Source organism: Eleutherodactylus coqui, chromosome 1 (genome assembly GCF_035609145.1).
Source record: "Eleutherodactylus coqui strain aEleCoq1 chromosome 1, aEleCoq1.hap1, whole genome shotgun sequence".
Taxonomy (NCBI): Eukaryota; Metazoa; Chordata; class Amphibia; order Anura; family Eleutherodactylidae; genus Eleutherodactylus; species Eleutherodactylus coqui.
Window position 1 is genome coordinate 429,597,935 of NC_089837.1, and position 144,179 is coordinate 429,742,113.

The following is a 144,179-nucleotide window of genomic DNA, read 5'->3' on the forward strand; positions in this document are numbered from 1 at the left end:
ACGTGCTGCTGCTGACACATCTTGATTGCGAGACAGAGGTTGCATTGGAGGAGGAGGAGGAGGGTGGTTTAGTGGAGAAAGCATACACCACCGCAGATACCAGCACCGAGCTGGGGCCCGCAATTCTGGAGGTGGGTAGGACGTGAGCGGTCCCAGGCTCTGACTCTGTCCCAGCCTCCACTAAATTCACCCAATGTGCCGTGAGGGAGATATAGTGGCCCTGCCCGCCTGTGCTTGTCCACGTGTCCGTTGTTAAGTGGACCTTGGCAGTAACCGCGTTGGTGAGGGCGCGTACAATGTTGCGGGAGACGTGGTCATCTAGGGCTGGGACGGCACATCAGGAAAAGTAGTGGCGACTGGGAACCGAGTAGTGTGGGGCCGCCGCCGCCATCATGCTTTTGAAAGCCTCCGTTTCCACAAGCCTATACGGCAGCATCTCCAGGCTGATCAATTTGGCTATGTGCACGTTTAACCCTTGAGCGTGCGGGTGCGTGGTGGCGTACTTGCACTTGCGCTCAAACAGTTGCGCTAGCGACGTCTGGACGCTGCGCTGAGAGACATTGCTGGATGGGGCCGAGGACAGCGGAGGTGAGGGTGTGGGTGCAGGCTGGTAGGCACTCGTGCCTGTGTCCTCAGAGGGGGCTTGGATCTCAGTGGCAGGTTGGGGCACAGGGGGAGAGGCAGTGGTGCAAACCGGAGGCGGTGAACGGCCTTCGTCCCACCTTGTGGGGTGCTTGGCCATCATATGCCTCTGGCATGCTGGTGGTGGTGGCTCCCCAGCTGATCTTGGCGCGACAAAGGTTGCACACCACTGTTCGTCGGTCGTCAGGCGTCTCTGTGAAAAACTGCCACACCTTAGAGCACCTTGGCCTCTGCAGGGTGGCATGGCGCGAGGGGGTGCTTTGGGAAACAGTTGGTGGATTATTCGGTCTGGCCCTGCCTCTACCCCTGGCCACCGCACTGGCTCGGCCTGTGCCCACACCCTGACTTGGGCCTCCGCGTCCTCGCCCGCGTCCACGTCCTCTAGGCCTACCCCTACCCCTCAGCATGCTGTATTACCAGTAGTGCAGAAACAGAACGCTGTAATTAAATGTGCCGCTTACTGGCCTGTGGTTGGAGGCTGACTTCGCTTACGGAACGCACAGCAGAGCCAGGAAATAATTTTGCGCAAGCCTGCTGTAACACTTAGCTGGCTGCGTATGAATTAGGACAACTACCCCCAGCAGAGACCCTCTACACTGAGGACGGTCACAGGCAGCCCAAATAGATTTTTTCTTTCCCAAATGTTTTTGGAAAGGCCCACTGCCTATATACACTAAATATGTCTTCTGTCCCTGCCTCACCACTACTGGCCCTGGACAATGTAAAATTACTGCAGGACGCAATGCTCTGCACGGCCGATATACAAAAAAAAAATGTGCAACACTGCAAAAAGCAGCCTCTGCCATATCTAGGTCTACTGCAGAACACTATCATTAAAATCCCACCTTTTGTTGACATTGTGCCATTGTACACAGCTAATCCGGAAACTAAGATGCAGAAAACAGGAAAAATCAGCCTAATATGACTACTAGTATAAATGAGTATACTGAACCTGCAGAACCAGGATTCAGGTAAAATTCTACTAAATGTTTGGCTTTAGGGGTTTCATAAAAACTTCTAAAACTAGTATTGGATGCTGTCTAGGAGCCCTGAAATAATGGTGGCAGTAGTAGTCCATGAATGGATGTGGCTATTGCCTTGCAGTGCTGGGATCCTAGATTCAAATTTCATCAAAGGCAACATCTGCATAGACTTAGAATAACTCCCCAGTCATATTTTAACCTTGAACTCCAGCACTGCAAGGCAACAGTATTTAACCTTTGATCCACCACACTTCTTTTTCCTTCTCTAAAGAATGAGAACAAGAAGTAGAAACACAAAGAGTACAAACTTCATGCCGATGTTATCTTCAGTCTGATTTGAACCTAGGACTGCAGTGCTGAAAGGCAACAGTACTAATGACTTAACCACCATGCTTCTGTAATGACCTAGACTGGCACTACAGAATAGAAGTACTTTACCTGCAAGTTAAGAGCAACTGTTTTAACTACCAGTTCATATAACAAAGTGTAGTTATGCTAGACTTCATTTAATAAGAAGAGGCAGTCAGGATAGGGAACTAAATAGTTAATGGTGATTAGGCAGTTCACGGTCATGAATCACATAGCTGGAGCTGAGCTGTGAGAAGCCTACCCCCCACACACACACTTGGACTGAGGAAAAAAGGAGGGGGTTTCTGGCTCCTTTCGTGTTGCGCAGTTAGAAATTATAACAGTCTTGGGAGATGGAAGTTGAGGGGTAGTATGGAGTGAGTCAGTGAGGAATTTAGTTGGAGTAGAGAGAGATGGAGAGCGAGAAGCAAGGGGGACAAATAGCCACAGCCATGCTGCCCTCTCCTCTGTCCGGCTGTAATTAGAGACACGTTATATGAACTTTTAACCAATTGTGTGTGCAGCAGCTAATCAATCACCCCGACACTGAGAGAAACTGTTTTATCTTCAAAACCTTCCAGCTCTGCTTTTCATGCAGATGTTCTCCTTGGTCAGACTTTAACCTAGGGCTCCAGCATTGCAAGGCAACACTGCTAATCACTGAGCCACCATGCTTCTTCTACTTTCACCTTCTTCCTTTAGAGGGGGACATAAAAACTCCATGTACATATTGTCCTTGCTCAGATTTGGACCTAGGAGCCTGATGCTGCAAGGCAGCAGTGCAAACCACTGAGCTTCTTCCTTCCTCTTGCTCCTTCCCTCTGGAAGAGAAAAAGGAGAAAAAAGGAGATCTTATCCTTCCCCTCCTCCTTCTTCACTTTATTCTTCCACTCTTTTTTTCTGGTGGCTGAGTAGTTAGTACTGTTGCCTTGCAGCAGTGGGGTTCTAGATTCAAATCTGACCAAGGACAACATCTACATGGAGTTTGTATGCTCTCTTTGTGTTTCTTCTTGTTCTCATCCTGCTCCAGAGAAGGAAAAATACGTGTGGTGGTTCAGGGCTGAGTGCTGTTTCAGTACCACTGAAGTTCTAAGTTCAAATCTGACTGAGGACAAGATCTGTGTGGAGTTTTCCAGATGTTGTCCTTGGTGAGATTTAAGCCTAGGACCCCAGCACTGCAAGGCAGCTGTGCTAACCACTGAGCCACATCCATTCACGAAACCACCACCATCATTATTTCAGGGCTCTTAGACAGTGTGCAATATTAGTTGTTATGAACTTCCTATTCAGCTCAAACTTATTTTAACTAAACATTTTGATGGAATTCGTCAAAGCAAATTTTTAAAAAGTTCGGTCACCTCTGAAAGAGTGAAAATTTGAATATTTCAGAGCTTTTGTTTTATGTAGATCGTGACATCAAAAAGATTACATTTTTCTTAAATATACATTTGCTTAGGCTGGTCTCACATGAACGGATTTGAATTGCGGATTCCGTGATCACCGTTCACAAGGACGATATGCGGTAATACGCGGGCAGTGAAATGCATGGGCTTTTGCTGGTTTGCTCACACTTGCAGGTAGGAATGCGGATTTCATGAGCAGAAGAAAAATCACAGCATGCTTTATTTTACATGCTTATGGGCTCCATTGATCTCTATGGATGTGTTCGATCAACTGTGCATACACAATTAGCATTGCATATAGGCGTGAATTTGCTCACAAGTTGCTAGGAGACCAGAAAGAAATGAAATAAAGAAAGAGGGAATTTGTGGGCAGACAATGCAGGTCAGAGTCTGGGGAGCAACACCCCCATCCAGACTGCTATCTGCAACCTCTGCTTGTTCTTCTGGACTCTTCCACTAGAAGAATTAGTGTTTTGCTTTTTTAATGGTTTATACTGCTTCCAAAAAAAGTAATATAAAACCAGCCAAGCCAAGAGAGCAGCATCCTGTTCTGAAGGCATGACTCTCACAAGGATATCACAAGAGAATATCGCTGGGCGGTCGCCTGAGCGAAAGAAGGGTGTTCCCAGGAGGTTGTGCAACTTTCTGATGTCATTCCCTGCTAGCTATCTTTCTTCCATGCGGACAATAAACTATCCATACGTGTACATCCATGTGGAAACCGCATGCATACGTGACCATTTGCAATTTGCTTCCTCGATCACTCACAGGTCTCCCGCTGTGGATATCCACTCGCAGAATCTGACCCATTCGTGTGAGCCCGGCCTTAGTCTGTTCCTGACCATGACAGCTTTATTTGCATATTTTTTTGAAATCTGAAAGTAATTAGAAGATGTATAGTATGTGTATATGTGAACTCAATTAGAATCTACATACAGATAGCATTTTGGCCAGGACGAATTTTTGTTTTTACAAAAATACTTACAAAAAACTATTATATGCCTTGTTTTCATAGTCCACTAAATTCTTGTCACATAAGCTTTAATTAGATGTAGTTAGATAAATCAACAGGGTAGGAGATAACCTTCTGATTGGGAGACCCCCACTGATTCTGAGTACGGGGGTCATGCTTCTCCCTCCCACAGTGACATCACATTGAATAGAGCAATGACTGCACATGTGTGACCGCTGCTACATTCATTTAATTGGCGCTGAAGGAAATTGATGAGTGCTGGTATCTCAGCTATCTCTGGCAGTCCCATTGAAAGTGAATGGAGTGACACCACACATATGCAGCCGTTACTCCATTATTCAATCTCCTCCTCACTTCAGGAGTGAAGTACACCCGCAGTGAAGAGGAGGGAGGACACAGTGGTAGGACTCCCATCAATCATAAATTTATCTCCTATCCTGTAGATAGAGGACAACCTTTAAAGGGCTTTTCCGGGACTTTACCATTGATGTCCTATCCTCAGGATAGGTTATTAATAGTTGATTAGTGGAGGGGGGGGGGGCCCAGTCAAAATCCCTGCCAATCAGATGTTTGTCAGGTCCGTTGTCAGTGTGGACAGGCCAGGAAAAGGGCTCTGGCCCCATTGCAGTGGTCCAGGTGGGTATTGCAGGCACACTAAGTTCAATGAGAACTGTACCTGCAAATACTAATACTAAACAATGTTGGCAGAGCTCTCTGCTTCTGGTTCGGTCAACACTGACAGTGGAACTGGCGAACAGCTGAGCAGCAGGGATCCCAAGTGCCAGACCCCCGCCGTTCAACTTTTGCTGACGTAAAATGTGGATAGATCAATAGTAACGTTCTGGAAAATCCCTTTAATATATATATAATCTTACATTTCCGCAGTATTTTTCAACACACCATTTCTATTAACAGTAACGCTGTGTATGGATACATAGCTAATAAAAAAAGAAATGTTAAACCATTTTGTGAACAGTTTCCTTTAAAGGTAATTGATTTACAAATAATAAAAGACTTCATACATAGCACAGTGCCATGCAGTCTATAAGGGTTAACAACCTTCAAAACTTTCAAGGTAACTTTATATAGAAATACTCAGAATAATATTACAGTAATAAAATGAAATTTAGTTCTGTGTTAAGTCAAGTAATAACATTTACTCATGAACAGTAACCTCCTCACCTAATGTATCTGTACGTCTCTGGAACATTAATTTTACAGAACATTCAGCTACATCTTTAGCCACATATTCAGCTGTCAAACAGAAAATATTACAGCTTTGCACATGAAAATCACAATGAACAAACAATCTGAAGAATTTTTATTCAGTAAGTTTGGCAGTTTTACAGTTCGTACAGGCAAAGACCTGATGATTGGAATAAACCCAAACTAACTGGACTTGTTACAAATATTATGAGGCACAATGTGCCCGCCTTGATTTCCATTAGCTTGCTATGTCAAAAGACTATACTGCAATGTTTGGCTGCATGACCCATGTTGCGGTCAATGTCACTGTGTAACCCTAGCCTGAGTAAGGGTGGGTTCACACGAGCGTGTTTTTGTGTGTGCATACACACGCACAAAAAAATGCTTGTATTTACAACAATGCATTCCCTATGGTGTGTGCACATGTCTGTACTTTGCAGGTGCCTGCTTGCAAAGATAGGACATGCGTGCACCATTGGGAATGCATGCATTGTTTTCAATGGAGCCGTGGCTGCTGCGGCGGCTCCATTGAGAACAATGGTCTACCGCAACCCCTGCATCCTTTTTCATGGAAGGGCTTTACATATAAGCCCTTCCCTGAAAAAGAAACATTTTAGTGTAAAAAAAAAGTTAAAAAAAATACTTACCTCTCCGCTGCTGCTGTGACCCCCGCGGGGATGAAGAACATCTGTGGCAGATGCAGCAGGGGAATTCTTCAATTCTCAACCACAGCTATCACACATGACAGCTGCGGTAGAGAATCCTGCTGCCGGCATCCCTGTCATTGGATTTCAGGGAAGGGCTTTAAACATAAGTCCTTCCTTGAAAATCCAAGAAAAGTAGTGTTAAAAAAAAAAAAAGCATACTCACCTCCCTTTAGCTTCCGGAGCTCAGCGGCAACTTCTGGCGCTGTCCCCAGCTCTGTAGTTCTCAGCTATCAGCAACTGGGGATTTAAAATCCCTGCCTGCTGGTAGCTCTGATTGTGATTGGCTGAGCCATCAATGGCTTTTCAGGGAGGGGCTTATGAAGTTCCTCCCTGAAAAGCCATTTAAAAAAGTGTAAAAGAAAAAGATTCAATACTCACCTGCTGGGGCTCAGCCACGACTTTTGCCGCTGTCCCCGGCTCTGTAGTTCTGAGCTATCAGCAGCCGGGGATTTAAAATCCCCGCCTGCTGGTAGCTCTGATTGTGATTGGCTGAGTGCTTCAGCACTTCAGCCAATCACAATCAGAGCTACCAGCAGGTGGGGATTTTAAATCCCCGGCCATTGATAGCTCAGCAGCGCTAGAGTCGGGGATAGCGGCAGAAGTCGCCGCTGAGCCCCGGCAGCCGTCAATGGCTTTTCAGGGAAGAGCTTCATAAGCCCTTCCCTGAAAAGCCATTTAAAATAGTGTAAAAAGCTGTCCCCGGCTCTGTAGTTCTGAGCTGAAGCGCTCAGCCAATCACAATCAGAGCTACCAGCAGGTGGCGATTTTAAATCCCCGACTGCTGATAGCTCAGAACTACAGAGCCGGGGATAGTGGCAGAAGACGCGGCTGAGCCCTGGCAGGTGAGTATTGCAGTTTTTTTTTTTACACTATTTTAAATGGCTTTTCAGGGAAGGGCTTATGAAGCTCTTCCCTGAAAAGCCATTGATGGCTGCCAGGACTCCGCGGCGACTTCTGCTGCTGTCCCTGACTCTGCACTGCTGTGCTGAGCTATCAGCAGGCAGGAATTTAAAATCCCCCCCTGCTGGTAGCTCTGATTGTGATTGGCTGAGGCTTCAGCCAATCACAGAGCTACCAGCAGGCGGGGATTTTTAATCCCCAGCTGCTGATAGCTCAGAACTACAGTGCCGGGGACAGCGTCAGAAGTTGAGGCTGAGCCCTGGCAGGTGAGTATTGAACTTTTTTTGTTTACACTATTTTAAATAGCTTTTCATGGAAGGGCTTATGAAGCCCTTCCCTGAAAAGTCATTGACGGCTGCAGGGGCTCAACGGCAACTTCTGCCACTGTCCCTGGCTCTGCAATGCTATGCTGAGCTATCAGCAGACAGGAATTTTAAATCCCTGCCTGCTGGTAGCTCTGATTGTGATTGGTTGAAGTGCTCAGCCAATCACAATCAGAGCTACCAGCAGGCATGGATTTTAAATCCCCGGCTGCTGATAGCTCAGAACTAAAGAGTCGGGGACAGCGGCAGAAGTCGTGGCTGAGACCCGGTAGGTGAGTTTATTTTTTTGCTTGTACACTATTTTAAATGGATTTTTAGGGAGGTGCTTATGAAGCCCTTCCCTGAAAAGCCATTGGCGGGGATGTCGGCAGCAGGATTTTCTACCGCAGCTATCATGTGTGACAGCTGCGGCTGAGAATTGAAGAGTTCCTCTGCTGCATCTGCTACAGATGTAGCAGTAGTGAATTCCTTTAACTAATGGGGGTGAAGGAAAGCATGCGGCAGATGTGTTTTTCATGCCCGCAGGGGTCACGGCAGCGGCAGAGAGGTGAGTTTTTGGTTTTTTTTCTTCTTTTTTACACTAAAATGTTTTTTTTTCAGGGAAGGGCTTATATGTAAAGCCCTTCCCTGAAAAAGAATGCAGGGGTGCCGACAGAGCATTTTTTTCAATGAAGCCGGCAACAGCACTCGCGGCCCAATTAAAAACAAGCACGCATCTTCATACACGCGTGTTTTTGCTCGTACGTAGGTGCGCACCTATGTACGTGCGAAAACACGCTCGTGTGACCCCATCCTTATAAAGTAAAAGAATCTAAAAGCAGCATACATGCTAAGTTACCAAAAAATGACAATACCCACCTGCTAAATCCTTTACTGTTCCATCATCCGGTTCTGGTCCTCCTGCTAGTCTTTGCTTACAAGAGATCAAAGATGGCAGGCTTTACCGCCCATCATTATCATCGTAACTGCTACATTCTCATATATGCCCACAGGGAATAAGTCCTGTGAGCATATATAACATCATACATTTTTGGAATTCCTAGAGACTTGCAAGGTGTTTAATACTAATTTCTTAATGATACAGCAGTGTTGTGAGTTGTCTTGCATCTTGTGGAAGCTATACTGATTATTCCCGCAAATGATTCTGCTTTCTTTGTCTGAGCAATGATATTCCCTAATGACACATTTCTTGTGCACTTCTTGTAACTTTGTGCTGATTCTAGTTACCTTGCCCTGCTACTTTATGACTCTGATTAGGATTCTTGTTTTGTTCCTTTCCTGTGTTTTATTGAAACTCTTGTAAGGCTTTATTACTGTAGCTTCTTCCTCCAGGTCTCATCGTTTGATGGTTTAGCCAATATTTTGTTTTTTTATGCAAATTTTAGTATTACATCTCACATATGCTTCACCTTGGCTTCCCTTAGGGATTATATCACATTAGTAAAAAAGTTGCCACACCAGTCAGGTGTGACTGTGATCGCTAAATGAGACTGGAAGTCACAAATATCAAACAACTCAGGCTGTGAGAGTGCAGTTAACCACAAGTAACCTTGGAGTATTGGGGAAGTTTTAGACCACAGCCTGGAGAGAAAGATTGAACTGTGTTCTCAGCAAAGCCATGGGGAACAAGTCACAACAGCCCTGCTGTCGTAACTGGAAACTACAAGATTACCAATCCAAAATGCCTTGCCAAGTTCAGATAATGTGAGTTGCCGAGTGAGCTTAATAAAGACTGTAACTGCCAATCTGAGTGATCTGAGTGTTCTCTCTAAGAGAGACTGTAACCATTACACTGTGTGTCCTTCTTGAAAGAATGTTCCATTACCATTGGTAATCACTAAGTTCTGTGCTTTAAGCCTTTCCAATCTACTGTCTGACGTCTAAAGACATTCTGATTGAAGATGTACCGCTCTGATGTTGGAAGACGTCTGGCAGGGTATTCTTACTGTATAATACTGGCCACTCTGTTGTCGGGGGCCTCTCCAGCATATCCCATACCGCAGTACTGGTTCTAGCCAGCAGATGGCGCCATTGTATAACGGCAGAAAGAGAGACCCCCCTAGGAAACCCTGAATCTAAAATTGGACTGCAAAGGGTTAAGAAACTGTCACTGCCAAGCTCTGTACCTAATTGTACCTGTAACCACAAAACCTTGTACCTTTTACTGAAACCATTAAAACTTATGTCCTCTGCTGGAGTAAAGATAACTCAAATTTACGTTGCACATCTGCCTCTTCAATGCACCGTTCTTGAGTGGGGCCCTGCAATAGGGGTAAAGGGTCAAGTACAGAACTCTTTTACCCATCTGACCAGTAGATCCTAAGAAAAAATACAATGAACTCATGGTTGTAGTGCAGTGGACTTTACCCCATAATATACTACCCTTCAACAGGACAGCATAGTATAATGATAGATCTGTTTTCATACCAGTTCCCAATTATCTTGGCATCTGGACCCATCCCTTTGCCTTAATTTCCAAAACATTCATTTTGGCTGTGCATCCCAGTGCACATTCCCAACAATTGTTACATAGATACTTATAGGGTAACTGACACTTGAAAATACTTCTGACATGTCATAGCAACATGTCAAATGATTAGAGATGAGCGAGCACCAAAATGCTCAAGTGCTCGTTACTCGAGTTGAACTTTCAGTGAAGCTCGAGAGTTCGTTTCGAGTAACGAACCCCATTGAAGTCAATGGGCGACTCGAGCATTTTTGTATATGACTGGTGCTCCGCTAAGGTTTTCATTTGTGAAAATCTTAGCAAATCACCAAAGTCATGTAAAAAACACAGAAATGGGTAGGGCAGGCGAGGAGCAACATGCAGGGCTGCATTTCGGGCTCCGAGGTCTCACTATTAAGCCACAATAGTGGCAAGAGTGAGCCCCCCCCCTGCACTGTCAGCATAAAGATCGTTCTCCTCTGCCACAGCTGTAACAGCTGTGGCAGAGAAGAACGATGTTAGCCCATTGAATTCAATGGAGCCGGCAATACAGCCGGCTCCATTGAAAGCAATGGGCTGCCGGCGAGCGCGGGATGAATTTTCGGGAAGGGCTTAAAAATATAAGCCCTTACCTGAAAATCATCCTAAAATGTGTAAAAAAAAAATAGAAACGGGCCGTAGCTCTCCAGCGCATTGAATTCAATGGAGCCGGCAATACAGCCGGCTCCATTGAAAGCAATGCGCTGCGGGCGATCTCATGATGAATTTTCGGGAAGGGCTTAAATATATAAGCCCTTCCCTGCAATTCATCCAGAATTGTGTAAAAATAAAAAAAATATATATACTCACCTGGTCCCAGAAGACGGAGTTCAGCTGCGGCCGGCTTCAGTTCTCCTGAACTGCTCTCTGTAGTATTCAGCAGCCGGGGATTTAAAATCCTTGCCTGCTGAATGAACTGCCTCTGATTGGTCACAGCCTGACCAATCAGAGGCAGCTCTCACTCACACCCATTCATGAATTCATGAATGGGTGAGTGAGTGCTGCCTCTGATTCGCTCAGCGCTGAGCCAATCAGGGGCAGCTCTCATTCATGAATTCATGAATGGGTGTGAGTGAGAGCTGCCTCTGATTGGTCAGGCTGTGACCAATCAGAGGCAGTTCATTCAGCAGGCGGGGATTTTAAATCCCCGGCTGCTGAATACTACAGAGAGCAGTTCAGGAGAACTGAAGCCGGCCGCAGGTGAGTATATATATATATTTTTTTTACACAATTCTGGATGAATTGCAGGGAAGGGCTTATATATTTAAGCCCTTCCTGAAAATTCATCGTGAGATCGCCTGCAGCGCATTGCTTTCAATGGAGCCGGCTGTATTGCCGGCTCCATTGAATTCAATGCGCTGGACAGCTCCGGCCCGTTTCTATTTTTTTTTTTTACACATTTTAGGATGATTTTCAGGTAAGGGCTTATATTTTTAAGCCCTTCCCGAAAATTCATCCCGCGCTCGCCGGCAGCCCATTGCTTTCAATGGAGCCGGCCGTATTGCTGGCTCCATTGAATTCAATGGTCAGTGCTCGTTTAATCGAGACGAGTACCGCGTGGTGCTCGTCTCGAGTAACGAGCATCTCGAGCACCCTAATACTCGAACGAGCATCAAGCTCGGACGAGTATGCTCGCTCATCTGTACAAATGATGTGATTGATAGGTTTTCTGAGCCCCCCACTGATCACTGAAACAAAGTAGCAGAAGTGCTCAGCTGAGAGTCAAGTGTCAGTATTCATCAGTTATACTTTAATATACACAGATGTTTTATTGAAAATGAGACAATACAGTCTTCTTAAAACAACTATTTATTTAGAGTGCGAAAAAAAGATTAAAAAATGTTCAGTATTTTACCATAGACAAAAGCCTTCAGGAAATAATGGCAAAATGCAGACAATTATGACAGTTTAGGAATTTTTGGAGATAATGAAATGTAAACTCTTGAGAGTGATAATTTGAGATGAGATCACCTGATTAGTATTGAATCTCCACAAAAGGCTGATGCTACCCACACAGACTATGGTAGCATGACAGGCACATACCAACAACTCACTGCATTTCAATGGACTGCAGCTTTTGCACATTCATTGTTATCTCTCCACATTATTTTAATCAGTGAGAGACAACAATATGCAGAAAGTATTAATCATTCAGCTTCATTGGACAATAATGACTGTGGACAGCACTTATAAAGTGTACAGTCATATAATTATAGAAAGCACAAAACAAACAGGGAAAATAATCAAGTCTCAAAAATTAGACTATTGCACTTTACAGTTATGGCCCTTTTACACGATCCGACAGTCATTTATATGACTGCACAAGCGCTGAGGTCACCACTAAAGTCATCAGCGCTCAGAGTGTTTACACTAAAAGACTTCTCACTGGATTGCTGGGTTCTCGCTTAGCACTTCACCTTCTAAGTGTAGAGCACAAGTACCCATAACACAGTCTAATACTCAGTAATGGCCAGTTCAGACATACACTTGGTAAGGGGATGCAGTTTACGGTTGCAGGCAGTTTCTCAACCACTCACATAACATATGAAAATGAGTTTTTGAAACTAACTGGACAACCTCTTTAAGTAGCACCATTAGAGAGCTGTGTAAGGAAGCACAGGTACAATGATTGGTTAAGGCTGGTCTCACACGACCAGATTTGAATTGCGAATTCCGTAATCTGCATCCGCGTGGACAATTCGCAGTAAAATACGGGCATTGAAAGGCATGCATTTTCGAATTTTCCTTCCCAATTGCCGATACGCATTGCGACTTCCATGAGCCCTAGAAACATTGCAGCATGCTCTATTTTACCATGAATTTCACATGGAGGGCCTACATTGATTTCAAAGTCTTTTATTTCAGTTAAAAAAACTACACATAATTGCCGACTTTGTATTGATCCATATATTAAAATGAACGCATTATTTATCCTGCAGGGTGAACATTGCAAAAATGTTGTTTTTAATTCTTTCCACATCCCAAAAAAACTTAATAAAAAGTGATCAAAGTCTTATTTATTTCAAAATGGCATTAATGAAAACTACAAGTCATCATTAAAAAAAAAAAGATAAAACAGCACTCATACAGCTCCGTAGATTGAAAAGTAAACATGTTATTTATCTCTGAATGTAGCACCACAAAAATAAATTACTTTTCAAAAGAAAAAAGAAATATGATTTTGGTATCTTCATAGTCATAACAACAAAACAGCAGAATGGAGTTATTATATAATTTATACTATAAGGTCAACAGTGTAGAAACAATTCCTGTGTTTTTACACTGCATGCCTCCCCCAAAAATGTATAAAACTTACACCCTACATTAAAATGAATCCAAAATGGTGCCACTAAAAATATAACTAGTCCTGCAAAAAGGGCTGACAGAAAAATAAAAAAGTTATCTTTTGAAATTTGGAGTAAGCTAGTTAAACCTACTTTTTTGCCTGTTTGTTGCTATTTCTGTCCTGGCGAGTGGTAAGAATGCACATAAACTCAAGTTTCATCAGGGACTGGCTGTCCTTATGTGGTATGTAGTATAAATTGTTAGAAAAGTCCCATTTATTGTAAATATGGATTGTAAACATTATGTAAGAGGCTCTAATGGCTGTATAAATATGTATACCAAAGGACAACTGTTGAAGAAATGATGCAATCCTACAGACCAATAAGTAGACACTGCTGGGAGTGATTTAAACATAATATACAATATAACTGATACGATTTGTCCCAAAATCCATTGCTCTTAATTAAGGTCAGATATTGTAAAGTATTATTTCTCTTTTTTAACCATTCTCTTCAAATATTAACTTTGTTTGGCTGTCCATGGGCATCTTGTTTCGCGTGAACTCTAAGCCTTTAAGAGAAGGAAATAGTTCTGTAATTACTAATTTACCTTACATTGCACATAAACAAATCACATTTAGCGAACCTTAAAAACTGAGCTCTCTTGTGCCTGGTATATGTTATATACACGTTAGCTGATGATATACAGTTAGGGCCAGAAATATTTGGACAGTAACACAATTTTTGCGAGTTGGGCTCTGCATGCCACCGCATTGGATTTGAAATGAAGCCTCTACAACAGAATTCAAGTGCAGATTGTAACGTTTAATTTAAAGGGTTGAACAAAAATATCTGATAGAAAATGTAGGAATTGTACACATTTCTTTACAAACACTCCACATTTTAGGAGCTCAAAAGTAATTGGACAAATAAACATAACCCAAACAAAATATTTTTTTTTCAATATTTTGTGGCGAATCCTTTGGAGGCAATCACTGCCTTAAGTCTGGAACCCATGGACATCACCAAACGCTGGGTTTCCTCCTTCTTAATGCTTTGCCAGGCCTTTACAGCCGCAACCTTCAGGTCTTGCTTGTTTGTGGGTCTTTCCGTCTGAAGTCTGGATTTGAGCAAGTGAAATGCATGCTCAATTGGGTTAAGATCTGGTGATTGACTTGGCCATTGCAGAATGTTCCACTTTTTTGCACTCATGAACTCCTGGGTAGCTTTGGCTGTATGCTTGGGGTCATTGTCCATCTGTACTGTGAAGCGCCGTCCGATCAACTTTGCAGCATTTGGCTGAATCTGGGCTGAAAGTATATCCCGGTACACTTCAGAATTCATCCGGCTACTCTTGTCTGCTGTTATGTCATCAATAAACACAAGTGACCCAGTGCCATTGAAAGCCATGCATGCCCATGCCATCACGTTGCCTCCACCATGTTTTACAGAGGATGTGGTGTGCCTTGGAGCATGTGCCGTTCCCTTTCTTCTCCAAACATTTTTCTTCCCATCATTCTGGTACAGGTTGATCTTCGTCTCATCTGTCCATAGAATACTTTTCCAGAACTGGGCTGGCTTCTTGAGGTGTTTTTCGGCAAATTTAACTCTGGCCTGTCTATTTTTGGAATTGATGAATGGTTTGCATCTAGATGTGAGCCCTTTGTATTTACTTTCATGGAGTCTTCTCTTTACTGTTGACTTAGAGACAGATACACCTACTTCCCTGAGAGTGTTCTGGACTTCAGTTGATGTTGTGAACGGGTTCTTCTTCACCAAAGAAAGTATGCGGCGATCATCCAACACCGTTGTCTTCCGTGGACGCCCAGGCCTTTTTGAGTTCCCAAGCTCACCAGTGAATTCCTTTTTTCTCAGAATGTACCCGACTGTTGATTTTGCTACTCCAATCATGTCTGCTATCTCTCTGATGGATTTTTCTTTTTTTTCAGCCTCAGGATGTTCTGCTTCACCTCAATTGAGAGTTCCTTTGACCGCATGTTGTCTGGTCACAGCAACAGCTTCCAAATCCAAAACCACACACCTGGAATCAACCCCAGACCTTTTAACTACTTAATTGATTACAGGTTAACGAGGGAGACGCCTTCTGAGTTAATTGCAGCCCTTAGAGTCCATTGTCCAATTACTTTTGGTCCCTTGAAAAAGAGGAGGCTATGCATTACAGAGCTATGATTCCTAAACCCTTTCTCCGATTTGGATGTGGAAACTCTCATATTGCAGCTGGGAGTGTGCACTTTCAGCCCATATTATATATATAAATTTATCACAGAGGCAGAATTGTCTAATAATCAACCAGAAAGCCCTTCACAGTTTAGACACAAGTAATATAAAATCAATAACCTTTATTAGATATATTTAAAACCATATAACACAGATAGGGCACTACACAAACAAACCTCTATATATCAAGAGGTATACAGGTCTCTATCAAAAGAGACTATCACCACTTCTTTTTAGTACCAGGGGTCCCTAGTGTGTGTACAGGTACTAGTAGAGTGGTGAAGAGAAAAAACGCAGGAACTAGTAGATAAAGAATTCCTTTCTTGTTTAACTTTCCCCGTCCTTATATCTTTCTTTTGAACATATTCATATAGTGTGGAAGTATTTTATTTGGATGAATTGGATGTCATCATCACTCCAGTATTTCTTCTAGTACGTGTTCTAGAGAGATATAGTATGGGAATACATTTATCTTCCCTTTGTTTTGGGATTATAGAGTTACACAGGTGATAGCATGATATGGACCATTGGTATGCAATATTGATATTGAACAATACCCAATTGTCTCAGTACTGCCACCTTATGTTCTCATAAAAAAGAGAAAGGTACAGATGGTAGCCCTCTTTTAGAGAAATTCGTCTTGGGGCGACCACTTTGTGTTTTCTGATAGTGATTCCACTTTATAAGATTCAGTATCAGCTAATAGTACTATGTATACTCTCAGTCTCAGTCTCGGGTGACCACTTTGTGTTTTCTGATAGTGATTCCACTTTATAAGACTCAGTATCAGCTAATAGTACTATGTATAATCTCAGTCTCAGTCTCGACGCGTTTCCCCGTTCATAGAACGGATCATCAGGAGAACTTGTCAATTAGTACCATCTGTGTATAGTTATAACTGATCCGGCGTTTTTTAAAACAGTAGCACATATATTATGTCTCACTCCTATATCCTTTTAATTTGAAAGGGCAGAAAGACTAGCAGGTATTTTCCATGTAATGTTTGACTATAAGGTAATTGAGCACCTAGTGCATGAGTGATATCTTAGTTTGTCAGAATATCCTCAGTGAGCTTAAAGAACATTTTATAGTGCACTTTAAAGAAGATATATACTTTCGTGCACGTAATAATCTTTTAGTTTTCTTTGTTATAGCTCACAGGTATGCTCTATTACCCAACAATAGAGTATTCATATGCTATGATGATGTTAAGCATATGTATCTCTTTTATTTTTTGCACCTAGCTGGCACAGGTGCAAAGGCCTAGCAATGAATGCAATAGATGCAACTGATAGTAGGAGTATGTCCCGTATCCCAATGGCATCTCCTTATTGCATCAGTAGCATTCAGTTAACTGTGGGACTGCAAGGTAGATGCAGAGCTCACAGTATGCTAGAAAAACAAACCGAATGCAGAGCTAACATAGATGAATTGGCATTCTAAATAGAGATGCACATGTGTAGGTGATGTTAATCTAGCTTTCTTTTTTCAAAGATTGCTCTATTACCCAGCAAAGGAGTATTCATATGCTATCATAGTATTGAGCATATGTATCTTTGTTTTCACCTAGCTAGCAAAGGTACAAAAGCCTTGCAATAGATGCGGTTGATATACTATAAAAGGAGTATGACCCATATCTTATTAGCATCTCCTTAGTATATCAGCATCCATTGTACTGTGAGATTGCAAAGTGTATGCAGAGATCACAGTGTGCTAGGGGGAAATAGAGTCAAGAGCTAATATGAGTAAGTTAGCATTCTAGATAGAAGTGCGGTTTTCTTTGCTAGGATTTAGTTAGTCTTTTTCTGCTATGTTATAGGAGTCATCATATATTTAGGATCAGAGAGGTAGCGCCTCTGGCCTGGATGGTAGCTCTGACCTACCATCCAGGCCAGAGGCGCTACCTCTCTGATCCTAAATATATGATGGCTTTTGTACCTTTGCTAGCTAGGTGAAAACAAAGATACATATGCTCAATACTATGATAGCATATGAATACTCCTTTGCTGGGTAATAGAGCAATCTTTGAAAAAAGAAAGCTAGATTAACATCACCTACACATGTGCATCTCTATTTAGAATGCCAATTCATCTATGTTAGCTCTGCATTCGGTTTTTTTTTCTAGCATACTGTGAGCTCTGCATCTACCTTGCAGTCCCACAGTTAACTGAATGCTACTGATGCAATAAGGAGATGCCATTGGGATACGGGACATACTCCTACTATCAGTTGCATCTATTGCATTCATTGCTAGGCCTTTGCACCTGTGCCAGCTAGGTGCAAAAAATAAAAGAGATACATATGCTTAACATCATCATAGCATATGAATACTCTATTGTTGGGTAATAGAGCATACCTGTGAGCTATAACAAAGAAAACTAAAAGATTATTACGTGCACGAAAGTATATATCTTCTTTAAAGTGCACTATAAAATGTTCTTTAAGCTCACTGAGGATATTCTGACAAACTAAGATATCACTCATGCACTAGGTGCTCAATTACCTTATAGTCAAACATTACATGGAAAATACCTGCTAGTCTTTCTGCCCTTTCAAATTAAAAGGATATAGGAGTGAGACATAATATATGTGCTACTGTTTTAAAAAACGCCGGATCAGTTATAACTATACACAGATGGTACTAATTGACAAGTTCTCCTGATGATCCGTTCTATGAACGGGGAAACGCGTCGAGACTGAGACTGAGATTATACATAGTACTATTAGCTGATACTGAGTCTTATAAAGTGGAATCACTATCAGAAAACACAAAGTGGTCACCCGAGACTGAGAGTATACATAGTACTATTAGCTGATACTGAATCTTATAAAGTGGAATCACTATCAGAAAACACAAAGTGGTCGCCCCAAGACGAATTTCTCTAAAAGAGGGCTACCATCTGTACCTTTCTCTTTTTTATGAGAACATAAGGTGGCAGTACTGAGACAATTGGGTATTGTTCAATATCAATATTGCATACCAATGGTCCATATCATGCTATCACCTGTGTAACTCTATAATCCCAAAACAAAGGGAAGATAAATGTATTCCCATACTATATCTCTCTAGAACACGTACTAGAAGAAATACTGGAGTGATGATGACATCCAATTCATCCAAATAAAATACTTCCACACTATATGAATATGTTCAAAAGAAAGATATAAGGACGGGGAAAGTTAAACAAGAAAGGAATTCTTTATCTACTAGTTCCTGCGTTTTTTCTCTTCACCACTCTACTAGTACCTGTACACACACTAGGGACCCCTGGTACTAAAAAGAAGTGGTGATAGTCTCTTTTGATAGAGACCTGTATACCTCTTGATATATAGAGGTTTGTTTGTGTAGTGCCCTATCTGTGTTATATGGTTTTAAATATATCTAATAAAGGTTATTGATTTTATATTACTTGTGTCTAAACTGTGAAGGGCATATTATATATATAATTGTATTTCTGAACATGTTTTTGTAAACAGCTAAAATAACAAAACTTGTGTCACTGTCCAAATATTTCTGGCCCTAACTGTATTAACATGGGACAGGGAGTACTGGTATATACACAGGAATGTTTTTTGGTTTTCACATGTAGACAATTTGCACTCAAATGCTTTATGTAATGCATAGACACGTGTTTGGCTCATCTATAAATGTATGAACTGCTAGTGAATCAACTAAAGTGCATACAATGTCATGGTTTTCTTTGGGCACACCTAATTGTTCTTACAATTATTAAAACAATAAAGATCTAACTGAAAGACGTAATAGGGGGTCCTCAAGTGCCACAAGCACCTCTGTGCAAGAACAGAATATGGGCTCCTCATTTTCCACCTGTTAATTTGATAACAGTGGGGTGCTACTGTATGTGTCACTCATAGTTATACATATCCACTGGTAATTCTGAGACGTGGGTGGGAATAAGAGTAGATCCTTAAGGCCCATTTAGACACAACGATTATTGCTCAAAATTCGCTCAAAAGACATCTTTTGAGCAATAATCATTGTGTGCATTTACACGGCAAGATTATCGTTTAAAATTCGCTCAAACGTCAGTTTTGAGCGTTCATTTTGCATAAGTGTGTAAATGAAGGCTCACGCTGTATGCAGAAGACGAGCGGGACCCCTATCTTCTGCACACAGCAGTTGTGTTCTCGGAGTGCTGAGCTGGTACTCCAGCTGAGCACTCCAAGCGTGGTATGCAGAACACAGCTGGAGCACTGTCTTCTGCATACTCCTGCTGTGTTCACGGAACACTCAGCTGGTATATAGCTGAGCACTCCGAGCTGGGTATGCAGAACACAGCTGTAGCTCTGTCTCCTGCATACTTCTGCTGTGGTCAAAAAGCACTCAGCTGGTATTCAGCTAAGCGTTCTGAGTGGGGTATACAGAAGATAGCTGAAGTGCTGTCTTCTGCATACTTCTGTTGTGTTCACGGAACACTCAGCTGGTATACAATTGAGTGCTCTGAGCAGGAGAATTTCAGAACACAGCTGTAGCTGTCTCCTGCATACTTCTGCTATGGTCACGGAGCACTCAGCTGGTATTCAGCTGAACATTCCAAGTGGGGTATACAGAAGACAGCTGAAGCGCTGTCTTCTGAATACTTTTGCTGTGTTCATGAAGCGCTCAGCTAGTATGCAGCTGAGCGCTCCTAGTGGGGTATGCAGAAAAAAGCTGGAGTGCTGTCTTCTGCATACTTCTGCTGTGTTCTCCGAGCGGGATATGAAACAGTAGTATTAGTGGTATCCTGCTGAGAACTCAGTGCGCGGTCCTGATAAGACTCAACATTGTCTTTTAGCTTGCTGAAAGACAACGATGAGCGAATCGTTAACGAAAACTGCACGATGGTCGCGCATTTAGATCAAACGATTCTCGCTCAAAAGACGGCTTTGAGTGAATTTTAAGCGAGAATCATTGGGTCTAAATGGGACATTAGATGTGATCTAATGGATAGTAGGGAGCACTATTATTTTTTAAGGTAGCAGTGGACCACCCTGACTGCAATATCAGTAGTTGCTGCAGGGGAAACCTAGTAATAGAGGATAGCCATTCACATGGATAGCAAAAGAGACACCAGGACGGGAGCCACTCTTACTGAGTGGCTCTCTAATTGGGTATAGACGAGGGTCCCAAAAAAGGAACCCTGCTCTATGGCGTTCATTTGCCCTAATAGGCCTGGGACTTGTATTGTGAACTGCAACAGAGTTACTAGAAAGCTCAAAACTGTGATGCAGTGTTCTAAAGAATATGAAATGCTCAAGTATTGTAATGCACATTTTTGCAAAGTGACTGAAACAGCTGTCCAGTAAAGTTATTTAATGTTTTTGGATCCATGCTTTGTCTCTTATCTGCTCATGCATGTGGGGCTCCACACATGTTGGATTGCAGAATAAATTTAATGTTTATGGCTATGGGCTCTTATTTACCCCATAAAACAGAGATCTAGCAATTGAGGAAAGAATACTAAAAGTTTAATTTGCATCTTACCCATGTGTTTGACGCTCCTGAATATTCGTGTTGACTAGTATTGTGTCTTTGAAGTCTATCCAAGAAAGCGCTGTTTACTCTTTAAAATATAAGAACATGATGCCATTAGAGATTTAAAAGTACCTTTTTACAATGCTAAACATATGCACTTACCTGGCTTGTAGTGACAGCACCATCAAAATGTAAGACATAAGACTCTATGTATACAATGTTGAATGCTGAGCACATGATGAATAAACACTTGACAGCGGGAGGAATAAATTCTGCTCAAGAAGCTGAAAATAATGACTCTATTCTGTATTCTGTTTAAAAGCATATATACATAGATCACTTCTTAGCTTCTTTCTGGTGATCAGTGGAAAATAAAAATTGCATATGGAGCTGAATATTCTTTTTACAAGATCCATCCATCCATCCAATACAGTATACTTTGTACACTTTTAGGTTTTACAATTTGCTATTTTCATTAGTCATCCAGGCATCTAGCAGTAAGCGCTATGGGGCTTATTTACAAAAACCCTCTAAAAGTTAGTCTCAGGCCGGTCTCACCACAACCGGATTTGAATTGCGGAATTCTGCAATCGGCGTCCCTGAGGTAAAATGCAGGCATTGGAATGCGTGCATTTTCAAATTTTACTTCACACTCACAGGTACGAATTGCGTTTTCCGCAAGCGGAAGAAAAATTGCAGCGTGCTCTATTTCAACCTGGATTCTGTGTGGACGGCTTCCATTGATGTCAATGGAGGAGTGTGACCTGCAGCTCATACACAGTTAACATTGCGTATGGGCTGTGGGTACCCGCGTCATCGTTAAGCAATGGCATGGGAAAAAGAAACAAACAAACAATAAAAACAGTGATGCACATGACCACCTACATGCCTTAACGGTCATACGTAATACAGTTACTGGCCATGCGCAGTCAATGGCCAGGCTCACAACCGGAATCTGCTGTGGGCCTTCCACATGCAGAATTCAAGCCAATCATATGAGCCCAGCCTTAACATATGTCAGTTTATCATAGTAACTTTGTTGAATGATAAATACGCCAAAAATTGCACCGTTTAGGCTATGCCCCTATGTAGGCAAGTCAGAAAAACTGTCCAAAAGTGTCTAAAAACTTATAGTTATTGTGGCGCAAAGCATGTAAAACATATTTCTGGTGTAATTTGCACCAGAAAACTGTTGTATTTTGAATAGTAAATAATCCCCAATCACCGACATTTATAAGTAATGACATATTTCGTACCAATGACTTTGGAAAGTGTAGTTGGCAAAGATTTATTTGAAGAAATTAACTAACCTATGAGGAAACTAGTGTATTTGGAATTGTCTGACTGTATGCCTTTTTGCATCTGATATGAGCAGCTCTAAACCTGACCCACTAAAGTACATTTAGTGAGACATATGTTGCATATGTCTTACAACGTTTTGAGACGACATATGTTGCATATTTTTGACCAAATTTGGTCCAATTGTAGATATGGCTTTTTTACATACGATATGCGTACAAATCGGTTGTAAACGAAATAATAAATGTGGGCTACTACTTATATATCTACCAATCTTTTACCTGAAATGTAAGCCATTTGTGGCTCTTTTCATATTGACATCCACTGGCATGTTATCCCCAAACAACAGTGCAATATCGAGCAACTTTAAATGAGGGAATTGTGTAAGAAATTTACATAACTAACAATACATGAATATAATGGTACTATTGGATTCTCTACATTATAAGGGCGGCTTTTTTTTCCAAAAAGGCTGTAGCCAAATATCAGCTTAAAGTGAATATTGAAATATAAATAAACGCACTGTGAACCATACGTTTTTTTGTAGTGTTTTTCTTCACTATTGGTTTAGGTGTGGCTTTTTTTCTGCCATTTCCCATTATCTTCTCTATGGAAAAACACACTGATAGCATTGAAAAAAAATGAAAAATGCCACAGGGAAACGATGTGTAAAACGTGCCTCTTAGGGAGAAGTCAATTAATAACTTGCAGGACTGTTATTTATGCAACATCCTACTGTCTTATAAGTGGATCCAACCTTGTAATTCATGTTAAGAACTGTACTGTGTGTGTGCACATAGCTTACTCCTACTGCATGGTAACAGGATTGAAAGGGCTGGCAAAATTCCCTTACAAAGGCATCATACCTCCTACGTTCTTCTTCTTGAGACAGTGTTTTTTCCTCTTCACGCTGCTTGAGCACTTCAGCCTAAAAATCAAACACATGTATCAAAACATTTTATTTTCCTCCCTCCATTTTCTTTTAAATGGGACAAGAATAGACTAAGGCCTCATGCCCACGGCCTTGTCGGACTCTACCAGTGGAATGTTGCCAACACGGCGCCCCCCAAAGACCCCTACTCATTGAACATTGAGCTATTAGGTTCAATAGAACTTAATAGCTGCGGAATAATGCTGTGGATCTCTGCCACATTTCACGCGGCAGAAATCCGGCCGTGGGCATTAGCCCTTATGGAGATGAACGATTGTTAGTACGATTATTTGTCTTCATAGGCCAGCTGTACATCTTACTGTACAAACAGTAGATGTACTGCTGATTAGCAATAGAGATGAGCGAACGTACTCGGTTCGGGTGTTTTTGCACTCGAGCACCGCTTTTTCCGAGTAACTGACTACTCAGATGAAAAGATTCGGGGGGCGCCGGGGGTGAGCGGGGAGTTGCAGAGGGGAGTGGGGGGGGGGGGAGAGAGCTCCCTCCTGTTCCCCACTGCTACACCCCGCTCCACCAGCAGCCCCTCCCCCCCCCGGCGCCCCCCGAATCTTTTCGTCCAAGTAGTCAGTTACTCGGAAAAAGCAGTGCTCGAGTGCAAAAACACCAGAAAAGAGTACGTTTGCTCATCTCTAATTAGCAAGCATTTATTTTTGTGCTCATATAAACAAGCAAACAAAATGAATAGTGAGGCCTAGAGCGTAATGTGAGCAGTGGAGACACGACGGGAGAGCAATGCGGTGAACAGGTTGGTGGAGTTTGCTCATCCAAGTTCTCCTTCAACCTCGGTAAGAAATGTTCATGAAACATCTACAGCTGTATTTTCCTCCTCTGATGGGACTTTTTAGATGTTATTTTACTTTGAAATTGAGAAGGCTAAGCATGGCCCTGTTTTATATACTTCATCTGCCTCTGAAAATACTATAATGCAGGCCATTTCAGCACAAACTAGTGATGTGGATATGCAAACGAATCTACTCTGTAATGTTTTTCTAGCTGTGACTAATAGGAATAATGTTTTGGCTTCTCTCTCTCCTCAGGTTGGCAGCCTGAAAGAAGATGTTGAATTTATAAGATACGATTTATAGAAAGTTACTGAAATATTGCCTAGAGCAGAGACCCTTGTTAATGAAATGAAAGAAACGAATTGTTTCTATGCAGGACATAATTAGTAAATGCAAACAATTTATCCGTATTTTGCAATCTTTGATCTGGAAAATAGACTAAGGAAAATAATTTGTGACTAGTGGGGGGTTTCAGAAAAGGTTGAAGGATTGTTTTTGAGAGAATGTTTTGAGGGATGGCTGAAATCAACTACGGGGAAAGATACTTTGTCAGCTTTCTTTGGAGGAACCCTAAGTAGCCAGAGTGTTTTAGGTTGGAGGGATTTTCACCATGGGAGAAGAGAGGTCTTTTTTTTAAAGTTTTGAACAATTTAGAGAGTGCTATGATGTTCCCCATATTTGTTTTTTCCAGTTCCTTCAGTTGTGACATGCGTTTGCTGCTCAGCATCTGTGCTTACGATTCAACACCCTTTGGTGAATTTTCTTGGGTGTTCCGAAGTGTGTAATATCTTATTTTTATAGACAGATGCTTTCTTACTAGTTACATCACTTCCGAATAAAAGAAAAGGAAATGGGAAAAAGATTTAGGCCATATTAGCGAAGATAAATGGGCTGTAGTGTTGCAAATGATTCCAATGATACCTCTATTGGATTTAAAGTATAGAGTTTATTATACTCCATTAAGTTGTTTAACATTGGTATTAGATTAAGCTTCGACTGTCCGAAATGTCATATGAATACTGCAGGTTTAATGCATATGGTCTGGGATTGTATAAAATTGTGTGAATTTTTGAATGGAGAGATAATTAAATATCTTGTTGATATTAGTCTTAATCCCAGAATTTATATATTGGGTATTATTGATGGTCACACTCTTAGAAATTCACAGAGCATTGTATCAGGCATTTAATTACTGCCTGTTGGATGCAGCCTGCCTCCCTGACAGTAGGAGATTTTGTCACAAAAATACGAGAGGTTTTATCTTTGGAAAGGGGAATACATTTAAAAAAAAGGCTATTTGACTCAGTTTAAGGAAATTTGGGGAAGATGGTCAAAGATATACAATGGATAGTTCACATTTAGTTGCATTTATGTGCCTAAATATTTTTTTGTTGGAGATGGAGGTGATTATGATTTGCTTAAACATAGTTATGATTGATTGTCTTGTTTGGGTGGGGTAATAGTATGTTCTATGTATATTATACTAATACATGTATAGGTGTCTTGAAATCAAGGGGTAATTGTATTCAAAAATATAATTTTAATAAATATGATATGATAAAAAAAAACAAGCCAATCAGCTGACAAATGAGTGTTCGATCATTCATCAACTGATCGTTAATCCCTTGCAAGACACAATTGTCAGGTAAATGAGCTTCCAGAGGAACACTTTGGACCACTTATTAGCCCATGCAAAAAAGGATTACAAATCAACTATCTTAAGACTGCCTTCACACTGGCGTAAAAATCATGCGAGATTTGTGCGTTGCGAGATGCATACAACTTACACAAATATGAGTCCCATTGTTTTGAACACATGAGTGATGTTTGATATACCGTGGTGCTATTCAGGAAACAGATTGCAGCATGTTCTATCTAACTATGTGATCCCGCATCGCCACCGTTCTCAATGGAGCTGGTGGTGGCGGCTGCGGCCCCAGTGAAAGCAATGGGAAAACTCTGCGTTCCTCTGCAATGGGTATTACAGCGGCGGCAGGGATTTCCTTCATCTCCGCAGTAATGCAAGGCTGTTTTCACATGTAAAGGTGAAATGGCAAAGGTGACATCGGGCCGCGAATCGCCCACGCCAGTGTGAAGGCAGCCTCAGCTGAGTCAATGAGATGCAACAGAAGTTAACACTAGTGTGATCTATAAGTGAGGACATAATGATAGACTGGAGAACTGAAATATTTCAATTTACTTTTAAGCTAGTAGAAAACTGTCCTTCTCATTACTGACATTTGTGTGTGTGTGTGTGTGTGGGGGGGGGGGGACATATGACATGTCAGAAGTGGAATTCACCTTTAGGCCTTATTCCCACGAGTGTTTTATCCTGGCTATTTTGCCGCAATAATACGTCGGCCGAAAATCGCGACAATCTAAAACATTGGATTTCAATGCATTCATTCAGATTGGCGATTGTAAGTCACGTAAAATCGGACAGCCGATATGCTGTTGAATCCATCCGTCGATTTTATGCGTGGCCGCAAAAGATAGGTCTTGTCCTATCCTTTAATCGCGATCAGCCCTATGGCAGCTGCTGGCAAAAGGAGGATGAGGGAGTGCTGCTAAACTCCCTCCCCTTGCTGGCAAAGGTAGGGAATTTAGCAGTGCTAGCGGCTAGCACTGCTAAACTGTCAGCTGGCTCTATTGAGCCAGTTGAACGATTTCTCCCCGGTCAATAGAATTCCGTGCTACGGCACATATACGCCACATCCAATTGTGTGGATAGGTGAGAAAATGCGAGATTTGGTCACAACTTGGTTGCGACCTTACTTCCGTGCATGCAGCCAACCGAAGGGTGCAACGCCCGTGTGAATGAGCCCTTAAGAATACTTTCATTTGCTCAACACTGATATTCAGCCCCCACTGGTTCCAATAGTTCAGTTTGACTTTCATATTCAGATAGAGTGACATCTTAATGCTGCAGCTATTATAATAGTGTACCTCCTGCTTATATAGAATATTGAAGAGTTTAAAAATAGGTCAACAAATCTTAATTTCTTTTAACTTTCATAAGGTTAATGCAAGTTACATCAGTTCAATGCCAGAAAACTTGTACATGCGTCAGAGTAAAACTCATATTAAGTGTTAGTAGGAATATCATAACACTTAAAAAAAAGGAAGTTAAAAACCTCATGTCATCCTAGAAATAGCCAGAGGAGTATCTGAAGTTGATGAAACACCAGGAAGAATAAAAAGGTGATTTAACAAATGGGCAAGCCAGTCATCGGCATGATTAGGGTAATGCAAAAAAGAAAAATGGTTTGAAGGGAACATAAAAGATACATCACAGGAGAGGAGAATGATTGATGCAATGAATAAAAAAAACCTTGTGAGAAGAGCCCTAATGCAATATTAAGTAGAGGAAAAACTCTGTGTCTTTCTGGAACAAGGATGGTAAATGTGAGCAGCTGACAGAAGTTAATGCAATAATACCTTGGTGACAGATTTATAAATGCTTAGGAAAATAAAGGTTAGCTTACACAACTAATCAATTCTATGTGTCAGCTGCTGGGCAATTTATGTTAGAATTTTAGTATACATGTCATATCGGTTGTATACCAAAATCAAAAAACGCCTGAAAGAGTCAGATTACTAAACTGACTAATGGCTAGTGGAAAAACAGAAGATGAGCAAACAATTTCTATCATTAGTGATACAGTATTTGTAATATGAAATGGTGGGTTTGTATTATTTTACCAGAGATCAAAACCATTAATAATGGATACTCTACTCATTTCTAAGCCTTATGTGCTTGAACAGCCCCCCACTATCTCCATTACTAATAATATGGATCCTATTACACTGATCTGCTAAAAAAAAATTACTCCCTCTTGAAATAATACCTTAACCTTATAGATTTGAGGGTGCTGAATCTGAAAGCAGAATTGTTCTATGATTCACTATTTTGTGGAGAGAAGAGGCTTCTCTGCAGGATCGGCTTTAGCTATGTGCAACTTGTGCGATTACACAGGGTACCGACCGCTAGTTGCTAAGCAAAACGCTCTCTCCTCCCTCTCCTCCTAGAAGCAGCTCTAACCCTTCAGCGGGAGTCGGTGATCAGCTGCTCTTCCTTCCTCAGAGATCTCATATGACTACTAGAAAAGCTCAGAAAGCTCTAGGAAAGAGCATCTGATGACCAAGTTCTTCTATGTGAGTGTGTGTTGAGAGGAGAGAGAGCCAACTGAAGGGGGTAAGAGCTGACGGCAGGGGTGAAAGCAGACAAACACAAACAAAAAATGTATATATATTATACACATACTGGGGGAGAGATACAGTATACACAGGGAGGTGACATATACTGTGTGTGAGAAGTACTGGGGGGGGGGGGGGTGGAGGAAAATCCTGGTAGACAGGATATATACTTGCGGGAGACATATACACTGATTCTTATATGATGTGTTGATTTACATACTGTGAGAAGGAGACATAGAGTAAGTGGCGTGAGAGATATGTACTGTTCAAGGCAAAAAAAAAACATTGTAAAAGCTATTCAATCCATTGTGTATACCTCAAAACTGCATTTTAAAAAAATACAACCCAGTCATTGTGGGAAGACGTGCAGCAGGAGAGCTCCGTTCAGGTACCCACAGTGTCTGGTGCCATCAGGCCTCCTGCTGCACTTTACAGTAAAATAAAAGCCTTCATGGTTTTCCCCGCATCAGATGCCGTGAAGCAACCAAAGAGTATTTCCATTTTAGGAATCCCCAGAGATAAACCCATTCGTCCTATGGAACGCCCAAAAAAACTGTGATAAGGGGGACCATGATCCAGCTAGGGTCACACCACAAAAAAGAAAAATACAAAACACTAAAAGACATAATGTCACTAGAAAAATTTGAGAACAAGTTAAAGAGAAAACCAACAATAGCCCTCAACTTGGAACTAATGAAAACTAGAGGATTCTTAATAGAAAGCCACAGAAAGGTGATAAAAACTACTAACATGACCTACTACATACTAAATAATCAATTTAGTAAGCGGATGGCAAATAAGTTTAAACAAAAAACAATCAAAGCAAAAATACCTAATTTGATAGATAACAAACTAAATCACAACATTAGCAACCCTATGGACATAGCTCAGGCCTTCAGGGAGTTCTACTCTACATTGTACAACCTTAAAGAAAACAATAAACCCCCACAACCATGCAAAATAAAAATCGACAGCTTTCTTTCCTCGATCCAATTATCCACGCTAATACAAAACCAACTAGATTCCCTGAATGTACCCATCACCCCCCCCCCCCCCAAGAACGTTACAAACTATTCACGAGTCACGAGTCTAAAAAAGAAAAAGCACTAGGCCCAGACGGTTATTCCAATGAATACTACCAAATCTTTGGCCCCCAACTAACTGAAAAACTGACTGAAACCTTTAATATGGCCATGAAAGGAGGTGTTTTTTCCCCCAGAAATGCTCCAGGCCACTATTTTGGCAATTCCCAAACCAGGAAAAAGTACAACCTCCCTGGCAAATTTTAGTCCTATTTCACTTTTAAATAGTGATTTGAAATTATACGCCAAGATTACAGCCCTACACCTATTGAAATACTACCATCCCTAGTATATAGAGACCAAGCAGGATTTGTAAAGGGAAGACAGACTTCACACGCCACCAGTAGAGCTCTGAACTCAATGCACAAAATGGGTAGCCAACGAACGCCGTCTATGATACTCACATTGAATACAGAGAAGGTGTTCGATAGGATCCATTGGAGATATGCATTCTCTGCGTTTATGCTGCATAAACGAAGGACGATGAGCAGATCGCTGACTGCTCAGTGTAAATAGCAGCCGTTCAGTACTGAACATCCACTATGTTAAGTCAATGGAGAGGGGCGGGGGAGCAACAGGAGAAAAATCTCCTCCAGCCTCCCTGCTGTGCACCAGCGATACTAGCTCCCATGCAGGCGCACAGGAGCTAGTATGTGCAGGGACGAGTGTCGGGCATCATTTGCCAGACCTTCGCCCCATCTAAATGGGCCTTAAGTTGAAACTCTTTTATTATTTTTGGTTACCCCTTCCCCACCCTCTCCCCTACTCTTCCTTAACAACACTCCTGGTTTTCTCCCAAAAATGTATCCCCATGCCTTCCCTTTCCCCATCCACAAGATTAATCTTGCCTAAAAGAAATATTAAGACAAATACGAAGTCATTTGTGTGACAAGTTGCAGGAATATGTAAATGATGCACCTTTCTTTCTATTATAACTGTAATTCTGTATTTGTACATGGAAAACTGCATTTCAATAAAAATTTACTGTTTAAAAAAAGAAAAATATACAACCCATCCTGCAGGAAATGGTACATTAAATGGTGTCGTTAACTCCTTCCTGACATGCGCCACTCTACGGTGCATTTATTTTCACTAATATGGCCTAAATGTTTTTCCCATTTTCTTTTACCTTTATTGGAAATTGCGGTAAATAATAAGAAAGGATCTGTCTATATAAATAAGATATTACACCCTTCATAGCTCCAGAACACTCAAGAAAATTCACCAAAGGGTGTTGAAGCGTAAGCACAAATATTGACTGGGCCTGAGCAGCAAACACATGTCATAACTGAAGGAACCGTGAAAAAAATAACTATGAGGAACATCATGAAGATCCCTAAATTGTTCAAAACTATAAAGAAAAGACCCCTGGAATGTATCGGTTCCAAAAAGATTACCCCTCTCTTCTCCAATGGTAAAAATCCCTCCAACCTAAAAAACTCTGACTAGTTAGGGTTCCTCTAAAGAAAGCTGACAAAGTATCTTTCCTAGTAGTTGACTTCAGCCATCCATCAAAAAGTTTTCATGGATCCACCTTTTCTGCACTTCCCCACTAGTTGCAAATTGTTTCTCCTTAGTCTATTTTCCAGATAATTTGTTTTATATTGCAAAGTATGCATAGACTGCTTGCATTTACTAATTGCATCCAGCATAGGAACAATTTTTTATTTCCTTTCATTAATACGTGTCTCTGCTTTAGACAATCTCTTGGAGATTCTCTTTTTTACTTTTGGAGATTCAATTTTAACTTTTGGAGATTCACTGTAACTTGTATTTTATTCATTTATATCTCTGCTCATTCTGAGCTGAACAGTCCAGTAGGCAGTACCATCAGTGATTGACAGCATTCCCTGTATGTACAGCCATACACGGATAGCTATCAATCACTGATAGGTAATTGAGGAGAATGAGCAGAGATATAAATGAATAAAATACAAGCAGGGGCGTAACTATAGAGGATGCAGGGGATGCGGTTGCACCCGGACCCAGGAGCCTTAGGGGGCCCATAAGGCCTCTCTTCTCCATATAGGGAACCCAGTACTATGAGTAAAGCATTATAGTTGGGGGCCCTGTTACAAGTTTTGCATCGGGGCCCAGGAGCTTCAAGTTACGCCTCTGAATACAAGTTATATTGCATCTTTCCCCATAAAACTATACATCAACCTGCTCCGCTCCTCCTACTTTTTAACTTGCTGTCTGCAGTTTGGACAGCATGTTCCAGCTATCAGATCCCCTTTAATATATGAGGAGATGCACACCTCTTCATATACTAAGAGCATCTCGGCTCCTTCGTACACCTACAGAAATGTATGCCAGGCATGAACTGGGGTACATTTCTAGTATAATTTATCCCAGTTGTGGCATAAATTATATATAATTGTATTGGTCTAGGGTGGCCGCACCCCCTTCCAGCAAGCGATGCCCCCTTTTAGGGAAAGTGGTGTGAGTCGTTGAGGTGGCCAAAAAGTCAAACGTTTTGTACCAAATCTTGTAACATCTTTACCCCATAATCTGGTGTAAAATGAACTGTAAATAACCCTCTATGTGCTTTTAGGGTATGCAGTTTCGTGAACATGCTGTACCTTTCTGCATTGCTCATCTTTCATTGCTTTCAGCCTTCTTTCCTCTTCTTCTTTTTGCTGTTCTCTATAAGTTTGCTGCTTTGGCTGTAACACATATGGCATGGATAGTAGTAAATATGGACTGTACATGTGTTAAAAGGGAAAACAATTCTGAGAGATTCCATTGATTGCTAAAAATGCTTAAAAATCACACAACAAACCCCAAGATATTTGAACAAGTGATTAAATATTTATGTGATCCGGCACATTCTGTACTGTGCTGGGATAATAAGATCTCCTGTAAAGTGGCACAATGGATTTTTCATCTAGAATCAGTGAAGCCCATGAGACTGAACACACAGCTTGTGTATGTGTTATACTCCGTGAGCATGAATATCAGCTATTGCAGGCTCCAGGCCTATTACATTTTTTTAGTGCACTGGTGGTTTACCACCATCATTGGCGACTCTGTACATCTTCACAGGGGTTTTCTAAAATTTGATCTAAATGATCATGCTGATATAAGTCTGGCACTTTCATTTGACAATGCTCTATGTTATATGGCATATATGACATGTCCTGCTAAAGGGAAATCTTTCGAGAGTGGGAGGCTAAATGAGGTCACATGAACGGTCCCATTACTTCTCAGTAGTCAAAGGGGTCCATGTGAGTGCTACTTCCAGTGGCTTAAAATCATTGACTTGGCTACAGATCTCCACGTGTAAAACATTACTGGTAACACTTAGAAATAGCTTTCACATATCTTTAGCTGAAACTATAAGCTTTATTGTAAAACACAGTGAATTTAATTGACTTATATTCACTTTGATGAAATGAAAAAGGCTTTGTAAGATCAAAGTCAAACAAAGCTCTACAAAATGATCTACATTCATTAAAGCTTACTAGACACAAAATAATTTAATGTATAACCTTATTAACTTTTTGATTTACAGATATATGCTTAGAAGCTGTGCAAAGTAGAAACAAAGCAAGCAAAGCAAATAAGGGACCTACTGTAACACAATTCTGAAGGACTAACAAGCTTCAATCGCTGAGATTAGACGCATTTTGGCGTATATATTATCTGGCTTGCACCAACATTCTTGCATCAAAATGTCGCAATTTCAGTGCCGAAATTGTGGCTTTTGATCATTTATGCTGGCCCCTGCCATTTTTTCAAAAGATGAATGGGGCCTATTATTAGGGGATATTGCCATGCATGGCCCATCAGTTGTACTATAATTTACGCAAGAATTCACTTAATATATGAAAAGGTGCATGCCTCCTTATATATTAGGCGCATCTGAGGTCCTCTGTGTGCCTAGAAAGAAATGTATGCCAGGTCCGATGTGGGGAACATTTCTGGTGTAATTTATGTCAGTTTCTGGCGTAAATTAAACATAATTGTGTCGGTTCGGGGGGCAAGCAAGTTTATGAATATCCCTGTGAGTGTGTGGCATGACGCTGTGTAGGTGAAAACATATAAACCAACATATATACAAAATAAAAAATAAATAAATAAATATATATATATATATTTACATACACACACACACACACATATATGTACATGCATATATACATAAAACATATATGCAATTTACATGCATATTTGTATAAGCATACATCATAATATACTATTTGTCTTCATATACTGGATTGCATATGTATGTATAGCATATTAGCATATACATTGTAAAAATTAATATACGGACTCGTTCATGTGCTCGCTTTTGGATTCCGTTTTCCTGCTCTGTTAGGCTACCTTCACATGGGCGAGTGCGGTATCAGGCGTGCCAATGTGCATTTAACATGAATTTTTATTTAAAAATGCCTGGCATCACTTCCCTGGAATTGCAGCCCTCAGCCGCGTGTTTCAGAACGTCAAGAGAAAGAACACGCTGCTGTTTTTAACCCTGCAGCATCTCTGTGAGGGGGAAAAAATCATTCAAGTGAATAGCTCCATTCAAAAAACTGGAGTTCATATTCATGCGAGTTTTGTGCGCAAGATTCTCATCCATGTGAATATAGATTTAAAGAGCCATAAAACAGCAATCAGTGGTTGAATGGAACTGTCATATAATGGTACTCAATGGACCCCATTGACTGTAATAGATTCTGTCTGGCTGCCATTACGTCATTCAGTGTTTTCCGGGATGAAATAGTGTTGCGTGCAGCGTTATTTAGTCTGAGATGTTTGTGGAACTCATTGGTCAAGGGGTGCCTTCGATGCTGATGTGAGCGAACCCTTACTGCATTTTGAGCCGTCCTTTAGAGGTATACGTTCAGAGAACTTCAGATGTATACTGCTGTGCAAGGCTGCAATGGAGCCCATTATATAGACATACAGTGGGATACAGTGCCTACACAGCCAACTGATGCCAGCCACCCAATGCCCCACAAGCTCCCACTGCAGCAGGACATAGCTATTTTTATAAATCATGACACTGACAAATATACATTTTTGATATCCTATTTAATGAAACTCGTTATTAATTGTGGAAATACCCCTTTAAATGAGACTTTTCTGTTTATCGTGTCAAGAAAACCCATCAGTGACAAAAACGTGATTCGGTGCTGTTAAACAATAAAAGATGAAAAAGTCCACAGCAGGGGTGCCAAATTCATTTACAGGGAATAACGCCGGTCTGTTCAATTTTCTTCAAAGGCTTATAGCGGAGTACATTTTTCAAGAATGAAGAAATGCGCTAAAGTACAGATCAAACATATGTAAGATTGCAGAGAAATAAATCCAGAAAAGGATAAATTACATTCACTGATCAATGAATGTTTAAATCAACAAATGTTCAAGAATCATCATCCTCAGAACATCAATACCCCATCAATACACTTCAAAATCAGGAAAGCCTTTCAACTTTTAAAAGTGCTTAATGGAGATCAGCAGGAGGGTAAAGAAAAAAAAAGCTTTTAGACTCAAGTTAATAGATATTTTTTCTCATATCAACACTATAGGTGGTGAATGGCATATCACAGCGTATCGTTATCAACATGTAAAAAGTTGCTGTGCCGGAGAAGCGCACGTCCACTTAGGAAGCTGCAAGTTTATGCCAGATGGGGGAGAAGAAAGCTTTAGATACATGTATACTGCGGGGAAAGGGGGACGTTTGGCCCTACCAGAAACTGCTGGGGAGCTCGTGTGGCGAAGAGTGTTAGAAGGATGGTGAAGCTCTCAATATGATTGTACTGCAATGGGAAAATGTTTTTAGCCATTTTATGTTAAAAAAAAAAAATACTTGTTATGGGTGTCCTGGGGCATAAAGAATTTACCCAAAGGTACTCGGTTGGTAAATACTGCTGTAAGCAAAGCCGAGAAACCAGAAAGGATCATTTGACATATTCCATTAGGGCAGGGAGTCCCTAAATATCACTCAAGATCCTGTGTTGCATTAATGACTGGCTAAATTTGTGTTTCCCAACTCCAGTCCTCACCACCCCCAACAGGTCATGGTTTCAGGATTTCTTCAGGATTAAACGGGTGATGTAATTATGGTCAGTGCCTCAGACATTGCCACAGGTGTCCTTACTGTAGGATAATGACTTGTTGGGGGTCCCTGAGGACTGGAGTTGGGGAACACTTGAGCAAGTCAAGTGTTAACCAGTGGCTTCACTTGGCAGATAGATCCTGGACCTGAGCCTCGATCATAAGAGCGTTGCCCAAATCTCTGCCTTCCTAGCACTGTTGCAGATTGTTGAAAGCAAAAGACAGCCACATCACTAGTAGTATTGTAAACAGTGAGGTGCCGCATCAGTATGTGTCGTGCTACTCGTCAGTCTCATGGGCGAATGCCTTGTGTGGAGTGGTATTTGCCTCTCTGTACACTGTCTTCTGTCCTGAGTCCTCCTCCATCTCACCCTGCTTCCTCCCGCCTCCTGTTTGATTCTATACCTCCTTTTGCATACAAGTGTCTTGCTCACCCTGACTGGACTTAAGGCCTTCTAAACAGAGCTCAATCTCCAGCCCCTAACTGAACACCGACCCCACATCCCTCTCTTGTCGTGCGCAATTGTACAAGAGAAACCAAGTAATCTTGTAGATATGATACCTTTTAATGGCTAACAAAAATACATGATGTTAAAGCGAGCTTTTGAACCTCTCAGGGTCCTTCCTCAGGCATGCATATATATACACACATACATATGACAAGGCATAGACATGGTGTGATTAATTTGCGCTTGAAAGGATGCTACAACAGGATGAGTAGAGAAATAAAAACATACTTAAAAAGTCCTCTGATAAAGATGTGAAAGTTTTATGGGGCCTGAATTAGTGTTGGGGTGTCACCAGGCCTGTGTGTTATCTGTGCTGTAGATTTCTTATACTTCCTAGTCATGCATGAATCCTCTTGAAGAATTTAACCCCGTGTTGTAAGTGTCAAAAGTTGTTATAAGTTTGCACTCCCAAATTTTTCTGTGGCTTTGCTATCTGAAATTGCTTTTAGGTATAAGGATCTGTTCTATGTTGTGTCCGTGACTAGAAAAGTGCTCAGCCACGGGTAATTCTGTCTTTCTCTCTTTAATTGTGTGGTGATGAGATCTCATCCTTGCTCTAAGTTTTTGTCCTGTTTCTCCAACTTATAAAGGCCCCAACAGGACATTTATTGCACAGGATCAGGTACTCAACATTGGACGTGGAACATGAAAATGATATTTACATCCGAGTGCGATACAATTGTTTTTTACATCCCATAGGAATTAACCCCTTCAGTGGCAGGTTTATTATTACAATGTCATGCCTCACAGGGCAGGTTTTTTAAATGAGTCAACAATGCAATTTAACCACTTAAGTGATGCATTTTTTAATTATTTACGGGTTTAAAAATGTCACTTTTTTATTAGCAATTTAAGTTCTATGATTTTTTTCTGAACTTTGGAATGTAATGTTTTTAAAAAAATATTTAGTATAGTTTAGGAGGTATGATGCTACAGCCACCAGCCCCATTCAAAGCAATGGAATGCAGGCAACCCCAGTAGTGATTTTTGGGGAAGGGCTTGACATATTAGCAATGGGTTCTATTCACGTGTGAGTTTTAAATGTCAAAATCATGTAAGCAGCACGAGGGGTTAAATTATCCACAGCACGTCTCCATAAAAAGCATAATTCTTGTTTATTCAATCCATTCTTTGCATTTTCTGCTGCGGCAAAGAATGTATTGAATAAACAAGAACTATGCTTTTTATGGAGACGTGCTGTGGATAATTTAACCCCTCGTGCTGCTTATATGATTTTGACATGTTGGGAGTAGAATTGGATGAGCAGTCCACATCCTGGTAAGCCTGCATGGAATAAGTGTATAATTACACCTCCCGCCTCTGTTTATGTGAGGTTTGTGTGCGGCAGCCCTACAATAGACTTTTACTGAGTTTTAAATGTCTCACAACATACAAACTCATGTGTGAAAAATGCCCATGTAAATACAGCCTTAAACTCAGTAGAAATGAGGATAGATAGATCTCTATAAAATGAGCATACATAGCCATATTTCTACTTGGTTCCATTTGGATATTTCTGTTTACAGGAAATTCATGAAAAATGACAGCTATAATTTGGTAGTAGAAGGCAGCTCTTTTCTTCTTTGCACTTACTGGATGATCTTTGTGGATCATTGAGTGTAAGGAAGCTTACCTTGCAATAAGTAGTATTCCCTGTACAAGACTTTTTTTAGTACAAAAGAAGTGGTTAGTCTATACATTTCTCAGTACATGATATTATACTGTATATACAGCTTGAACTGATAATATTTTTGCTTATTCATTGAAATGGGATATGAAGTATCTAAAATGTCACAAAAGTATATAGGAATCAGGGTAGTGCCCCTACAGTCAAGAATGGTGTAGCAGTGAGTAATATAATGTAATGGACTTACCCTGGTACTCAGTGAGGTCACAGGAGTGCCCCACCGGTACCTCGAAGTCCAGGAAAGCCTGTAAAAGTGGTGGTCCTCGATCCCAATCCTTAATGGAGAGCAGCTCAGATCTTTGTGTCCCCCTATGTGGGGGACCCAATGGTGTACATTCCAAAAGGCCCTTTGAGGGGCTGAAACGCGTTGCAATAAACCTTAGGACAATATACTTCTGAGTGGATCTACTTCTCCCCCGCGAAGCGCTTGGATCTTTTTTCTTCTTTTATTTCTAAAATGCCACAAATACATCTGGAATATACATCAATTCTTGTCTTACCTGCTTGTGATGAGGTTTATTCATTTCCTGTAGTCTAGTTTTCTCCTCGATTTTATGCTGTGGTAGATTTGTATTGAAATTATTAATCACTAAGTATCAGAAACCATAAGCTAAAGAACTTTTAATGCAAATATGACTTAATAAAATCATTTTTGTTTGACGGTTTTATAGGTTATAGGGGTTGTCCAGTCATATGTAAATAAAGGGTAAAGGGAACCTGTCAGGTCCCCTAAGGTTCCTTGGCTACGAGAAGAAGGGCATAGTGACAGACATGCTAATTTCAGAAGTCTGCCACTTGTACAGATCGATTTAGTGTTTTTGTAAATCTAGCTGGAAACTTTGCAGAGTTGGACTGGAGATGAGTTCAATGAAACTCATCTATGTTCATATATGCACTTTCCCGCCCCTCCTCCCTGCTGATTCTGATTGTTACGTCACTCTACATGCAGAGAAACACTGAAGGAGCTGTCAATGGGCATCTGGAGGAAGAAGCAGATCAACTATGCAAAGTTTCAAAAGTAAGATTAACTAAACCAATCGGTATAAGGGCTCAGTCACACGGGCGCATCGGTACCCGTGTGACTGAGCCGTTACTGCAGAAATAAGACGGCCATACCTGAAGACAGACGTCTCTCTGCAGCGCTGATGAAAGAACACATGACCGGCAATGAAGCAGACTGACCAGCTTAGGGGACCTTTAGTTGTATATTTAAAAATACTTCAACTTCCTAATATATTTTATGCTTCACATTCGATACTTTCTTTATGTACGGGCACATTACCTTTTGATACAATGGATAGATTTTAAATTGGTAATTCTTCCTATCAGAATATTATTGACATGCAACATTCGCATTTTGAAAATTCTATTTTTTCATGATTTATCAACTGCAATTTACATAGTTAGTTCCATAGTATATTCACATAGCCTGAACATGATCTTGATTGTTGCCCAAACTAATGGTATTCATTTTGTAATACCGAATCCCTGTTTACTGCGGCCATTGTTTCTGTCAAATGACTTTGGTTCCCTTCGACTGTAACCTATCCTATGTATATCCTCTATAACAGCTAGGTATGTAAAAGATGAAAGCATAATACCGTTAAAAGTGAATCTTTAAGTGCCTGCTGAAGCATCCAGTCTTCATCCTGTTCCTGATTAACAGCCTGTAAGATAAATACGTTATAGTTTATCACTTGGGTGGCATAATGGATCTTCTAGAAAAGAAGGGAAAACAATTACTCTCTATGACCGTCATTCATCCTCACTATCCATTTCTCTCACCGTCTGCATTGCCTGCTCTTGTTTAATAGCCTGGTTCTTCATAACGGATGACATTAATAATTGTGCTGCTTCACTAATGAGTGTTGCACATGCAGAACCCACAATTCTTCCTAAGTGCTCAGTACAGGAGCCATTTTTGTCCAGTGAAATCAGGAAGCTATTTTGTCACTGCCTATATTTGGGTCTGGATTTTTTTCTAATGTTTGCATCTATTATTTAATATAAACCAAGAATGTAACAGAAGAATTAATTAGGGTATTACATGAGAAATTATTACATATGATATACCTTTGGAAAATAAAAATCTGATTGAGTGAAGAGCCTAAAAAGTGGGTAGTGGATTAGCTATTGGGGTTTGCCTGAGCTAATAATTGGAAATTGGACCCCAACATTGTCTACCTAAACATGTAGAAAACCAGAATAAAAAAGTAGTGTTAGGATCTAATTACTTTTTTCTAATTAGACAATAGCATACTCATACTAAATAGAGCGATCTTATTGTACAACATATATTGTATGACCTATATACAGTACATTCTATATAGCTTGTCATCATTAGATGCGGCAAACTGTGAAGTCACTGTTAGTTTGTTAGACGAAAAAATACTCAAAAAATTATGTTCTAAACAAAAGTACCCCTTTTTTTGTTGAAATTTAAAGAACCACTTTGATTTTCTTATTCATTCATTATGCAGCTATCCCCCCAGTAGATATATAAGTGAATGAGTGTTACCTTTGTTAGTTATTTCTGTCTATCTGAATGTCCCAGCCTCTTTTTCCTCAGATGTTAATGTGATCCCAGTTTTAACCAGCTCATATTTACTTGGGTTTATGTATTCACTTTCTAGTCAGTTTCTCAGTCTGTGTGATGCTGTTACACAGGGCCTGGCTGCAGAGGGGCACAGTCATTCCTGTCACAGTTACTGATGATGATCACACAGCTCCTGTCATACAACTATGATAGAGTAGATCACAGCTCATTCTACTGACTTTATACGTATGGTCTATAGCTTATTTAAAAGACTATAGGAGTTAATGATAATAAAATTGTCTCCCCAATACAGAAAGAAATGGTATAACTGTGTTGATGAATTAAGAGATAGATGTCAAAGTGAAACCAACATCTTTCGGCATCAAGATGGCGGCAGATAGGGTGCTACACTGCAGGGAAGTGGCTGGAATACACCTCCAGAGTGTAACAGGTGATCAGGGGAGGGGGCAGAGATGGAAAAATGTGTGTTCACCGGAGTGGCCCTTTAACTTTTAATATATACATTTTAAAGTGAAAACCCTAATGTGAACCTATTATGTATGCTAGCTATGCAGGACACCCACCCTCCTTGGTATCCCCTATACTGGTGAGATCAAATACATAAATGTAGGAGAGCTGTAAATCACCTATACCCCAATGATAGTCATTAAGACTATGAATCAAGATGAAACAATGAACATTATATCTTAATTATATTCCGAAATATATACCCTGGAATCAATCTACTAGAGAATAAGAATAACATCAATTGTCACATAAACTCAATGTTTCATCCAACTATATATACTAATATTGAATTACCATAAAAAAACAAGAACCACATCAATTTATATAAACTCATGAATATTCTACGCTGTCACTTTACATATAGATGCATAAATGTTTCAATGTTCTAATGTTCCTACGCATTTTACACACTCGGTTGGTGGATTCATCAGGGAATAATGAAAGCTAGTGCTCACAAGCCATACTGATAAATACAGGTAATAGAAAATGAAAAAAGATTATTGGCCAAAAGTTTGGTCTATCGAAAGCAGTGTTTGATACAACAAAGTTGGGGTAGACGTATACATTCTAAATCAGTGAAGTTGTGACTTATATATGTGGTAACTAGTGATGAGTGAGCATTGCCCTTAGCGAGTACCTGCCCGCTCGGGAGCAAAGATTTTGCTGCTGGCGGCGGGCAGGGAGCTGCGGGGGAGAGCGGGGAGGAACGGAGGGGAGATCTCTCTCTCCCTCTCTTCCCCCCACTCACCCCTGCTGACTGCCGCAACTCACCTGTCACCCGCGCCGTCAGCCGAACCTTTTCTCCCGAGCGGGGAGATACTCGCTAAGGACAATGCTCGATCGAGCAATTGTCCTTAGCGAGTATGCTCGCTCATCTCTAGTAGTAACCTAGCCATGCAGCTTCCTCATTGGTTTTTTACTTATGGCTTTATCATATGGTCACTTTTTACATGGCTCTTATGTTAGATGTACATATATTTGAACCTGCCAATAATCTTTTTTTCATTTTCTATTACCTTTATCTGTATGGTTTATGAACAATAGCTTTAATTGTTCCCTGATAAACCCACCAACCATGTGGGGGGAATGTATGTTAGTAGAGATAGATGTATGAGTGGTATGACTACAGCATCAGACTACACCGGATATGTGTGTAGTCTATCACAATGGAAACATGTAAGTCTGCATAGTAATTGTAAACACAAAATGGTAGGATATTTGTAACTAAGACTATTGCCTAGACGTTGGGGAAAGAAATAAATTAGTTGCAAGTGTTTCTATAATTATAACTAAATTCCAAGCTCTCCTACTGCATATGCAGTCCTTGACTGTATTCAGATAGGCTTACCGAAAAAAATGTACCAATTTTTTTTCCATTCAATTTACTGATGTTGAAGAATTCCAATGACAATGTAATATACGGAGCTTAAAACCTGCACTGTTTACAAAGGTACACAGAGAACGATGTGAAGCTTGGAACAACAGTATATGTAAATACATAAAACTGATCAATGTGGCTGTTTACCTTGTGATATTTCAGCAGTTTTATTTTTGCAAAGGCTGCAACATGTTTTATTCATTTCACCCAAAAAGATCAATGCTATTTTGTGGATCAATAAAAGGGAAATGCCTTAGTGGAACTGAGTATTACTAGTCTGTTAATGCCATTAAGGAAATGTACCTAGCAGTTACAGATATATTTCACATTTTCTTGCAGCACTGTAATACAATGTGATTTTGGTTCTAGATGAACACTCACTCAACGGGAATATGTGAATATAAAATGATCCTAATGATTTCACCTGTAAAGCTTCTTCACATGATTTACATGCTGTTACTTTTTTATCTCTCAGCTCTGTTTCAAAGTTTGTTCTTTCTACTTATTTCTGTTATATCACAACTGTATTCTAGAGGGATATTTTGTTCAGAATAAAAAGCTTATTGACTACATAATGAAAAGCTATACAATTTTCTAGGCCTAAAATAGTTTGTGCATCCATTTTTAATGGTTTTCAGACTCTTTGCTTCAAGTCAACAAATGGTAACTTTCATTCTTTACTTCCAAAAGAACTGCAACAAGCCAAGGCAATAGCTAGGAGGAAGAAAGTGGGGCTTGTGCCCCGGGCACTCGGTTAGCTGTGATAGTGGGAGGATGCAAAATATAGCCTTTAGTTCCTTCCTCTTCTTTCTTCTTTCTTCCCTGCACTATACAACCTCCCCCTACAGTGTTTCCTGGTCCTGCCTGCAACTTGACACAACCAGCTGCTTAGAGATATCATTGTGAAGGCAAGGAGGGGGAGGAGGGCAAACAACCAACTTTTACAATCTAGGAAGCTGCTTTCTCCACTCAGGTTGCTGTGTTGTCTCCTGATATATTTAAACATAGCTTTTAGGTCACCCACTCAGCCGTCTTTTGTCTAAACTCAATAATCCCAATTTTTATAATCTCTCTGGGTATTGTAGTTTAGCCATTGCGTTTATTACTTTAGTTGCCCGACTTTGTATCTGCTCAAGCTCTGATATGTCCTTCTTGAGTACCGGTGCCTAAAACTGTACACAATATTCCATGTGTGGTCTAACCCGAGACTTGTAAAGAGGAAGAACAATTTTCTTATCATGTGCACCTAGACCTCTTTTGATGCACCCCATTATCCTATGTGCCTTGGCAGCAGCTGCCTGACACTGGTTGCTCCATCTAAGCTTACAGTTAAGTAAAATCCCCAAGTCCTTTTCCATCTCAGTTTTTCCCAGTGGTTTCCCATTTAGTGTGTAATGATGACATTTCCTCTGCCTATGTGCATAACGTTACATTTATCAGTGTTAAGCTTAATTTGCCACTTTTAAGTCTAAGGGTGCATTCAGACGAGCGTGTTTTGGTGCGTACTTAGGTGCGCACATACGTCCGCACCTAGGTACGAGCAAAAGCACGCGTGAACACAGCTGCGTGCTTGTTGTCAATGGAGCCGTGGCTGCTGCCGGCGGCTCCATTGAAAACAATGCTCTGCTGGTCCCCTGCATTCTTTTCCAGGGAAGGGTTTTACATATAAGCCCTTCCCTGAAAAAGAAACATTTTAGTGCAAAACAAAAAAGAATTTAAAAAAACTTACCTGTCCGCAGCTGCTGTGACCCCCGCGGGCATGAAGAACACATCTGCCGCATGCGGCCGATGTATCCTTCACCCCCGCTAGTTAAGAGAATTCCCTGCTGCTACATCTGCCACATCTGTGGCAGATGCAGCAAAAGGAATTCTTCAATTCTCAACCTGCTGCCGGCATCCTGCTGCCGGCATCCTGTCAATGGCTTTTCAGTGAAGGGCTTCATAAGCCCTTCCCTGAAAAGCCATTTAAAATAGTGCAAAAAGTAAAAAAAAAACAATTCTCACCTCCCTTCAGCTGCCGGGGCTCCGCCGTGACTTCTAGCTCTGTCCCCAGCTCTGTAGTTCTGAGCTATCAGCAGCCGGGGACTTAAAATCCCCGCCTGCTGGTAGCTCTGATTGTGGTTGGCTGAATTGCTTCAGCCAATCACAATCAGAGCTACCAGCAGGAGGGGATTTTAAATCCCCGGCTGCTGATAGCTCAGCAGCGCTACAGAGCCGTGGACAGCGGCAGAAGTCCCCGCTGAGCCCCGGCAGCTGTCAGTGGCTTTGCAGGGAAGGGTTTCATAAGCCCTTCCCTGAAAAGCCTTTTAAAATAGTAAAAAAAATTTGAAAAAAGGTACTCACCTCCCTTCAGCTGCTGGGGCACAGCCGCGTCTTCTCCTGCTGTCCCCTGCACTGTGGTGCTGAACTGCTGATCTATCAGCAGGCGGGGATTTAAAATCCCCGCCTGCTGAAAGAGTTGTATGTAATTGGCTGAGGTCAGCCAATCACAGGCAACTCTCACCGGTCATTCATTCGGGGAGAGTTGCCTGTGATTGGCTGAGCACTAGATCAGCACCACAGTGCAGGGGACAGCAGGAGAAGATGCGGCTGTGCCCCAGCAGCTGAAGGGAGGTGAGTATCTATTTTTTTTGTTTTTTAAATCACTTTTAATTGATTTTCAGGGAAGGGCTTATATGTAAAGCCCTTGCCTGAAAAACAATTCAGGTGTGCCACAGACCATTGTCTTCAATGGAGCTGCCGGCAGCAGAAGCGGCTCCATTGAAGAGAATGCCTGCATTTTTTTTTTTTTTTTACACTAAAACCTTTCTTTTTCAGGGAAGGGCTTATATGTATAGTCCTTCCCTGAAAAGGAATGCAGGGAGCCAGCAGGTCATTGTTTTCAATGGAGCCGCCGGCAGCAGCCGCGGATCCATTGAAAACAATGCGTGCATTCCCTATGGTGCACGCATGTCCTATCTTTGCAGGCACGCACCTGCAAAGTACGGACATGTGCACACACCATAGGGAATGCAGTGTTGTAAATACAAGCGTGTTTTTGTGCGTGCATATGCACGCACCAAAACACGCTCGTCTGAACGCACCCTAAGCCCCCAACTTACCGGCCTCTGATTTCCAGGTTCATTTTTTGAACCCATTTTGAATATCGGCACCACATTGGCTACGCGCCAATCCAGTAAAACAGAGCCTATCACTATAAAGTCCTTAAATATAAGAAACAAGGGTCTGTGTATGACATTGTTTAATTCTCTTAAAACACAGAGATGGTTGCCATCGTGACCTGGCAATTTGTCTATTTTAATCTTTCTAAGACAGCTCTGCATTTCTTTCTGGGTTAGACTGGTGATATTTAGTGGAGAGTTTACATTATCACTCTGCATCTCATCTGACATTTAATTTTCCTCAGTGAATACACTGGAGAAAAGGCTATTAAAGGAGATGTCCCGAGGCAGCAAGTGGGTCTATACACTTCTGTATGGCCATAATAATGCACTTTGTAATGTACATTGTGCATTAATTATGAGCCATACAGAAGTTATAAAAAGTTTTATACTTACCTGCTCCGTTGCTGGCGTCCTCGTCTCCATGGAGCCGACTAATTTTTGGCCTCCGATGGCCAAATTAGCCGCGCTTGCGCAGTCCGGGTCTTCAGCTTTCTTCTATGGAGCCGCTCGTGCCAGAGAGCGGCTCCGTGTAGCTCCGCCCCGTCACGTGCCGATTCCAGCCAATCAGGAGGCTGGAATCGGCAGTGGACCGCACAGAAGAGCTGCGGTCCACGAAGGTAGAAGATCCCGGCGGCCATCTTCAGCGGTAAGTATTGAAGTCACCGGACCGCCGGGATTCAGGTAAGCGCTGTGCGGGTGGTTTTTTTAACCCCTGCATCGGGGTTGTCTCGCGCCGAACGGGGGGGGGGGGTTTAAAAAAAAAAAAAACCCGTTTCGGCGCGGGACATCTCCTTTAAATAGATTTGCTTTCTCCTCATCGTCCTCTACAATTTCTCCTACATTATTTATTAAAAGGGCCAACACTTTCAGTATTAATCTTTTAACTATTTATATAGCTAAAGAACACTTTAGGGTTAGTTTTATGCTCTTTGGCAATAAGTCTCTCTGTCTAAATCTTTGCTGCTTTTATCTGATTTTTACATAATTAATTTTTTTCCTTATTGGTTTTTTGTGCTTCTTCACTGCCTTCTTGTTTTAGTAGTTTAAACGCTTTATTTTTACTGTTTGTTGCCCCTCTTTACACCTTTATTAAGCCATATTGGTTTTCTTTTATTACTAAGTCTTTTATTCCTGTAAGGTATGAACCTCTCACAGTAAGTAATCAGGATGTTCTTAAATGTTTCCCATTTATTGTTTGTACTCTTATTTTTGAAGACATTGCCCCAGTCAATAAGGTTAAGGGCATCACTAAGCTGATCGAACTTGGCCTTCCTAAAGTTTAGTATTTTTGTAGCTCTCCTATAAATCTCTCTCTTGAAGGACAAGTTCAAATGTGTTATATTATGGTCACTATTTCCCAGGTTTCCCCCAATCTTTACCCGTGTTATTCTGTCAGGTCTATTGATTAATATTAAGTCCAAAATAGCCATCCTCCTAATCGAGTCCAGTACGAGTTGTGTAAGGTAATTATCTTAAGTAATCAACAGGAAGTTGTTACCTTTATGAGATCTGCAGGTTTCGGCTTCCCAGTTTGTATCCGGATACTTAAAGTCCCCCCTAATAATTACCTCATTGTGATTTGCTGCTTCATCTATTTGTTTCAATAATAGATTTTAACTAGCTTCTGTTATATTTGGTGGTCTATAGAAAACCCCTATGAGGATTTTATTGTTGTTTTTCCCTCCATGTATTTCCACCCATAGAGACTACACATGTTAATCTCGCTCCCATATATCATCCGATAATTTGGGTTTTAAACAGGATTTTACATGGAAGAAAACCCCTTCTCCTTTCTGGTTTTTACGATCCCTTCTGAACAAACTGTAACCCAGTAAATTCACCGCCCAGTCACAGTTTTCATTCAACCAGGTTTCTGTTATTCCCACTATGTCGTAGTTTTCCTCAGACATTATTATTTCTATCTACTTTAGTGGTCTGACTTCCAGCTTTAGTCAACATGCAGTTTAGAAGTTTTCGGTAACTGTAGAGAAGGTATGTGTGTGTGTAAATGTACATCGAGTACATGTATATACATGTGCATAATAAGTATGTTTGTATTTATGTGCTTATGTATATCTGCGCGTATCTGTGTGTACAACATATTTGCATGTAGGTGTTCCTTCACACTAGCACTAAAGAGTTCCATTATGGAAGCAGGAAAATAGCACCTATTGCCGAACGAAACCATCATATGATGGAACCAAATGGTGTCAAACAAGCTCCATTGGCTATAATTGTCAGGACCTGAACCCAGGACCTCTTGCACTCCAGTCAGCAGCTCTCTTGGGTTCATCTCATTATACTGCATACAGATAGTTCCTGCTGCTGACCTCCTGCTTTCATTTGACTATGCTACCGTCTCATCCCATTGTACTACATACTGATATCTCCTGCTGCTGACCTCTGGCTTCCATTTGACTATGCTTCTGTCTCATTCCATTGTACTGCATTCCGTGACTTCCCAATAACGACTCCTGGCTATCTTAACTATTCTCCAGTAAGCTACTACACCTGCGCCTCCAATCAAGTGTCGGTAATGCATAACAAAATAATCACGCCTAAACATTAAGCCTGTAGTCACCACTCTGTGGAAACAAGTTACAGAGTTCCACGAATTTTGCAACTCCTAGCAAGAGACGTTAGCTGGTTTACAGACACTGGTGCTAGATCAACAGAAGAAAATCATTAGTTTACAGAAGCAACTTCTGGACTTGCATCTCTCAGGCTCTGATGTCCGCATGGCACTGCCCGCAAAGTTCAGTGGGGATCACCGTCAGCATAGAGGCTTACTCAATCAATGCCGGATTTATTTTCAAATGCAGCTGACATTGTTTACTAGTGACCAGAAAGAGTATTCTTTATCATTAACCTCCTCACTGATGAGGCGCTTGCCTGGGCCTCACCATACGTAGAGACAAACAATAATCTCCTCAACAGCCTTGATGACTTCACGGCCGTTGTGGAGCAAATCTTTGATGATCCGAATAGCTGTGCCATGGCTGAAGGGAGGTAACACAGTCTACGACAAGGGCGACTTTCCATTGCAGAATATAAGGCAGAGTTTATTAACATACTACCGGATGTTCAAAGATGTTTGCAGCAAGAAGACAGCTGACCAGCTACCACCTCACTGGTTGTATGACTGTCCTTTTGAGCTGCTTCCTGGATCTTTTACTCCATTTGGGCGTATCTTCAACCTCGTAGAGTCAGAGTTAGGGGCCCTTTGGGAACATCTGGATGAAAATCTAAAGAAGGGCTTCATCCAGCCTTCTTCCTCTCCAGCAGGAGCACCCATTTTATCGTAGACCGTGCATTAATTATTGGGAAGTAAAAAGGATTACCATTAAAAATCGCTATCCTCTCCTGTTAATCCCAGAACTGCTGGAGAGGCTTCAGGCAGCCATGGTCTTTATGAAACTAGACCTCAGAGGAGCATATAATTTGGTATGGATCCATCTTGGAGAGGAGTGGAAGATGGCTTTCCGAACAAGATATAGCCACTGTGAATCTCCAGTGATGCCGTTCGTTCTCTGCAATGCTTCCGCTACCTTCCAGCACTTTATTATGTATTTCGAGACCTGTTGGATCAATTCGTAGTCACATATCTTGATGACATCCTCCTATTCTCTGAAAATTTGGAGGAACATCGCAAACAAGTTTGAGTGGTCTTGGAACTACTCCAAAAGAATAACCTCTACATCAAGTTAGAGAAATGTGAGTTTTAACAGACCCAAATACAATTCCTGGGATACATTATCTCCCTAGAGGGCTTAAATATGGATCCTAGCAAGATTAAAGCCATCCTGGATTGGCCCGTTCCAAGAAATATGAACAGTGCCTGATTGGTTTCATGAATTTCTACAGAAGATTTATCAAGGACTTCTCAAAAGTCATCTCTCCCATCACCTCCCTCACAAAGAAAGCACACACATTTTCCTGGTCCCCGGAAGAACAAGCCACTTTTAAGAATCTTAAAACTCCGCAGTAGGAGGTATCATTTAAAAGCAAGTTGGAGATAAGGTGCAACTACATCCTTGCGCATTTCTGTCCTACACCCACAGAGAAAAACTATGATGTCAGGAACAAGGAACTTCTGTCCATCAGGAAGGCTTTCACCAAATTGACGCACCTCTTGGAGGGAGACCATCATCCAGTAACGGTGCTTACTGACCATAAAAATTTAGAATTCCTCCATACTGCCAAGAGGTTATCTGCAAGACAGGCATGATGGGCCCTGTTATTCCCCAGGTTTAATTTTGTTGTGTCCTACTGCTCAGATTTCCGAAATGGCAAGGATTTTTGCACTGTCCGGTATATTTGTAGAGCCTGAAGAGAAGTTAGATACTGGCCACACAATTCTGTCTTCAAAGATTTTTTTTAAGTATCCTACATTCTAAGGACCTCCTAACAAAAGTTTAAAAGAGACTATGAAACTGACTCTTTTCCGAGTCAGGAAGTGAAGCTTTTTTTTGAGAATGGACTTTGGAGACAGGGACATCAATTATATTGCCCTGAAGCTGGTCAACTCGAAGTCCTCAAGCTAGTCCATGACTCCAAACTCACCCGTCACCTTGGGGTCACAAAGACCTTGTAAAGAGGTACGCTACGTCTTGCGAAGTATGTGCTCAAAAAAAGACACCACAAGCTTGCCATCTTGGTTTGCTACAGCCCATTCCAGTCCCATCCAGGCTATGAGGGTCTATATCTATGGACTTTAAAGTGGATGTGCCACCCTCAAAGGGAATGATCACCATCCTTGTAGTCCTAGACCGACTCACGAAGATGGCTCACTTCATCCCCATTGAAAAGATTCCCACCGCTGAACACAGCGCAAAGTTGATGATTTGGGAACTGTTCTGACTACATGGAATTCCTGAGGATGTGGTCTCTGATAGAGGTGCTCAGTTCACCTCAAGATTCTGGAAACACTTCTGCACGGCCCTGGAAACCTCAGTGAATCTTTCCTCTGCCTTTCATCCGCAGTCTAATGGCTAGACTGAGAGAACAAATCAGACTCTGAAGGAGTATCTTTGCTGCTACCTCTCCCATCTCCAGGATGATTGGGTGGATTACTTATCGACAGCAGAGTTTACCTATAATAATGCGAAACACAGTTCTACTGCCCAGACTCTGTTCTACGCCAATTATGGTATGCATACCAATTATGGTATGCATTCCTGGCCTCCCTATTAATACTCAAATGATGACTGTCACCCAGAGACTGGCAGCACTGACTAGAACTCAGGAAGAGTTAAAAGAAGCCTTATAGGAAGCCCAAGATGCTTTCAAAAAGGCGGCGAATAAACTCCGCCAAGCTGCTCCTGCCTTCTAGGTGGAAGAAGAAGTATGGTTATAGGCCAAGAACCTGAAGGCCCATGTACCTGCTTCCAAATTGGGGCAAAAATGTATTGGGCTCTTTCAAATTTCCGGAAAAGTGGGCCAAGTCGCCTTCCACCTAAAACTCCCTGGCAGTCTTCAAATCCATCCAGTGTTACATGTATCACCTCTCAAGCCATTCATGGAGAACACTTTCCCAGGAAGAAGCCCACCACCTCCTCCACCAGTGATGGTCCAGGGTAAAGAGAAGTTCCTGGTATATCAGATCCTAGACTCCAGAAAACATAGAGGGAGGCTGCAGTACCTGCTCCAGTGGAAGGGATATGGCCCAGAGGAAAATTCCTGGGAGCTGGCCTCCAACATTCATGCTTCCCCCTGCTACTAATTGGGACCTTCTATAAAAGCCTGACCGTGCCTCAGATCTAGCATGTGATTATTGTGCTCCACCACCTTGATCAAGTTCCTCTTCCTCCAGCTCAATGCAATCATACTGATTGCTGCTGACCTCTGCCTTCCATTTGCCTATGCTTTCATCTCATCCCATTGTACTGCATACCGATACCTCCTGCTGCTGACCTCCGGCTTCCATTTGACTACACTTCCGTCTCATCCCATTGTACTACATACCGATACCTCCTGCTGTTGACCTCTGGGATCCATTTGATTATGCTTCCATCTCATCCCATTGCACTGCATACCGTGACTTCCCGGCTATCTTGACTACTCTCCAGTGACCAGCACAGTTACTACACCTGCGGCTTCAATACGGCACCAGTAAGACATAAAAATAATAGTGTCTGTTCAGTTTCTGATCAGCATTTTACATGATGAAATAGTACTGCATGCAGCACTATTTCACCTTTTTTAAACAGAATTTAGCAACAAGTTCTGAATGGAATTCCTGACACTGATGAGAACAAAACCTAATGTGTAAGCATGAATGTATGTATGTATGTATGCTTATGGGTGATTACATATATATGTGAGTATAGTAGTACCAGTTATGGTATAATGGTAGTATTTGTATACTATATACTGATACTGTTTATATATTAATTATATATTATAAAAATACATAATATATTAATTATTTTTTACATTTGTGCTTTTTCTGTATACAATACAGGTGTTCTTTACATCACTATGGTGGTCTTTTAGATGCGTATACCAGAAAATCTCCAAACTAATCTGTGACATATCTCACAGGTTGAGCAATGCATACTGTAGGAAACCTCTTTTTATGGTCCTGTTGTAAAAAGACATACCAATATACCATGCAGTATAATTTTATTGTATAGCTTCTGTATAGAATAGCAGTCTTTTATGCTATTCCATACCATTTTTTTTGCGGTGTAGCAGAATACAGTATTTGGTCCCATCACCCTCTGTCGGGTGAATGGAGCCCTATGTATAATCTTAGCTTTTACTAGCATACCCACTAAGTGTACCTTATTAGAGGGGTTTTTGGGAACTTGGGTTTTTTTTTGTTGATGACCTTTCCTCAGTATAGGTCATCAACAGATATTATGTGGGTCCAACATACAGGATGCCAACTAATCATTTTATTCCTGACACCACTGCAGTAGAGACAGTACAGGAAGCAGATAGCAATGTCTGTATTGCAGCTTCCTGGGTTGGTATTGCATTGAATTCCATGGGCCTGTAATACCAACCTGGGCCACTGCACTACGGACAGTGCAATGCAGGAAGCATTGCCGGGAATCATGTCCTGATAGGGCATATAGACCAGGGGTGTATTTAGGAAACAACCTCTTTAAATCATGTTATGTATTGGATATTTTGAGTACCAGAGTACTCTTTATCTAGGAAACTTAGCATGTATCATTATTAAGCCACTATACCCTGCATTGATTGGCTACTGCTGCCCATGTGAGCAGCCTTGTCCAGTCAGAGCAGCATGTAGTGGCTTAGACTACCTATGCATACTAATACACAGTGTGCATCAGGTAGTCAGAGAACCGAGACGACCATCTTTGTATGTCGAGGACTGGAGATATGCTTTAAACATGTGTCTACACTATGTAAATGTATATCCTTTAAATACACAAAATATGCACAAATTAAATCTAAACAAGCACAACGGCACCTGTCTATCTAAACCATTTGTACCTTTACTTTGAAAGCTGGGTACCAAGCATTTACACTAGAGATGAGCGAACGTACTCGTCCGAGCTTGATACTCAGTCGAGTATTAGCGTGTTCGAGATGCTCGTTACTAGAGGCGACTACCACGCGATGTTCGAGTTACTTTCACTTTCATCTCTGAGACGTTAGCGCGCTTTTCTGGCCAATATACCACCCCCCTGCAGTGAGTGGCTGGCGAGATCAGGTGTCACCGAGTATATAAATCAGGTGTCACCCGAGTATATAAATCGGCCCCTCCCGTGGCTCACCACAGATGCATTCTGACAGAGATCAGGGAAAGTGCTGCTGGTGCCGGAGCTGCTATAGGGAGAGCGTTAGGAGTTATTTTAGGCTTCAAGAACCCCAACGGTCCTTCTTAGGGCCACATCTGACCGTGTGCAGTACTGTTGAGGCTGCTTTTAGCAGTGTTGCACCATTTTTTTTTTTGTATATCGGCCATGCAGAGCATTGCGTCCGTAGTCTGCAGTCATTGTACAGAGTATAGGGGCAGTACTGGTGAGGCAGGGAAAGAGATATTCAGGCTATATAGGCAGTGGGCTTTTTCCAAAAAAATTGGGGAAAAATACTATATTTGGGCTGCCTGTGACCGTCTTCAGTTTACTGCGTGTCTGCTGGGGGTAGTAGTTCTAATTAATACGCAGCTAAGCGTTACAGCAGGCTTGCGCAAAATTGTTTCCTGGATCTGCTGTCTCTGTTACATCAGCGCTGTCATCCCGCCAGAGGGAAAGAGTATACATAATATTATACGCTGCCTACAGTGTCTATCTGCTGGGGGTAGTAGTCCTAATTAATACGCAGCTAAGCGTTACAGCAGGCTTGCGCAAAATTGTTTCCTGGATCTGCTGTCTCTGTTACATGATCGCCGTCATCCCGTCAGAGGGAAAGAGTATACATAATATTATACGCTGCCTACAGTATCTATCTGCTGGGGGTAGTAGTCCTAATTAATACGCAGCTAAGCGTTACAGCAGGCTTGCACAAAAATTGTTTCCTGGATCTGCTGTCTCTGTTACATGATCGCCGTCATCCCGCCAGAGGGAAACAGTAAACATAATATTATACGCTGCCTACAGTATCTATCTGCTGGGGGTAGTAGTCCTAATTAATACGCAGCTAAGCGTTACAGCAGGCTTGCGCAAAATTGTTTCCTGGATCTGCTGTCTCTGTTACATGATCGCCGTCATCCCGCCAGAGGGAAAGAGTATACATAATATTATACGCTGCCTACAGTATCTATCTGCTGGGGGTAGTAGTCCTAATTAATACGCAGCTAAGCGTTACAGCAGGCTTGCGCAAAACTGTTTCCTAGATCTGCTGTCTCTGTTACATGATCGCCGTCATCCCGCCAGAGGGAAAGAGTATACATAATATTATACGCTGCCTACAGTATCTGTCTGCTGTATCAGCTCAGCATTTTAAAAAAATAGAAGCAAAATACTTAAGGCCTACTACTGGCCTTTGGCCACTTGACTGCTTCTGCGCTGTGAATTCCACTAGCTCAGTCATACGCACCTACGTCTCACTACAGGCGTGCGCAAAATTGTTTCCTGGCTCTGCTGTGCGTTCTGTAAGGGAAGTCAGCCTCCAACCACAGGCCAATAAGCGGCACATTTAATTACAGCGTTCTGTTTCTGCACTACTGGTAATACAGCATGCTGAGGGGTAGGGGTAGGCCTAGAGGACGTGGACGCGGGCGAGGACGCGGAGGCCCAAGTCAGGGTGTGGGCACAGGCCGAGCTCCTGATCCAGGTGTATCGCAGCCGACTGCTGCGGGATTAGGAGAGAGGCACGTTTCTGGCGTCCCCACATTCATCTCACAATTAATGGGTCCACGCGGTAGACCTTTATTAGAAAATGAGCAGTGTGAGCAGGTCCTGTCGTGGATGGCAGAAAGTGCATCCAGCAATCTATCGACCACCCAGAATTCTGCGCTGTCCACTGCTGCAACTCTGAATCCTCTGCCTGCTGCTCCTCCTTCCTCCCAGCCTCCTCACTCCATTACAATGACACATTCTGAGGAGCAGGCAGACTCCCAGGAACTGTTCTCGGGCCCCTGCCCAGAATGGGCAGCAATGGTTCCGAATCCTCTCCCACTGGAGGAGTTTGTCGCGACCGATGCCCAACCTTTGTAAAGTTCCCGGGGTCCGGGGGATGAGGCTGGGGACTTCCGGCAACTGTCTCAAGAGCTTTCAGTGGGTGAGGAGGACGATGACGATGAGACACAGTTGTCTATCACTCAGGTAGTAGTAATTGGAGTAAGTACGAGGGAGGAGCGCACAGAGGATTCGGAGGAAGAGCAGCAGGACGATGAGGTGACTGACCCCACCTGGTTTGCTACGCCTACTGAGGACAGGTCTTCAGAGGGGGAGGCAAGTGCAGCAGCAGGGCAGGTTGGAAGAGGCAGTGCGGTGGCCAGGGGTAGAGGCAGGGCCAGACCGAATAATCCACCAACTGTTTCCCAAAGCGCCCCCTCGCGCCATGCCACCCTGCAGAGGCCGAGGTGCTCAAAGGTCTGGCAGTTTTTCACTGAGAGTGCAGACGACCGACGAACAGTGGTGTGCAACCTTTGTCGCGCCAAGATCAGCCAGGGAGCCACCACCACCAGCCTCACCACCACCAGCATGCGCAGACCTATGATGGCCAAGCACCCCACAAGGTGGGACGAAGGCCGTTCACCGCCTCCGGTTTGCACCGCTGCCTCTCCCCCTGTGCCCCAACCTACCACTGAGATCCAAACCCCCTCTCAGGACACAGGCACTACCGTTTCCTGGCCTGCACCCACACCCTCACCTCCGCTGTGCTCGGCCCCATCCACCAATGTCTCTCAGCGCACCGTCCAGCCGTGGCTAGCGCAAGTGTTGGAGCGCAAGCGCAAGTACGCCGCCACGCACCCGCACGCTCAAGCGTTAAACATGCACATAGCCAAATTTATCAGCCTGGAGATGCTGCCGTATAGGGTTGTGGAAACGGAGGCTTTCAAAGGTATGATGGCGGCAGCGGCCCCGCGCTACTCAGTTCCCAGTCGCCACTACTTTTCCCGATGTGCCGTCCCAGCCCTGCACGACCACGTCTCCCGCAACATTGTACGCGCCCTCACCAACGCGGTTACTGCCAAGGTCCACTTAACAACGGACACGTGGACAAGCACAGGCGAGCAGGGCCACTATATCTCCCTGACGGCACATTGGGTGAATTTAGTGGAGGCTGGGACAGAGTCAGAGCCTGGGACCGCTTACGTCCTACCCACCCCCAGAATTGCGGGCCCCAGCTTGGTGGTGGTATCTGCGGCGGTGTATGCTTCCTCCACTAAACCACCCTCCTCCTCCTCCTCCTACTACGCAACCTCTGTCTCGCAATCAAGATCTGTCAGCAGCAGCACGTCCCCAGCAGTCGGTGTCGTGCGGCACGGCAGCACAGCAGTGGGCAAGCGTCAGCAGGCCGTGCTGAAACTACTCAGCTTAGGAGAGAAGAGGCACACGGCCCACGAACTGCTGCAGGGTCTGACAGAGCAGACCGACCGCTGGCTTGCGCCGCTGAGCGTCCAACCGGGCATGGTCGTGTGTGACAACGGCCGTAACCTGGAGGCGGCTCTGCAGCTCAGCAGCCTCACGCACGTGCCATGCCTGGCCCACGTCTTTAATTTGGTGGTTCAGCGCTTTCTGAAAAGCTACCCACGCTTGTCAGACCTGCTCGGAAAGGTGCGTTGGGTCAGCGCACATTTCCGCAAGTCCCACACGGACGCTGCCACCCTGCGCACCCTGCAACATCGGTTTCATCTGCCAGTGCACCGACTGCTGTGTGATGTGCCCACACGGTGGAACTCTACGCTCCACATGTTGGCCAGGCTCTATGAGCAGCGTAGAGCTATAGTGGAATGACAACTCCAACATGGGCGGCGCAGTGGGAGTCAGCCTCCTCAATTCTTTACAGAAGAGTGGGCCTGGTTGGCAGACATCTGCCAGGTCCTTGGAAACTTTGAGGAGTCTACCCAGATGGTGAGCGGCGATGCTGCAATCATTAGCATCACCATTCCTCTGCTATGCGTCTTGAGAAGTTCCCTGCAAAGCATAAAGGCAGACGCTTTGCGCTCGGAAACAGAGGCGGGGGAAGACAGTATGTCGCTGGATAGTCAGAGCACCCTCCTGTCTATATCTCAGCGCGTTGAGGAGGAGGAGGAGGAGCATGAGGAGGATGAGGAGGAGGGGAAAGAGACAGCTTGGCCCACTGCTGAGGGTACCCATGCTGCTTGCCTGTCATCCTTTCAGGGTGTATGGCCTGAGGAGCAGGAGGAGGATCCTGAAAGTGATCTTCCTATTGAAGACAGTCATGTGTTGCGTACAGGTACCCTGGCACACATGGCTGACTTCATGTTAGGATGCCTTTCTCGTAACCCTCGCGTTACACGCATTCTGGCCACTACGGATTACTGGGTGTACACACTGCTCGACCCACGGTATAAGGAGAACCTTTCCACTCTTATACCCGAAGAGGAAAGGGGTTCGAGAGTGATGCTATACCACAGGACCCTGGCGGACAAACTGATGGTAAAATTCCCATCCAACAGCGCTAGTGGCCGAAGGTGCAGTTCCGAGGGCCAGGTAGCAGGGGAGGCACAGAGATCAGGCAGCATGTACAGCACAGGCAGGGGAACACTCTCTAAGGCCTTTGACAGCTTTCTGGCTCCCCAGCAAGACTGTGTCACCGCTCCCCAGTCAAGGCTGAGTCGGCGGGAGCACTGTAAAAGGATGGTGAGGGAGTACGTAGCTGATTGCACGACCGACCTCCATGACGCCTCTGCCCCCTACAACTACTGGGTGTCGAAGCTGGACACGTGGCCTGAACTCGCGCTGTATGCCCTGGAGGTGCTTGCTTGTCCTGCGGCTAGCGTCTTGTCAGAGAGGGTGTTTAGTGCGGCTGGGGGAATCATCACAGATAAGCGTACCCGCCTGTCAACCGACAGTGCCGACAGGCTTACACTCATCAAGATGAACAAAGCCTGGATTTCCCCAGACTTCTCTTCTCCACCAGCGGACAGCAGCGATACCTAAACAATACGTAGGCTGCACCCACGGATGGAAGGATTGTTCTCTATCACCATCAAAAATGTGGACCTTTTAGCTTCATCAATCTGTGTATAATATTCATCCTCCTCCTCCTGCTCCTCCTCCTGAAACCTGACGTAATCACGCGGAACGGGCAATTTTTCTTAGGCCCACAAGGCTCAGTCATATAATTTTTGTAAACAATTTTCATACGTTTCAATGCTCATTAAAGCGTTGAAACTTTCACCTGAACCAATTTTTATTTTAACTGGGCTGCCTCCAGGTCTAGTTACAAATTAAGCCACATTAACCAAAGCGATTAATGGGTTTCACCTGCCCTCTTGGTTGGGCATGGGCAATTTTTCTGACGTACATTAGTACTGTTGGTACACCAATTTTTTGGGGCCCTCGCCTACAGTGTAATGCAATTAATTTTTTGCCCACCTGCATTAAAGCTGACGTTACATCAGCTGTGCTGGGCACTGCAATGGGATATATTTATGTACCGCCGGTGGGTTCCAGGGAGCCACCCATGCTGTGGGTCCACACGGAGTTGTAACTGCATGTGTCCACTTCTAAAGAACCCCAGTCTGACTGGGGCATGCAGTGTGGGCCGAAGCCCACCTGCATTAAACATGACATTACCTCAGCTCTGATGGGCAATGCAATGGGATATATTTATGTACCGCCGGTGGCTTTCTGGCACCCACCCATGCTGTCGGTCCACACGGAGTTGTAACTGCATGTGTCCACTTCTAAAGAACCCCAGTCTGACTGGGGCATGCAGTGTGGGCCGAAGCCCACCTGCATTTAATCGGACGTTACCTCAGCTGTGATGGGCACTGCAATGGGATACATTTATGTACAGCTGGTGGGTTCCAGGGAGCCACCCATGCTGTGGGTGCACACGGAATTCCCATTGCGGAGTTGTACCTGCCTGTGACTATTTATAAAAAAACGCGGTCTGACTGGGGTATGCAGACACCTTGACAGAATGAATAGTGTGTGGCACAAAGGTTCCCCATTGCTATGCCCACGTGTGCAGCTCCAGATGGAGGTGGCACAGGATTGGATTTCTCATTGCTTCTGTACAGCATTGTGGACTATCGCCCCGCCCCTTTTTAAGAGGGTCGCTGCCTAGCCACGCCAACCCTCTGCAGTGTGTGCCTGCGGTTCCTCCTCATGGCAGACGCACTTATAAATAGACATGAGTGTAGCGTGGCATGAGGGCAGCTGAAGGCTGGGCAGGGACAGTTTGGTGTGCGCTGTGGACACTGGGTCGTGCGGGGGGGGGGGGGGTGCTTGGTCAGCATGTAACCCAGAAGAAGTGGCAGCGGAGTGTCATGCAGGCAGTGATTGTGCTTTGTTGGAGGTAGTGTGGTGCTTAGCTAAGGTATGCATTGCTAATGAGGGCTTTTCAGAAGTAAAAGTTGTTGGGAGGGGGGGGGCCCACTCTTGCCGCTATTGTGGCTTAATAGTGGGACCTGGGAACTTGAGATGCAGCCCAACATGTAGCCCCTCGCCTGCCCTATCTGTTGCTGTGTCGTTCCCATCACTTTCTTGAATTGCCCAGATTTTCACAAATGGAAACCTTAGCGAGCATCGGCGATATACAAAAATGCTTGAGTCGCCCATTGACTTCAATGGGGTTCGTTACTCGAAACGAACCCTCGAGCATCGCGATAATTTCGTCCCGAGTAACGAGCACCCGAGCATTTTGGTGCTCACTCATCTCTAATTTACACAGCACAAAATATATTAAATAAATTATCTCAAAAGATATTAAGCTTGCATATCCACTTATCTGCCCATCATGACAAGTCTGACATTAGACAGAGAACTCTCTTGATGTCTCCAAATTAGGCTGCAACTAAATAGTTGGAAAGAAATCTTACCCATTCACTTGGTTGGCCAAAGCGTCTGTCGTACATATGAGTTATGGGTTTAAGTTGATCCAGAAATTCATTGTTTCGTCTAAGTTAAAGTAAAAAAACAATATATAAATGATTATACAATATCCATCATTTTGAATATTTTGAGTAAAAAACTATTGGGCAGCGTAGAATGGTATTCTTATCTCAAAGGATAATGGGATATGCCATAAATATCACCTCTGAGACCCACATCTATCTCTATAATGAGGGGCCCCGACCCCATCTGACCCTGTTCCACTGACCCCCGCATCCAGGATGCCAGAGTTTACAAAAACAGATGAAGACCCTATATCATGTTGTTTCTATAACTCCCACAGAAGTGAAGGGGAAATACATAAGCAGCATAGTACAAGATGCAGAAACAGCGTAGCTCACTGTGTTATGCGGTTTATGTGACTCCCATTCACTTCTATGAGTATTAGGGAAACAGAGTAGCACAGGACACGCTGCCGTTTTCATAAAAGCAGTCATCTTTAATAGCCTCCATGAAGCGTCCTTCAAGACAGGATGAGGTGGGCAGGGTTGGAGGCACCACATTCTAAAGATAAATGTGGGTCCAAGAGGTGGGACCCACATGTATCAGACATTTATGACATATCTGTGGACATTGAAGACATGCATAAAATACAGTTAGATATAATCAGTAACTATTCACAGTAAGGTACTTCATGAATTTGGGTGTAGTGTTGCTCATTATCCACTATGCATATGCTATATAATGAGCTATAATGACCTGCCTGTTCTCCTAGCATCGGTGCTCACATCCTGAGCGCCATGATGCCAGGAGTTCAACAACGTGACGCAGCAGCCTACCATTGGTGCAGCGGTCTTGTGATTTCCTGTGACATCATCTGTCACAACAAACCCTGGGACCTCAGCGGGCTGCAGTGTTAGATCCTGGCAGCCACAGGGAGAAAGTATCTCTCTGAATCCTATTTTCACACAGGCAGTCTTATTGAAAAGGTGTTGTGCACTAATCGGACAACCATTTAAGTACAGTATAATTCATGGGACTAATTGTGTTCAATTTTCTTGGTGTTTCCTCTCATTAGGCTGTGGTTACTGAGGAAACTGCATTTCAAATCTCCTATTCTGATTGGTTCTGTATAATGCTCTAAAAACAATAGGCAGCTAGGGGTAGTGGAAGTTCTCGCTGACCTTGACACAAACTGAGCCTTACTTCTTTTACAATCATTTATGTTGTACTATATGATTTAGTACAAATTGAGAAAATGATAGATTAAAGGCCCTTTTACACGCAACAATTATCACTAAAATGATTATCGCTCACTTTCAGCAGTTTGAACAGATTTTGAGCGATAATTGTTGCGTGTGAAAGTGATTTAAGTTCATGGTGGCATGGATAAGAGTATCAACATCTTCAATTTGTCATTAACAAGGGAAAAATAGTTTTCACCAGAACAGCACATATACTGATTGGAATAGGAACATTTTTATGGTGCATTTAAGGGTTTGCAGAGTTGGGAGAATGGTGGACAGAACGAGGCAGGGAATTCTAGAGAAGAACTGAGACACAACCAAAGTCCTGGATATGATTGTGGGAGTAGGTGCTTACAGTGATAGAGAGGAAGAGCTTAGTGAAGCTAAGATGGCCTGTAATTCACTGTAATTGGTAGCTTTTTTTGAGATTTAAGGCCCTTTTAGATGGTACGATTGTCATTCAAAAAATCATTTTAACAAAAGTGATTGATAATTGTTCAGTCTAAATGCAGCCAATGACCGAATAATGAACAATAATCATTCACTTTACGTTTTTTGTCATTTTATACAGGCATAAAAATTATCGCTGGCTTGTTCACTTATCGTTTAGTTTAACAATAGTACTCGTTCAGTCATTCTCATTCACTTATACAGCGAATGTGAACCTCTGAACTTTCTTGTTTGAACGAGCAAATGATGTATCTGCCAATATAAACAGGCTGCCAAAGCGAATGAGCGAACTCTGACATTGTTTGCTCATTCAAATGATATATTGTTAGTAAACAGACCCTAACACTAACTGTTGGCATTTACAGTATAAGGCTCTATTCCCACGAACGCATATACGACGTGTTTTCACACCCAGGCATATATACGCTACCCATGTGAAGCATTGGTTTGCAATGCATTCGTTCACATGGCCAATTATATGGCGCGTAAATATGTCAGCACCATGAAAGATGGAACATAAGCAGCCGAAATACGTCCGGCATATATATGGTGGCCAAAAAGATAGTTCTGAAACTATCTTTTGGCCAATATACGCCGGCGGGTTCCATAGACTCCTATAGGAGCAGGGAAAAAGAAGGGAGGGGGAGGGAGTTTTGCAGCGTCCAACACTGTGAAAAGCTTACAGGTGCCTCTATATAGGCACTGGAAGGCATCCCGAGGATTTTTGCAGAACGAGGGTTTTCAGGGGTGCGGCCTATTTTTTAGCTAAAAACAACACTCGCGGTCATCTGAATTGCCCAGAAAACGCTGGCCGTGATCGTGAAAAAATGCCCATTCAGGTGCTTATATGGAGTGGGCGTGAAATCGGAAAAACGCCATCACCATATATACGTTCATGGGAAAGAGTCATAAGAGGGGAGGTTGATAAGTGGAGCCTGTCTGCTCCTCGCTCGGCCACAGTGAAGAGTGCTGCCGCACTCTGCACAGGATATGATAAATGCATGGATTAGTGTTTTGGTTGTCTCACACATGAGGAAAGGATAACATGGGAAGTGTTTTGAGTTGGTTGAGTCATGTTATGGCCTATGTGTGGATGTGAGGCTTAAATAACAGGACAAAGTCAAACGTTACTTCTAAGTAGCAAATGTGAAAAAGGGGTTGGTGGAGTGTTTTAAATGGATTGTTACATTGTATCTGTTGAGTGCGGTCTCTGTAGGGACACCCTCAAAGTGAAAGATTTAGACACAAAGAGCCCTCAAGAAGCAGCGTTCATTCAGTGTAGATCTCAGTAGGCAGTCTACAGAGTCTGCAGCTCAGCGCATATTGTGCACTTTTCATTCAATAATCCAAAAAATGTTTTATATTATTTTATATCTTCAAGGAGATTTGTCTATAACATAAGCTGCCCTATGGCAACTAAATAATTTCATAAACAGCTATTATCACCATGTAACATTTTACTGATGCGCAGCCTTTGAAAAAATAAAATGGCATATTTAGGCATTGGATGAGTGCATTTATGTGTTAAATGAGGAAAACATGTAGAAAACACTAGCACCTATTCAAATAAATGAGCCATACAAATAGAGAAAATAACAATAAACTCTACTCGAAATGTTTTGCTAGTCTCAGATTGGTATACATCAGTTGATATTATGTTTGCATGCATAAGGCGGCATGTGATGCCAATTAACTGGTGCAATCTGTTTGCACACTTTACACAAGCAAGCACAGTTAGATTAATGTGCACAGCTTGGAAAGCAAGGCTCATAGGCATTCAATAAATTGCTTTCATTATTACACTCTGGAGAGCCTCTTCAAAAGTCTATAAAAGCCTAGTTTTCTGCCTGTTAGCTAAATAATTGACCTGCCTTTAAATCATCAGGAGGGAGTAATTTGCCTAAAACTAAAGATATAATAAACTATTCAGGAAAAAACTGTTTGAAATTTAAGATTACATTGTATCACATAAAGTCAGTACATGTGGAAAATGTTACATTGTCCTCAAACCTAGCTCTGACTGCCATAGCTATACCCCAAAGAAACCCCCATAAAATGAAAGAAACTTCTGGACAGCTGCCAATACATGTACAACTGTAATAGCTACAAACAGAATCAGTACTGATTGCTTTAAGGGAGTGTTTACCTTCACATCCATTTTTTATTATCCAACTGCATCTAAAATTAAAATTGAAGCAACCTTAGGATGCTTTCACACCTGCGTTAGACCTTAGTTCAGGGTTTCCGTCTCTTTGCTCCATTTTTGGAGGAGATAAACTAAAACAAAACTGAAAAAAAACCACATTTTTTTCCTATTCATTTCAATGGGGTTTAAAAGAAAACGGAAAGTAGCCTTACATATAGTTTTAATTAGCAATATCATATTTTTTTTATCTAGAGCTTCAATGTACCCCCTGTTGGATCCTGCAGTCATTAGCCCTTCCATCTTCCCTATAATTTTTTACTAACAGATATTTCGGTGAAGTACTAGGATGTAGAGGACAGATCCCTCATTCTGGAATTCAACTTTTTCTATATGGTGGTAAGTGAGGTAAAAGAAGCATCTTATTGAGTATATTTAGTGGCCTTGCAAAAGTTTAAATGGGCACTTTGGATTATTTAACCCCTTAGTGATGACCCCATTGCCTTTTTACGTCCTAGTTAAGTGGGCTTTAATCCTCAGGGACGTAAAACACGCATCCCCTGAGGATTAAAGCCACTTGGGCTGTTGACGAGACAGCTACATGCTGTCGGTTACCAGAGATAGCCGACAACATGAAGCTGTCATGGGGGGCTGCAGGGAGCCCCCCCAGCAATGCGATCAGCACTATCCAATGGATAGCGCCAATCGCAATAAGGTCAATAAAAAGTTTTTAAAAGTTAAAGATTCAGCCACCCCCATAGATCGGATCCATCTGGTCCTGCAGGACCTGATGCCACTCTTCTGCGCATTCGTGCGCCAGACATATGAGGTCACGTGCACATACAGAAGGCCTGGATTGCCCAGGAGATTTGAAATCTCCTGGCTCCTGAAGGTAGCCGGGAGGCAGGAGATATCACTAGGGACTGCGGTGACCAGTCTCCGGGCCTGTGATCGCCAGTATCAAATGGATACCGATGATTACGGAAAAGTCCAAAAACGTATTAAAAAAGTTAAAGTTTCCAATCAATGAGGGCAGCTGGAAATACTCACTGCCGTTCTCCGTGAAGTTCAGCGGCGATCTGAACCTGCTGCGGGCTTCTGCGTATGCACTGATGTGGCGCACATGCACAGGAGGCCGGAGAGCTGGGCAAATGTAAAATCTGCCTATACCCAGCTGTCAAAGATAGCCGAGTGCAGGGAGATAGGACTGTGGACCGCTGTAGGCGGTTCCCGGTCACATGATCACTGTTATCCATTTGATAACAGTGATCATGGAAAGTTAAAATAAGTTAAAATAAAAAGTTTAAAAAGTTCAAGTTGCATTTCCCCTTATGGATTGCAGGTAGCCAAGAGCATGGAGAGCCACGGTGAAGGTCTCTGGTCATGTCATCGCCGTTATCCAATGTGTATGGGCTGCGGGTACCCGCGTCATCACTACAAGTAGTGTTAATGTTGAAATGTTCTGCTGTTTATACACAGTACACGGCTAAAGGCTCAGTCACATCAGTTACATGTGTTATCTTGTTAAACCAATTCCAATTTTTGAAATAGAAAGCAAGAATCTCTGCAGTTCTCTGTGAACAGTCTATAGCACACAGTACAGTAGATCTTCTCCGCAGACCTGAGAGGATCACCGAATAGATACAGTATATACCATGAACAGGAAAAATGAGGAAAATGCAGGATATATGTCATGATATGGCCAGTAAGGGGGTTATTCCTCATGTACACACACATGGCTGCTCGCTCTGAAAACTTATCTGAAAACTCAGATACACTTTAAAGCGTAGTTACAGTCTAGTTAACATTTGCAGTATGTAATTTCGATCTCAGTCACTTGTTCCATATAAACTGCTTCATGAGGGGTTGTCCAAGATCTTTTTTTCTATACAACACAGCTGCCCCTGCCATAAAACAAATGGACATATACCCAGCTCTCCTCACTGTGTCCCGTGATGCCACTCCGGTCTCCCCTGTGACGTCACCTTTACAGCCTACCCCAGCATGTTTACGGGACGTCACAGGTTGCTGCAGCCAATGACAAAGGTCAGCAATCAAGCATTGAGCTCTAACATCGGCTGCAGCAGCCTGTGGCATCCTGTATACAGGCGAGACTGCAGTCTGTATACAAACAATGGGTACGAGGACCGAGCGGTGGCATGGGACACAGCAGGGAGAAATGAGTATATGCCGATTTGTTGTTTATGGCTGGGGGAGATGGGTGTTATGGAAAAAAAAAGATCTTGCACAACCCCTTTAAGACTGTTTTCACACAGGCGATAAAATTGCTGGATTTTTGCGCGATGCGAGAGTGAGTGAAAGTGCAGAATTATGAAACCAGTGATTTTCAGCGGTTTCATTCCCATTTGAGATGTTTTCATTTTTACAATGTGGCATGAAAAAAAATCGCGACATGTCCTATCTTTCTGCGTTTTGTGATCTTTTTTTTTTTCTTCTCACCCATCTTTCCCTATGAAGCCCCTTTTTTATTGCAACATATGAGTTTGCGGTTTTCTTGTGATGCGATGCGTTTTAACATTAGGAACTCCTATTGACTTTTGCACAAGAAAATCATGGGCAGCAGTGAAGGCATGCACGATTTTTCACAAGAAAAAGCATCGCTGACGCTCATAAATCACCTGAACAAAACTGCAATTTTGCCGCAATTTTCTCACGGCGACATTGCGATCACCCATGTGAAAGTAGCCTAAGGCTGCATTCACACAAACGTATATCGGCTCGGTTTCCCCTCATCTGCAGGGGGGGGGGAGGATGGAAGAGCCAGCAGCAGGAACTGAGCTCCCGCCCCCTCTCTGCCTCCTCTCCGCCCCTTTGCACTATCTGCAATGAAAGAAGGCGGGACAGGGGCGGGGCTAAGTAAAAAGAATTAGCCCTGCCCCTGTCCTGCCTCTCCCCATTGCAAATAGTGCAGAGGGGCGGAGAGGAGGCAGAGAGGGGGCGGGAGCTCAGTTTCTCCTCCTGGCTCTTCCATCCTCCCCCCCTGCAGATGAGGATGACGTATATCGGCTCGGTGTGAAAACCGAGCCGATATACGTTCATGTGAATGCAGCCTAAGTCAGCATTAACTGTTAGAGCTCATGCACATAAGCATATTCAGGACTATTCACCCATTGGCTGATCACTCCTACTAGGCACACTATGGTCCATGCAAGAGACTTTCCTGCTCTGTCAGTGAGGAGCAGGCACCACAATAGCTTCCTGTGAGTACAATTGGTGAATATTGCTAATGGGTAATGCATCAAACAGCCCCGATCCACTTAAACACCCAGAAGTGAAGCGGTCCCTTCCATTTGAATTTGTTGGCTGGCTATTTAAGCAGGACAATCAATATGGCAAGCAAACTGATTTATGAACACAGCCTCCAAATCTTGATATCTTAATTTTTAAAGTATGGATTTCATGTGTTTAATAAGATTGATCTCAATGAATAGTCATAGATAAAGATAATTACTAGGTCACACAGAGTGGAAAGTAGATACTTCTCACCTGTGGCATTTTGAGTGTGGTAATATATGTATTTCACCATAACTTTTGATTGTGTATCATTGACAGCTCTTCTTGTCCCTGTATTTTGGCAGCTTCATAGTCTCATAGGACCACGTGGCTATTTAACAACTAATAAGGTTCAATATGTTCACTTGTTGCTCGCAACAAGTTTTAGTGCACCTAGGATTACTGAGTTGCCAGGTAAGAGGAACAGGAAGTTAAAAAAAACTGAGAAATAAAGGTTTACTCCTGCGGTAAACCATACGCTTACGGACCACTAAACTGTGTGTCCAACTGTTACTTGCATGGTTTTGGAGCATGGTTACTATGCCTTAAATTTCAACTACCGTGTTTCCCCGGAAATAAGACATTTCCTGAAAATAAGACATAGTAGAGGTTTTGCTGAAGTTCTAAATATAAGGCCTCCCCGGAAGTAAGACCTAGCTCTGTCCCTGCTGTGTGAGTCTGCTGTGATGAGCTCCCCCTGGTGGCTGGAAGCTGCAATACCGTCCCTGCTGTACAAGTGGTCCAGGAACTGCTGTGGGTGATCCTTACAGTCTTCAGACAGTGTGTGAAAGCCAGGTACTATACAGCCCTTATTTTTTGTGGCCCTGTGTGTGAGTCAGGCAAGACAAGAAGTATTAATTTAAGGACAGTGCTATTGCTAGACATGGGAGATGTGGGCCAATGATTCTGAAAGAAATGGAGTCACAAGAAATTCACCAGGAAATTCAGGGTTTGGATTGTATGATGATGTTCCAGAAGATGATGACATAACTGTCATTGGATAAATCTTGCTTTGTGTTCATAAATATCAGGATCAGTAAATGTACCATAGATTGTTGTACATGGAAATAATGGTAGTAACAAGAAATTCTTGATAGGATGCCCAGTTTGTCTGGTTATCCTGGTTTGTGATGACAACTACTGTACAGTATATAAGAAATGTTCATTTTTTGCTCAATGTGAATTCTTCTTCATGGAAAAATAAGATATCCCCTGAAAATTAATATAAGACACTGTCTTATTTTCAGGGAAACAGGGTATATAATAAGATGTGCAAATCAGCTGTTGGACTGAGGACAATATCATCTTTGTTCAAAGCCAGTTTCGTCGTTTGTATGTTAATGGCAGGCCAGCTTAGCTTCGGTGGCCTCAATGGTAATGTAAATGCCTCCTGCAAAGCTGAAAAGAATTTTTGAGTAACCACGGCACCTGATGTACACTAAAGGAAATCCAAATGTTTCCAATCTCAGCAAGTATTTATCGACATATTTACAGTACAAAAGAAATGTCATATTTTAAGATTTCCCCTGCATAATTCATTTTCTGGGTAACATCAGTGATATGATGATTGCAGAGGACACTGAGAGCCCTCAAAACTCAATATGTGCTTCACTGAGTAAGATTTAATCCCCTTGTTTAGTGTCAAAAGTTTACCAGAACATGTACAGAGATAGAAAGGTCATCGTTTCTCTCCAGGAATTTCCTATGGAGAAATCTGACCAAAATAAAAACTCAAAGGTGTATAATCCTGCATGCATACAGCCTGCCTCTTTCACCTAGTCAGGAGAATGGTTATGGGAGTGAGGTTAGAACATGTAAAAAGTGTGTTGCCAGCCAGAGAGCAGATGTCACACTCCAGGAGTCTTTTAGGGAACTTTCACATAGAACAGAATATTCCGCAACAGTGTTGCAGAATATTTTGTCCTTGAATTCCATATAAGAACCTATAAACCCCTATGAGAGAGTGTTAGCTTTGACTGCTGAAATGCAGTGAGTGCCCGTACTCTGTTATATTACTGAACCTTAGGCATCTGCCCTACCTTGGAATAAAAATAAGCTAGTGACAGAGGGTATTTGGGGCACAAAGCACCTTTACTGTCTTTACTGGTAGCATTGTCCAAAATGTGTAAGCTGTCTTGCAAATAAGGAAGATCAGGGGCGTAACTATAGAGGGTGCAGGGGATGCGGTTGCACCCGGGCCCAGGAGCCTTAGGGGGCCCATAAGGCCTCTCTTCTCCATATAGGAGCCCAGTACTATGAATAAAGCATTATGGTTGGGGGCCCTGTTACAGGTTTTGCATTGGGGCCCAGAAGCTTTAAGTTATGCCTCTGTCCAGCATGGTTTAGGTATGGGTACGGGTACAGATACAGATAGAGAGGGGCCCCAGCTCACCTTTTGCATCAGGGCCCCTGAGCCTTAAGTTACGCCCCTGAGGAAGATGGAACAATAGCTCTGCAGTGCCACCTATTGGAAGGCAGCATTCCAGCAATTCAAGGTTAGACTCTTTATGCAAGCTTTATAACAATGACTGGGGATTGAAAACCAAGCCAGAATACCATACACAGACAGCTGTATTGAGGCTTTTGCCCCTCATCAGTGGGCAGTAGGTTTCTGGTTTGGCTAGTTAGAGGCCTATGACATGGGTCGGGAAAGGTATAGTTTCTCCTTAAGGAGTGACCCACTCCAGTTTTCAAAGGTGGAATAAGGAAAAGGACAATAAAGCTATTTAGTATTGGGGAATATTCTGAGAGCTGGACACTGCCTTCCTTGTATCACATGCACACACCTGTCTGAGGTGTAGTAATAGCATACTACCCCTGGATGCTTGTTTCTTCTAGAGTGGTTTGTACCTGCCATTGTTATGGAGAGCTGTAGCTGACACTACCTCCCATGTAGGCGGCTGTCACTGTTATTGGGGTACTGTGATCAGCATTGCTATGACTATTATTTGGGGAGACTTCCTAGGTCTATCTCCCTTCTTTGAGCCCTCTCAAGCCTTATATAATGTTAAATGTGCTCTTCCCCTTACCACAACAAAAAGGATGCATAACACTGATATAGATCTTCTGGTAGCACTCCTTAAATGAACGCATGTACTTTTTACATCTGTAATTTTACACTTGACATGTTGCTGATTTTCAGCATTTTGAAGTATTACTAATCCATTCATATTAATGATTTTGCAGGATTCGATCTAATAACCAAATCACTTGAATACTTCTGCCAACACAAACTCACATTTGGATTGAGTTGATTATGTACTTGCAGGCTCTTGAGTGATAAAAAGCCTGCCATATTATACTCATCATTATTACAGTTTTTGTGGGAGTAATTTAAAATCTTTGAAATGAGAATCTGGATATTAAGATAAGAGTTTCATGGTAGACTTTCTGCATATATGCTGTGATTTTACATAACTGCAATAAGAAATAATGAAAGCCTAACCAAACTATTATTATTATTATTTAAGGTACAGCACCATCATAAAACAGTCCATACCAGTACTACTGAACTGAACTCACTTGCTGCTGCAGGCAGTTTTAGTTTTTTCATCCCTACCTGCCTTCCAAAAGCCCTAACTGGCTTTTTGCTGAAAGAACTATGAGTTGTTTTTTTTAAATCTTTTATATTTTAGGGTGCATTTATATGGCCAAGTGCAGTACCGGTCGGAGAGACTTGGACCGATATCACACTTGGAAACCACAATTTTTTGCAGGTGTGTTGCGTTTTGTGAGAAAATTTAATTGCACTCAGATTGCTGTACTTGTACTAATGGGGGATCATGCAGCAGAATTAGCCAAAACTAGGATGTTTTTGGGAGGTGGAATGATAAAAAATATAAATTTTGCAATTTCTTAGATTGTTTTTGGGGTTTCATTTTTAGGGCATTCACTGTGCAGTAAAAATTGTATGTCAATTTTATTGTGCAGGCCAATAAGATTACGCTGATACAAATTATATAGTATCTGTTCCTAATAAAAGCGTTTTCCAAGTTATATGTACTTTTTAAAACACTAGCTGACCATGGCCAAAAATAATAAAACAACTTATATTTATTTACCCATTCTGACTCCCTTCATTTTTCCTGCCAAGTCTGTGTTGATAGGCTGCAGTCAGCATGTTTATGATACATCACAGGTTGAACACTGAGGTCTGTGATTGGCTGCAGCAGTCTGTTGGGGAGTTGGGATGGGCGAATATAAGCTGCTTTATCATTTTTGGCCATTGCCAGTTTTTTTTTTAATATAACTTGTAAAACCTGTTAAAGCCTGGTCTCTCACTGGGTTTAATAACAGTACTGGCATGACAACAAATGGGCATACTATCAGGGTGTGCTGGGAGTTATAGTTCCCTATGGAGGAGGAAGGGATAACAGGAATTTATTTTAATTACCTAGCAGAAGAGGGGATGTACACACTATTTTCTAAGTAGTACTCGTATCTGCAGCCTGGCCCTTTCCTTGAAAAAAGTTTTGCCCTGGGGACTTGGTCAGTAGCCTGCTGCCTTGCTCTTGCCTTGGAAATGTGGTCCTTTCTGTTGTGTGAAAGCTACCACATGATTGATGCTGGGGGCCCCATTACCATCGAAAAGCCGGACCAAGGTAGGGATTATACTGGCCAGCCTGCCCTATTACCTTGATCTTATGTCAACCAGCTGATATGTATACATAAATAAACTAGCCAGTATATTTTTTGAATATATTGGTTGCTTAAAATGTTGCCTATCTGTATGTAGTATAGTGAGTGTACTGCACTGTGTGCCACTCAGGTTGAAGGCTTGGGGCCCGCTCTGAACTTAGCACCCACCAGGGGATTCTCCTGTTTCCCTGTAGGTCAATCCAAGTCTGATTATTTCTTCCGACTCCAATAAAAAAAGCATGCTTGGCTCGGCCAAAACATTGTGCATGTTGTAGTCCAACGAGTCCAATCCTTCTTTCCCCCCAAATCTGCCATATGAGGAGAGACGTCCTGTATGTACATCATATATACAGTATTAGATCATAGACCGATCCCAGCAAAATTGTCAGGGTCGGCTGTGTTCTGTTTAATGTGTAGAGGGAAGATAACATAACAAAACGCTTTCATTATATAAACTATAACAAACTTTTTTTTGGTGCTAATTACAGAAAGCCTATTAACTAATAATTAATAATTTTATTAATTTAAACTGCAACATGGGAACTACATAAGTTTAGCATCATTTGAAACTCCATAAAGTAGAGTTATAAATAGAGATGAGCGAACACCAAAATGTTCGGGTGTTCGTTATTCGGAACGAACTTCCCGTGATGCTCGAGGGTTCGTTTCGAACAATGAACCCCATTGAAGTCAATGGGCGACCAGAACATTTTTGTATTTCGCCGATGCTCGCTAAGGTTTTCATGTGTGAAAATCTGGGCAATTCAGGAAAGTGATGGGAATGACACAGTGACGGATAGGGCAGGCGAGGGGCTACGTGTTGGGCTGCATCTCAAGTTCACAGGTCCCACTATTAAGCCACAATACCGGCAAGAGTGGGCCCCCCCCCCTCCCAACAACTTTTACTTCTGAAAAGCCCTCATTAGCATGGCATACCTTTGCTAAGCACCACACTACCTCCAACAAAGCACAATCACTGCCTGCATGACACTCCACTGACACTTCTCCTGGGTTACATGCTGCCCAACCGCCCCCCCCTCCCCCCCCACAGCGCACACCAAAGTGTCCCTGGGCAGCCTTCAGCTGCCCTCATGCCACACCACGCTCATGTCTATTTAGAATTGCGTCTGCCATGACGAGGGACCGCAGGCACACACTGCAGAGGTTGGCACGGCTAGGCAGCGACCCTCTTTAAAAGTGGCGGAGCGATAGCCCACAATGCTGTACAGAAGCAATGAGAAATAGAATCCTGTGCCACCGCCATCAGGAGCTGCACACGTGGGCATAGCAATGGGGAACCTATGTGCCACACACTATTCATTCTGTCAAGGTGTCTGCATGCCCCAGTCAGACCGGGCTTTTTAATTCATAGACACAGGCAGGTACAACTCCCTATTGTGAAGTCCCTGTCGACCCACAGCATGGGTGGCTCCCTGGAACCCACCGGCGGTACACAGAAATATCCCATTGCATTGCCCAACACAGCTGAGGTAGTAATGTCGTGCTTAATGCAGGTGGGCTTCGGCCCACACTGCATGCCCCAGTCTGACTGGGGTTCTTTATAAGTGTACAGATGTAGTAAAAACTCCGTGTGCACCTACAGCATGGGTGGGTGCCAGGAAGCCACCGGCGGTACATAGAAATATCCCATTGCATTGCCCAACACAGCTGAGGTAGTAATGTTGTGCTTAACCCTTTCCAATCCAATTTGTATATGGTTTTCCTAGGGGGCTTACTCTTTTTCTGCTGTTATACAACGGCGCTATATGCTGGCTAAAGCCAGTACTGCATGAGCTGACACGTAGGATAGGCTCCGACAGCAGAGAGGCTGGCAATATACAGTAAGAGAACCCCGACGGACGTCTACCAACAACGGAGCTGTACAGCCTTAAACCCTAATGTCTTCACAGGTCACACAGTGGACTGGAAAGGGTTAATGCAGGTGGGCTTCGGCCCACACTGCATGCCCCAGTCAGACTGGGGTTCTTTACAAGTGGACACATGTAGGTTAAACTCCCTGTGGACCCACTGCCTGGGTGGGTGCCAGGAAGCCACCGGCGGTACATAGAAATATCCCATTGCATTGCCCAACACAGCTGAGGTAGTAATGTCGTGCGTAATACAGGTGGGCTTCGGCCCACACTGCATGCCCCAGTCAGACGGGTTCTTTAGAAGTGTACAGATGTATTAAAAACTCAGTGTGCACCTACAGCATGGGTGGCTCCCTGGAACCCACCGGCGGTACACAAAAATATCCCATTGCATTGCCCAACACAGCTGAGGTAGTAATGTCGTGCTTAATGCAAGTGGGCTTCGGCCCACACTGCATGCCCCAGTCAGACTGGGGTTCTTTACAAGTGGACACATGTAGGTTAAACTCCCTGTGGACCCACTGCCTGGGTGGGTGCCAGGAAGCCACCGGCGGTACATAGAAATATCCCATTGCATTGCCCAACACAGCTGAGGTAGTAATGTCGTGCGTAATACAGGTGGGCTTCGGCCCACACTGCATGCCCCAGTCAGACGGGTTCTTTAGAAGTGTACAGATGTATTAAAAACTCAGTGTGCACCTACAGCATGGGTGGCTCCCTGGAACCCACCGGCGGTACACAAAAATATCCCATTGCATTGCCCAACACAGCTGAGGTAGTAATGTCGTGCTTAATGCAGGTGGGCTTCGGCCCACACTGCATGCCCCAGTCAGACTGGGGTTCTTTACAAGTGGACACATGTAGGTTAAACTCCCTGTGGACCCACTGCCTGGGTGGGTGCCAGGAAGCCACCGGCGGTACATAGAAATATCCCATTGCATTGCCCAACACAGCTGAGGTAGTAATGTCGTGCGTAATACAGGTGGGCTTCGGCCCACACTGCATGCCCCAGTCAGACGGGTTCTTTAGAAGTGTACAGATGTATTAAAAACTCAGTGTTCACCTACAGCATGGGTGGCTCCCTGGAACCCACCGGCGGTACATAAAAATATCCCATTGCATTGCCCAACACAGCTGAGGTAACGTCAGCTGTAATGCAGGTGGGCTAAAAATTAATTTGATTACACTGTAGGCGAGGGCCCACAAAAATTGCTGTATCAACAGTACTAATGTACATCCCAAAAATTGGCCATGGCCAGCCAAGAGGGCAGGTGAAACCCATTAATCGCTTTGGTTAATGTGGCTTAAGTGGTAACTAGGCCTGGAGGCAGCCCAGTGTAACGAAAAATTGGTTCAAGTTAAAGTTCCAATGCTTTTAAGCGCATTGAAACTTATAAAAATTGTTCTGAAAAATTATTTGAGTGAGCCTTGTGGCCCTAAGAAAAATTGCCCGTTCAGCGTGATTACGTGAGGTTTCAGGAGGAGGAGGAGGAGGAATATTAGACACAGATTGATGAAGCAGAAATGTCCCCGTTTTGGATGGTGAGAGAGAACGTAGCTTCCATCCGCGGGTGCAGCCTACGTATTGCTTACGTATCGCTGCTGTCCGCTGGTGGAGAACAGAAGTCTGGGGAAATCCAGCCTTTGTTCATCTTGATGAGTGTTAGCCTGTCGGCACTGTCGGTTGACAAGCGGCTACGCTTATCTGTGATGATTCCCCCAGCCGCACTAAACACCCTCTCCGACAACACGCTAGCCGCAGGACAAGCAAGCACCTCCAGGGCATACAGCGCTAGTTCAGGCCACATGTCCAGCTTCGACACCCAGTAGTTGTAGGGGGCAGAGGCGTCACCAAGGATGGTCGTGCGATCCGCTACGTACTCCCTCACCATCCTTTTACAGTGCTCCCGCCGACTCAGCCGTGACTGGGGAGCGGTGACACAGTCTTGGTGGGGAGCCATAAAGCTGGCCAGGCCCTTAAAGACTGTTGCACTGCCTGGGATGTACATGCTGCTCGATCTACGCACATCCCCTGCTACCTTGCCCTCGGTACTGCGCCTTCTGCCACTAGCGCTGTCGGCTGGGAATTTTACCATCAGCTTGTCCGCAAGGGTCCTGTGGTATAGCATCACTCTCGAACCCCTTTCCTCTTCGGGAATCAGAGTGGGCAGGTTCTCCTTATACCGTGGATCGAGCAGTGTGTACACCCAGTAATCCGTAGTGGCCAGAATGCGTGCAACGCGAGGGTCACGAGAAAGGCATCCTAACATGAAGTCAGCCATGTGTGCCAGGGTACCTGTACGCAACACATGGCTGTCTTCACTAGGAAGATCACTTTCAGGATCCTCCTCCTCCTCCTCCTCCTCCTCCTCCTCCTCCTCAGGCCATACACGCTGAAAGGATGACAGGCAATCAGCCGGTGTACCGTCAGCAGCGGCCCAAGCTGTCTCTTCCCCCTCCTCCTCATCCTCCTCATGCTCCTCCTCCTCCTCCTGTACGCGCTGAGAAATAGACAGGAGGGTGCCCTGACTATCCAGCGGCATACTGTCTTCCCCCGCCCCCGTTTCCGAGCGCAAAGCAGCTGCCTTTATGGTTTGCAGGGAATTTCTCAAGATGCATAGCAGAGGAATGGTGACGCTAATGATTGTAGCATCGCCGCTCACCACCTGGGTAGACTCCTCAAAATTACCAAGGACATGGCAGATGTCTGCCAACCAGGCCCACTCTTCTGAAAGGAATTGAGGAGGCTGACTCCCACTGCGCCGCCCATGTTGGAGTTGGTATTCGACTATAGCTCTACGTTGTTCATAGAGCCTGGCCAACATGTGGAGCGTAGAGTTCCACCGTGTGGGCACGTCGCACAGCAGTCGGTGCACTGGCAGCTTAAAGTGATGTTGCAGGGTGCGCAGGGTGGCAGCGTCCGTGTGGGACTTGCGGAAATGTGCGCAGAGCCGGCGCGCCTTTACGAGCAGGTCTGACAAGCGTGGGTAGCTTTTCAGAAAGCGCTGAACCACCAAATTAAAGACGTGGGCCAGGCATGGCACGTGCGTGAGGCTGCCAAGCTGCAGAGCCGCCACCAGGTTACGCCCGTTGTCACACACGACCATGCCCGGTTGGAGGCTCAGCGGCGCAAGCCAGCGGTCGGTCTGCTCTGTCAGACCCTGCAGCAGTTCGTGGGCCGTGTGCCTCTTATCGCCTAAGCTGAGTAGTTTCAGCACGGCCTGCTGACGCTTGCCCACCGCTGTGCTGCCACACCGCGCGACACCGACTGCTGGCGACATGCTGCTGCTAACACATCTTGATTGCGAGACAGAGGAGGAGGAGGAGGAGGAGGGTGTTTTAGTGGAGGAAGCATACACCTCCGCAGATACCAGCACCGAGCTGGGGCCCGCAATTCTGGGGGTGGGTAGGACGTGAGCGGTCCCAGGCTCTGACTCTGTCCCAGCCTCCACTAAATTCACCCAATGTGCCGTCAGGGAGATGTAGTGGCCCTGCCCGCCTGTGCTTGTCCACGTGTCCGTAGTTAAGTGGACCGTGGCAGTAACCGCGTTGGTGAGGGCGCGCACAATGTTGCGGGAGACGTGGTCGTGCAGGGCTGGGACGGCACATCGGGAAAAGTAGTGGCGACTGGGAACTGAGTAGCGCGGGGCCGCCGCCTCCATGATACTTTTGAAGGACTCAGTTTCCACAACCCTATACGGCAGCATCTCAAGGCTGATGAATTTTGCTATGCGGACGGTTAACGTTTGAGCGTGCGGGTGCGTGGCGGCGTACTTGCGCTTGCGCTCGAACACTTGCGCAAGCGACGGCTGAACGGTGCGCTGAACTACACTGCTGGATGGGGCCGAGGACAGCGGAGATGAGGGTGTGGGTGCAGGCCATGAGGCGGTAGTGCCTGTGTCCTGAGAGGGGGGTTGAATCTCAGTGGCAGGTTGGGGCACAGGGGGAGAGGCAGGGGTGCAAACCGGAGGCGGTGAACGGCCTTCGTCCCACCTTGTGGGGTGCTTGGCCATCATTTGTCTGCGCATGGTGGTGGTGGTGAGGCCGTTGGTGTTGGCTCCCCGGCTGAGCTTTGCGCAACAAAGGTTGCACACCACTGTTCGTCGGTCGTCAGGCGTCTCTGTGAAAAACTGCCAGACCTTAGAGCACCTCGGCCTCTGCAGGGTGGCATGGCGCGAGGGGGCGCTTTGGGAAACACTTGGTGGATTATTCGGTCTGGCCCTGCCTCTACCCCTGGCCCTGGCCACCGCACTGCCTCTTGCAACCTGCCCTGCTGATGCCCTTGACTCCCCCTCTGAAGACGTGTCCTCCTGAGTAAGCGTTGCACACCAGGTGGGGTCAGTCACCTCATCGTCCTGCTGCTCTTCCTCCGAATCCTCTGTGCGCTGCTCCCTTGGACTTACTGCCCTTACTACTACCTCACTGCAAGACAACTGTGTCTGATCGTCATCGTCCTCCTCACCCACAGAAAGTTGTTGAGACAGTTGGCGGAAGTCCCCAGCCTCTTCCCTCGGACCCCGGGAACTTTCGAATGGTTGGGCATCAGTGACGATAAACTCCTCTGGTGGGAGAGGAACCGCTGCTGCCCAATCTAAGCAGGGGCCCGAGAACAGTTCCTGGGAGTGTTCCCGCTCCTGAGCAGGTGTCATTGTAGTGGAGTGAGGAGGCTGGGAGGAAGGAGGAGCAGCAGACAGAGGATTCGGATTTGCAGCAGTGGACGGCGCAGAACTGCGTGTTGACGATAGGTTGCTCGAAGCACTTTCTGCCATCCAGGACAGGACCTGCTCACACTGCTCATTTTCTAATAACCGTCTCCCGCGTGGACCCATTAATTGGGCGATGAATGTGGGGACGCCAGAAACGTGCCTCTCTCCTAATCGCGCAGCAGTCGGCTGCGACACACCGGGATCAGGAGCTCGGCCTGTGCCCACACCCTGACTTGGCCCTCCGCGTCCTCGGCCGCGTCCACGTCCTCTAGGCCTACCCCTACCCCTCAGCATGCTGTATTACCAGTGATTTGATTTCACAGGCAGGAAATAAATTGGCGCAAGACTGCAGGCCAAATATAATTTTTTCCCTTTTTGGAAAACGAAAGGCCCCACTGCCTCTAGTGAATGAATAATCTAAGTTTAATAACTGTGCTGTGTCCCTGCTAATGTGTCACAGAACGTGAGGGTAGCAGAGTTATTATAACTCTGGCAGAGCAGGTATTTTTTTTCCCAATTAAGGAAAGCAAATGGCGAAGCCAGCAGTAAAGCGTAGCTGTGTGCGTATGATTTAGCAATGTTTTTCACGCAGCTCACACGTGTCCACCGCCCGTAAGGACGGACAGAGGCTGGACAAATAGATTTGTTTCCACTTGTTTTTCCACCAAAAGGCAGCACTGCGTATATTCAATGAACATGAGAAGTTTAATAACTGTGCTGTGTCCCTGCTAATGTGTCACAGAACGTGAGGGTAGCAGAGTTATTATAACTCTGGCAGAGCAGGTATTTTTTTTCCCAATTAAGGAAAGCAAATGGCGAAGCCAGCAGTAAAGCGTAGCTGGGTGCGTATGATTTAGCAATGTTTTTCACGCAGCTCACACGTGTCCACCGCCCGTAAGGACGGACAGAGGCTGGACAAATAGATTTGTTTTCACTTGTTTTTCCACCAAAAGGCAGCACTGCGTATATTCAATGAACATGAGAAGTTTAATAACTGTGCTGTGTCCCTGCTAATGTGTCACAGAACGTGAGGGTAGCAGAGTTATTATAACTCTGGCAGAGCAGGTATTTTTTTTCCCAATTAAGGAAAGCAAATGGCGAAGCCAGCAGTAAAGCGTAGCTGGGTGCGTATGATTTAGCAATGTTTTTCACGCAGCTCACACGTGTCCACCGCCCGTAAGGACGGACAGAGGCTGGACAAATAGATTTGTTTCCACTTGTTTTTCCACCAAAAGGCAGCACTGCGTATATTCAATGAACATGAGAAGTTTAATAACTGTGCTGTGTCCCTGCTAATGTGTCACAGAACGTGAGGGTAGCAGAGTTATTATAACTCTGGCAGAGCAGGTATTTTTTTCCCAATTAAGGAAAGCAAATGGCGAAGCCAGCAGTAAAGCGTAGCTGGGTGCGTATGATTTAGCAATGTTTTTCACGCAGCTCACACGTGTCCACCGCCCGTAAGGACGGACAGAGGCTGGACAAATAGATTTGTTTTCACTTGTTTTTCCACCAAAAGGCAGCACTGCGTATATTCAATGAACATGAGAAGTTTAATAACTGTGCTGTGTCCCTGCTAATGTGTCACAGAACGTGAGGGTAGCAGAGTTATTATAACTCTGGCAGAGCAGGTATTTTTTTTTTCCCAATTAAGGAAAGCAAATGGCGAAGCCAGCAGTAAAGCGTAGCTGGGTGTGTATGATTTAGCAATGTTTTTCACGCAGCTCACACATGTCCACCGCCCGTAAGGACGGACAGAGGCTGGACAAATAGATTTGTTTTCACTTGTTTTTCCACCAAAAGGCAGCACTGCGTATATTCTATGAATAATAACTGTGTTGTGGCCCTGCCTATACAATTCTTTCCCTGCAGTATCAATGGAGGGTGGAATGCTCTGCAGAGGCGATTTTGAGAAGCCCAAAAAAAATGCAGCACAGCTAACAGCAGCCTGGACAGTACTGCACACGGATAAATATGGCCCTAGAAAGGACCGTTGAGGTTCTTGAAGGCTACACTCACTCCTAACACTCTCCCTGCCTATGCAGCACTTCTGTCCCTAATGCCAGGTGCAACGCTCTGCAGAGCCGATTTTGAGAAAAAAAAAATGCCACTGCTAACAGCAGCCAACACACAGCTATCAGTGGCCCTAATAAGGACCTTTGGGGGGTCTTGAAGCCTACACTAACTACCAATTCTTTCCCTACAGCAGCTCCGGTATAAACAGCACTGTCCCTCATCTAACTCACACCGCATCTGAGGCGAGCCGCGGGAGGGGCCGACTTTTATATTAGGCGAACACCTGATCTCGCCAGCCACTCACAGCAGGGGGGTGGTATAGGGCTTAAACGTTGCAGGGGGAAGTTGTAATGCCTTCCCTGTCTTTCAATTGGCCAGAAAAACGCGCTAACGTCTCAGGGAAGGAAGTGAAAGTAACCAGAACACCGCATGGTGTTCGTTACGAATAACGAACATCCCGAACACCCTAATATTCGCACGAATATCAAGCTCGGACGAACGCGTTCGCTCATCTCTAGTTATAAATAAATATTTAGGATTTACATTCAACATTATTTTATACTTTTCAGACGCAAACCTCCTTTAAGGTGAAGTCCTGGAATTTTTTTTTTTAACTGACTTTTTCCTGTTTTTTTTAAAGACACAGCACAATGTTTAGAATATTTTTATATGTAAAGTATTCTTAATCTGTAGGAAAGATATATAGGAATATGGAGGAATATTTGGATTGTGAAAGTTATACTCCAGATTAGTTAATAGATCATAATGGCAGTAGCAGTGTCTCAAGGTCTGCCAACACAATGCAGCATTTGTTATGCTTATGTGTATCTCCTCGGTCGCACGATGTCCCTGGATATTATCTTAAACTGTTGCTAATTATGCAACACATTTATCTGCCGAGTCATAGCTCTACAAGGACAATGTTCTGCACATCATTCTGGAGGTCGATAAACAAATGATATGCACAATGCTGAAAGCAAAGGGCATGGCTAGGAACATTTCAATTCTGTGTGTGCTTGATTCAATGTCACTGTAAATAGAACTGTATTATATTACTTCTAGCAGTATTTCCTGAGTCTACTCTTTATTCCAGCTTTTATTAAAATAAATTTATAAAATAAAGAATTCAAAAAATCATTTTCTTTTCTCCTATCATATTTTATATTGCATTTAAAAATGTGAGAAATATATTAAAGCGTAAAAGTCATCAAAATTTCATTTACATTTTAGTTTTTTTTAAATGTACAGAATAGGTGATTCCAAGCATTTTTGCAATATGTTTTATTAGCCTATTGTGTACATTTGCCTTCAAAATCCCTCTTTAGCTCTGTAGCTACATGAATAGGTTGCTAGGGAAATCCGTATTCACCTCACTGCATAGCAGAAGAGGCAGTAGAGGGCGCTCCAGCTGTGTCTGCACTTGTTCTCTGCAGATGCAGCTGTTTCCATTAAACACTTTACTAATAAAGGCTGCTTTATCCATTTTATTGCGTTTTACACATATTACAATTCCTGCTGTGCCCCACATCTGTCCCCAGTAGGGTTTTCTCTCCTCTGGCTGCTGACAATGCATTGCATCTAGTGGGGAACAGGTGCACTGTGGGTCTATGCTACAGACGGCTTCTCCATACACAGCGTCAACTTTTTTACATGTCCCTTGAAATCAGCCATTTGTGGACATGGACTGGGCACTAGCTAGCAGCCTTGATGCATGGGCTCCCTTGATAGACTTCAGAGGATCACCGGCGTTTCATAAAAGGCTTACTAATGGCTCTGTGTAAGAGCTGTTCATGACAACCACCGATGGACTCGAGGGTCGATGCTTTAACTCTTTAGTAAGGAGGACGAGAGAATCCTACCACCTACCCCCACCCCCTCTCCCTCCCCCTTTCTACTCCCTCCCTTTCAATACCTCATCTTTTCTTTTTTCTTCTCTATTTTCTACTCTTCTCTTTCTATTTTTATTACGTGTATCTTTTTCTCTTTTTTTCTTTTTTGTTGTCTAGAAGTTAATATTGGTTTATGGCAGATTGTTTTCACCAATGTGCTCTCCACGGGGATTAGCCGAAAGATGCATATCATAAGTCCACATCTCATCTTTGTTTTTTCACGGCCAATTCCTAGGGAATTACATTTAGATTTGAGTCGGTTATATACTTGTTTACTGTATAATTTGACTGGCTGTTGATTCCACGGCTGGCAACCATATAATGTTTTATTTGATTTGTAATCCGAGTGTACAATACGATACATTGCATTGTTTTTTACTCATGTAATGCAAGTTCATGATCGCCTATGTATGTGGCGCTAAATAAGGAAAATCCAATCAACATATTTTGAAAGAAATCAGCCATTTGCATTCTCCTTCTCATTAATCTATATTTGGCGCCAAGACAACTGGTTGGATAAGGAAATTTTCACCACTCCTTTATCTACAATTGGAGACTAGGAAAGCTAAGCCCTGCCCATTGGCTAAGCCCTGTCCCTAAGTCATTTGCAAGCAAAAATGGAAAGTACCGGTAGAAAACGAGCAACTATGTCTGCTGCAAAATTTCTACTAGACTGCGTGTTTATTAAATATGCAAAAAATCCTATGGAGCGACAAACACTGCGGTATGTTTGTCTTCTGTTAATTTTTTTAGTCATTTTCGTGTCCCTTTAACACCTTAGTGACCGCCCATACATTTTTTCAAGTCCGTGGTGTCTGGGCTTTAATCTACATGGCCATAAAAGCACGCCAGCCCTGTAAACTAAAGCTGCAGGGTCTGCAAGTGTGACAGTTCCCTGCTATCGGTCGCCGGGGGTAGCTGATAGCCTGGAGCTGTCATGGTTAGGGGGGGGTGTCACATAACGGCTATCGCATAAAAGTTAAAAAAAGTTAAATAAAGTCAACGTTTCATCTCCCCTCATGAATCGAATCCATGACAAGAGCTGAAACTACTCACCTCTGGCCTCCGCAATGTCCCATGGTGACTTGGTCTTGCGGAAAAACCTGACGTCGCCTTCTGCGTATACGCGACAGACGGAAAAATGTTGGGCACATACACAAAAGCCCGAAGGGCACGATAAATGTAAGTTTGTTTGACAGCTTTCGGCTGTCAAACATAGCCGAAAGCAGGGAGAGGTCACCGAGGGCCGCAGTATTTGGTCTCTAGTTACGAACATGTAAAGTTAAAAGTTTAAAAAAAGTTTTAAAAAAAGCTTTAAAAAGTTAGTTTCAGCTCCCCTCATGGATCCGAACTGTGAGGGGAGGTGAAATTACTTAAGGCCTAATGGCGGACGCTAGCGCAGAAGCCGGGGAGGGCCCGGGAAATGTAAAATCTCCCTGGTCCTGGCTACCAAGGTAGCTAAGTGCCTGGAGCAGGGTCCGGAGGCCTCATGGAGCGTCAGTGATCTAAGGTCAGTGATCTGCAGCGTGTTCTCACGAGTAGATGACGTTTAGTGCGATTCACACTAAACGTCATCTACTGGTGAGAACACGCTGGCCTGGATCCCGTACATGCGCACAGCCGCTGGACAGCTTTTTAAACAGTTTCTAGTCTTGCGATGTGCAGAATCAAATTTTGGCCCCACGATAAGCCATGCTTAAGCCACGCCCCTTTTTACCATGGTCGGTATTTTTTTGTGACAAAGGTGGCAACCCTAGTTGTGCCCTGAAAGTCAAAGGGTGTTCCCTACATTACAAACCTAGCCATGAGGCCACTAGCTACACTGCCTTCTTGTTCTAGTAGTTTGTTTTAGCCAGTTTCTTTTTGTTGCGTATTGCCCCCTTTACATCTTTATTGAAACACATTGTTTTTCTCCTATTTCTAACCCTTTTATTCCTGTAAGGTATTAACTGCTCACAGTAAGTATTTAGGATGGTTTTAAAAATTTCCCATTTATTGTCTGTACATTTATTTCAGAGTATATTGTCTCAGTCGAAAAGGTTAACGGTATCTTTAAAATGTTTGAACTTTGTCTTCCTAAAGATTAGTATTTTTGTATATTGAAAAACAAGCAGAAATTATTATATTGTATTATATTATATTATGGTCACTATTTCCCAAGGGCCCCCCAACATTCATCTTTGTTAATCTAATAAGTCCAAAATGTCCATCCCTCTATTGGGTCCTGTACAAGTTGGGAAAGGTAATTGTCTTTAGTTATTGACATAAACTTATTGGCTTGACGAGATTCAAGGGTTTCAGCTTCCCAGGTTATATCTAGATAGTTAAAGTCTTCCATAATAATTACTCCATTGTGATTTGCCACTTAATCTATTTGCCTTAGTAATAGTTTCTCGGTGGCTTCTGTTATACTTGCTGGCCTATAGAAAACCCCTATGAGGATTTTATTATTGTTTTTCCCTCCATGTATGTCTACCCATAGAGACTCCACATATTCATCTTCCTCACATATATCTTCCCATAGTGTGGGCTTTAAACAGGACTTTACATAAAGACACAACACTCCACCTTTCCAGTTTCGATGATCTCTTCTGAACAAACTATAACCTTAAAAGTCAACCAACCAGTCACAGCTTTCAACCAACTAGGTCTCCAGTACTCCCACTACGTTATAGTTTTCTTCAGACATTATTACTTCCAGTTTGTCAACCTTATTGATCAAACTTTTACTCTGTTACGATCGTGTGGGCAAACTAAGCAGGGGGCCCACACGATCGTACCCAAATGGGAACATGGATGCACGCACACAGGAACACAGGGTGATCACACGGATTTTACAAGGGGGATGACAGTGGCCATACCTAAGCGGGGACATCGCCTCAATAAGAGGGCAGCCCAGCGGTCTTCAGAACTGAGCCCTAGCTGATCCTAGGAGCCACGCCACAGAACAGGTGACATACACATGCCACATGACAGGGACAGAACAACAGGATAAGCAGAGCAGAAAAAACAGCATACAGCAGCCAAAATGCAACCACTAGTAACAGATGATAAGCTGAATATAAATACCAGGTATTAGTTGACATTTTGTACAAAACGCGGAAGATAGCGGGCCAACTTCACAGCTCCTGGTTATACCACTAGTCCCTACACTAACCAGGAGTCCAGCAGAACCGGACAGAGTTTACACAGAATGCTGCAACAGGACACAGATCGCAGGTCATACAGCAAGCTAACACAAAACTAACAGAATATAAATGAACAAACGGACATGAACCAGCAAGACACAGATCACACAGCAAGCTTGCAACAGGACAGAACAGAGCACAGGTCACAGATTACACAGAAAGCTTGCAACAGGACAGAACAGAGCACAGGGCACACAACCACACTGCAACAGGACAGACAACAGTATACCTGCTTACAGGCACAGGCTTACAGAAGACTACAACATATAGTGAAAACCAGACAGACTCCACCCAGAGCTCACATGCACACAAATGAAACTCACAGCAAGTCTATGTGTCCTCATACCGGGGGGAATGGACAGTCAGCCACACAAGCTGACATAGGGGACCGTGTCAAGTTCCACCAACTGACACACAGGGCAGACAGTCAGCCACACAAGCTGACATACACAGTAAGACATAAAACGTTTGAAGGCCGCACCTGTAAAGGGGGAAGGAAAAGGGGGCTGCATGTACTGCAGACTAGGATTACAGGTGTCCAAACCATCTTTAGGGAAGCAGAGAGACACAGACCTACTTACAAACACAGGTCTGAGTGGGAACAAGGCAGATCCATCCAAACAGTATAAGATCAGCTTCAGACAAGGATTCATGACTGCTCACTCTGGAACCAGCCAGAGACTGTCTACACTATCTTCTCCTCTATCCCTCAGGTTGCCTTCCCCCCTATTACCTAAACACACATGAAACCTTCCTCTGACTTGTTCCTGCCCCATAGGGATGTAGCCCCTTCCCTATTATATAACCTGTAGCCAACAGCAAAGGAACCCGCACCTTCCTACACCAACTCTTCAGCCCCGTTTTTTATCTCCCTAATCTCCTGTTGCCTTTTTGGTGTGGCACTTGGTACAGGTAGTATTTCAGAAAATACTACTTTGGAGGTCCTTGCCTTAAGCATACAGTCCAGTCCTTGAAATCAATTTTTGGACATTCCACCCACCACTAACTTTGTCATTGGCGCCAATGTGTACCATGATTGCTGGATCCTCCCCAGACCTTCCCAGTAATCTGTCAACCTGATCTGCAATGTGTCAAACTCGAGTGCCAGGAAGACAACATACTGTTTCATGATCTCAGTCTTAATTACCAGGGTGACAAAAAGGGCAATCTGTCACTGAGTCCCTCACTTCGACTTTACTTTCTTTTTATATATTTGAATTTAATGCTGACAATTTGATAAGCAGTAAGGAGAACATATTAGTTTATGCTTAATTCAACATCTCAAATAAATCAGTGACAGCTGTTCCAAGTAGCAATCAAGCAGAATTAAAAATATAATTGCACAATTTCCACCTTCACAGTAAGTTTCTCTGCTTCATCCCACTTCCAAAACTGACATGATATATAGCCTTACCAGGAAATGTTGTTAAACCGATAAGGTTACAATCGATCTATATGTACAGACAATATAAGTATTAAGACAAATTGTACGTCGTGCCATTCTTACAGTAAATGTTGTCTTTTTGAAGGTGAGTGTTATTTCCTAACGTTTCATGAAAATTGAACTGTTCAACCTACATGCATCTGTCTTCATTCCATTTTTCCCTTTTCTCTAAATCCTGTTGTTGTCTTTTTTCTTCTAGCTTTTCAGCCTAAAATAAGCAGACAGAACTAAATCAATTGTTTGCCTAGCACAATAAACATTTAATACGTGCAGCTGTAGTCTCAATATATTTAGGACTCTGAGTAATATAAAATCTTCCAAATGGAAGCTCAAGTAGAATATTCGCAAAATTGACAAATATATTTACATGTGCTACTCTTTCCCCCATGTACAATATATTTGAAGATGCTATCTAGTTATTTGTGCATTTCTTAACTCCAGTTGTCCTGTGACATATTAAAATGTAAAGATAAAAGCATAATACAGTAAAGGCTAATAGCTAATTCTATGTTTGGTAGAATTGTCGCACAAAGGAAAATACACTGTTTGCTGTTGAAAAGCATAACCGATGTATCAAATTTTAAATTACAAAAAGATGTTGAGTATTAAAAATAACATAATACTAAGCAGCCCCCCCCCCCACCCCCCATGTATGGTAGGCAGGTGAGTGTTGTTCAGCAGTGTTTTGCACCTGTGGTATCCTCTCTATATAGTATGTTGCCTGTTCTGCATGCTTCTGGGAATTAATGTTTGTACCTGCCCTTGTACCCTCGTGTCACATTTATGACAAGTTATTGCAATACAAGGAGTCGTGTCTTTTTTAATTTTCTAGCATCAGCCAAGAAGATGTGAAGGTCATAATCTTATTGTTTTTTTCACTATAGTTTATTGCAGTATGATTAGATTTCAGTTGTCAACATAGAAAGCAAAGAAACAATACAACATTATGTAATAAAAATATATACCTTTTTTCTCTGAATGTCCTTCATCTTTTGTACCTTGGCATCTTCCTCCTCCTTTTGCTTTCTTTTGTATTCTTCTCTCTGCATCTACACAGAAAAATCATATTTAGGGCTTAAACATAGTTTTTCTATGAACAAAAATGATAGAACACAACCTATCTTCTTGCTTTTTTTTTCAAGCTTGCGAGCAATAGCGCAGAGTTTAAATGGTCCATAAAAACTTTGCTCATGCGCTAATACACGCCATAGTGAGTGTATTAGCGCATGAGCCCATCTGTTTGACTACCCACTACAGTTCTTTTTCACTGTGAATTTTGCAGGGTCTATGGGACTTGTTAATGTTAAAATTGCATCGCTCAAAATCGCGATTTTGCGGTAAAGTGCGATTTTGACGCGATGCGTTTTTAACATTAGAAAGCCCCATAGACACCTAAAAAAAAAACGCAGCAAATTTGCAAACGCTAGTGGGTAGTCACCCTAAGCCTTCAAGGTATACTCACACATTGTGGATTTTCCACGGCAAATCCACACCAGATTGTGTGGATTATGCTGTGAATTTCATCTCTTTATTTGAAATATGCTGTGAAAATCTGCAACATAAATTGACATGCTGCAAATTTGAAAGCCACAGCGAAGGTCAATTTGTACTACTGATTTTCTCTGCAGTGTGTGGATGTGATTTCTAAAATGCCTGCATTGTAAACTCCATAACTACCAATGGACATTCTTCAGTTGGCATAAACCCAAGCTTTGGTCTGCTATTTATTTTGACTTGTCTAAAGAATTCCCACAATATTTAGGAATAATTTCTTATAAATCTACTACAAATTATGTGCACTAAATATACTATAAATACAAATTTTCTGATTTTATGCTAATTAGGCTTACAAGGGGTATTCCCATCCTAGACATTAATGGCATATGCCATGAATGCCTGATTGAAACAGGTTCCACCTCAGGGACTTGCATTTCTCTGTATAACAGGGATTCCACAACTCAGGGGTGGGCCCCAGTGCAAAACTTTATCTTGGCGTCCCCCAACTTCTTTTAATCCCTTAAGCGTAACTTGAAGCTTCTGGACCCAAATGCAAAACCTGTAACAGGGCCCCCAACTATAATGCTTTATTCATAGTATTGGGCTCCCTATATGGAGAATAGAGGCCTTATGGCCCCCCCTAAGGCTTCTGGGCCCTGGTACAACCACATCCCCTGCATTCCCTATAGTTACGCCAGTGCCACAACTGCTTGGCTGTTTACAGGAAATCCCATAGAAGTGAATGCGGAGAGCCATGCCTGTGCTGACATCTCTCCATTCACAGTGTCTGCATCCCCAGGTGGGAGCGAGGTCAGAAATTCCCCATTCTAGAAATAGGTACAGGTTTCAAAGGTGAAACCCACATCTATTAAAGATTTTGTAAATATGTAACATGGGAATACACCCTAAAATACTTTCTAATATACTCTGTGTTTCAATTCCTCATCATTTTCGAGATATTTGTTTATTGTCAAATAATAGAATACTATATATCTCCGAGCTCGCCATCCCTCTCTATCCTAGGCCGCTTCCAGCAGGAGACCCGACAGAACTACTATACTGGACTGATAAATGAGCCATCGAACCCTTCTTGCTGACTGGTATCAAATATATAAAGTATGGAATATTATGTTACACTTCAGTACAAAATCGCCCTGGGCATAGATAATTCAGTTGTAAAAACATGGTGTACTGAAGAAATACAAAAACAAGTTTAAAACAATGAATTGTGGACCGATGTAAAACCTCCAACCATGCTTGTCTGCCTAGGTTTAACCATGTTGGTTAGATGCTAAGAAAAGCAAGCAATTCTTTATGCAGTAGTAGCGAGTCTTGATGATGAAATTCAATCCTTCTACCCGAGGCTTTTCTTTGTGATGAGGTGTATTCAGAATACTTACAACAAAGACTTTAAACCTTGCTGAAACGTAAAATTACAGTGTTAAATATAGACAAAGGAGATGTGACTGGTAATAATCACTTCCATTATTACTCTTGCTGTTCAGTTGTCATTATATAATATATCACCGTAATACACAGATTTAATAAATGACTTGTTCATTAAAAAGAATGAAAAATATTTTCCCTCGCAAATAATTGTCCCCCGTGTCTCTTGTGTTTATGATTTTAATGTGTCAAATGTTCTGTTGTGTATTTCTGTATCATAATAAAGAACCTTTCACGTTTCTAATTGAATCAGCAAGTATTAAATATCGATCACTTTTTTTTTTTTTTTTAAAGGACCATAATAAAACTCCAACTGGGTTAATTCCTGTCAAAAATGTCTGCAGGGTGCATACTAATTTTCACATATTAATATGAAATGAAGGTTGAAAATATAAAAGTTTTTCTATTGTTTAATTTAGCCATTTTTCCAGCCCATAAACCATGCAATATAGAGTTATAACAATAGTGCCAACCATAGTTGTTAAATGCGGTAATGGGATTAGTCATAGTGGATTGTATGATCATAGTAGTTATAGTAACTACAATAACAGGACATATTAAAAAACTCCAACACACTTATACTGTGTGGGTGTGCTTGGCTTGTGTACAACCTCAAAAAAAGTGAAAAAAATTGAAATAGAAAAAATAAACAATATCATATCAACTGAAACACAGAGTGCAAAAAATGCAATAAAAAAAACCCATAAAATAATACTGCCATACAGAACCTAAATACTGAAGATGACTATACAGTGAACATAATTCTGTAACATAGCCAAAAATGTCACAATACAGTGCTGAAATAATAATGCCGTACAGGGCTCAAATAATACTGCAATCAAGAGGCAAAATAATAGCCATAAAGAGGCCAAATACTCCCAAACAAGTGTTAGCACACAATGTCCAGAAAAATAGTGCATACAGTGCCCAGATGAATAGTGTATAATATGCTCAAATAAAATAGTGAACACAATGCTTAAAAAGTGTCCTATATAATCTAGATGAAGAGTGCTATATGGTGCCCAGATGGTGCCCCGTAAACAGTGATCAGCTGATCATTTTTTATGTTTTTACAGCGAGTCAACCCCTGTAGGTGTCGTACATTGGGCCAATGAAGTACCTTATAACACAGCCAAACACAGGGAGTCAACCAAAAGCTACTGCCTGCAAACCTATACAGTAACAGAGGCGTGACTAACTAACATCACTATGTTGCTGTTTTTTCTGTATTTGGCACAAAGCAGGTCAGAAAATGACTGCACCTCCAAGGTCGAGTGTGAAGTATATCAGGGAACAATTGGTGCCCCATATATCTGTTGATTGGACATGGGTGGTATTAAGTAGACAACTCCAAATCCATTAGTGATCTATTGTCACTCTTAATTGCCCTCCCCCTACTTATAGGCTTATGTGGAAAAGGTTGATACATGTTTATCTTTTATTATACACTGTAAGGCCTTAGTCAGACGGGCGTTTTTAGCCGCGATTTGCGCATGCGCATGCGTCCGGCGATTTTTTAAAACCATTGCTTTGCAATGGTATCGAACACATGAGCGCTTTTTATGCGCTCGTCCTATAAATTATAGAACAAAAAATCGCAGATCGCACCTATCTGCGATCTGCGATTCCTGTTCTCTTCTGTATATGTGCTCAATGGGGCCGGCGGCAGCAGCGCCGACCCCATTGAGAACATATAGAAGACAAATCATTCTTCTCTGCCACAGCTGTAACAGCTGTGGCAGAGAAGAACGATGTTTGCCCATTGAATTCAATGGAGCCGGCAATACAGCCGCTCCATTGAAAGCAATGGGCTGCCGGCGTGCGCGGGATGAATTGTCGGGAAGGGGTTAAATATATAAACCCTTCCCTGCAATTCATCCTAAAATGTGTTAAAATAAAAAAAAAATTGTATACTCACCTTTCCGCTGCAGCCGGAGTCCAGCCGTGGCCGCTGTCAGTTCTCCTGAACTGCTTCTCGGCACTATTCAGCCGGCGGGGCTTTAAAATCCCCGCCTGCTGAATGGTCTGCCTCTGATTGGTCACAGCCCTGACCAATCAGAGGCAGGTTTCACTCACACACCCATTCATGAATTCATGAATGGGTGAGTGACTGCTGCCTCTCAGCGCTGAGCCAATCAGGGGGCAGGTCTGACTCACACCCCCTTCACACCCACTGCAGGACGGCCGCGCGGAGCTCCGGCTGCCGGCAGAAGGTGAGTATACAATTTTTTTTTATTTTAACACATTTTAGGATGAATTGCCGGGAAGGGCTTATATATTTAAGCCCTTACCGACAATTCATCCCGGGCTCGCCCGCAGCGCATTGCTTTCAATGGAGGCGGCTGTATTGCCGTCTCCATTGAATGCAATGCGCTGGACAGCTCCGGCCCGTTTCTAATGAAACGCGGCTAGGAGCAGATTTTCGGGCGATTTGCGGGCGACTTGCGCGCACCAGTCACGCGATTTGCGGATGCGCATCCGTCATGCGATCCGCAAATCGCGCGAAAAATCGCCCGTCTGACTAAGGCCTAACTATATATAACACATTATTAAAATACTACAATGCTAATATATATAAAACACTGATACCCACCCACACCAGCCTCATTCAGCTGATGGGGGAAGAAAAATGAACACATCAATCCCATTATTGCGCCCGATTGTTTTAATAGGCTCTTAATTTAATTAATCTGGCAGTATAGCACCTATTTTGTAGAAACCAGTTGCTGTGAAGCACAATCTATAAATCACAAAAATGGTGTTACTTTTATGTAAAGCATATAAAGATATTTAGAACTGCAACCAAAAATTGTACCCCTAAATCCCTTATCTTTGCTGCCTATAGTTTTTTCCCAGTGGACTATATGATGAAATATTATGTTTTTACTCAATTCAAAGATTAAAGTTCTAGAATTATGCAATACTCTACACCTAATACTCATAAAAAGTTCCTCAGAGTGTTTGTCAATGTCAAATAGTTACCCAGAGATGTAAACTATCCCCTGAAGATGCACAAGACTCATCTGTATTGTGGTGGGCATATCAGTGTATCCTTGAACTCACACCTTCCTAACCTCCTTCCAGACTCTAATTAAAAGCCTTATCTCTGTAATTTTCTTTGTTTTCTCAAGAAAAAACTCTTGTATTTGTTGAACTGATCTCTAAGAAAATTCTTTAACCTCCAGTTTACAGATTATGTAATAACCTCCTTTCTTAGGCCAGTCTCACACGACTGGATTTCAACTGCGGAATCCAGAATCGTCACCCACGCAGATGATTCGCAGTATTCCGCACAGATTGAGAAAACAGAATATCTTCAAATCCGCTCAGATGAGCGGATAGCGATTGCGGTTTCAAAGAGCGGATTTAAAATCGCAGCACGTTCTATTTCTGTGCGGAATCTGCACAGACGGCTTCCATCAGTATTACCAAGGAACAGTAATAGATCATCAGCATTAAATGAATTGTTTTGCTCCTACCTTCTCACCCTAAAATTCTGAGTGTCATTTATGAACTTAATCAACAAGAGTTCAATAGGTAATGCAGAGAGTAAGGAAGAGAGGAGACAATCATGTATAAAGATAAGTTTATTCTTGCTAAGGTAAATAAAATGCATCTTTATTGGAGGCGACTGAAATCCAGCAATTTGACTCCCGACACACAGACACATTTCAGACATAACAAACATCCTTTCTTGCTCATTGGCAATGAAGAAGGATGTTTGTTACATCTGAAACCTGTTTTCATGCGAGGAATCAAATAGCTGGATTTCAGTCATCTCCAATAAACATGTATTTTATTCTGCTAACTATGGAGCTGGATGAATTTTCCTTTTCTACATAATTATTGCCCGACTATGCAGGATGTGTGATTCAGAGTAGGTGGATAAGCACAGGAGTGGTGAGCTGGTTGCCCTTTCTTTTATGGAGAGAAGACAACCCTGCCTCCTCATTCTCTTTAACCCTTTCCAATCCAATTTGTATCCTGGTTTTCCTAGGGGGCTTACTCTTTTTCTGCCGTTATACAATGGCGCTATATGCTGGCTAAAGCCAGTACTGCATGAGGTGACACAGTGGATAAGCTCTGACAGCAGAGTTGCTGGCAATATAGAGTAAGAGAACACCAACGGACGTCTTCCAACATCAGAGCTGTACAGCCTTAAATCATAATGTCTTTAGACGTCAGACAGTGGATTGGAAAGGGTTAATTCAAAAAGCCTCCATGGGCAAACATTGATGCAAACTCTTGCCCTTGGTTTGACATCTAAAAGTCACACCAGATTAATTTTTTACTACTGTGTTACCATGACAACGTTTTCATTTTCTGTTTTGGTAATTCTGTGCTATGTGATGAATACTGGGCGTCATGTTGAATGATCAGAAGCCAGTATTCATTTTTCTAGCACATGTAAGCTATGGAAGGTGACAGACAATGATACAATTAAACCCACGATCTCAGCCACATGCCTGGCTTCTATCTCCCAGTAACATTCTTTTGCATATTTTTTAATATATATCATGTTATTGGGTTATAATTGGAATTGTCAGATACAATTGTTTTTGAATGATTTCATAAAAATTTTAATAGCTATTTTAGGTATTATACACTGTGAGGCAAAAGTGTGGACACACCCATTTAACTGGTGTAATAATGAGAAAATTGATTTTCAATGTGTAAAAGCATTAATTGGGAGGGATGCTGCATTTTTTGATGGAGGATATGTTTTTAGTGGCCATTTTGGATTCTGCCATATTAAATTCGAATGGGAAGGAGGTCATGTGATAGATCAATCTTGACTAGAATATACTCAGAAATACACTGGAAGTGTCTGTTTTGCCCTAAGTGTTCTTGTTTAGGAGATAAGTGAGGACAAAAATTCACAAAGTGGTTTACATGACATGTTCAATGTGTTCACCATGGTTAAACATTTAAACCCGTATTTGCGAACATGCTGAAGATCTGAGGTGATATTTCTTTACAGCACTGTAGGATTCACCATTTCTAGTGAACCACATTCCATATTTTTTTCCACATACACAAGGGCTTTAATTTGCCCTAGACTTTAAAAGTCCAAAGGTGTTAATTCTGGGTACCTTGGCAGCCATTCTATTGGACCTCTACACCTAATCCAGTGCCCAGGAAATTGTTAATCAAGTCATCTGCATACATCCACACCAAAATGTGGAGGTACACCATCTTGTTGAAAGTAATGTGGGAACTTACTGTTCTAAGTGAGCACATCTGGGAATATGGCATTCTGTAACAACTGGCAGTACTTCTCACTGTTAAGGCATCCATCAATAAAAAAGGGCCCTGAATGCCAGACAAAAAAAATATATGCCAGATTGATATATCAATCTGAAAAACCTGAGCTGAATACAATATGTTGGAGTTCAAAATGGTTGCTAAAAATGTCTCTTCCACCAAACACTGCAGTCTCCCTCCCACTTAATACTTTCACACATTGGAAGTAAATTTTCTCATGCTTACACCAGTTAAACGGGTGTGTCCACACTTTTGCCTCACCCTATATTATATTTCATTATTATAGCTCTTTTAATTATAATAGCTATTTTAGTGCATTTAATAAGTTACACAATGTATACATTTACGAATGGTACAGGGCTTAAAATGTCTGCGATTTAGGATTCCAAATATGGTTTGTGCATTGTGATAACTTTCTGAGTTGAGCAAATGCACATGTAAAATTACAAATATAACATTGCGACAGCACGGTGAGCTGCATCCTATGACAAACCCAGTTCAGTTGCACCTGATAAATTGTCCTCTGCCACATACATATATAATGATTAGAGTTGAGCGAACATACTCTGCCGAGGTTGATGCACGTTCGAGTGGTGCTTGTTACTCGAACGAGCATCAAGCCATGTTCGACCCCGCCCCAGTTTTTGGCTCCTCCTTGCTGTGACGTGCCTGTTTTGGCCCCTCCCAGCCGCAGCGCGCGTCAATGGAAATTTTTTTGTCTGGCAGGCAGGGAGGGGGGGGGGGGGTTGGAGAGAGAGAGAGAGAGAGAGACGAACCTAGAAAAAAAAAAGCTCGGCACCCGGCGTCCCACATACAAAAATGCTCGAGTCTCCCATTGTAGTCAATGGGGTTCGTTACTCGAGTAGAGCTCTCAAATTTTACGAAAAGCTCGACTCGAGCATTTGGGGGCTCGCTCATCACTGATAATGATCATGCAAGCAAATAATAATAAACACAAACAAACCGTTTTTTGATACTTGGACTGAGCTTGCATCCGTTGCTGCTGCTGTCGGGCTTCTGATTCAGATATTCGTCCACCTACAACAGAATGCAGAGCACCGAAAAAGAAAACAGAATTAAAAAGAGTTGCTCAGGTAAAACATTTTAAAATGCAAAAAAAATGGAAGCGATGGGATACTTGACCGGCCTGAGTTTTTTTCTGTTTATAATAAAACTTGTGAAAGCATAATAAAGTACTGTTTAATATTTTTAAGCTTTAAGGCCTCGTGTCCACAGGCAGGTCGGATTCCCCATGCAGGAGCCCACAGTGGAATCCGACCCCGCTCGCAGCCAGTGGCTGCACATACCTGTCTGTGTTGTCTTTATTCTGTACTGCGGATGTGTGCGGAAGGCGCACATGTGCAGTACAGTTTTTTTCTTTTTAAACTCCTGCTTTCCCGTGTCCCCTGCGGATCAGACGGCTTCTATTGACTTCAATGGAAGCCGTCCGCATGGAATCCGCACTATAATGGAGCATCATGTTTATCACATGTGGAATCCGGAAAACAAATCCACATGTGTACATTGAAGTGCAGATGCCCATGATTCCCTATGGGCGGCCTAAAATGCGGATCTTCTGCGCTGGTGCGCTGTACGGATTCCGCAAATCCAATCCGCCTGCGGATATTTGGCCTGAAGAGTAAGTGGAGTTTGGAAGATAATTTTACTGATTATATACAAATTTAATATACATAAAGTTAGATTCCAATTGCGGAATTTGCGATCGGCATCCGCATGGAGAATCCATGGCAAAATGTGGGCATTGAAAAGCATGCAAATTTGCTTTTTCGCTCACACTCATGGATACGAATCACATATTCCACGTATGGAGGAAAATCGCAGCATGCTCTATTTTGCCACGTATTCCACACAGGTGGTTTTTATTGAAGTCAATGGAGGCCATCCAAGCTGCAGCCCATGCACAATTAACATCCCATATGGCCCGCGAGTACCCACGTCATCGATAAGCGATGGCACAGGAAATACAAACATTAAAAAAAACGTACAGAGCATGACCGACGGTGAGCTACCGCAGTCATCCACAATACACGTAAATAAGGCACGCGGGGTTGCCAGCCAGGCTCACAGACAGAATCTGCTGTGAGCCTGCTGCATGTGGAATTTGGTCCGCCTTATACCTATCCTGAATTTCAGCTGACTTTCCACTCCATAGCTGCAATCACAATTCTGCTCTTAACTTTTCACTAGGCACATGCTGAACTCCCATGAATGATTTGGAAAGTTACTTTCTTCTATGGTTTTTTAGATAGAAAGTATCTGTTGTAAAGAATGAACCCAAACTGAAATGACCAGAAAAAGTTATCTGCAAACTTTGAGCCAGTAGAAAATACTTGTAAGATTTCTGAAGCCTGTGAATGCAGCTCTGGGCTATAAAAAAAAGCTGTAACTCAGACTCAGTACAAGAAAAATATTGTAATGTATTTCCAAAATTATTGAATTTTGAGAAGATTACATTTACTGCATATGGAAATTGTATGGAAGCATAGGGAAGTGATGTACAAAAACAGATTTAATAGGTCTTAAAACTCACTGGCCACATTTATCAAGGGGTTTTCCAGTATTATACTATTTATTAGCTATGCTCAGGATACGTCATCAATAGCAGATCAACACAGGGCACATCAGCAGTTCACTGGAGCTGCTGTGGACTAGAATCAACATAGTTTCTTACATTGTGCAGTGACCTGAATGATACTACATGTCATATTTACTTGAACAACTCTGGCACTAGCGCAGCAACTACAGTGAACAGTTGAACGGAGTGGAGTTTTCGGGTCCTTGACGATCTGCTATTGATGACTTATCCTGAGGACAGGGATCAATAGCATTGATGGTGTCCAACACTGCGTTATGTAGTCCCACTGCAGCAGAATAAACTGTTTTTTCTCTTAAAGTGGTAGCTGTATGATAAGCAGTGAAAGGTTTTTGAGTATTGATGATATTTAGAGTCTTTATTTGTAAAATATGACAATGGCCTGATGTGCTAATAGCCATAATACTGTCATCCAAAACTCACAAAACACTCCTTCTCTGTGACTGCGCATTGATTAAAGGTTATGAGACCTATACAGTATATAGACAGGTAACACCTAGAGTAGGGTGGCCCAAAAAATGTAACTTCCAACTACAAAGCAAGACACCCTCTATTTTTTTTCCTTTTAACAAACCTTTATTTGGGGAGGGTTGTGCTCAAAGACCATGAATTTTCAGACTTTCACCAAAAAATGTCTTCTTTTCAGGTACATCTCTTATTATGCATATTTACTTATTATGTCATGACCTGTAGGTTATACTTATTTATTTTATTTCAGGACTTATTCCATTCAGTATGGCATCAACACGCCAAAGTAGGGAGATCTAGGGAAATCACATATTTGTGTTAGGATTTGATATGGATCTGCTGTGTCGCCCAACCAGTAGATGGAACAGACTGGCAGGGCAGACAGCCGATTCTAAAAACCTGGATGCTCACCACAGGAAGGATTGACTTGGAATGCAAGGTGACCAGGGGAATCTAGCCCTATGCTGGAAGCAGGAGATGGAAAGTCTCTGCTATCAACAGAACAGAATTCGCCCTGACAAGGGCGGCCCTGAACGGGAACCTAGGCACTGATTAACCCTGTTAGGACTGATCACCAGTAAGCCAGGAAGTTGGATAACACCATGCCGCCTGCAGAACCAAGGAGTGAGCAAGTTGAGGACCAAGTACTGGAAGTACTGGAGCAAAAGTGTAGGCCAAGCATAAACTGTAAACACAGGAACAAACAGGAGCAGCTGCGGCACGTGCATATGTGAAGGCTCATACACCAACACTGTAGCAGGGGCTGTCGGGTCTGAGGCCTCTATATAGTGGTGCAGAGATGACCAATAATCTGCAGCTGGGTGGAAGAAGCAGAACAAATTTAACCATGGCAGTGCTGGAAAAAAAGGCAATCACAGATTCAGAGAACGGCGCCCACATCTGCCAGGCCTAACACTTTGGAGGTATTTTTGTTGGAACAGCACAAATGTTCTGTAGATTGTCAGGACAAATATTAATACAGGACAAATGCTGTTGTCAATACTTAATGTTTTAATGTATAGTAGTTGTTTTGCAAAAGCAAATTGTTAATATTAATGCTGTAGCTTGTGTAATTGGACATCTTAAGCGCCATGTCTCATAATATACATCAGTTTTAGGCACCATCTTCCAGTTGGAATTTAATGCTAAAATATTACCCTAACATTACTATTAGCAGTTGTAACAAATTGGGAAGGTGTCTTGCTGTATAGCTGCCACTTTATTTTTTGCCATATCTCTATAGACCACCCTAACCTACAGAATGATGAAATGTTACTGTATGATGAAATCAATGAGAATGAAGCCACTTATTAGATTCCTGCTATGACCTCGATAAAGACATTTGGCTTTACTGCACTGACAGCAGGCCTGTTAATCGGCTAATAGTCATGATCCCGAGTGGTGACTCTCCCCCGAATAACTATTGATGACCTATCCTGATAGGTCAGCAATATGAAAAACCTGGAAAACGTCTATAATAGATAAATTAGGAATACACAATCCCTGCTCTTTACTCAGAATTCCTTTATAGAGCATTTGAAAATGCGTTTTCTAATCCTCACAACTTTTTTAAGACACCTCCTAGGGATTAGCGACATATTACAAAGTCTCCAATTGTGTTACTGCATTATAATTACCACTAAATAGTTTCACAGCTCAGGATAACCTCTTTGGCTTCCTTCTATTTCTCACCCAGTTGCGTAGGAGTAAGATATATAGGTCCAGGCCTTCTAGACTCCTTGAAGCACTCATAATCTTCTTCTTCTTTTCTTGCCACTTAAAGACAACAACAACATTTGCCTGTGTTGTTAACGTGCCTTCTTTAATAACACAGACCCACTGACAAATGTCACTCTAAAGTCATTACAAAAGTAGCATAGTTTGTAATCTAACACAGATGCTCTAAGTAATTGTATATCTATTTCAGAACCATAGACTGAGTCAAGATTACTATGCAAATGATTGATTTCAATTATTGTATTTTAATTTTCCATCTGCTTACCAAGAGAACAGCTGCAGACTGACTCTATATTGTGTGTTATATATGCACCCTTGCCCTTCCTTGTTGTTAGTGTGGAAGCATACTAGTAATGCTCAGGTTTTAATTTACATGCTAGAAAAAGTACAGAAACACCATATTTCATATGGAATGTTTTTTACTGCTGTATATGCCCATGTTTTTTTTTTACAAAATATACTGTTTTGGCATCTTAAATAATGAACCATAAATTAGCCAAAATCTACAAACATTCAAACCATATACAAAAGTCCATTTGCTATTTAGTAGAATTTCGTAAGGCACCTTTGACTGCTGCTCACTGGCACTAGTTGTTTTTATTGGGTGGGGAATACTGGTAGGGTTCATTCTAAGATGCAGAACATCTGAGCCTCTTTTGGAGATTCGAGATGGAAGCCGAGTGACTTGGCAGCAGTCACAATTTTAGCAACAAGTGTCAGTGTCATTAAACCCAATAGACTTCAATCATATCAGCAACTATTAGCCATGGGTTACGTCCATGCAGGCCGTGGGAACAACGACCTATACTAATGCAACTCAACTAAGGGTTGGAGGGAAGAGGGAAGTAGGGACATGAATACATGCATGGACACTGAAACATAAACCGAGTATGCATACAAACAACAACTACAGACCACAACAACAGGCGCAAAAAAATATTTACCAAATGTACTGCAACTACCAAACATGTGGAAATATCTAATAAGTATGTACAAGGTATTGGTCTGTATTTTAGCCAGAATACATAAGCTCACAAGCCCACATCAAGGATCCTCATTGTCTTGCGTTTTCCTACTCTAACAAGACAACTACAACCACAAAAAGTGAACCCTACCTACAAGTGGGGTGATCTTCCCAATAGGGACGGCCCCACGCTGAAGGCTAGGGGCCTGGCTCTCCCTAGATGGTAATGGGTAGGAACACCAGACAAGGAAAATAGCACAACAGGTGTCTGCTCACCTACAGACACAGGGGGATATAACATAGAACATAAAACTCACCAGGTGTCTTCTCACCTGCAGACACACACTTTGCCACACAGAAAATCAACTATGCATACAGACAGAGAGCAAGACACTGCTCACACCTAATATCTGAACACCTGTAAACAGACACGGAACAAGTCACTGTACAATCAACAAACAGACACAAGGGAATCCCACCTCGAACCTCATGCATGCGACTTACACTGAAACAGAACATACATGATTCCAAACACCAGAGTTCTGAGAGGGAAAGGGTTAAATAACAAAATGGCCAGCACCCTTCTAGTAAGAGGAACTGGTATTCATGTGCACAAGACTGATGGTGATTGGCTGGCGGGAGAACTCCACACCATCAGCCAGCTAAATCAAGCACACTGCAGCTGTGTGCTCCTAGAAACCCATAGAACTACAGGTCCCAAGAGCACAACGTGACAGTATCCGACAACCCCCACTTTAAAAAAGGGGCCTGTGGACCCCTAGGGCATAAAAAATAGGAACTCCTCCAACCAACACAATGTCATACAGGACTTAGCTGGTCGGGCCTAGCACAGACATATCTAAGTCATAACAAGGAGCGAGTATACAAATTGTGCCACTCCAGACAGAACTATAGCGCCTTACACAAATGGCCTCAGTCACAATAGTCTGCACAAAAAGAGTGCAAAAACCCAATGGGTACACAAAGGGAGATGGAAACAGATAATATCGCGTAAGGTCCTAGCGCATGCAAAAAATATTTTTATGCTGTTCATTCTGTTAGGTCCATGCAGGCTGTGGGAACAACGACCTACAAGAACGCAACCCAAATAAGGGCTAGAGGGAAGAGAGTGAAGCAGGGACATGCATACATGCATGGAAACCGAAACAGAACATGCATGAGAGGTAAATGCAGGGGTGTAACTAAAGGCTTAGGGACCCGGGTGCAAAAGTTCAGCTCAGGCCCCCTTCCCCAACCTGTCACTCTACCTATATCTAAACCATGCTGCATCCAGCTGCAAAACAAATTTACATACATGGTGTAGCCCCTTGACATAAGCTTTTTCAAACATGACTCATTTCCTGGAATATATGAAAAATTGTTTGTAGCTGAATATATGTAATTATATAGTAGATATCCAGATCCCACCAGCATGCTCCATATCACTATATACAGGGAGATGTGTATGTATGTATATATATATATATATACTAGCTGATATACCCGGCTTCGCCCAAGTTAATTTGGTACTGGTGTTTATCTGGTGTTCACACGGAAAATGTTATGAAGTCGTGCTTACTTTAGAGATACCGGAAAAACATATGTTCACCATTTTGCATAATTCTCTGCGTTACCCAGGAAACACCATGTGGAGGTAACCATGTGACGTTTACTTTATATAAAATGACATCAGGAAGTGAGAGAATTAGATTACATACATAAAATTTGGACACTAATTCTTTTGCGCATAGAATTGAATAATCAAGTTGAGACCCATTAACTTTTCCTATTTATGACATAATCAATGCTTGTGCCAAATTTCCCGTTTCTATGACACCGGAAAGTGAAAAAATTACATTCCGCACATAAAATTTGGACGCTAATTGTTTTGCGCTAGAATTGAATAATCGAGTTGGGACCTATGAACCTTTCCTATTTATGACATAATCAATGCTCGTGCCAAATTTCACGTTTCTATGACACCGGAAAGTGAGAAAATTAGATTCCGTACGTAAAATTTTGGACGCTAATTCTTTTGCGCATAGAATTGAATAATCGAGTTGGGACACATTAACTTTTCCTATTTATGACATAATCAATGCCCGTGCCAAATTTCATGTTTCGATTACATTGGGAAGTGAGAGATTTAGATTATGTACGTAAAATTTGGACGCCAATTCTTTTGCGCATAGAATTGAATAATGGAGTTGGGACCCATTAGCGTTTCCTCTTTATGACATAATCAATGCTTCTGCCAAATTTCACGTTTCTATGACACCGGAAAGTGAGAAAATTAGATTCCGTACGTAAAATTTTGATGCCAATTCTTTTGCGCTTAGAATTGAATAATCGAGTTGGGACCCATTAGCGTTTCCTATTTATGACATAATCAATGTTCGTGCCAAATTTCCTGTTTCTATGACACCGGAAAGTGAAGAAATTACATTCCGTACGTAAAATTTGGACGCTAATTCTTTTGCGCATAGAATTGAATAATCGTGTTGGGACCCATTAACTTTTCCCATTTATGACATAATCAATGCTCGTGCCAAATTTTAAGTTTCTATGACATTGGAAAGTGACAGATTTAGATTACGTATGTAAAATTTCGACGCCAATTCTTTTGCGCATAGAATTGAATAATTGTGTTGGGACCCATTAACTTTTCCCGTTTATGACATAATCAATGCTCGTGCCAAATTTTAAGTTTCTATGACATTGGAAAGTGACAGATTTAGATTACGTATGTAAAATTTCGACGCCAATTCTTTTGCGCTAGAATTGAATATTTGAGTTGGGACCCAATTACTTTTCCTATTTTGGAGATAATCTATGCGTGTGCCAAATTTCATGTTTCTACGACATTGTGAAGTTGGAGAACTTTTGGCGAGTCAGTCAGTCAGTGAGTGAGTCAGTGAGTCAGTGAGGGCTTTCGTCTTTATATATATATATATATATTATAGATGAGCGAGTATACTCGCTAAAGGCAATTGCTCGAGCGAGCATTGCCTTTAGCGAGTATCTCCCCCGCTCGAGACGGAAGGTTCGGGTGCCGGCAGCGGGCACGGAGCTGCGGGGGAGAGTGGGGCGGAATGGAGAGGAGATCTCTCTCTCCCTCTCCCCCCCCCCCCCCCCGCTCCCTCCTGCTGACAGCCGCTCCCCCGCGCCGGCACCCGAACCTGCAGTCTCGAGCGGGCAGGTACTCGCTAAAGGCAATGCTTGCTCGAGCAATTGCCTTTAGCGAGTATACTCGCTCATCTCTAATATATATATATATATATATATGGGGCATGATGGTATGACCTGGATATCTGCTGTGTATAATTATATATGTACAGCTGGTATAACTGATACCAGCTATACATACATGAGTACAGATCAATATCTTGGATACACCACATGGTCGCTGCTCCCCTCTTCCACTATCAGAAACAGCCGGATGGACCAATCACATGGCTGACAGCGAACTGATAGACTGCAGTTATGACGAATCCCAACTGCAGTCTCTCAGTGGAAGGGAGGCGTGTACGCCCGGGAAGTCTGCAGCGTGGAATTGGCTGCCGGCTGACCTTGGTAATGGTCCTCACCTCCTGAGTATCATCCAGAGCCAGCCCGCGTCTGTTAGACAGCATAAGGAAGAACGCCAGTGAGTAAGAGGCAAAATGGCTAAATGACCAGTACCCGCTAGTAAGAGGCGCTAGTATTTATGTGCACAATACAGATGGTGATTGGCTGGCTGGAGAACTCCCCTCCAATAAAACTCTTTACATTGTGAGGAGGTCCTCGCTATTTAACAGAATTAATATAGTCTCTTATAGGTTGTTGTTGTTAGCCGTTTAGTCAGTCACGACCCTCGGAGACCCTAAAGTTGAGCTCCCCCATGTATTTCGGTTTTGCACTGCTTCTTGCAGCTGTGTGATATCCATGCCGGTATCAGCTTTGCCATTGTGTCCTTTGTCAGCCGGGTCTTTTTTTGTCACTGATCTGTCCCAGCATTATAGATATTTCTACCGACTCTGCTCACATTACATGGCCAATATACATCTCTTATATAACACTGGTAAATACTTTTCAGCATTTACCAAATTTGAATATGACTTCCTACGACTTAGTACTACAGAGCATTAGGAACTCTGTTCTGCAACATTGCGTTTCATATGGAACCATACAAGTATCTCTCTGTATCGCTGTAATGAGGCATCCAGTACAACATGCCACAATTCTTTTTTGCAGATTCTGTATGAATCTGAAAGAAAAAAACACATGTCCTACAAAGAAGCAGTATGGACCTACAGACTACCAGTGTGTCGTATTATGACTCAGTCGGTCATATTATGACTCAGTACAGTTCGGAGGTATAAGTATGACACCTAAACAAAATCCATAATTTTCTTCAAATAAGGTATGGTAAACTACAGATTACAGAGATATTAGATAAGGCTAACTTAAATCTGTATGTGTAACATTTTCTTACGTCTCAGTAGTTTTTCTCTCTTTGTTGGATCTGGCTGAATAACTTGGCAGGGACTTGAGCTGCAATATTATAGAGATTGACATAACTAACATGGAATGAATATAGGGTATGTTATTTCAACACCAATATTCAACATAATGCAAATACAACCTGAATGATAATACATGCTACATTACTTTGTAGCTAATGTTTGGCTCATAAGTTAAGACCAGTAGAACAGTTAAGGAGTTGTTTATGGTGGAGTGAGTTGTTTTTTTTTAACACTTCATTTCTAAGCCTGAATATTGGTGTGAGTCTGCAGTCTACCCCAATATTTTACTCCCCACTCCATTTCTTCATAAGACAGTAACTGCTGACAACATTTGATCAAGCAGATCTAGTCTTTTATGAGGCAGAGTAAGATTATTGGTGCTGACTAGTGACTTAATCCTTTCCAATCCAATTTGTATCCTGGTTTTCCTAGGGAATTTACTCTTTTTCTGCCGTTATACAATGGCGCTATCTGCTGGCTAAAGCCAGTACTGCATGGAGTGACACATTGCATAGACTCTGACAGCGGAGAGGCTGGCAATACACAGTAAGAGAACCCTGACGAACGTCTTCCAACATCGGAGCTGTACAGCCTTAAATCATAAAGTCTTTAGACGTCAGACAGTGGATTAGAAAGGGTTAAGGCGCATTTAGACCCAGCGATTCTTGTTCATCAAAAATCGCTCAAAGCCGTCTTTTGAGCAAGAATCATTAGGTCTAACTGCATGGACATCGTGGAATTTCGTTAACAAGTCGTTCATCACTCTTTTTCAGCAAGCTGAAAGAGAATGATGAGCCTTATCAGTGCCATGCGCTGAGTTCTCAGCGGGATACCACTGATACTATTCTTTCAGCTGGTATTCCGCTTGGAGAACACACCCCAAGTATGAAGAAGATAGCGGTCCAGCTGTGTTCAGCATACACCGCTCAGAGCGCTCAGCTGTATACCAGCTGTGCGCTCTGTGAACACAGCAGGAGTATAGGATAGCGGCACACCCCCCCCCCCCACACAGTGATTTTCGGGGAATGGCTTTACATATAAGCCCTTCCCTGAAAATTATCCACCAGCACCTCTCTGCTGCTGACGGGGCTTAGCCGTGTGTAGCCACTTCTTCTCCCTGCACTGCTCTGAAGTTCCTTCCTCAGGCGGGGATTTAAAATCCCCGCCTGCTGGAAGGGATGTATCTGATTGGCTGAGCGCTCAGCCAATCACAGGCTGCACTCAGCCATTCAATGAGTGACAGCTGAGCACTGCCTGTGATTGGTCACAGCGCTCAGCCAATCACAGGCAGTGTTCGGCCATTCATTGAATTTAATGAATGGCCGAGCGCTGCCTGTGATTAGCTGAGCACTGCTCTGAAATTCCTTCATCTGGTGGGGATTTACAATCCCCGCCTGCTGATAGAGCTGTATCTGATTGGCAAAGCGCTCAGCCAATAACAGGCACCGCTCAGCCATTTAATGAATGACAGCTGAGTGCTGCCTGTGATTGGTCACAGCGCTCAGCCAATCACAGGCAGCGTTCGGCCATTTATTGAATTCAAGTATATATATATTTTTATTTTTTACACATGCTATGGATGATTTTCAGGGCTTAGATTTAAAGCCCTTCTCTGAAAATCACAGCGAGGTTGCCTTGTTCTGCATACCCCGCTCAGAACATTTAGCTGTAGGTCAGCTGAGCGCTCCGAGAAGACAACAGTTGTACGCAGAAGATAGCGGTCACGCTTGTCTTCTGCATACAGCGTTAGCCTTCATTTACACACTTATGCAAAGTGAGCGCTCAAAACTGTCACTCAAACTGCCGTTGGAGCGAATTTTGAGCGATCATCTTGCTGTATAAATGCACACAATAATTATCACTCAAAAGATGTCTTTTGAGCAATAATTGTTGCGTCTAAATTAGGCATAACAGGAGTGAGGAAAAAGTTTTAAATGGGGATATATCCTGGTGAAGTGCAGTTAGGCCCGATTTCCAGGTTTTAATTGGATTAAGGGATCATGCCCACGAGCGTTGTGGAATTCTGCCACAGATTTCCACTGTGGGAGTATCGCGTTTAAAAACGCGAGCGATCGCGGAATTCCGCTGCGGATTTCCGCGGTCTCCATTAATACTATATCCACGGTGAAATAGAACATGCCGCAATTTTTTTCCCACAGCGGAAATCTGCGGCAGAATTCCGCTTGGGAGCATTGACAGCAGGAAAGCTATTAGGCTCAATAGAACTCAAAGCTGCAAAATTTCGCCGTGAGAAACGCAGCAGAAATCCGTCCGTGGGCATTAGCCCTAAGGCCCCCTGTCCACGGGCGTTGCGGTATACCATGGCGAATCTCAGCCGCGGGAGCTGCCGCTCGGGAGCAGGCGCCGGCAGACTGTTCTCCGCAGGTCAGCCTATTTGACAGATAGGCTGACCGCAGAGAATCGGGGCAATTCAAAGCATGCTGCGAATTGCTGGCCGCGAGCGGAGAATTGCAATGATTCTCTGCTCGTGGACACGGGGCCGGCACTTTCCACAGCAACGTTATGGAAGGCTTCAGCTGGCGTGATTCGGGGGACAGGGGGCCTTAGGATTTAAAGCCAGTAATTTAACTGATGCATTATGTATATTTATTGAACTGCTAAAGTAGCATCAGGAGCGGCTTGCTATTGCCCAATAGCATCATGTATATCATGCCAAGACATAGTGAGATTCAAACTGTTTTCAGTATGTAGTCTTGACATTTTAATTATCCTTAAAGGGAATCAGTTAGGCACCTTATGCAGCCCTCTCTGAACCTTATGCAGCCCTCTCTGAAGGCAGTACATTGTCGTGACCAACATACTGGCTTCAGAGATTTGTCACTTATGTGGATCACTGCAATAGTTTATCACAAGTTATGGGTTAAAGCTGGCAGTGCGCAGCCTGATGTCTAGTGCTATGCACAATAGGCTCCTCCCTCCATATGCTGATTGACAGTCCTCTCTGTAGGATCAACGGTTGGACCGCCCATCCTGATAACGCGGAGTCCTGTTTGTCCCACTTTTGCTGACAGCCCCACTGAAATGGAGCACGTGCACGCATTCACAGCCAGCTCTCCGTGGAAACTGATATCGGATCGTAGCGGTGCTGCAGAGGTGAGCAGAAGTGGGGCAAATGGGACCCAACTTCTCAGGTTTGGTGGGCGTCCCAGCAGTCCACCCTCACTGATCTATCAGTTGTTTTCACCTATCCGCTGAAAAAAAGTCAATTTACTGGAATACCCTTTAAAGGCCCAAAGTAGTCCTAAAGGGGTTAAGGAGCCTTGGTGGTAAAAAATGCCTTTTATGAACACAACTCATACTTCCCTTTCACATTGCCTTAAAATTGCTGATCACTGTTAAACTCTGCATAGTTTGCATTCAAGCTCTTATTACAATGTTTCACAAGACACTGAGAAAGAGAAAACGAAACTAAAAGACACAATGAGTCAGAGAAATGAAACTGTAAAGTCAGTGACAGAATTCAGGATCTCGTTATACTGTAATCCTAGGGAGCAAAAGTTATCTGACGGGTCGCGACAAATATAAAACACTTTACTGATATAAAACAAATTATGTTAATAAACAAACTCACAAATCTAAGAACCTTTATGTGAATCCTGATGCTGCAGCTTTCCTCGTGTTGCTGCACAACATGAAAGAATACAGTGTCTAGGGATTTCAATATGTACTCGTACATCATCTCTGCACTCCAATGTTTTTCCCTTTGAACCTTCATAAAGGTTCCATTGATTTGTTTCAGCCTAATTTTAAAGTCACAGTCAACACTAAAGTACTGTACATGTAACTATAAAATAGAACAGATAACACTTACTACTCGGACCCTTGAGAAGCTTGTGGACCTGGGTTTTCATTTCTGACAACCTGTTGAGAGTTTGTACTCTGCTGCTGTCCCATGCTAGTTCCAGAATTCTCGCCATGGTGGTAATTTCTTTGAGACTGGTAGTTGCCTTGAATTCCGTACCCATTACCACCGTTGCCATATCTACTTTGTCTAGACATACTGTGCAGTTTTCTTATCCTCTGCTGAATGAATTACACAAGTAACTAGTGTATGTAGATCAGTGCTCTAGCTGGCCCTCCTCCTATTTACTGACTTTGTCATCCAGTTTCAGGGAGTTTCCAATCAGGAAATGAAAGTTATAAAACTTTTAGCTTCAGAATAGAGAATAAATTCTGTATGCTCAGTGCAGGAACTAAAAAACTTAATTAATATCAAACTGCATTAAGGAAAAATGGATTGTTATAAGTAAAATAGAAGAGATAAGAACTACAGACATTGCACATCGTAATGTATTTGCTTGATGGGGTTTTCCGTGGAAAATACTATTGATGACGTATCCTCAGGATAGGTCATCAATAGATGATCGGCTGGAATCCGTCGCTTGGGACCGATCAGCTGAGTGGGCGCATGCTGTCAGTGGCCAGCGCTTGTAACTGCAGGCACAGCTTGCATTGATTTCAATGAGAGCCGTGCCTGCAGTTACAAGCACCGGCCACTATACATAGGTTGACATGGAGCCTTTTCTGCTTCAGCTCCGACCTCTGTGTATTTGCGGCGCTAACAGCATGCACCCACTCAGCTGATCGGTCAGGTCCGGAGCAGCGGACCCCAGCTGAATAACTATTGATGACCTATCCTGAGGATAGGTTATCAGTAGTATTCTTCCTGGAAAACACCTTTAAGGCCTAAGGCCTCATTTCCATGACCGTATGTGTAAAACCGGTCTGTGTGAGTCGGTAGAGAGTTGGCTATCGCCGCGTATGGCAGCGAGTGCATTGTGCATGACTGCGTATATCACGCACGCGGTAATGCACAGTGTGACTTTTGTCTTTTTCTTTTTAATTCCCCCCTCTGTCTCAGCGAGGTTGCATATGTGTTGTCGCTCATACGCAATGTATTGCATATGAACAAGGTTGTATTTGCTACCCACAGTAAAGAATAGGGCTCACGTTGCATGATACGGGGTGAAGTAGAGCATGCTGCGATCTTTTTCACGTGCATATCTACACGCTGTGTTTACACGTTAATGTGTACATTCATTGACTCCATTCACCATGTATCACGGTCACATGAATGAGCCCTAACTCACAAGAGTGATGGGCAATATACGCGCACATAATAGGATGTGAATGGAATCAATGAAAGTACATTGATTTTCATAGATCCATTCACACTAGCATATATTCATTGCGTAAAAAAGAATGCAGCCTGTTCTATTCTATCGCTTATTATCTACGATAGAGCCCCATTGTTCTCTATGGGTGAGTAATAAACGCTTGCACATACACAATTACATTGTGCATGTGCAGCGTTTATACGCAACGTCGCTAAGCGACAGAGCGGGATATTAAAAAAGAAACAAGGAAGACTGCGCATGACAGCATGTGTGAGATACAATGTCACGCACAGTCAAGAATCGCCATATATGGCGACACGCCAGCTCAAACAGCGGTAAAACGCTATGTTCTACATGTAGCAGTTTACCACCCGCTCGTGTGAGCCTGGCCTAATAGTAATTCTAATTCCCAAAGCTTTGAATGGGTATGGGTGCTGGCACTTGAAGTGCGCAACTTAGAAAACATCGGGGCATTTACTATTACCTTCTAAAATCTAGACAGTGCAAACTTAGACTAGACTGTCCTAAAATGGGCCAGATTTATCACAGTAGGGCCTCCTGCACGCGGGCGGAAATTCTGCAACGGGATTTCCCGCAAATTTCCGCCCGTGCCCGCCTACATAGGATTGCATTGAAAAACGCAATCCTAGGCAGACGGCCGCGATTTGTCCGCGTGAAAATACATGCGGAAAACAAATCGCGGCATGCTCTATTTCTGTGTGGATCTCGCAGAGGCCCGCACAGAAATGTCCCTCCCGGCACCCAGCTCCGCTCTGCGCATGTGCCGGCTGGCTGTCAGCCGGCACATCACAGAGCTGGAGCCGTGGGAGAAGGTGAGAGCCGCACTGCTCCCTGCAGGGGCGTGGGTCGGGTCCTGCTGCGAGAATTCTCGCAGGGGATTTGACCTGGCCATCTGCAGGCGGCCTAGCTCTGCTGAATAAATCTGTCGATTTAGTTTAGTTGGCTCAGTTAATGCACAAATTTTGGTGCATTTTGCCACAATTTTTGGCGCAATTCAGGCCACTTCCTGTTTTGTAACAAGGAACACCCCTTTGTTAGACACAGCAAGCAAAAAATGTGCCTGAAAAATGTCTAAAACACTGGCTAACACACTCAGACTAAACACCCCTGTAATACGAACCTCACATGCTCGCCTACAGGACTTCACCAGAGCAGCACCCATCCTCTGGAATGCTCTACCCCAAGGCATCCGGACAATTCCCGATGCACAAAATTTCAGACGTGCCTTAAAAACGCACCTCTTCAGGGAAGCATACCAAATCTCCTGACCTAGTCCCTCGCCCCTCCCTATGGTGCTCCACCCTGTTTGCCTTCTAATAAATGATCTGTACATGAAATTTCCTATTGCCTGTGCTCCCCTACCCCTGCACCTCATGTACCACCTCCAACCCATTTGTGTCTAACCCAATGTACCTCACATTGTAATTGTTGCAATTGTTGTATTGTTTTGCCTTTATCCATGCCTGAAAGCGCTGCGGAATAAGTTGGCGCTATACAAATAAAGATTATTATTATTATAAAACAGTAAATGCGATGCAAAGCATGTTTGCGAGTCCCCAGTTTTCTCTAGAAAACTAATACATTTTCCAACAATATTATAAGCACTGTTATATTTTGGAAATGCTAGACTTTAAAAATGTTTGCTAAGTGTTTAAGGAGATTGTATGATTTCAGCAAAAATATGCCCAAAGCCAGAAAATGTGATAAAATAACAAGAAAGTATACTCGCCAATATATACTCCTGCCACTTCAGCGCCACTGCTCTAGTCGCTGTGGCGATGTGCCTGTATATACACTAAGTGACCAACGCAACCGATTACTGGCCTCAGGGGTCTGGTGCAGGCTTCCAGTGTATATGTCAAATATATCCCTAGGCCACCATTCACTTAACTGAAATCACATCAGTGTCCTTTTAGATTCCTTCTGGTCAGTATAAATGGACAGCAAACTGCTGCCTTACAGCACTGGGGGCTGGGCTCAAATCCCACCAAGGACAACATCTGCATGGAGTTTGTATCTTCCTACTCTATTTGTGTGGGTTTCCTCCCCCACATTCCAAAAACCGACAGGTGAATATAGATTGTAAGCCCCAATGGGGACAGAACCCAATGTCAAATGATGTAAAGTGCTGCGTAATGTGTATGTGCTTTATAAATAATGGTGAAAATCTCTATAACTTTTTCTTTTCTGTATAGAATAGTGTAGTTGACTTTCTCAAAAAAAGTATACAGTATGGCCCAATGCATACGGCCAGATTTGCATTCCGGAATCTGGAGCAGGCGTCCACTTCCAGATTCCGCACAAAATATCTGCCATAGCATGCAATGTAAAAGCGGGTTTCCATGCTCACGAACGGAAATCAATTACAATTTTCTATTCGCAGGGAAAAATCGCAGCATGCTCTATTTTGAGCGGGACTCTGTGCTGACAGCTTCCATTGAAGTCAATGGAAACCGTTCGTCCCGCGGCCCTTCCACAATCATTATTGCGAAAAGGCCGTGGGATCTGCGTCATTGCCTAGCAACGGCGCGGTCACATCTGTACTGCACATGTGTGACGGCTGAAACATCAACAGTACAAAAGAGAAAGTCTCCGAAGAGGTACACAGGGCTTACCGGCCGGGCACCAGCTCGGATTCCTCTGCGGGATCCCGCATGCAGAATTCAACCAGGTCGTGTGCACTTGACCTATGTGTTTTTGTTGTTTTTTTTTTGTTTTTTTAAATTCTTTATTAAGAAATCTTTAATTTTCAAAACAGCATGGTTATTAATATTAAATCGTGAGATGATACTAGCAAACCATAAAAAGTATGGAGACGAGGTTCACACACAGTACATCTGAACAAATATAGCAAACCCAAGGAGGTGGGACTAACCAGACGGCAAAAAGGGTACTGTGAAGATGATATGTGCATTACACAGGAACCATCATTTCAGACCACTGAGAAGAGGAAGCAGGACCCCATGAAGGATCCCTGATCCACTTATTAAATATCCTCTACTGGTCGGCAATTCCATCTCGCCCATGAACTATATGTGTTCCCATATAAGAGAAGGGAACACATATCCTCCTTAGGCTGCTCTCACACAGGCGTCTGTTAAAAAGCCGAGTTTTAAAGCATTTTCAAAACCCCATCACTACAATGGTTGATGAGGTGCATTAAAAAGCTCTGAAATACACTAAAATAGAGCAGACAGCAATCGAAAATCACAGTGTTCAAAACTCCCCTTTCAAATGCTCGTCTGAGGAGCCCCATTGGAATCAATGGAGGCGTTTTACAGCGTTTAGCATGGCATTTGAAATGCTGCTCTAAACGCTGTAAGAAATGGTGTGCGAAAGTGGTCTTAGGGAGACAACTAAAGAGAGGCATTATATGAAGACAAGACAGAAAAGGACAAACCCATAAGGGAATTATTCCAATCTATCTGATTCTGAGGAGAACGTAATTTAGAACCCTTGTGTACTTAGGAATTGTAGATGTTATGGAATTCCATTAAATCTTGGGATTCGACCCAGTAATACCATATTTTCATACATTAACTTTGTGTACCTTTTACTGAAGCAGTCAAGTCCTCCATCTCCATGGTCACCTGTATTTTGTTGAGCCACATCGACATGGAAGGAGGGACAGTCTGTTGCCATAGCCTAGCGTTCACCAGATGGCACACTACCGAGCATTTGTATGTAGGCAAAGGCATGTCACTGAGATGCAACAACAGTGCGGACAATTTGGCTAGGACGGAATTTATGAATTTGGAAGTAATTTGCTAGACTCCAGACTAAAAGCTAGTCGATATTGGACATTTCCAAAATATGTGCAGCATTGTACATTGCTCTCCTCCACATAGTATGAGTTTTAACATCGGAGCAGATGGTAAAGTATATCACCGTATGCCTATACAGTGGCATCCACAAGAAGTATATATCAGGAAATCCTCCTTACATGTACAGTGATCTCTTAAATTACAATTGACTCAGTATTTTCTACTGAGGCCTCTTTATATTCCACTTTTAGTTCCAGCTTCCGTTCAGTCTCGGGTTTCGGCCTACTCTACAGAAAATTGCAGAAGAGACAGAACCGTATGGTTTAATATGCGAGATGGAGATCTCTGTGGAGGGGTTCCACATGGTTTCCATCCATGTCAGTCTTTTGAAGCTAGACAGAAAAACCCTAAGGACTTCTCCATAGAACACCAAAATTCAAAACGGAACCGACATTGGAAGTAAAAGCCCAATGTGAAAGTAGCCTGCCTGGTCCAACAGCAACCTACAGCAACTGTTAGTACAGGAAGCAATTTGAGTAATTGTTGTATATTAGTATGTTGCTCCCAATGCAGATCTCCAACATTCTAGTTCATGCGGCTCCTGAGGTGGACCGTCGCTTTAACCTTCATTTAAAACAGGGATTTTGAAGTCATAATCAGTTATTATAAAATGTGTCTAGCTTCATCAGTCAAATAGAGTCTGTGTCTGATTTTGATTGCAGTAATTAAATTAATGTGCAGCTCTTATTTAATAAGGCTAACAGACCAAAGATTTATTTAATGATCTTTGGTCCTTATTTACACATTTATTTTGTGGAAGCTGCATGGAATTCTGAATAAAGATGCATTTTCGGGGGTCTGACATTGGCAATTAATCAGTTGTGAAGTACATGTTTATAAATTAGCTGTCAAAGAGAGAAAATGTGATTGCTATACTCCACTGACATTTAACAAGGTTTCCATAGCAACCAAATCTCCAAGAAATTAAAATGCACAAATAACTTGGGAGAGCGAGATGAATCTGCACTGACCTGTGATAAAGGTGTTAATAAAATAAGAATCAGTGAAATATCACATGTTCTTAAGTGTATTTTCATCATATATGATGCACCTAAATGATATTGCTGTTTTTTGAGAAACCCAACATTGGTGTCAGTGGGTATAAGGAAAATATCGTAAAATTAAAATCTTACAAACTCCCCTCCCACTATAAGCTGCTACCCCACCACTGCTTCTGTCTTCTTTTTAGATTGGCTGTAGTGGTGACATGGGTTGTTTATCTATATGACCACTGCAGCCAGTGGGAGGCCGGCAAGGACGTCCTCATTGATGTCCCATAAATCTGCCTTGGGGCTTCTATGATAGAGGTTTATGGAATGTCACCCAGTCTTCTGGCCCGGGTGAAGTTACCTATTAGATGCCATGCCAGCGGACCGCTGAAACACAAGTCTGGTGCCACAATAAGTATATTACTTTTACATAGTTTTGGGCATGGGGACCCAGAAATATGTAAAAATAATAAGAAACTCAGAAAAGCCCTTTAGGCAGTTATTTTGCATTAACATCCTAAATCTCATTGAGCTACATTATTATTATGATCCAGTTGTATAGTAGCAGTTACTAAGGGGCCAGGCAGGACCAACCACAGTTAGATTACTCCTTAACTCATTCATGAGCATACAACTTAAAAATACTATCTTTTCTCCTTAGGGAGAGCACCTAGATGGTGAGTAAGGAGACGCAAGAGGCCATTCATGCTCCTCTGGGTAATATGCAAATAAGGGAGATGGAATAATACCTCCACAGTGCCACCTATTGGAAGGCAGCATTCCTTCAAGCCAAAGTTTGACTCTTTATACAAGCCTTGTAACAATGACAGGGAATTAAAAATAAAGCCAGACTCCATGCTTTTAATTCCCAGTCATTGTTACAAGGCTTGCCAGCAATGGCTGCGATCTGAATAAACTTCAATCATGGCTATTGAACCATTTAAATGCCGTGATCAATGCAGACTACAACATCTAAGCAGCAGGGCTTATAACTGTCCATAAATTCTTGGACAGTCTGTAAAAGAGGGCATTTTTCCCATTGTCCATAAAAATAAATTTGATGCATCCTTGATTTTTTTGAAGCTGGTGGAGCTTGCACAAGTTAAGTATTATTATTTTGTAGCTCACGGTGCATGCTGCTTATGTGTTTCTATCAGTATTCTGAGCTGTAGTCACTTATATTCTTGGATTAACTATGGTTTTCTAATGTGTTCATAAAAAATATTGTCTAACTGTGCTTTTTGGATAAGTCTTCCAGAAAAAAGAAAATATGAGGTTGCCAACGCTGATTAGCCAGAGGTAGGTTCCTCTTTGTCACCCTATCGGCCCTTCGGCCACACAATTGCAAAGTGCAGATGGGTTTCCATGTGAAAGCTCACCATGGAAATAGGAAACAATCAAAATACCATTTACAGCAATTCAGAAATATTGAAGCATGTGGAAGAACGACAAGTAATCAAGTGACTGTAAATTCTAATGAGGTGTCCTAGTGGGACAAAAAAAGTTTTTTAAGAAATGGTATAGTAAAATTTCTAATCTCTCCCCAACAGTCACATTAAAATTGGAAAAACCCTCCCGAAAATGTCACTTTTTTTATTGTTGATTTTGAATTTACGTCTCATGAAAATATATTTGGCGCAGAACACAGTTGCATTTTTAACCTCCTAGTGACATAACAAATTTTTGCCTTAGGCTGGCTCTACGTGGGCGAGAAAATCTCGCCAGATTTGTGCATTTCACAACTCTCGCACAAATATGAACCCTATTCTTTTGAATGGGGTCATACACGAGCAATGTTTCCCTGCATGGCACTGTGATCCAATGCAATGTGGCAATCAAATCGTGGCATGCCCTGTTGTGTGTGCTCTCACATCTTAATGCCCAATGGGAGAAACTACATGCTTTCACTTGCAAACGCCTCGCATCCTCGGGGATTTCACATAGATGGCGAGGGCAGTATCATGCCATGATTCATGGCTCAATATCGCCCTCACCTGTGTGAACTTAGCCATAAGCGCCACTAAATTGTATCCACTAAACTGTTTTCCAGTGGTCATAACTTTTTTTTTCTTTAATTTCGCTGTATGACACCTTGTATTTTGCAGGACAAGTTCTAGTTTTTACAAAAAACTATTTTGGGTACATGTAATGTATTGAATAGCTTTTATATTTTTTTTAGAGCTGGGGCAATGAAAAAAAAAGCAATTCAGTTCTTTTTTACGGTTTATTTTTATGACATTTAGTGTGGTATAAATATTATTATTCTACGGGTCATTATGATAACACCAAATGTATAGAGGTTTCATAATGTTTACCACTTTTGCACAATATAAACAGTTGATTTTTACAAAAGGACTTTCTGTGTGGCGCCACATTTCAGGACCAGAGCATTTTTATTTTCTAGGTAACAGAGCTGTATCAGGTTTTTTTTTCATTTTATTGGTTTCATTTTGAAGTATATAGGATTTTAAACTTATTTTTATTACTGTTTTAGGGCGCCCACCCACTGGCGTTTTTTTCCCCCTGCGAAATTCGCAGCATTTTTTTTCTCCTGGGGTCTATGGGACTTGTAATGTTAAAATAGCGATCGCGCAAAATGCGATTTTGCGCGATCGCGATTTTAACATTACAAGTCCCATAGACCCCTGCAGAAAAAAAATGCTGCGAATTTCGCAGGGAAAAAAAATCGCCAGTGGGTGGGCGCCCTTAGGGAACTAAGATGATCGGAAAACGACTATTTTGGCATTTTCTTTTTTTAAAGGAATTTACCATTTTGGATAACTCGAGTATTTTATAGTGGCGATATCAGTTGTGTAGTTCTTTTGTTCTTTTTATTTTTTCAATCTTTAAAGCCTTGAGTAAAAGGAAAAAAAGTTTTGCACATATTTTTCTGTAAAAACATTTAGATGTCATCGTTACCAATGAGTGCAGCATCTGTAGGGTGTAAAAGTGTAGAGAAGCAATTAGATAAGCAGCCTCGTCATTTCACTCCTTTTCTGGCAAAAAAAGTTCCACCTCTGCTCCAAGATTCAATTAAGTATCCAAATATACCAATGCAGCAGACTTCAGGTGACAGGCGTCAATACAAAATCTGCTTTCTTCCATCTCTCATTAAAATGCATGCAGTGGAGACATTTCCCATAAGCTTTTTAAAACACTGATAAAAATTCTTTTTGAAGCAGCTTTATAGTGATCGTGGCTGCTTTTCTGATACACAGTTTCACACCCCTGTGTTGATAACTGTCAAGTTAATAAAGTTTATAACTGAAAGCCTGGCATATGGATAGGAGGGTCAACTGTCAGAAGTTACTGAGATTCATTTAGCAGAGAGAGAAGCCATATTCCCACTATGTTAAATATATTAATAAATAATTGATGCTAAGAAAGCTGGAAAAATCTTTACTACATAGAAAACAACACATGGTAGTAGGAGTGGTGGCTCGGGAGATGAAAAAGCCTGAATAGTTTGTTTTAAAGGTTGCATGATATGCTGAGGACAGGTGACAAAACACAAGTGCGATCATACTCCTTGAGACAATTTCCCAGAAGAACCTGACACTTGAAAGTCATGCTCAAATAGATTAAACTGTATTGAAGGCTACCCACAATTGTCAAATTCTAACGTTACAGTATGATCACAGACTTTCCTCATACATTCTGATTGGATCTGTAGGGGAAATTGGCAGTAAGTAGTAATGGAAATGCTAGGGAATATGATCACCAGCACTAAGGAATGATGTTATTTCTTCAACCTCTTGAGAGGAAAGGTCTTCCTTTCTTTTCTCAAAGTAATTTTCTAGCAGCATTAGTGTGTATTGTAAAGTATATCATCACATAATATAATGTAGAATTATTGCAGCAGCGGAGGCCAGACCTTTGGCCGTGGGAGACAGTGGGGAAACAAGATGGTGGGAGGTCATGATGGCACTATCGTCTCCTCCCAGTACCTCCGAATACACGCCTGGCTACATGCAGGGGAATAAGATTAGCGATCGTGCTATGGAATTCTTGGGTACTTATCTGTTCATGTGAAGCCAGTGCCTCTTCTGAGTGACAGATAGTCTTAGGTACAACACTTTGGCAATTAAACGTTGCTCTTCCCCCATAGTGCAGTTATCATCAGTCTCAGTTATCTGATGGTAGAACTCTTGAGAGAACACTCTGAATACGAAGGGAAAAACACTTATTCTTCATTCACCACTCACTATGTCCCGGAACTTGTTTCTCTAGTGGAATTCTTGCTGTGCAGATGCTTACGTGAAACTCGTCCTCTGAACTGAAATAACGGAGACAGTCCCTTCTCTCTACAATGTAGTTAAGCAGGGGAGTGTGTGATACCATCTGTCAACTTCTTAACACAGGATACGGTCTCTAAGCTCCATTATCCAAAGGGGATACTTCCTATGGCAATTGGGAAAAGGTCTGAGGTTTGGCCGAAGCAGCCGCAGCAGAGCCACCTGCTCACACGTTCTCCTCCACTGACTACATCTCTACTCTCTCTGTTCTACACCACTAGCTCCGCCCCCAGCCTCTCTAATGGTCATTCACACCACTCAGAGCAGGTTTTGGAGACAGACACACCAGCACCATTAGGAATGGTGACACTAACACGAACACAGTACATCGACCAGCATACACACAAAACAATACTGAGGTACACAAATACCACTTAGAGGTAGCCCAACTTTGGGCCACTACATTATAATATGTAGTTATCATCAGATATTTCATGTAGTAAGAATGGATTAAGACTGGGCAGTTTGCTGCAGCTTTGATGTAAGATTTTTGGTGTGTAATTTTTCCAGAATCAGGAGTTTAATCTAAGCAAGGAAAAGAATAAAGGAAAAATTTTTACTTCTCTTTTTGAATCTACGGCTATTTAGAAAAATATCGCGTCCCTTAGATCCTACTAGCAGCACAGCCAATGGGGTATTTTTGCCCCTGTACGCTGGCAGGACAGATGGAATTTTTAATTAAAAATAAGTAATACATTTTGAAGAACTAGCCTTTTAGTTAGTTATCTCGCTTGAACAACAAGGGCCCGTAGTGCCAATCTAGAATGACCACGGCCGAGAGCATTGTTACATTCAGTGTAGATGTTGGAGGAAGTACTGTTGCCTATCTGTTGCACCCGCGAGCGCCGCGGACAACCAGGAGGCCTCCGCCATCCGGCAGGGGGTCGTCTCTCGATTTTCCAAGCAATTACTGCAGTTAGTTAGAGCACAGTGAGCCGGGACAGCTTCTGACAAGCGTGCAACATGACCAAAAAGTGCGAGTTGTCTCCTTGTTATTGTTTCTCTGATTGACGCAAGCCTTGTGCAAGCCTGTATCTCGAGGTTTTTGATGAAGTTAAACCAACGGACACAGAAATTCTGGCGTTGGCATCGCATGTGAAAAGACTCCAGATGCTCAGTGGTTTGCGACAGCATTTTGGGAGCATAGAATTCACTCCAACGTTCAGGAAATCTGGTCCCCTTGAATCAAATTTAGAAATTTCGATAACCCAAAGTAATTATTTTAAAAATTGTGATCTCTTCTCTTTCTGGATTGTCTCAACAAGACTATTGGTCCTTCCCTAAACTATCCTAGTTTATCCTATCCTCAGCACTTTGTTCTCACTCCTACATTGTTCTATAAAACGATATTTAACGATGAGAAGCTCATCCCCCACACACACTCCCCTCTGATCATTTCTTGTTTATTATGTTTGATGTTTAATAGCTTTTACTCATGCCTTCTGTATATCAATGTGTAGTCTTTTAAGGCCTCATGTCCACAGGGAAAATCAGGCCAGCCGCGGATTCTTCATGTAGAATCTGTAGCCGGTCCTTCCTTTCTCGCGGACATGAGGCCTAAAAATAAGAATTTACTTACCTGTCCGGACGCTGCAAATCTGCCCTCCATCGCGGCCAGATCATCTTTCTTCGTCCCAACGGATGTGCTCGGCACTGCGGCAGCGTGCCGCACGCATGCGCCGCGCACTCTTTTTTTTTTTTTTTAACTCTTGCTCTCCCACGTCAGAGAGCAGGAATTCAGCTGTGGGTATGCCGTGGATCCGGACGGCTTCCATAGGCTTCAATAGAAGCCTACGGGAGACCCGAACTAAAATGGAGCATGCTGCTGGTGTTTTCCCGCACACGCAAGCCGCACCTCAAGGGAAAATGACATCCGCAGGTATTTAATTACCTGTGGGTGTCCAATGCATCCCTATGGGGTGCGGATCACGCGTGCGGGTGACCCGCTGCGGATCTGTCCCCGTGGACATGAGGCCTAAGGAGGACACCGTATATTCTGCATAAATTCTGTGTAGTTTTGCATGACATGCGGCTGTTGGTACTTCTGACTTTGTTTCTCTATCAACATATTTTCCAACAATTCAAATGGTATATTCGCTACACATATGACATACAAGATTCTTGAGTAAGATATTAGTCCTTTAGCTTGCTTATTCCTATGTGCTGTAAATTTACTCTTTATGTCCTCAAAACATTTTTCTGTTCACCTTTTGATTTTTGATATAAACCATCAACAACAAAAGATTTTAAATGAAAAGTAAGTAATGAACCTAATTCACTAGCCATCCTCCATATAATTCTGGATAGTGCCTACCTGCATTGTGTTTTTTTCTGTCCTGTGGACATGCTGGACAGATAGTTTGTTGCACTCTCCTGAGTGCTATAGGTTGTTTGTTACGGTCTGAAGAAATGTTGTTCTTTGCCTACTGGTCCTTTGTGACCTCTATATTGGCAAGAACACATTGTTTTTTTCATGCTCCAGTAAAACTATTGATTACTATGTTTGCAGAATTAGAAACTTCCTAGTTTAAAGTTCCATTGTAGCAGTAGCACTGCTGTAACAGCTACAGTAGACGGTTGGTCCATACCAAAATGGTCGTGCCCATGTGCAGAGAGCCATAGACTGGAAGTTATATAGTTAATAATATATGGAGAAACGTTAAATGCACCAGAGGTATCCAAAAATTAAATGCAGTCTTTATTTATCTCACCCTTTAAAAATTCACAGCAATACGTTTCAGCTATGCAGCGCCTTTGTCAAGCAGGCATAAGGTAAATACAAGCATTCTCCATATACTACCATCTGTAATGATGTGATTATGGATCCACTGTGTCGTACTACTGAGTGAGACCACCCAGTAGCATAAATGGCTGACTCCGAGGCAGAGACAGTGCACAGACAGGAACGCAGTCCAAAGGACAACAACCGACCTGACCCTGAACTTAGATGGGCTAAAACGTCCTTTACCTGCAGGTACCCCTGAAGGTGGGGAGGTCCAGGACGCCTTTACTATCCCTGGCTCCTAGCCTTCCCTACCTGGTGAGTATGGGAATTCAGAGTCAATTGCACTGAGCCAAGCAGATATGAAGGAGTGTGGAGTAGACGTAAGGTGAGGGCAGGACACAGACCTATACAGAGGTAACAGACACAGGGGATAGACAGCAAAGAAGCTGCACAAACCAGCAGCAAGACATACAAAAAGCTGGATTCACACAGACATGATATCATCCAGCTAAGCACACACAAAGAACTGGATGCAGAAAAGATGGCTGCAGCAGCAGCCCACATGCGGTCATGCAAGGAAATGCACAACAACAAAGGCATTCTGAGAAAGGTCTGGGGAGGTTAAATAGGAGGATAATTGCATATCATCACCAGCTGGGTGAAGGAACCAGACACAGTAACCCTGTGGGTGCTGGAAGAAACAGAAGCAGACTCAGGAGGCAGGACGATGCCTCCGTCTGCTAGACCTAACACCATCCCCATCCATAGTGGTTTGGTGGATTGACCACACCGATTAGCATGGAGGAGCAGGTGGTGTATGGCGAACAATCTTGGTTTCCTAGTTATATAGTTAATTTTCTTCAATGTTGCAGAGATTTTCACTAACGGTACTAACAGTGTGGTTTATATGCTAAATTTGACATTTTGTTTTATTTAAACATGCTTCCTTGCCATGCTCTCTTTCTCTAAGGATAGAGCTATTTGTCAGCATTTTGCTAGTTGGTGTGCTGTGTGTGGTGCTATTTCCACATCTTGTATTTAAATTGTTGTTTTTGCCTTTACCTTTATTAAGATTTTGGGCACAGCATCTTGAGATAGGGAGTCTAGCGACAGAAAAGCGTCATACAAAAAGCTTTTAGTGTACAGATTACAGTACACCCCTCCCAGACTCCTATGAATATAATTGTTGTCTTGGGTGTTGCTTAAAGGATGTGGTGGAAGAGTCTTGAAGTCCGGATGTATTAATTTGGTTGAACGACTTTGTTCAGGATTCTTTGCAACAACTTAAAGATTCCCTTTTTCAAAAGAAGAAATAACCTAGACGTCCTGCTGGGAAGTTATGATTAGTTCCATCGTCAGATGAAGAATTTCAAGTTATTGATGAAGTACATTCCTCCTCATCATCTGAAGAGGATTCTGAAGATTTGGGGAAACTAATATTTTCTGATTAAAAAAAAAAATTTTTAAAGTCCATCCGGTCATATGATGATGATGTTGACCAGAGGGAAGCTCCACAAGTCACCTCTAAGTGGCCTAGGGCCTTCAAAGTGGATGAGGCCCTAGTAAAGATTATGATAGCAGAATAAAAACATCCAGGAAAAAGGCTTATCCTCTAAATGAGATTTCAGACCATGCATCCTTTTAAAGAAGAGCAATTCAACTCATGGGCTTCCTTTCCAAAAGTGGATGTGGCAATCGACAAGCTTTTTAAACATATGTTCCTATGGAAGATGGCTCAAGCTTCTAAGACCCCATGGATCGAAGAGCAGACTGGTTGCTAAGGAGAGGACATTCTACAGTGTCAGCGCAATGTTTGGTGACTGCAGCCTCAAATTAAGTAGCCCACAATATAAGAAGAAACCTGCTACAATGTCTGGAACATATTGATTCAGGGGTCCCAAGAGATGATATTTTAACCTCTGTTAAGAATCTAAATCTAAAGGCAGATTTGATATGCGATGCATCAGCGGAATAAGTTAAGTCACAGGCACACCATGGCTAGGACTGTGAGATGTGGAAAGTACTTCTAAATATCACTTATGTGGTTTAGCCTATGAGCATGGCAGATTGTTTGGATCTACACTAGATAAGAGAATGGAGGTTCTTTCTGATCAGTAAGGAAAATATCTACCACATTCTGCACAGAAACTGCCCATATCAGCCCATTTTGGCACAAAACCTTCAGGCCTCTGCTACAAAGCTGAAGTTTCACCTTTCACCACAACAACAACCTGAAGCATACCTCCAAATCAACAAAGTAATGGCCTCGTCAGAAGACGATTAAAGTTTTGGAATGGCCCAGCAGAGTCTAGATCTGAATCCTACTGAAAATGTATGAATTAAGCTGAAGAGGGCAGCACATACGAGATACTCTTGCAAGCTAACAGATTTGCAGTGCTTTTGCAAAAAAGAATGGGTAAAGATTGCCAAATCAAGATGCCATGCTGCTAGACACCTACCCAAATATCTGAATCAAAGGGTACATCAACAAAGTATTAATTTTAGGGTAACCACATTATTTTTGTGTTTTTTTCCATCCCTAGAAGATTTCAGTTTGTTTTTCAATGGAATTGTGCAGAATGGGTCATGTTGAAGGTGGAAATCTGATATTATTTATCTTTGTTGGATTTTTTTGCAGGACAAAAACCTGGCATTTGAATAGGGGTGTGTAGACTTTTCATATCCACTGTAAATTGGGAGGGCGGGACTAGTAAATTAGGCTTATTACTTATTTTTCATTAAAAATTCCATCTGTCCTACCAGTACACAAGGGCAGAAATACCCACTACTAGGACTAAAAAAAATAATGGATTAACAATTAGAAATCAACACTTTAACAAGTGCACCATGTAAATAACTCTCATACATAATGATATCAATAGGTTCTATAGTAGCCAAGCCCATGGTACACGTCATGTGTCAATAATATTCGCCAGATTTCCATCACTAGTGGTTGAAGCATGCTACTCCATAAAAAGGGGGTCAAACAATACTGTAGTGTTTCACAAAAACAGGGTATCAATAAAATCACTGTTTCCAGTCCAACACTCCAGGAGAACAAGTTGGCTAGCTGTTACGGTATACTACTCTCGATACGCCAGCCCGGGTGCCCTAGATCTCATCCACAACCCCTGTTCCTGCCTGCTAGCCTCCACTCCTGGCTAACCCCAGGCGGGCAACTGGGCGGCGGTCCCTACTCTCACTAGGGACCGAAAAGGGACTCTGGCGTACCTGGATGAAAAGGGTAGAATACCGACAGAAAAGGCAGATGTAAATAACCAACGCGAACAATACTAAGCAGAACTGAGGCGGATGGTAAATCCTGGTGAACAATAGCAAAGTATAGCAGACAAGATGACAGAAGCAGGAGACCAACAGAGGCAGACTAGCTAGCACACTGAGGGAAACCAATAACTGGCAGTGATTGCAAGTCTCTGCCCGACCTTTAAACAAAAGCCTCCGCCCAGGGGTGGAGAGAGGGAGACAGCTAACTCCCAACAGAAGATAATAAAATGGAGCTCATGTACGGCAGCACCATGCCGGCCAGGCACCCACGCACCTGGCAGCCGGACAACAAGCCGGGGGGACGCGCCCCGACCGCGGGACCCCGCACACCGCCACCTCGGGAGGACCAGCAATCGCCGCATAGTAACACTAGCAACGTAATACAAAAACAAATCTGGAGCGCAGCCACAAAGTGAGTCGATATTAAATAAAAGACTCTGTAGAAAAAAGAGGCAGCAAGGCAGATTTTGCCCAGTTAATGTGAAGTCCCGAGAAGTGACCAAATCTGTTTGTAAGGTCTATGGCATAACGAAAAGGACATTACAGGGTTTGATAGGAAACGCATGAGGTCATCAGCATGTAGTGCCACACGGTCCCTCAATCTCCCATGGTAATGCCTCTTTATAATGGGCTCCCTGAAGCATAATAGTCAGTGGCTCAATGGCCGATGCAAATAATATAAGGGATAGGGGGCATGCCTGTCTTGTACCTCTATACAAAGGAATATAAGAAAAGCAGGAACCATTGACCGAGACAGCTGCCATGGCTAATTTACAAAGTAAGGAAACCCATTTGATAATAACCTCTCCAAAACCAAATTTGTGTAGAACATGTAATAACCAAGGCCATTTGATAGAGTCAAATGCTTTTGTAGCATCAAGAGAAGGCAAGGCCCAGTCCATTTTTGTAGCCACCCCAATTTGTGCAACCACCTGGACCCTTCTGAGATTTTCACATGTATATTCTCTGGGCATAAACCTGGTTTAGTCTGGGTGTATGAGGTCCAGTATTACAGAGTTTAGACAGTTTGCCAGCATTTTAGTCAGAAGCTTGTAATCTATTTTTAGTAAAGATAATGCCCCATAAGAGCCGAAATCCAGGAGGTGCTTATAGGGCTTTAAAAGAAGTATAATTGTGGCTTCATAAAAGATTGATGTAGAGGTCTCCTCTCATAACCTGCGTTATATGCACACAGAAGTCAGCATTCACACCACCAGAAGGATAACGCATAAAACAAGACAATAGGCCTCTCATGCCCAGAACCACCACACAGACCGATAGGACTAAGGTGTTAGATATCACCCATCTGACAAAGTAGAAAGATCTGATGTCTAAAACCACATCTAACAGAAAGGTAAGGGAGCAGGTGCCCACAGACCATGCAGAGGAGGAGAATCTGTGTCCAGACACCATTTTCAGGAAAGGGGAAAGCTATGACAACATCTACACAAACAGTCAAGCATGTTCCTATGACAGGATAAAAACTAAACTCAAATTCCAATAGTCAGACATTACCCATCTAATGCAAAACAAAGTCTAGACATAGACTCCAACAGTCAGACATCCCCCATCTGACCAGACACAGCCACAAACAGCAATGCATCACCTTTTGATTGCACACCAAACACCAACAGTCAGGCAACATGCCATGACTAGAAACAGAAACACCAATAAAATTCAGGTCTGCAATCTGGATTCAATCAAACAGACTGAACACAGAGTCTAGACTCAAACACCAACAGTCAGGCTACACCCATCTGACACAACACAGTGCTAGACTAACACACCAGTAATACACCTAACTGGATCCTTCCTTACACCAACTAGTAGACAGCAAAATGACCCACACCTGGATATAGGCGTGACCAGATTAAATGCACTCACATTATGGCTGATTGGCCAGCCAGGGAAACACCTACCTGTTGACCAATCAGTCCATTCACCATAGGAGATGTTATAGCATAGTGGAGAGGAAGGCCTCATTGAGGAATTCCTTTCAGATGCCATCAAAAGGACATCAAAGCAACAGGAACGCTAAAGGGACTTCTGACAGATGTCACCAAAAGGATCTGCTGCAGTGACAGGTAAGAGGCAAACAGCTGTGCTTCAAGGGGCGGCAGTGTGGACCAGACTGATGTGACAACGCCACCCTGGTACTGCTACCTGTTGTGGATGGCACATTGTAACAGATATGTTTATGTTTTTCACAGTCATATTCGAATATGGCTGTAGTTGGATGTGTTCACAGTTAGCGTTGCTAACTGTTCGTAAATTCCTGGACAGACCATTAAAATAGGGGACTTTCTTTAAGTATTCATAAAAAAAATAGATTTGGACGTGTTTTTCTTTGATGTTGGAGCTTGTACACATTATTGTGATTGCAGGTCACAATGAATGCTGCTAATGTGTTCATATTAATATTCTAGGCTGTATACAAATATGACTAACAATCTTTATGACTTGTTTTGATTTTCAATTTATCCTTTAAAATTAGCTGTCTGCTTTTTTTTTTGATAAATTTTCCAGAAAAATAATCAGCCTGGAATTCCTTGAGTTGGTCACATTTGGCTGCGATCATCATTCATTCTTAATTGGATATGCTGCCAGACGCAGTTAGGTTGCTTTCACATCTGCGGCATAGTGGGCGGGGGGGGGGGGGCCGTTTTCCTTCTTCATTCAGGGAGTAGAAGAGGGAAATCCCCTGGCCGAACGGGCCCTTCTTATGACGGGACCAAACAGTGTTGAATGGACCCCATTGAGCTCGGCTGCTTAGCATTTCACCGGAAGAAAAAACGCTGCATGCAGCGCTATTTCTTCTGGTATTTTGTATGGGATCTGAGATAGAGCCTCCATTCGGAGGTTCCACTGCAGATGTAAACCCGGCCTTAGCTAGTTGCAGTCTGCTATAATTGTAAGATGTGTTAAGTCACTACCATTTGTAGTCATAGTCAGCCATAGGTAAACACAGTTGACTACACAAATCCTCCCAAATCATTCTCTTATCTATGCTGTAACCTCCTCATCCTGGAAGGAAGCTGTTCACATTCAAGGACAATTTCAAACTGAAGAAGCTTTGATGTGTGACCAAAAGCAAATCATTTTGAGGAGTTGCAATGCTCTAAATCTAAATTTCTTTCAAACTCTAACATTTTACTGAAGTCTATTTCCAAAGCCATATTTTTAAGCTTTATTACATTTCATAGTTGTCTAAAACCACACCCATAAATGTGCAAGTGGTCATAAACCTAGAATCACTGAACGTGTCACTTAGATTACTATGTTATGGGTTTTTATTATTATTTTATTACCACTGAAAAAGATGCAAATTTATTCTCTGCATTTTTCATGAATACTGAAATAAATTAGCACAATAAATGTTTAATAGCGGGTTGTTGGAAATCTTTAAAGTAATGCCGGGTTTTATGAAATAAAAAAAAAAAAGCAAATTAAGTTAAATGTAGCAGAAAACAGAGTTACTTAGGTAATTTATTTATTGATATGAGTCTCTCATGAGCATGCTGAGAGATCAATAAAGACCCTGTAGGTAAATAGCTGATGCACCTAATTAGCGGATATTCCAGTACACCCACTTAAGCCCATGTCAATGTTTATTTCACAGTTGTTTGAAATATAATGATTTTCCAGGATATGAAAAAGCTTAATTTCAGAACAAAGAAATGCAAGATTGTATGGTGATCAATATTTCATCACGCAAAAGTAAAATTGTCTTTCTTTAATGCTAGGGTTTAATATATGCTTTTATTGCACAGTATACTGTACATTTCCTAACTAAATATTTATATGAGAGACATGCCTGCTGTTTTTTTTACTTTTGGTTTTTCCGTAACTGAAGTTTTTGAGTAGGAGAAGACGCAGGGCTAGGACCAGAGGCATGTAGAATTACCCCCCAACCTAGGACACTATTGGGAGAGGGGGCAAATTTTATGGTAAAAAAAAACCTTCTTTAAAGAGGTGTGCTCATCTTGGGCTTTTATGGCTGAGCTGGCAATACCTAGGTCTATGATCCGACCACCCTTTCAGGGATTATGGAAACAGCCAAGGCAGTAGTCTTATGCTGTTTTCATAACTCCCACTGAAGTGAATGAGAGTTACGTAAACAATGTAGCAAAGTGATCCATGCTGTTTCTGTAGCTTGCTGTGCTATGTTGTTTCCGTAACTCCCATTCAATGGGGTTTACCGAAACAGTATAAAACTGCCACCTCAGCTATTTCTATAATCCTCAGCAGGGTGGTCACAGACGCAGGTATTCCCATCTCAGGCAAAAATGGGATTACTTTAAATTTCCTGGATGTTGTGGCTGAGCTGCTGTTAATACTATAGGTGTTGTGGCATGGTGAGCATTTATCCAGCTATACAGGCTTAGTGTAACGGATGAAGAAGCAAGAAAGGCACTGCAAAAGCCAATGGACCAGAGATATGTAGTAGGGTGGCTGGAGGGTGCCGCATTGACTTATTTTCACAGGAAGAACAGCAATGCAAAAAATGTTTGGAAAAGGTTTTCCGGCCTTTTCCTGATGGGATCGGATGCTCTACTTAGCACTAATCCCATATGGAGCTGTAGTAAACCCATCTGTATGCAACAGAAGTCTGCTTATAGTAAATGGTCAATCTTCGAAGAAATAGATTGACTATTGTTTTTTCAAGAATATTTTAAAGACGATTGTCTTTTGATTTTCTTCAAATTGCATACACCTTTACATAGAGAACACATCTTGGTATATACAGCAGTGTTCAAAGAACTTCACTAACATGATTATGAATGTGACCTTTCCTTTTTATTATAGCTTTGCTGAATCTTTAAACAGCCACTACTATATATAGATGTAGAAAACTTTTCCACAAGATACCATTATATTACTGAGGGTAGTAATTTGCTCTATGGTAACAGTATTTTTTAACAGGTTGTACGTGAAAGTACAAATGGAATATGCACAAATTGACTTTTGCTTAATAATAAGGCGAGTCTGTACTTTAGATGTCAAGTAACAAAAATCCAATATCAACAATATTTCGAGTGAGTTCTGTAATTGTCTTAAGGGATTTAAACACGTAGATAGCTTACCGTGTCTGACATTTAAAGTCTCCAGTGCATAAAACTAGGTCTTGGTAACTCAGCATGTGCGCGAGTCTGGAAGAAATGTCAGAACAAGCTGTCTCATCCCCTTGTTATAAATGATATGGATGCCGTGTACCGACAGGAGTTAGGATAATGAACCAGAACACTCAGTGAACATATATTGTCGTTAAAATATGCAACAAAACCTTTCACGAGAAAAGATGCAGCAGGATTCTGTGAACCAAATAATTAAGAGATACACCACTAATGAAACTGGAAGCTTAACTACAGTTCCTGAAGGGTGCTCATTTGTAGCAGCTGGAGAGCTATGTTAACAATTTTAAGAAAATGAAAGATAAAGTAACTAAAGTACTTGTCTGCTAGTAATATTTTATAAGGGTATATCACACCAATTTATAGAATTGCATGTCTTTTTCTAATTAAAAGAACAACAATTACAGATTATACATTTAGCAGTGTACACCATATATATTTTATATGCCATTCTGCACGGCCACCAATTATCTATGCTTGGTTGCTGACATGTAGTTTTCGTGTCAAGGTGAAGAGGAGTGGCATATAGCAGGGCAACAGGAACATACAAGTACTAAGGGTGGACTGTGTAGCCATGTCTGGGTCCCCTAAATACTAGGAGAATAAAGTCTCGACTAGAGATGAGCGAACGTGCTCGGCCACGCCCCTTTTTCGCCCGAATACCGCGATTTCCGAGTACTTCCGTACTCGGGCGAAAAAATTCGGGGGGCGCCGTGGCGGCATGGGGGGTAGCAGTGGGGAGTGGGGGGGAGAGGGAGAGAGAGAGGGCTCCCCCCTGTTCCCCGCTGCTACCCCCCGCACCGCCACACCTCTCCCCGCCCCCCGGCGCCCCCCGAATCTTTTCACCCGAGTACTGAAGTACTCGAAAATGGCGGTACTCGGGTGCGTAAGTACTCGAAACGAGTACGTTCGCTCATCTCTAGTCTCGACCTGTTTGACACTCCAGGAATGGGTATATGAGTTAGAGGCATCGTATATGCATGCAGCTCTCTCCATTGTAGTTTATAGGACTTATGAAGTGCTACACCGTTACCTTGACATCCATCAGCATTGTTCCCTTCTCTCTGGAATGCTGATCGGGGTGGAGGTGACCCTTATTCTCCCAATAGGCAGAAATTCTGGAATTGCAACTTACTTAAATTTATTGTGGCATATACAGTGCTTAGGATATACCAGCGATGGGCGGCTGTTAAAGGCAATACATGTAATGGATGCCATGAGATCAAATGTCCTGCAGCCAAGAACCTGTAAATAGTTCATACAGACACACGCGCCCGTAATGATAGTGCCACCTGTCACTGGACGACAGACAACAAAATAAGTGAAACTAGCTGTGTTTGTTGGACGATCAGATGATCCTCTCTACTGGTGGTTCACAGAGGGTGTCCTGGGCCCGGTTGCCTTGTGTGCATTCCCTCACACATCCACTGGTCCCAACACCCCCCAACAGTCTGGTCAGAACAGTCCAGGTGGTGGCAATTCATCATTATGACCTTTCAGCTTCTTGCATTTCAATAATTGTGCCCCCTCTCAAACACTGTTAACTGGGCATAATCTCTTTGATTGCATCGTAGAGGCGTCTAGTGGTCAATAATCTCTATACAAGTTGAAAAAGAGGTCCACTACACTTAAGCAGCCTCTGAGAGCCTCTTTATAGGCCAAGAGTGGATTCACTTATATCATCATTACATTTTAGCATTTGATTCCAACATACTCTTCCTTGGTGTATTATTGTTTTTGTCAATGAGTGTACAAATCATTTAAAGGGGTTGTCCCGCGCCGAAACGGGTTTTTTTTTTTCAATAGCCCCCCCGTTCGGCGCGAGACAAACCCGATGCAGGGGTTAAAAAAGAAAACCGGATAGTGCTTACCTGAATCCCAGCGCTCCGGTGACTTCTTACTTACCTGGTGAAGATGGCCGCCAGGATCTTCACCCTCGGTGGACCGCAGGTCTTCTGTGCGGTCCATTGCCGATTCCAGCCTCCTGATTGGCTGGAATCGGCACGTGATGGGGCGGAGCTACGAGGAGCCGCTCTCCGACACGAGCGGCCCCATTCAGAAAAGAAGAAGACCGGACTGCGCAAGCGCGTCTAATCCGGCGATTAGACACTGAAAATTAGACGGCACCATGGAAACGAGGACGATAGCAACGGAACAGGTAAGTGAATAACTTCTGTATGGCTCATAATTAATGCACAATGTACATTACAAAGTGCATTAATATGGCCATACAGAAGTGTATACCCCCACTTGCTTTCGCGGGACAACCCCTTTAACTTGCCAAAATGATGTTTTTGTGCTGAAAAATCACTTTATCAATCAAGTGCTGGTCAGCAGGATTCTCCCTTCCCTATATTTTGTTATCCACTGCCTGTTGCCATGTAAACTCCAATTCTAGAGACACAGAGATGGAATACAGGAAGTGGGTATGGAGATTTTGCTTGCAAACCCTAACATCAAACATCACTGTCCCTGAGTATCCCTAAGGATATCCGTAATTGAAACCCTTGCTGACAAGCTAACCCTGACAGAGGATGATAGGGCACTAAAACCAAGAAACAAGGAAAGTGGACTGAGCAGAGCTGATAGGGTACAATCTACTCTTCAATTAAATTAAAATTGTTGAGAAAGATGCTCTGGAAAATACTTTTTAAAGTCTACAGGGCTTTTGACATTAAGTTTCAAACTGTGACTAACATCAATATCAATGGCAATACTTATCCAAAATGTAATTAAAACAATACTGGTTTCTGGCATTGTGTATATGATTGTGTCTAGCAATTCATAAATTCTGGGATGAGGTAACTTAATTTCCACAATGGGCCCAACACTTTAGCACAATCCTTGGATAGCAGTTCTTCATTTCATTCTAGAAAATTCCTATTTTAACTCAAATAATAAAAGCATAACTACATCTAACATAGTATGTAAGGCTGAAAAAAGACATATGTCTATCAAGTTCAGCCTATTATCCTGCAATATTAATCTAGAGGAAAGCTTAAAAAAACATCTCCAAGTCGCAGAATAACTCCCTGGATCAACAACCCTTCTGAAATAATTAGTGACTATGTAATGTTGTATCGCTCAAGAAAGACGTCCAGGCCCCTCTTGAACTCTTTTAGTGATTTTGCCATCAACTTTCAGGCAGAGAGTTCCATAGTCTCACTGCTCTTACATAAATAACTCCTTTCTATGCTTGGGTGGAAACTTTCTTTTCTCTAGATGTAGAGGATGTCTCCTTGTTACAGTCACAGTCCTGAGTATAAATAGATGATGGGAGAGATCCTTGTATTGACCCTTGATATATTTATACACAGTTATTTGGATGCCTCTCAGCCGTCTTTTTTTCTTAACTAACTAATCACAATTTTCAAAACCTTGGCTTTCACCTTATTGGGGTTTTTTGCCACCTTTTGGATCAACACTGGGGGATTTAATAGGCTGAACGGGACATATATATTTTTTTGGCCTAACATACTAAATTACTATGTAACATATCAGGGCTAGTAAGCAGATGCTAGAAGCAAACAAGGAATACTGGATTTCAACACAAATACCTTATGCTATAACAAACATCACACTGCAGAAAACAAAAATACTTAAAGAGAAGCTAACCAATCAGGAACTCTTATGTATGGCCACATTTATTAATGAAGTTTGAACTTGAACTCCATCAATATTTACTGTCACTGCTAAGTTCTTATCAGTAGATAATGTAATTGGATGTAATATAGAAACACCCAACAACGAAGGCTTCGATTAAAACTGGACTGGTATTGGATCATTGATACAGAAGTAACAAATGTTAACTTGACACTGTAGATGAGCGAGTATACTCGCTAAAGGCAATTGCTCGAGCGAGCATTGCCTTTAGCGAGTATCTCCCCCGCTCGACACGGAAGGTTCGGGTGCCGGCAGCGGGCACGGAGCTGCGGGGGAGAGTGGGACGGAATGGAGGGGAGATCTCTCTCTCCCTCTCTCCCCCCGCCTCCCTCCTGCTGACAGCCGCTACTCACTGCTCCCCCGATCCTTGCTAATACCAAGATTAGTAATTATGTATTGTATACTTCAGCAGACACACGAGCCATGTTATGTGAACTTATGTAGTCAACCATTTGGCACTTGTCTCTGCCTCTGGATGATTTGACTCTAAACTAATAGAACCTAAACCTGATATTTCAATTTCAATCTGTGGTACTACAATAAGTCCTAGGCAGCCCACCCGCTGTTTTGGGGGTCATATTTGATTCTTTCCTTCGCTTTCTATATTCAGGCATCTGCACCTCAAAGATATTTCCATAATCTGCTCTTTTCTTACTGTGGATGCATAAAAAAAACGTGTATTGTTGCCCTGATCCATTTGTGGCTTGATTACTGCAACTCTACTGATTGTTGTTCCTCTCACTAAACCCTCCCCTCTGCAATTTATCCCAAACGTAGCAGCCAGGCTTATGTTTTTGTCCAACCGCTACAATGATGCCTTCCCCCTGTGCCAGTCACTATACTGGTCGCCCAACCACTATAGAACACATTTTAAACTCCTCACTCTCAACCATAAAACTCTCCACAGAGCTGCAATGTCCTATAACTTCTTTCTCATCTCCACTTTGCTAAGGACCTTAGACTAAAGGTCCATTTACACACAAATATGATCGGTCAAAATTCGTCATAAACTGACAGTATTGAGTGTTCATTTTTAGAGATGAGCGAACGTACTCGTCCGAGCTTGATACTCGTCCGAGTATTAGCGTGTTCGAGATGCTCGTTACTAGAGGCGAGCACCACGCGATGTTCGAGTTACTTTCACTTTCATCTCTGAGACATTAGCACGCTTTTCTGGCCAATAGAAAGACAGGGAAGGCATTACAATTTCCTCCTGTGATGTTCCAGCCCTATACCACCCCCCTGCAGTGAGTGGCTGGGGAGATCAGGTGTCACCCGAGTATTTAAATCTGCCCCGCCCGCGGCTCGCCACAGATGCATTCTGACAGAGATCAGGGACAGTGCTGCTGATGCTGCTGCTGCTATAGGGAGAGCGTTAGGAGTTATTTTAGGCTTGAAGAACCCAAACGGTCCTTCTTAGGGCCACATCTGACCATGTGCAGTACTGTTAAGGCTGCTTTGAGCAGTGTTGCACTTTTTTTTTTTTTTGTATATCGGGCGTGCAGAGCATTGCGTCCTCAGTCTGCAGTAATTTTACATAGTATAGGGCCAGTAGTGGTGAGGCAGGGACAGTGGGAAAGGTGAAAGAGATATACTGTCTATATAGGCAGTGGGCTTTTTCAAACAAATTTGGGAAAAATACTATCTTTGGGCTGCCTGTGACCGTCTTGAGTGTACTGCGTCTCTGCTGGGGGTAGTAGTCCTAATTAATACGCAGCTAAGTGTTACAGCAGGCTTGCGCAAAATTCTTTCCTGGCTCTGCGTTGCCCGTTACATCACCGCCGTCATCGTCCAGAGGGAAACAGTATACATATATACGCTGCCTACAGTATCTGTCTGCTGTCTCAGCTCAGCCTTTAAAAAAATAGAAGCAAAATACTTAAGGCCTACTAGTGGCCTTTGGACACTTGACTGCTTCTGCGCTGTGAATTCCACTAGCTCAGTCATACGCACCTACGTCTCACTACAGGCTTGCGCAAAATTCTTTCCTGGCTCTGCTGTGCGTTCCGTAAGCAAAGTCAGCCTCCAACCACAAGCCAATAAGCGGCACATTTAATTACAGCGTTCTGTTTCTGCACTACTGGTAATACACCATGCTGAGGGGTAGGGGTAGGCCTAGAGGACGTGGACGTGGGCGAGGACGCGGAGGCCCAAGTCAGGGTGTGGGCACAGGCTGAGCTCCTGATCCAGGTGTATCGCAGCCGACTGCTGCGGGATTAGGAGAGAGGCACGTTTCTGGCATCCCCAGATTAATCTCACACTTAATGGGTCCTCACTAGAGATGAGCAAACGTGCTCGGCCACGCCCCTTTTTCGCCCGAATACCGCGATTTCCGAGTACTTCCGTACACGGGCGAAAAAATTTGGGGGGCGCCGTGGCGGCACGGGGGGTAGCAGTGGGGAGTGGGGGGGAGAGGGAGAGAGAGAGGGCTCCCCCCTGTTCCCCGCTGCTACCCCCCGCACCGCCACGCCTCTCCCCGCCCCCCGGCGCCCCCCGAATCTTTTCACCCGAGTACTGAAGTACTCGAAAATGGCGGTACTCGGGTGCGTAAGTACTCGAAACGAGTACGTTCGCTCATCTCTAGTCCTCACTAGAGATGAGCGAGCACCAAAATGCTTGGGTGCTCGTTACTCGAGTCGAACTTTCAGTGATGCTCGAGAGTTCGTTTCGAGTAACGAACCCCATTGAAGTCAATGGGCGACTCGAGCATTTTTGTATATGACTGGTGTTCCGCTAAGGTTTTTATTTGTGAAAATCTTAGCAAATCACCAAAGTCAAGTAAAAAACACAGAAATGGATAGGGCAGGCGAGGAGCAACATGCAGGGCTGCATTTCGGGCTCCGAGGTCTCACTATTAAGCCACAATAGTGGCAAGAGTGAGACCCCCCCCCCCCCCCCCGCACTGTCAGCATAACGATCGTTCTCCTCTGCCACAGCTGTAACAGCTGTGGCAGAGAAGAACGATGATAGCCCATTGAATTCAATGGAGCCGGCAATACAGCCGGCTCCACTGAAAGCAATGGGCTGCCGGCGAGCACGGGATGAATTTTCGGGAAGGGCTTAAAAATATAAGCCCTTACCTGAAAAAGAAAGATTTTAGTGTAAAAAAGAATAAAAATGCAGGCATTCTCTTCAATGGAGCCGCTGCTGCTGCCGGCGACTCCATTGAAGACAATGGTCCGCTGGCACATCTGAATTATTTTTCAGGGAAGGACTTTACATATAAGCCATTCCCTGGAAATGAATTAAAAGTGATTTAAAAAACAAAAAAAATACATACTCCCCTCCCTTCAGCTGCCGGGGCACAGCCGCGTGTTCTCCTGCTGTCCCCTGCACTGTGGTGCTGAACTGCTGTCATTCAGCTGAGAGCTGCGCTGAGCCAATCAGAGGCAACACTCACTCACCCATTCATGAATTCATGAATGGGTGTGAGTGAGATCTGCCTCTGATTGGCTCAGCGCTGAGCCAATCAGGGGCATGCCTGACTCACACCCCCTTCACACCCACTGCAGGCCAGCCGCGCTGAACTCCGTCTGCCGGGACAAGGTGAGTATATATATATTTTTTATTTTTACACATTTCTGGATGAATTGCAGGGAAGGGCTTATATATTTAAGCCCTTCCCGACAATTCATCCCGCGATCGCCGGCAGCCCATTGCTTTCAATGGAGCCGGCTGTATATGTGTGACAACGGCCGTAACCTGGTGGTGGCTCTGCAGCTCGGCAGCCTCACGCACGTGCCATGCCTGGCCCACGTCTTTAATTTGGTGGTTCAGCGCTTTCTGAAAAGCTACCCACGCTTGTCAGACCTGCTCGGAAAGGTGCACCGGCTCTGCGCACATTTCCGCAAGTCCAAGACGGACGCTGCCACCCTGCGCACCCTGCAACATCGGTTTAATCTGCCAGTGCACCGACTGCTGTGCGACGTGCCCACACGGTGGAACTCTACGCTCCACATGTTGGCCAGGCTCTATGAGCAGCGTAGAGCTACAGTGGAATACCAACTCCAACATGGGCGGCGTAGTGGGAGTCAGCCTCCTCACTTCTTTACAGAAGAGTGGGCCTGGTTGGCAGACATCTGTCAAGTTCTTGGAAACTTTGAGGAGTCTACCAAGATGGTGAGTGGCGATGCTGCAATCATTAGCATCACCATTCCTCTGCTATGCCTCTTGAGAAGTTCCCTGCAAAGCATAAAGGCAGACGCTTTGCGCTCGGAAACGGAGGCAGGGGAAGACAGTATGTCGCTGGATAGTCAGAGCACCCTCATGTCTATATCTCAGCGCGTTGAGGAGGAGGAGGGGGAGGAGCATGAGGAGGAGGGGGAAGAGACAGCTTGGCCCACTGCTGAGGGTACCCATGCTGCTTGCCTGTCATCCTTTCAGCGTGTATGGCCTGAGGAGGAGGAGGATCCTGAAAGTGATCTTCCGAGTGAGGACAGCCATGTGTTGCGTACAGGTACCCTGGCACACATGGCTGACTTCATGTTAGGATGCCTTTCTCGTGACCCTCGCGTTACACGCATTCTGGCCACTACAGATTACTGGGTGTACATACACACTGCTCGACCCACGGTATAAGGAGAACCGTTCCACTCTCATACCCGAAGAGGAAAGGGATTTGAGAGTGATGCTATACCACAGGACTGTGGCGGACAAACTGATGGTAAAATTCCCATCCGACAGCGCTAGTGGCAGAAGGTGCAGTTCCGAGGGCCAGGTAGCAGGGGAGGAGCGGAGATCAGGCAGCATGTACAGCACAGGCAGGGGAACACTGTCCAAGGCCTTTGACAGCTTTATGGCTCCCCAGCAAGACTGTGTCACCACTCCCTAGTCAAGGCTGAGTCGGCGGGAGCACTGTAAAAGGATGGTGAGGGAGTATGTAGCCGATCGCACGACCGTCCTCCGTGACGCCTCTGCCCCCTACAACTACTGGGTGTCGAAGCTGGACACGTAGCCTGAACTCACGCTGTATGCCCTGGAGGTGCTTGCTTGTCCTGCGGCTAGTGTCTTGTCAGAGAGGGTGTTTAGTGCGGCTGGGGGAATCATCACGGATAAGCGTACCCGCCTGTCAACCAACAGTGCCGACAGGCTTACAATCATAAAGATGAACAAAGCCTGGATTTCCCCAGAGTTCTCTTCTCCACCAGCGGCCAGCAGCGATACCTAAGCAATACGTAGGCTGCACCCGCGGATGGAAGCATCGTTCTCTATCACCATCAAAAACGGGGACCTTTTAGCTTCATCAATCTGTGTATTATATTCATCCTCCTCCTCCTGCTCCTCCTCCTGAAACCTGACGTAATCACGCCGAACAGGCAATTTTTCTTAGGCCCACAAGGCTCAGTCATATAACTTTTGTAAACAATGTTTATACGTTTCAATTCTCAATTCAATAAAGTATTGAAACTTGCACCTGAACCAATTTTTATTTTAACTGGGCTGCCTACAGGCCTAGTTACAAATTAAGCCACATTAAACAAAGCAATTAATGGGATTCACCCGCCCTCTTGGTTGGGCATGGGCAATTTTTCTGAGGTACATTAGTACTGTTGGTACACCCATTTTTTGGGCCCTCGCCTACAGTGTAATCCTAGTAATTTTTAGCCCACCTGCATTAAACCTGAGGTTACCTCAGCTGTGATGGGCAATGCAATGGGATATATTTATGTACCGCCGGTGGCTTCCTGGGACCCACCCATGCTGTCGGTCCACACGGAGTTGTAACTCCATGTGTCCACTTCTAAAGAACCCCAGTCTGACTGGGGCATGCAGTGTGGGCCGAAGCCCACTTGCATTAAACCTGACGTTACCTCAGCTGTGATGGGCAATGCAATGGGATATATTTATGTACCGCCAGTGGCTTCCTGGCACCCACCCATGCTGTCGGTCCACACAGAGTTGTAACTCCATGTGTCCACTTCTAAAGAACCCCAGTCTGACTGGGACATGCAGTGTGGGCCGAAGCCCACCTACATTAAACCTGACGTTACCTCAGCTGTTATGGGCACTACAATGGGATATATTTATGTACCGCCGGCGGGTTCCAGGGAGCCACCCATGCAGTGTGGGCCGAAGCCCACTTGCATTAGACCTGACGTTACCTCAGCTGTGATGGGCAATGCAATGGGATATATTTATGTGCCGCCGGTGGCTTCCTGGCACCCACCCATGCTGTCGGTCCACACAGAGTTGTAACTCCATGTGTCCACTTCTAAAGAACCCCAGTCTGACTGGGACATGCAGTGTGGGCCGAAGCCCACCTACATTAAACCTGACGTTACCTCAGCTGTGATGGGCACTGCAATGGGATATATTTATGTACCGCCGGCGGGTTCCAGGGAGCCACCCATGCTGTGGGTCCACAGGGACTTCACATTAGGAATTTGTACCTGCCAGTGTCCATGTATTAAAAACCCCGGTCAGACTGGGGCATGCAGTGTGGGCCGAAGCCCACCTGCATTAAACCTGACGTTACCTCAGCTGTGATGGGCAATGCAATGGGATATATTTATGTACCGCCGGTGGCTTCCTGGGACCCACCCATGCTGTCGGTCCACACGGAATTCCCATTGTGGAGTTGTACCTGCCTGTGACTATTTATAAAAAACCCCGGTCTGACTGGGGCATGCAGACACCTTGACAGAATGAATAGTGTGTGGCACATAAGTTCCCCATTGCTATGGCCACGTTTGCAGCTCCTGCTGGAGGTGGCACAGGATTGGATTTCTCATTGCTTCTGTACAGCATTATAGGCTATCGCCCCGCCCCTTTTAAAGAGGGTTGCTGCCTGGCCGTGCCAACCCTCTGCAGTGTGTGCCTGTGGTTCCTCCTCATGGCAGACGCACTTATAAATAGACATGAGGGTGGTGTGGCTATGAGGGCAGCGTGTGGCATGAGGGCAGCTGAAGGCTGCGCAGGGACCCTTTGGTGTGCGCTGTGGACACTGGGTCGTGCGGGGGGGGGGGGGGGTTGGGCAGCATGTAACCTAGGAGAAGTGGCAGCGGAGTGTCATGCAGGCAGTGATTGTGCTTTGTTGGAGGTAGTGTGGTGCTTAGCTAAGGTATGCCATGCTAATGAGGGCTTTTCAGAAGTAAAAGTTTTTGGGAGGGGGGGGGCCCCACTCTTGCCGCTATTGTGGCTTAATAGTGGGACCTGTGAACTTGAGATGCAGCCCAACATGTAGCCCCTCGCCTGCCCTATCCGTTGCTGTGTCGTTCCCATCACTTTCTTGAATTGCCAAGATTTTCACACAAGGAAACCTTAGCGAGCATCGGCGAAATACAAAAATGCTCGGGTCGCCCATTGACTTCAATGGGGTTCGTTACTCGAAACGAACCCTCGAGCATCGCGAAAAGTTCGTCCCGAGTAACGAGCACCCGAGCATTTTGGTGCTCGCTCATCTCTATTTATTATGTTTGATGTTTAATAGCTTTTACTCATGCCTTCTGTATATCAATGTGTAGTCTTTTAAGGCCTCATGTCCACGGGGAAAATCAGGCCAGCCGCGGATTCTTCATGCAGAATCCCGCAGCGGGTCCCTCCTTTCCTGCGGACATGAGGCCTAAAAATAAGAATTTACTTACCTGTCCGGACACTGCGAATCTGCCCTCCATCGCGGACAGATCATCTTTCTTCGTCCCGACGGATGTGCTCGGCTGGAGGTGGCACAGGATTGGATTTCTCATTGCTTCTGTACAGCATTATAGGCTATCGCCCCGCCCCTTTTAAAGAGGGTTGCTGCCTGGCCGTGCCAACCCTCTGCAGTGTGTGCCTGTGGTTCCTCCTCATGGCAGACGCACTTATAAATAGACATGAGGGTGGTGTGGCTATGAGGGCAGAGTGTGGCATGAGGGCAGCTGAAGGCTGCGCAGGGACCCTTTGGTGTGCGCTGTGGACACTGGGTCGTGCGGGGGGGTTGGGCAGCATGTAACCTAGGAGAAGTGGCAGCGGAGTGTCATGCAGGCAGTGATTGTGCTTTGTTGGAGGTAGTGTGGTGCCTTGCTAATGAGGGTTTTTCAGAAGTAAAAATTGTTGGGAGGGGGGGGGGCACTCTTGCCGCTATTGTGGCTTAATAGTGGGACCTGGGAACTTGAGATGCAGCCCAACATGTAGCCCCTCGCCTGCCCTATCCGTTGCTGTGTCGTTCCCATCACTTTCTTGAATTGCCCAGCTTTTCACAAATGAAAACCTTAGCGAGCATCGGCGATATACAAAAATGCTCGAGTTGCCCATTGACTTCAATGGGGTTCGTTACTCGAAATGAACCCTCGAGCATCGCGAAAATTTCGTCTCGAGTAACGAGCACCCGAGCATTTTGGTGCTCGCTGATCTCTATTCATTTTGCATTAGGTATTAATGGGCCAATCAGCCCATTAGTAGCTAACTAGCTTCATTTGCATGTAATTAGAGGACAGCGGGTGGTCTGTTCTCTAAATACATCGCTTTTATTCTGCTAGGAGAAGCAGGATGCATACAATGCTATCAGTGCTGTCCCTGGAGAACACAGCATGCTGTCCCTCTTATCAGGGATGGCGTATTTCATACTGACCTGAAGTCAGCGATGGACGAAGAGTGCACGGTAAGTGCCCGATGGGCACACATTTACATGCAACAGCTATTGCTCCAAAGCCATCGTTTGGATGAATTTTGAGCAATAATCGTTGCGTGTTAATCAGCCTTAAGTTCCTCTTTAATCCTAACCGCCATTCCTATCTTCCAAGATTTTTTACAAGCTGTACAAGTTCTCTAGAACACACCACCCCAGACAATCGGGTTAATTCCCAATGCCAACAGTTTTAGGCGTGTCCTAAAAACAAATCTTTTTAGTAAGAACTACCATACTCCCTAATCTAATTCTTCTCAACTTACACTTCTGTTACATTCCTCCTCAGAATTTGACCCCTTCATCCCACTGTTTCCCTCAAACCCCATACACCCTAATACACTCCATATCTGTATATACTTAGATAGGTCCGTAAACTATATTGTAGAATTTGTATTATTTTTTTATGATAGCAGGGTGACAAAACACATCAATTCTGCCACTGATGTTTTTTAAACGGAATTAATTATGCAGCATAAATGACACAATACATTTTTTCTGAGGGTGGTTACAATTGCAACGATACCAAAATTATTGCTTTTTCTTTTAGGTTTTTCCACTTTCTGCAATAAAAACCCTTTTTTGGGAACTTATTTGTTTTTCTAAATTGCTGCGTTCAAAGCCCTATAGCTTTTTTATTTTTCCATGGACGGAGCTTTGTGAGAACATGTTTTTGTATGACAAGCTGTAATTTTTATGGGTAACATTTTGGGGTACACACGGCTATTTTGATCACTTTTATTGCTTTGTTTGGAAGGCAAAATGAAAAAAGCATTTTGCCTCAGTTTTTTAACGTTTTTTTTTAACGCTCTTTGTCGTTCAGAATAAAAAGTATGTTCAATTTGTTGTACGAGTCGTTACGGATATGACAATACCAAATATGTGGGATTTAAATGTTTTTGTTTTTTTAAACTAATAGGGAAAAAAGCACAAAAAGAGTGTTTTTTTAACCTTTTTTTTACACTATTTTAATCTTTTTTTAAAACTATTTATATCCCTGTTGGGGACTTGTACCATAGCACCTATAATCTCTAATCTCTATGATAAGGCATTGCAGGGGAGAAGACTTGCAATGTCTTATCGCTTCGAATAGTGATCATAGGCAATGGCAAAGCAGGACGCCTGTATCTGGCGTCATGTTGGCATGGCAACCCATTGGCTCCCTCTGTGAACCCTTTACATGCTGTGATCTACATAGATTGCGGCAGGGAAGGGGTAACCAGCAGGGTCGCTGTCCTGATGTACCGCCGCCGTTGCAGTGGGAGGCTGGCTATCTGTAACAACTAGCTCCTGCTCCCAGATAGTGCAGAATCTCTCCTGATCTCACGCTATCCACAGGATGTAAGTGTACACCCTGTTGCGTTAAGTACCCCGCAGTACCCAGGACATATACTTACTTAAGGGGTTAAAGATAGATGGACCTTTGAAAAGAACAAATACTTGTACCTCTTGTGTCACCCATTCCCATATAGTTTCTAAGAGGTACCTTTTACATGGGACGATCGTCCAAATTCTCACTGGATATAGT

The 144,179-nt window shown here is 43.1% G+C and overlaps 1 protein-coding gene across 3 annotated transcripts; it reads right to left on the minus strand.

The window, feature by feature from the left end:
• Window positions 1-11,761: 11,761 nt before the first annotated feature.
• EPSTI1 (epithelial stromal interaction 1) lies at window positions 11,762-109,015 on the minus strand. Of its 3 annotated transcripts, none has more exons than XM_066593228.1 (13): window positions 108,813-109,015; window positions 104,947-105,005; window positions 99,464-99,547; window positions 95,654-95,727; window positions 87,447-87,530; window positions 86,616-86,689; window positions 59,586-59,664; window positions 39,141-39,206; window positions 38,040-38,096; window positions 31,863-31,946; window positions 23,134-23,195; window positions 20,978-21,056; window positions 11,762-13,825 (listed from the first exon to the last, which is right to left on the minus strand). In XM_066593228.1, the coding sequence occupies exons 1-13, from the start codon at window positions 108,995-108,997 to the stop codon at window positions 13,820-13,822; spliced, it is 993 nt and encodes a 330-aa protein (XP_066449325.1). In that variant the 5' UTR covers window positions 108,998-109,015; the 3' UTR covers window positions 11,762-13,819. The 3 variants fall into 3 exon arrangements, with proteins under 3 accessions (XP_066449325.1, XP_066449317.1, XP_066449334.1); XM_066593220.1 differs by having other exon boundaries at window positions 108,810-109,015; XM_066593237.1 differs by lacking the exon at window positions 104,947-105,005 and having other exon boundaries at window positions 108,813-108,928.
• Window positions 109,016-144,179: the final 35,164 nt, after the last annotated feature.

What these genes read in the sequence shown, in the direction of transcription:
- EPSTI1 (XM_066593220.1), bottom strand. Translation starts at nt 108,997, where the DNA reads ATGTCTAGACAAAGTAGATATGGCAACGGTGGTAATGGGTACGGAATT. An exon ending in TCTTACTCCTACGCAACTGG is followed by an intron (nt 95,728 to 99,463) that starts GTGAGAAATAGA and finishes ATTCTGTTGTAG; the next exon opens with GTGGACGAATATCTGAATCA. An exon ending in TGGAATGAAGACAGATGCAT is followed by an intron (nt 59,665 to 86,615) that starts GTAGGTTGAACA and finishes ACTTTAACTTAG; the next exon opens with ACGAAACAATGAATTTCTGG.